At 40.3% G+C, this 121,896-nt stretch overlaps 2 pseudogenes; both read left to right on the plus strand.

Annotated features, from left to right (window-relative positions):
• Positions 1-23,479: 23,479 nt before the first annotated feature.
• On the plus strand, positions 23,480-98,637 carry LOC100402908 (large ribosomal subunit protein eL28 pseudogene; annotated as a pseudogene).
• Positions 98,638-114,590: 15,953 nt separating this feature from the next.
• LOC100403265 (heat shock protein HSP 90-beta pseudogene) lies at positions 114,591-116,777 on the plus strand (annotated as a pseudogene).
• The last annotated feature ends 5,119 nt before the right edge of the window (positions 116,778-121,896 follow it).

Raw genomic sequence — 121,896 nt, forward strand, 5'->3', positions numbered from 1 at the left:
AGAAAGTTGCTCAGACTGATTTCCTAGAGACGCACATTTAAGGCAGCATAGCCAAAGCAATGGGTCAGCCTTTAAGAAGTAATCTCCTTTTGGAGTCAAAAGTCTGAACAACTAATACACCTGACTTAGGTGCCTCTGAAGACATAGGCCAAGTTGGCACCGCAAAACAAAAAAGGTAAGAATGGCTTACTTTTCCCTAGAACAATTACCTCTCATTCAGGGAGGAGCAGTCCTCACATTTATGTACGCGTTTTTCCTTCTTATTTTTAACTTGAGCTAAACACTATCATTGGGACAGCTGCTCCCATTAAACAGAGAGGAGGAAGATAAATCATACTTAGCCAAAATAAAAGGGATGTCATTTTATGGAAAAGAAAATGTATTTGTAAAGGTTTACACTAATAGGACAGTTTTGAAAAAGGGTCAAATACAAAAACAGTAACTCACCTTCTCAAAATACTTCTCTGCTGGGCGATTCTACTCTACTATGCCTGCCTATCATGGGCCAGGTGCGGTGGCTCACGCCTATAATCCCAGCACTTCAGGAGGCTGAGGCGAGCGGATCACCTGGGGTCACGAGTTCGAGACCAGACTGGCCAACCTGGCAAAACCCCGTCTCTACTAAAAATACAAAAATTAGCCAGGCATGGTGGTGCATGCCTGAAATCACAGCTACTCGGGAGGCCGAGGCAGGAGAATCACTTGAATGGTGTGGGGGCGGAGGTTGCAGTGAGCCGAGATTGTGCCACTACACTCCAGCCTGGGTGACAGAGTGAGACTCTATCTCAAAAAAAATTTTTAAATAAATTAAACAGAGAGGAGGAGCAAGGCAGGCGGGGTGATCTATGCATATTATAATTTCAGCACCGTTTATTTGGCACTTTGCTTGCTTGAAGATGACTCCATTAGTTTCCCACTTAGGAGTGAAGGTGAGTGACTTAGTCCTCCTGAACTTGTTTCCTCATCTGTAAAATGATATTATAACATTTATTTCGTAGAATAGTTGTAAAAATTAGTGACAACATAAACCCGGCATACCGGCTGGGCACGGTGGCTCACGCCTATAATCCCAGCACTTTGGGAGGCCGAGGCGGGTGGATCACGAGGTCAAGAGATCGAGACCATCCTGGTCAACAAGGTGAAACCCCGTCTCTACTAAAAATACAAAAATGAGCTGTGCATGGTGGTGCGCACCTGTAGTCCTTTACTACAGCTACTCGGGAGGCTGAGGCAGGAGAATTGCCTGAACCCAGGAGGTGGAGGTTGCGGTGAGCCCAGATCGTGCCATTGCACTCCAGCCTGGGTAACAAGAGCGAAACTCCATCTCAAAAAAAAAACACCGGGCATACCTAAGGGCTCTAGACATGCTAATATAAATATGTTATTCATTATGTCCATTGCTTTGTGTATTTACCACATTTTATAAAAGCAACTAGAATCCTAGAACACCCCACAAAAACCTTCTGGGCCTAAGATTGGAATCAAGTGGGATATAATACATTAGTCTGACCTCTGAGAACTGGAAGTTTGACAGAGCCCAGCTTATCCATCATGGGCTCATCATTGGACACAAAGTCTTCCCTGGTTGCCTCAGCCAGAAATAAACCTTCCAAACATGGTGTTCTAATTTGTCTTGTACGTTTCTCATACAGTTCTTCACAGCTTCTCTTCCCTTAGAGTTATATGTAGACAGATCTTGGATCTGCATTCCTAGCATTTGGCACAGTGCCTCAAGCACTGGAACTAAAAAGGGGTTTGTGAATTTCACTGTCTTGTGGCAATGTTACCGCCTAACCCCACGTGGATGACTGAATGAATGAATAAGTGCCTGTCTTTAGAGGTTATCTGCTTTGTCTTTATTCTTCTGTGGTGTACCCTCTCTCCCACTCCTTTCTTCACTGGCTTCTAAACTGTGTCTCTTAAAGTTTGTCCCCCACCCCCTGCCCACATCATTTCCCCACAGTTGATCAGTTGACAGTAAAAAGACAGCCGGGAGGCAGGTTTCTGGATGGCTGGATCATTTCTAAGCTGGGTGTTTGCAGATCGGGGGTTTCCTGCACTTTGACAAGAATTTTTAAGCGAATATGGTAAACAGGAAGCTGTAGATTGAGACTCTATAAAGGTGAATCAAAGTGTCTTTTGAAGTCACTGGTTTCCACATATCCCTATTGCCATATCCCTCATTGTTTATAGAAGTCACAGAAAGGAGGTTAACATTCAGGAGTTACTAGTGATTTGCTGTATTGATCTTTGACATGCTCGTTAACCTCTTTGGACTTCAGTTTTTTCATCAATAATAACAACAACCTGTTCTAATTACATCATAGGCTTGCTAGGCAAATCACATGAGAGGAGTATATAAAAGATACTACTATATTACAAGAACTAGATATGAAAAGAGGACTAGATTTGCTTGTGTAAATTGCTTTTTAAACAATGAATGCTAAGTGAATCAATAGTAATAATGAGAAAATTAGATTTGCTTAAAAACAAAATGCTGCGGTCGGGCACGATGGCTCAAGCCTGTAATCCCAGCACTTTGAGAGGCCGAGGCGGGTGGATCACAAGGTCAAGAGATCGAGACCATCCTGGTCAACATGGTGAAACCCCGTCTCTACTAAAAATACAAAAAATTAGCTGGGCATGGTGGCGTGTGCCTGTAATCCCAGCTACTTAGGAGGCTGAGGCAGGAGAATTGCCTGAACCCAGGAGGTGGAGGTTGCGTTGAGCCGAGATCACGCCATTGCACTCCAGCCTGGGTAACAACAGTGAAACTCCGTCTCAAAAAACAAAAAAAGCTACTATAAACAAAAAGAAGCCATAGGAAAAAAAGTTTAGTTTGTCATTATAACAGGTGAAGAATATTGCTATAGTCACCCTTATAATGCTCTGTGCTTCCTACCCTAACAGTGAATATTCCACACATTTGGAATGAAGAACATGTTTGAGATACACTATCAAATCAAAATGGTTTTCCTGGTTTGATCAGTGGTGGAAATTGAGGCTATTAATTTAATACTGCCCTTTCTTCTCGCCATGACCACTTGGTCATTATTTAATGGTGAGCAAATGGTCTCAGTGACTCTTAGCAAACCCTGAAAATATGTAATTTCCATTCCCACTACCAATTCCGATCCAGGCCATTCTGAAGAGTAGCAAATGAGTTTAAGTACAGGGTTGCCACTGTACCGAGTACCGTCACTGTCTTGCTCCAGAGGAAGACAAACGTAAATGCTTAAAAAAACACAGTTAAGAGAATAATTGAAAATGGGTTCAATGTCTTCATCCTTTGAGAATATGTGTGTGTATGTGCGTATTTGTACTTGCTCTTTCATAAAATGTGTATGTGTCTGTTTTGATTCTGAAGCTTCCCTCTGGTGTGGGTAGGTTTCACAGAGGGGTTCCAGCTTGTAAAGGTTAACCATGCAGAAATCAAGGCTTTGTGCATTTTTGCAAAGGTCACACTCATCAGCAGTTCCGGAAAGACTGCTGGGCAGGGCCGTGGTAACCTCCCCATGAGTGAACCATGGCTCTGGGTTTCATTTCCTTTAAGAACACCGCTACAGCCCCTCGTTGTGTCACCAAGAGATAAAGAGGCTGCTCAGTCACTTGAAATTCAATTTGTATATTACTCCAATCTAGCCCACCTCTTTCCTTCATGGTGTTTGGCAGCTGCTTGCTGGCACTCTGCATTTCAAATGCCTAAGCTGCAGGAAGCTGTTTAATAAATGGGATAGGTTTTGATTAATGTAACAAGCTGAAAATAGACCATGATGTAATGCATATCTCAGCAGGAATCACAGAGCAAATTGGACGGTTTCAAGGGACCATGCTGTAGCAGAGTTTCTCTAAAGAAATGTATTTATGTTTTTATAGCACCTTGAAGGGTCAGATTGTAGAATGCATACATTTTGGACCTGGAGCTTGTTCTGTGGGTCTTTGAGTAGCAATTATAGGTGACCACACAAGAAACTCCAGAAAAAACTGGATATTTGACATTGACTCAGGTACACTAAGGGTCATCTACACTTCACCAAACACCTTAGTGTTGTTATTTTGTAAAACAGCAAAGGCTAATAGAAATTATAGCAGTAAAATTCTGGCAGTAAATGTAAACCTGGTTATTTAAGTATTGTATTTAGTTTCATCTAATGATCTAAAAGTCTCACATAGTCCTGGGCTTAAAGGCATTGATTTAAATTTCTCATTTCTTAATAATTATTTGTGAAGAAATAATTTCTCATTTCTTAATAAAATAATTAGCATTCATGTTGCTTGGTTTAAGAAAGACCAATGAAAGGAAAAGCGATAGACTTGTATGGCAAAATCCCTTTATATTTACTGAGGAATGGCACATAATGTAAAAGAAACGTGGAGTCACTTTTCTTGAGGGAACAATAATTAAAGATTAAAAACAAAGTGTGGAATGTTCTGAAAGAAAGGAAATAAATTCATTGTTTATAATTGTTGTTTACTAAATCTGTACATTGTAAGTAGCTTGAAAACACTTTGGATATTTAGTTAAAGTATGTGTGTCTGTGTCTGTGTCTGTGTGCTGATGTGGTGTTGTGGGGGGAAGGGATGGGGGAAGTCTTCTCTTGCTACAAATGCAAATTAGAGTGTGAAAAAAATTATACTTTTGTATTTTTCTCCACAAGTAATTTCACCTTCCCACTATGAGAATTTGTATACTCTATGAACAGTCCCATGCCCTGGTTGCTGTAAAGATGTGGACTTTTTACTTCACCGGCATGTGAGAGCCAAAATTAACACTCTTAGGCTGTAGAAGTAATTTTTTTCCTAGAGAACTGGCCTGTCTACTCAAAGTACTTTTCTCATGGGACAGTCAATTAATACAACCAAGGTATAGATTCCCTGAAAGTAAGTTAATTTCAAACAGAACAAAAATTTGCCCAGCAATGACCAGAGTCCTAACTAAGCCATTCTTGTGAAAAGAGAGTATCAGCAATAAAATAAAATCCATCATTATTATTCCACAACAAACACCACAAATTGATTAAACTGTACTGTAGTGGGTTGAAAGGTGCCCTCCAAAAGTTATATTTCTGGAGGGGATGGGGAAATGGGAAGTAGCTTTTCAGTGGGCATAAAGTTTCCGTTGTACAAAATGAATGAGTTCTAGAGGTCAGTTGTTCATTGTGCCTATAGTTAACAATATTATATTGTGTGCTTAAAACTGTTAAGAGAATAGATCTAGGGTTAAGTATTCTTACCACAATAAAAAATATGTTAAAAAAAATGTAGTTATGATATATCCTGGACCTGTGAATGTGGCATTATTTGAATAAAGGGGTTTTGCAAATGTAGTTAAATTAAGGACAAGCGTTACTTGATTTAGGAATCACCATAATCCAGGATCCTAAATCAAATGATATGTGTCCTTAAGAAAGAAGAGAAGTGAAGACACACACTCAAAGGAGATGTTGAGGTGAAGACTAGGCTGGAGGTTGGTGTGATGTGCCTGTGGGCCAAGGGATGCCAAAGATGGCCCCAGCCACCAGAAACCAGAAGCATGGTGAGAGGCATCGGGATGGATTCTCCTTCAAGGTCGCCAGAAGGAATGAACTCTGTCAACTATGTAATTTTATTCTTCTGGCCTCCATAACTGTGAGAGAATAAATTTCTGTTGTTTTAAGTTGCCTAGTTTGTGGTAATTTGTTACAGTGGTCCTGGAAAACTGATGCACACAACTGAGAGTATTATCTTTGTGTGCACAGAAGAGGAAATGAACTAGGTGTAAAAGTGGATTGGTAATATATGGCATGAGGGGTATCTGCAAGTATCAACTTTTAAAAAGATGTATTTTGTTTATTCTTGCCCTGTTTACTTAATATATATAAGATATCTTTTATTTATTTCCTTTTGAGACAGTCTTGCTCTGTTACCAAGGCTGGAGTATGGTGGTATGATCGTGGTTCACTGTAACCTCTGCCTCCTGTGCTCAAGCTATTCTCCTACCTCAGCCTCCAGAGTTGCTGGGAGTACAAGCATGTGCCACCATGCCTGGCTAGTTTTTGTATTTTTGTACCAAAAAAACAGTTTCTCTACATTGCCCGAGATGGTCCCAAACTCCCGGGCTCACAGGATCTGCCTGCTTTGGTCTTTCAAACTGCTGGGATTACAGGTGTGAGCCACCATGCCAGGTCTGTTTAAAACATCTTACTATGAAAACACAGATACATTAAGAACAAGAATGATTAACATAGAAGAATAAGACAAAAAGACAAAATAATAAAAAGGGTCAGGGAGAAGAGAAAATTTGCCTGAAAACTTCAACCTGGGACAAACTAGAGAAGTTGAGAAGAAAATTGTACCCAAGGAAAAAACAGGAAGCTGGGGTTACAATGATCTTAATATCTAAGAAAAGGAATATGGATTTCTTAGATAAGTTTTGTAAAATTTATTCAAAAGGCCATAATTCAAAATGATTATATAGATATATGTACATATACTTAGAAGTGAAATACTGTCTGTTTCGGTACTCCCACACACACACCCATATTTCTCTGATGGGAATAAGGTCATATGCAATTATAAATAAGAAAGTGATGCTAATATAACATAATGGAAGTCCTATTAGTTCTTATGTGATATATCTTTTTTTTTTTTGAGACGGAGTTTCGCTCTTGTTACCCAGGCTGGAGTGCAATGGCGTGATCTTGGCTCACCACAACCTCCGCCTCCTGGGTTCCAGCAATTCTCCTGCCTCAGCCTCCTGAGTAGCTGGGATTACAGGTATGCGCCACCATGCCCAGCTAATTTTTTGTATTTTTAGTAGAGACGGGGTTTCACCAAGTTGACCAGGATGGTCTCGATCTCTTGACCTTGTGATCCACCCACCTCGGCCTCCCAAAGTGCTAGGATTACAGGTGAGAGCCACCATGCCCGGCCCTTATGTGATATTTCTGAGCACATTAGACACAATGTCTTTGTGTCACTAAGGAACAGGAGCTGAATGCAGCAAACCACTGAAGAACAGTTCTCTACATCAGCAGTCTCCAAACTTTTTGGCACCAGGAAGGACCATTTTCCACAGTCCCGAGGCAGGGTTGGGAGTGGGGATGGTTTCAGGATGATGCAAGTACATTACATATTGTGCACTTTATTTCTATTATTACATTATAATATATAATGAAATAATTATATAACTCATCATAGTGTAAAATCAGTGGGAGCCCTGAGCTTGCTCTCCTGCAACTAGATGGCCCCATCTTGGGGTGATGGGAGACAATGACAGATCATCAGGCATTAGATTCTCTTAAGGAGCACACAGCCACAACCCAGATTCCTTGGATGCACAGTTCACAATAGGGTTCATGCTCCTATGAGAATTGAATGCAGCCACTGGCCTGACAGGAGGCGTAGTTCCGGGGGTAATGCTAACCCACCCGCCGCTCACTTTCTGCTGTGCAGCCAGTTCCTAACAGGCTATGGAGCAGTACTAGTCCGTGGGCCAGGAGTTGCAGACACCTGCTCTACCTGATGCTAATTCACTGCATGTTCTTCCTCTTGGCTCAGTTTAGTCATGAATTTCACAGAGGTGCACATGGCCTGGTTTGGGCCATATGTGCATTTTGTCCTTATCTCTAACTGAGCAACCTCAGTTTTACCTTAATCTTCTTCCATCAAGCATTCCTCACCTTTTTAAAAAAGGAAAATATCTTATATTTACTATGGTATTTATTTTTTCAAGAATTTAGAATGTCTTTTTAACTGCACTGGTATTTTCATTAGGATTAGCACTATGTTCTGGTATTCTTGTTACAAAGTTGCCTAAATTTGAATGATCTGACCTGACTCTATTTTGTCAGTGGGCCTTATTATTTTCAATGCATAATTTTTCAGAACATGAGGTTTTTAAGGAGCAAATGCATTGCATAATAGCATAAAGACTTATATATGACACCTCCCTTTTAGACATTATTCTATAAAGCAAGCAAAGGAAATTGTCTCATTTTAGCTTTGCTGTCCTCTACCCACATTAATAATCTCTACTTTTTTTTGAGTCACCAGCAACAAAGACTCTATGGTTTTCCAAGCTGATTATTCAGGGACTAAGAAATGGAACTTATCTTTCTGGTAACAAGTATCATGTTTGCAATAATTCTCTGAGTATAACTCATTCAAGGAATGTTCCCTTAATATGCCTATAAAGTTATTCTTTATAAACTTTTTTTAAAGAATAGCAAAACAGAGGAGTTGAAAATAATTAAATCCATGAAGGGATATGAACTAAGTGTACTGAACTCAGCTTTTATCTTAATCTACACCAGTTGGTTTCAGTGTTCATTTCAATACTTGTGAAATGGTAAAAGCTTCATTCAGTTATTGGTCAGGGATAAAATAATCCTGTTGGCTGGTTACTCACTGATCCCTTACGGATCCCATACTGACCCATGTCCCACATGGCTCCATGATAGACTGTTAACTTTGTTGTGCTAGGACTGACATACTGACTACAGAGAATTCTTATTCTCTTTCTTCAATTTAAAGTTTATTTTTAAGAATCAAAGTTCTCAGGGCTGGGCGCAGTGGCTCACTCCTGTAATCTCAGCACTTTGGGAGGCTAAGGTGGGTGGATCACCTGAGGTTGGGAATTCAAGACCGGCCTGGCCACCATGGAGAAACCCCGTCTCTACTAAAAATACAAAATTAGCTGAGCATGGTGGCACATGCCTGTAATCCCAGCTACTTGGGAGGCTGAGGCAGAAGAATCACTTGAACCCAGGAGCCGGAGGTGGTGGTGAGCCAAGATCACACCATTGCACTTTGGCCTGGGCAACAAGAGCGAAACTCCATCTCAAAAAAAAAAAAAAAAACAAAGAATCGGAGATCTCATTGACTATATTAACAGACTTTGATAATTTCAGTCTCTATTTGAAGAGTACTACAAAGACGTAGTATCAAATTTGGACAGGTTTAAATTTCCCTGTGTGATTAGAATAGCAATAATAAAACTACAATAGACAAGATGCTCAAGGCAGACAAGGTTACATAAACTTGATGTTTTGCAGTCCAAATCATCTGGTAATTCAGTTAGAATTTTGAACAAGAATTGCATTCGAACTTTCATGGGGAAAAAAATGTGCATACATACAATATATTTAACTTGATCACAACTGTTCGGTGTTAGCAAAATAAAATATGGCCATTTAAATAGCCTGCCTGACTGGATAGGCCTGATAAAACAATCCTAAGCCAAAACTAATTATTGTCACAATACTCAAGCTTTGTGGACTCAGTCAAAGAAATGTGTATTCAGACTTGATGGCCTTTGTGTTTACTGGGACTTTTCCTCTCCTTTCTCTGGGTCCTGCAAAGCTAACCCTAACCGCTTTTGAAGTCTGTGGTTACCCTGGGATCACATCAGATGTATTGAAGAGTGCTGGGCAAGAAAGAAAAGAGCTCATTAAGTGCTCACATTTTAATGCCATTTTCAATGGATTACAATGATTGTTGAATGAGTTCTAGCTCTCCCGTCATAGATTTGAAAGTTTATATTTTAAGATCTCAGCTTATTGTTGCAGTAACATGGATGCTAGTGTTTTGAAAGGGAACAAAAAGGTTTTCAATGATAAAGTCAATTTTGTATTACTGAATTATAAAAAATACAATCATTCCAAAATGTATTCAGTATATCTCTTTCTCCTTTTTGAGATCTACTACTGCTTTTATGCACATGGCTGAATATTTTTATGCACCCTGTACTTACTTCAACATAGCATGTTGCACAGTTTTTCATATTTCATTTGTTTAAACATTTATTATTGAATGACTTCTGTGTGCCAGGTTTGGTATGCTAGGAACTGGAGATGTAATGATAGTAAGAATTTCCATTACGGTAGAGGAGACAGAACAAGTTAGAAAATAAATGAGAGTTTTAGAATGCACTCAAGACTGAAAAAAAAGAAGACAGAGCAATAGGGTAGAAACAGCATAAGTGAGGATTTACTTTACATGGAATGGCTAAATAAAGCTCTCTGAGTGTTAAGCAACCAGCTGGGTAGAGGCCCAAAGAAGCCAGCAATGCAGACACTCAGGCCTAAGGACCAACCAGTACGAAGGTGCTAAGAAGAGCACAAATTTTATTTCGTAGTTTCTGGTTTGTGTCCCTTCTCTGCCATATTATAAGGAAAGGTTTCATGTCACCTGGGAAGTAGCAATTATGTATTTATAAGAAATTCATAAATAATGGTAACAATATTATCATTATTAATAGCTAACATCTATTGCTTTTAGTATCTTCCAGAAACTATTCTGGATTTGTGGCTGGATTCGCTTATTTAGCTTATCAGCTCTGGGCTTTGCCTATATTAGCTTATCTAATTCTTACAACAACCTTACAAAGTAGATGAGAAAACTGAGGTTCAAAGTGGGTAAGTAAATTGCCCAGGGTTACACAGCCATGTCTAACTAGCTAATCTGTAATGAACCTGGGCATTCTGGCAGTTAACGACCTCCACAATTAACCCCCCATTATGGACTGAAATGTATCCCCCACACTAAAAAACTTCGTATGTTGAAGTCTTAAGAATGGAACTATACGTGGAAACAGGGCTTTAAAAGTGGTAATTACATTAAAATGAGGTATTTAGGATGGGCCCTAATCCCACATGACCGCTGTCCTTATAAGAAGAGGAAATTTGGACACAGACACACACAGAGAAAAGACAATGTGAAGACACAGGGAGATGACAACCATTGACAAACAAAGGAGACAAACGTCAGCCAGCACCTCAATCTCTAAATTCTAGAGTCTAGGATTTTGAGAAAATACACTTTTGTTGTTTAAGGCACCCAGTCCACAGTACTTTGTTATAGCAGTCCTGGCAAATTAATGTGCCATCCTACAAGGCTAACAGGAAAAAAAAAAAGGTCATCAGTGGCCTAGTAGCAATTTTATGAAAAGGAAGAATAAATTGGCTTGAGCCCAGATCATTTCTCTAAATGTATTTAACACTGCAATATGTAAGAATCTCAAAGAGAGGCATTGATAATACTCATATTTGCTTTACTGTTTGCAGTGTAGGCATAACATCATTGTCAGAACATAATGTAAATGACACAAGAGGATGAATTTAGACTTCTGTAAATTAGGTGATGTGTTCTGCCTACACAGTCACCATTTGAACTGTTCCTCTGTGTAGTTATTCTAAAGATACAAAGAAAAGAAAACAAAACAAAAATGACTCACAGATCATCTCACTATACAAAAACCCTAAATGTGTTCAAATTTTCAACTGAAAGTGTTATAATGATTCTAAATGAATGCATTTGCTAGTTATTGATTTATTACCTCTCAACTTCAAATTCAACCTTTTTGTCTGCTCCTTAAAAATGGATCTGGGCCCTTTAAATATTTCCCCTTTGCCAATAGACATAATGTTAGGCTTTGTCTGGAGACAGCACTAGAGAAACATTACAGGAGGAAAGGAGTTTTGCATCTCGGTTCAGGTGTTCTTGCTCGTCATGTTCCCTTAGCATAGGCATTTTCTCCAGCAGTTGACAACTGCAGCATGGGTGGCTTCTTCAGCACTAAACTTCTGAAGCACTCAAAGATGTTCCAAGAGATGATCCCTGCAATGTCTTCAGGCACCTACCTCAGGAGATTTTTCACTGGAGTACTTCCAGTGAGACATCATCCTGTGAACAGCCTTCCCTGGCATCCTAGAGGATGGATTCCTAGCAAGGTCCACTACCAGCTTTTCCTTTTCCACCATCAATAAGATCTCAGCCCTGGGGACTCTTCTTTGATTTCTCTATCTCAGCCATAGGGGCAGTGACTAAATAATATAATTAATATAATATAATATAATATATAATTAATATAATATAAATATTCTTTATTTACAGTTCTTCTTCTAATCAATATCTTGTTAGTTGTATTCCTTTTACAATTAATAATTCTTTATATTAAACTGTCCCTGTTCATATTGCTATGAGGCTTCTTTCTCTTGCCAGGACTCTAATACAGTACTAAATAATCTCTCTTAAGGTATTGCAAAATGTTCTAAGTTAGATTGTTATAAAAATAAGAATCATATAGTAACATCGGCTTTCACTTCAAGGGCAATAAAAAGCTGCCCTACTCTATACTTGTAATACTAGATAATGTTAACATAAAACCAAAGGTTCTTTAACTGGCTTATTTTATTTTCCATACTCTGGAACACAATCCCTGGTGAACCATCCTTCACAGTGTTTATAAAGTTGATGCTCCAAAAACGTCAATATGAGACCCCACTCCTAATGGTTCATCCCACTTCACCTCCTACCACGTGCCTCCATATCAAACCTCCCCACACTGCAACCTCCCACCAGGAGAGCTTTATCTTGAGCACACTGGAGAGAATTATTTTCTCTTCAATTCTGATTTGTGCTCCCATCTTTTGTCAATCAGGAATCCTTGCTTCATATTCCAGAACCATAAAATTATATGTACACACACATATAAAATTTTATATATACATTTATGCATATAAATATATATACACATATATAACTCAGTATATACATTTATACATAAAATATATATACACATATATATTTATGATTCTTTCATTTTCCTCCATTCTTGATTTCATAGTGGTCATCTGTTTCTAGTTATATTTCTTACGCCTGTCTACATTTAAAAATGCTCTAAGGAGCTAGAGCTGCGAGCTTTATTTCCCTCTTATTCAGATGTTTACAGTTGCAGGTTGCTTTCTACAAATCCATTATCTGAATCTAAATCTTGTGGTTGTTTTCTGATGTTAGCAAAAGGTTGATCTGAAAGTGCAATGTCTAATTGCCAAATAGCACAAGTCTCATTTCTACTACATTCAGAACGGTTTTAACATGGAAAGTCTTAAGAAAGTGTACATTCAAATGATGTCAGTCCATACCTCACTTGGTAAAGCTCCCGTTTGTTGTCAAGTATTGGGTGTGTTTAATACTGACTGGATCAGTACTTTCCATCTTTCAGTATAAATTTATTCCACTGAGTCCAGGAAAAAACGATATAAATTTTCATTAAAGAAAACACCGTATTATGACAGCACTAAATGAATCATCTGCAATCTCTTTTAAAAGGTTTGATTTATTTCCTGCACTTGGGAGGCACTGTGTTGTAAAAATATTTTCACTAACGAGTATGAATTATTGCAATATATATTTTTATACATACTGTATTTGGCTATGTAATACATTTCATTTTTGTATCTGCACACACACGTGCATATCTATGGTGGGCCCTCCAGATATTTTCTTGGTTACATTTACTTTTTTCATGAAAAAAAGGAAAACAAGTTGGCCAAGCAGCCTAGGCAAGCATCAAATTCATCATAGCTGAAGATAATATTTTCCTGAAGTGATTCATTCTCACATCTTCCTGCAGGAGTTTTCTCCACCCACTGACACAGTGAAATGTCACTGAAGTGAAGGCTATTTTGCTTAGCCTTGACCAAACATAGAGGCTAACTGTGGATATGCAGTTATTTTTCCTCTTGGAAGACATGTTTTTTTATGCATGCATAAGTAGAGTTAAGCTGAATCTAGAGAGCTGCGGCATGATAAGAGCTTCGTTTGAAAACATGTTGTGCATTTGAATGACTTGAATAACAAAATCCCCGGCAGAGTGTTTCTGAGCTAACTGCATTTGCACTCTGCAAGGAGATCAATGCTTCCCCTCATTGATTTTCCTCAGTTGCAGAGCCAGGATTATGCACATTGTGAAGCTGTATTCCCAGCTTCATCCAATCTGATTTTCTAGTCAGCACTAAAAAGACATAGTGCTCAACTGTAAACTGAAGGTTATAAAAGTATAACTGTATCAAATTTGTGCTTTCACTAAGCCTGCATGTTAAACAGAAGCACGATAATGTATTCCTAGTGTGACGGAAGGGCTGCATGGGACAAGACAGATTCTGTTTGTGTGCAGCTTCTAAATAAATGGCAGAGATGCCAAAGATAAATCTGAGATGCCTTGCATACGTTTGTGTAACTCCCAAGATATTTTCAAATGTGCTAGGGCTTCCTTTCTGGCGAACTTGAAATGCAAAGTAAGCATGTAAAGAAATGATTCCCTTCCTAAATTCAGGAATTGACTGTCTTTCTGAATTTGAAATTGCCTTAGAATTTATCACTGGAGAAAGTTAGTGGTTGGAAGCCTGTAAAAATCAAGGGTCTAAAAACAACATCAAGCATCTCTTTCACTGTAAACAATTGGCAGCACTAAAGGTTAGTGGGTTTACTCTGCAGTTAACACAAAGTCTTGTCTTCCATAAAGTTGTGGAATGTGTTATTATCCAGCTTAGCACTCACACCCAATAGCAAAATGAAAGTACCCCCCACAAAAGGTGACTTCAGCTCTTCCAAAATTTTAACCTTTATTATTTTTATATATCAAATACATATGCTGCTGTTAGTGAAGAGTGAGAGGGCGAAAGCCGACTCTTATATTAAATTTCCCCTTCCCCATTGCACTTTGAGGATAGAGAAGGCGTCACATTACAACTAGGATTTCAGATTTGCTTTTGAGAAAATTGTGTAAAATAAGCCTTTTCCTACCAAGAGTAGATAAATGATTACACAGCTGCTTGCCTTTCAAAGAGAGTTTTCTCAGAATCTGGACTTGCCACGGTGCTCACCTCATTATTAAAGACTGCTGTCATACCTCATTCCCTGTGTCTGCTGAGGGCCCGGCACTCACACACCCACCTCTAAACGCTGCTTCCTCTATGGAAACAAAGTCTGGAGGCCAAGGAAAGATGTTTGGGTAGATCCATATCCAGGGTTAAGAATTTCCACTTCCTACGCTTAACATGTAAATTGAGCTGGCAGATCTACCCTAGTAGCTAAGAAATATAAACATGTTTCCAAGTTACCTAATCAGTGGACATTTTCCTGGTAAAAGATTAACCAAGTTGTGATCAGTTTCTCAGCAACTAAAGGTAAAAAGCAGATTGTCTGTTCTAAATGTCAACACTTACCCCAAAGATTTTCTTCTTTTTTAAAATCATTCACATAGATTTTTACAAAATCAAATAAATATTGTTTCCTGTGCAAACTTAAATGTGACCAACCCACCCTTATAATCAACAAGCATACCTCGGTCTGCTGTTATTTTTCTAGTCTGCCATAGCAAAACTGGCATTTATTTGAAGGCATTGGCAACTAAATCCTTTTCCATTGATTACTGTAATTATTATCTACAAGTATCAGTGATATCTTCAATTAACTGTGATGTTGCATGAATTTCACTAATATTTGATAGTCTTCCAAAGATCATTAATTTTTTAATAAAAGTAACGCATATCTCTCATCCTGTAATTGTGAAATATTTGAAACTGAAGTTGCAATTAATTTTTTTTGGCTGTAAAGGAATGTTCCTAACAGAGTACTTTCCTCTTGACATGTTCTCTTTAATGAAGTCTTACCTCTGAGAAAGCTGAGTTTTTATGAGTTGGTGCCCTTGCTTCAGTGAAAGTAGTCTAAATAAATATCGTGAAGAAATTTGATAATGGGGAAGTAGCAGGAGACACCATTGTTTAACCTCCAAACTATGCTAGTAAGTAGGGTGATAGACTTGCCGTGCTGAATAATGGAGCTGTTATTCTAGCCCAGTAGGATTGTTTCCAAGGGCTTGCAAGGAGGATCTGCCAGGCCCTGGCTGTGTGTTGCCCCTGAGTGCACGCATAGCCTCCAGTATCAGGTTACAGTACATTTATCAAAGGAAATCACAATTTGGAAGAAAACCACATTTTCTACTCTTTCAAATAAGAAATATCCCTGTATGCTACTTTCATTTTACTTGTTTTACCTAGGTGGAACAGAAGACTAATCTGGAAAAATAATTGTTAATAAAAAAAACTACAGCATTGAGAGAATTTCATTCCTTTGAAAAATATACTGTAAAGGGGCCGTTTTAATACTGTACCAAAAAAAAGTATATTTTCTTTATAAAGGCGGAACATGCTAATATATTATTACACATAGCATAAAGTTAAGGGTGTCTGAACAGTGAAAATAGGAAGCATTCATAGCTATTCAACCCTGAATCCTTAGGATATTTCATTTCTTTTTACAGCAACCATATTCCGTCAATAAAAGATCAAATGCTTTTGGTTACTGGACTGAAAAAAATCAAATCCTCCAAACTTTTAGCACTTGATGTTCCCAGAGTATTTGTTCTCAGCTATAGCTCATTAAATGAGCTGCTCCACTACTGAGTCTATAAATTGAAACAAAAGCAAAGAGCTCTTTTTTTTTTCTTTCTTCAAAGTAGATGGCTCCAAACGGAAATGCACTTAAGTCTGGGTTTGCTACAAGTTTTTCTTACACATAGTGGGTATTCGGCAGAATAAATGCATGTCGTTAATCCAGCCGTTTTTCAATACCAATCTGGTTGGGACATCTCTGGGTTGGAGGCGTGGAACCATGACTGTTAACTGGTAACTGGATGAGGCTGAAGGGAGACCATGCAAAAGGTAAGTGAAGTTTGACAAATTGGGTATTTGGTAATCGCATGACCACTGCGTTTAATTAAAAGTTTGTATTGGATTTTATGTCATTTCACACAAAAATATAGTGTTAGTCACTATTCTAGGCACTTCATAGAGTATGTAAACAACCCTATGAAATGGATATTATGATTTATCCCCATATTAAAGGTGACGAACTGGGTCACAAAGCTTACGGAGCTAATAAGCAACAGAGTTAGGACTTGAACTCAGGGAATATTAGCCTAGAGTTAATCCCCTTAACCACTCTATTACTCTACATCTACATAAGAAAGACATTTCTTAGGGATGCCAAATGAGCTTTAGAGTCCCAAAGAAATTGAAATAAATTGACCAATATTTAATAGTCAAAGCCTTCCCGCCACCCTTTTCTTCAGCCTTTCCTTATATCACACATCCTATTAGATAAAATGTGAATCCAAGATCCTCTGCATTCTGGTGCATATATGAGTACAGATTCATTAATTCATTTTTAACCATATTTCCATCTGAGAGGTGATACTGGAAATATCACCAATTTTCAATTCCAAACATTATTTTTCCTTTACTTTATATCCCAAATCAAAGAAAAGATTCTCAACAATTGTTGAGTCTTAACCAAGCGAAGATGGCATTTCAACAGCTCTGCAATATTCTCTTCAAAAAGACCTTGGCTGTAATGTTAGATTTTAGTAGTATATCCATATAGTTAGAATCATGCAGTATGAAGCCTTTCAGACTGGCCTCGTTCACTTAGTAATAAACATTTGAAGGTCCTCTGGGTCTTTTCCTGGCTTGAGAACTCATTTTTTTTTTCTTTCTTTCTTTCTTTAAGACAGAGTCTCGCTCTGTAGCCCAGGCTGGAGTGTAGTGGCGTGTTCCTGGCTCACTGCAACCTCTGCCTTCCCGGGTCAAGCACTTCTCTGTCTCAGCCTCCCAAGTAGCTGGGATTACAGGCATCTGCCACTATGCCCAGCTAACTTTTGTATTTTTAGTAGAGTTGGGGTTTCACCATGTTGGCCAGGCTGGACTTGAACTCCGGATCTCATAATCCACATCCCTCGGCCTTCCAGAGTGCTGGGAATACAGGCGTGAGCCACTGCACCTGGCACCAACTCATTTCTTTTTAGTGTTGAATAATATTCCGTCATAAGGTTATACCACAGTTTATTTATCTATTCACCTACTGAAGGACATCTTAGTTGCTTCCAAGTTTCAGTAATTCTGTAAAAAAGCTGCTATAAATATCCATGTGCAGGTTTTTGCATGGACTTAAGTTTTCAGTTCATTTAGGTAAATACCAAGGATCATGGTTGCTGGATCATGCAAGCTCATCATGTTAGGAGTTTGTTTAGTTTTGTAACAAGCCGTCAATCGTCTCCTAAAATGGCTGTGCCATTTTGCATTTCCCTCAGCAGTGAATGAGAGTTCCTGTTGCCGCTCATCCTTGGAAGCTTTTGGTATTGTCAGTATTTTGGATTTTGGCCATTCAAATAAGTGGGGAATGGTATCTCATTGTTATTTCTACTGGCACTTCTGTTTATATGCTTAGTTTGTCCTCTCTGTGTCTTCTTTGGTGAAATTTCTGATCATATCTTTTGCTTATGTTTTTTCCTGGGCTGTTCATTTTCTGACTGCATTTTAAAATTAATTATTTTCATATTTTGGATAATGATCATTTATCAGATATGTCTTTCACAAATATTTTCCTTTAGTGTGTGCCTTGAATTCTCATTTGCTTTGTGCCTCTTGATTCTTTTAGGTTTAGGGCAATTGGTTCACTGAAGTGATATACCAACATAAGAATTTCTAAATTTGTACCATAAAATGCCATTTTCTCAGCCCGGTGCAGTGGCTCATGGCTATAATCCCAGCACTTTGGGGGGCTGAGGTGGGTGGATCACAAGGTCAGGAGTTGGAGACCAGCCTGGCCAACATGGTAAAACCCCGTCTCTACTAAAAATACAAAAATTAGCCAGGCGTGGTGGCACATGCCTGTAATCCCAGCTACTCAGGAGGCTGAGGCAGGAGAATTGCATGAACCCGAGAGATGAAGGTTGCAGTGAGCCGAGATTGTGCCACTCCACTCTAGCCTGGGTGACAGAGCAAGACTCCGTTTCAGAAAAAAAAAAAAAAATCCCATTTTCTCTTTTATATATTAATTGAGTAATTAATTGAAGTCTTGCTAGTCCCATCTCCATCCAGTCTGCCAAACTTAATTCCTTAAATTACCTATAGTGGTTTTACATTCACCTCTCTGAAAGTCTGAGTAACTAAATTTTCCATGTAAGAGGGAGCCTGTTATATGTTGCCCTTTGAGCTCTGGATGTCTGATACAAACACAGAGGAAATCTCTTCACTTTTATTCACCTTATGTTCTTTGTTTAAATTTTCTTTTTTCCTTTCCCATTTGTTCAATAGTTCCACTATTCCCTACAGAGCTATAAAATAAAATGTGCACCTTAATTTTACAACCAAAGGGGAAAAAGAATTGGATATGGTTGCTTTCACGCAGAATACAGTGCTAGAGCCAGCAGCTGAGCAAATTTATTTGCTCGTTTATGTAATCATTTTTGGGTATTAGCACATTACTTATTAATAAATGATTTAAGGACATTGGTGGAAAAGGGGCCTACATGGGGATATTTATTTAGAATTTCGAATAGTTTGAAAAATTAACGCATAAGTCTAAATTTGGAGTCAATACTCTGTGTTTGCCAGACACGTCTGCAGAAATGATCAGACATATAGAATTACAAGATCTCCTGCTCGTTTAGGGTGTTCAGGGAAATCAAAGAACTGTGGAAACCATTACTTGTCCAGGAAACAATGTTGTCTTTGAAAGCCTCATCACCTAAGACATGTCTCTGAAATAGATGAAAAAGCCAACCCAGGCATGGTGGTAGAGCCCAGATGTCTCGTGTGTTTAGCACGAGCTAGAAGACACTGTTTAAGTAAAAATGACTAAAGCCAGCCTGCCAAAAAAGCTTGTATTTCAGGTTCTAAGAGTTACTAGCTCATTTGACAGATATTTATACATTCCCTACTTTGTGTAAATCAGCTCACACAGCAAGAAAAACATATTTAGACGGTTACATAAAAGACACTAAGAGCTAAGTGACATGAGAGGAACAAAAATAATCTTATTAGGGTTCTTAGAGGGAGAGAGTACTCTTCATTTAGTAGATGTGATCAGACAGGCTTTAAGAAGGAGCTGCATCCTCAGTGGATCCTTAAAGAGGGTGAGGATGGTGGCAAGTGGAGGCGGGAGGAAAAGGTAGTTTGGATGGAAAGACATCTTCAGGAAAAGGTGTAGAAGCAAAAAGTTCATGTCTTCCGGTCTAGCTTGGGGAAAGAGAAGCAGTTCAGTGTAGCTGGAACTTAAACATATATAAAGATAGAGAGAAGATGAGAAGAGAGGTGTGGAAAGAGAGCATCAGGGCCCTGTGTTTGCTGTCTATTGCTGCATAACAAATTACCCCAAACCTGACAGCTTCTGACAGCAAACTATTGTCATTTTACAGGTGCTGAAGATCAGAAATCTTGGTGCAGCTTAGCTGGGCTTCAGGGTCTCTCATGAGGCTCAATCAGGGTATCTATGAGTCTGGCCTGCCGTCATCTGAGCCTTGTCTGGGGCTGGAGCATCCACTTCTAAACTCAAGTGGCTATCAGCCAGAGGCCTCACTTCACTTCCAAGTAAGCCTCTTCCAGACAGCTGGCTTCCCCCAGAGAAAGTCATGAGGAGGAGGAGGAGGAGGAGGAGGGGAGAGAGAGAGAGAGAGAGAGAGAGAGAGAGAGAGAGAGAGAGAGAGAGAGAGAGAGAGAGAGCGCGCAAGTAGAACAGAAGCTTTAATGTCTTTTGTAACCTGATCAGGGAAATGATGATGTACCAGGGAAATGATGTACCATCATTTCTGCCATACTGGTCACACAGACTGACCCTTAGACAATGTGGGAGGAACCACACATAGGTGTGGGTACCAGGGGGTGAAGATCATTGGTGCCATCTTAGAATGTGATGTGCACAACCACCATTTCAGCTGTGCAGATGAGGCCCTGCACATCTCTAAGGGCTTTATGTATAATGGAATTTTCATGGAAGAATTTTTGAAAAGTAGAATGTATGAGCAGATAAATGGAGCTTAATGCCTCATAAGATGTACTTAGTGACAATGAAGCATATGCACTTGATGAATGGTAGAATGAGCAAACAGAATGGGTGAACAGCTGGAAGGATAACTGAAGGTCTAGATGAGAACTAATAAAGCCCCAGCTAGGTTGGAGACAGTGGGATGAGAAAGAAGGGCCAGATGCCCAAGTCAATAGCACAAAGGCTGAATTGACAGGATGCGGTGTCTGTCTCTAAAATAATTCAAGTAGAAGTCTGATGATGTCTCCATTCTCTCAGCAAACATTGTGTACATGTTAAATACCACACACTTTGCTATAGATTAGGGAGAAGAACTGAGGAAAGCCAGGAGCTCTTTGTCTATTTGGAGAGAAAGATAAGTCAACAGAAGATTAAAATTCTATGCAGTAGGCTGGGCATGGTGGCTTATGCCTGTAATCCCTCGCCCTCATGAGGCCAAGGTGGGCAGATCCCGAGGTCAAGAGATCAAGACCACCCTGGCCAACATAGTGAAATCCCATCTCTACTAAAATACAAAAATTAGCTGGGCATTTTTTTTACAATGGCACGTGCCTGTAATCCCAGCTACTTGGGAGGCTGAGGCAGGAGAATTGCTTGAGCCTGGGAGGCAGAGGTTGCAGTGAGCTGAGATTGCACCACTGCACTCCAGCCTGGCACCTGATGACAGGGCATAACTGTCTTAAAAAAAAATTCTATGCAATAAGCAGACTCCTGGGAAATAGAAAAGGGCATCTAGAGGCTTGAGAATGTGTCGTCACTTTAGTTGGTGGGCTGTGCCAAAAAGAAAGGGCCCCTTAACTGAGTCAGGAGAGATGAGGTTGAGGAGATCAATGAGGGTTTTATGTGCAGAGAAAATGCACAGCTCAGAAATTCAGAGTTTAAAAAAGTGTACCCATTGGCAGACCAGCACAGGTCTGTGTGGGTATGGCAAAAAGTAGGTCTGCAAGGCAGCCTTGCAGACTAGGCAAAATTGAAGGCCAGAAGTGTCCTTGGTCCCAATTTATGGAGTGTTCTATTCAGCATGTATCGAACAAGGTAATCTTCATACAGCCTTGGTGTTTCAGAAAAAGCTCCTGGGCTGCTATGTGAAAGGAAAGTAAAAGGGAAAGACTGGTGAAAAATAATTAAGATCTATACACAGGTTGTTATTGTGTGGTTGCAGGAAAGGGGGCATTTACATGATATTTTTTAAGTAGAATTGATAGGGTCATGTCACTGATTAGATGTGGGGCATGAAGGAGAGGAAGGTGTCTAGGATGACTCTGGCCTTAGTGACTAGTGGATGATTGTCCTAACCATGGGAGCAGATAGCACAGGTGGAAAAGCAGTTTGGGGAGAGAAACAGTGAGTTTCGTTTTAGATGTACTCCATTTGTAAAGAGTGTACTATTCTGATAGAAAAGACAGCTATGCAAACGGGGGGCAGAAGAGAAACCTGGGACGGGGCAGATTGGCTTAAGAGTTATCAGAATGCTCTTCATGAGCTCATTGGCATGGATGTGATTGCCATGGGAGAAAATGTCATGTGGAAAGGGAAGGTGTGGCTGGGTGGAAAACACTAACCAGTGTGCCGCTGGTGCAAGAGGCAGCTGGGACTGAGGTCGGGAGATTCAGAGACGGGAAGAGCAAAGACAGAGAGGCTAAGGGAGAAGCTGTTGTTGAGAACCAAGGCCCTGCAGACAGCAGTTACAGGCAGTGTCAAATGCGTCAGAGAAGGGAACCAAGATAGGGATGAGATGATGTCTACTGGATTCAGCTGCTGGGCTCTCTTGGGCCACAGAGGCAAGCGCAGACACAGGCCACAGTACAGAGGGGTGGCAAGTGAACGTAAGGCAAGAGAATGTAGATATTCAGCAAGAAATGTGACCGTGAAAAGAAGGAAGAAGAAGGTTCTATAGCTGAAGGTGCATGAGGGTTTGCCAGAGACTGTAGACACCACAGGACAGAGCATCTAAGAAGCCAATACAGAAGTAAAGCAGGGAAGTGCTGGCAAGGGAAGGGCGGATCCCTGGCAGAGGGACCCACCCCCAGGCCTGTGCCCACGAACCCCTGCTTTCATGCCCAAATGTCGTGTTTCCCAAGACTGTCCTGGCCTGCCACGCCCCCATCCTGTGCCTATAAAAACCCCCAAAACCCTTGACTGGACAGGGTGGCTGACACCTGTAATCCCAGCACTTTGGGAGGCTGAGGTGGGCAGACCACTTGAGGTTAAGAGTTCTAGCCTGGCCAACATGGTGAAACCCTGTCTACTGAAAAAAAAAAAAAAATTAGCTGAGTGTGGTGGCAGGGTGCCTGTAATCCCAGCTATTCAGGAGGCTGAGGCAGGAGAATTGCTTGAGCCTGGGAGGCAGAGGTTGCAATGAGCTAAGATCGAGCCACTGCACTCCAGCTTGGGCAACAGTACAAGACTCTTGTTTTCAAAATAATCAAACAACAAAAACAAAAACCTGAGACCCTTGCAGGCAGGCACACAATGGCTGGAGGTCGAGAGAAAGAAATTGGTGGAAGAAGACACAGCAGCTGGATGGCGAAAGGACAGCAAGGGGAGCGCACCTGCGGAAGGGCACCTCGCATTCTGCTGGCAGTTCACGGACCTGAGGAACAAGGTGGAGTTTGGCTGCGGCAGCGGAAGGAGAGCCAGGGCCACCTAGCGCCGCGACTCCAGGGGAAAACCGTCTCCCTTCTGGCTCCGCCATCTGCTGAGAGCTACTTCCACTCAATAAAACCTGGCGCTGATTCTCCAAGCCCACGTGTGATCTGATTTTTTCCGGTACATCAAGGCAAGAACCCAGGATAGGAAAGCCCTCTGTCCTTGCATAAGGCAGGGGTCTATGTACACAAACCGCCTACAGACGGCTGCAGAGCACAGCGTAACACACGGCCACTGGGGCTTCAGCTGTAGACATGCACCTCTAGACACTGCCGTGGGTTGGGAGCCCCGCAGCCTGCCCGTCTGTACGCTCCCCTAGAGGTTTGAGCAGCAAGGCACTGAAGAAGCAAGCCACACCCCTACTGCATGCCCTGCAAGGGGACAAGGGAACTTTTCCCATTTTAAACCCCTATCACTAGGCGAAAAGAAGAAATGGACACCAGATCCCATGTGGGGAGACTCACTGTATACGTGAGGGCAAGAGAATTGGAGGGTGGGCAGACGTGAAAAGAATTTCTAACCTAATAAGCAGGCTTGTTTTCTGTGTAAGACAGAGCGTTGCTGGTATGGGGTGCGAAAAAGAGAAGTTTCAAAATAACTAGTGTGAACTAAGAGGGAAGGAAGTGTCTAGGGCCAGAGGAAAAAGGATTACAAAGCAAAACTGAGGAACCATTCGAGCATCTGAATTTATTGTGGCACCAATTAATTGATGGATTCGGTCATTGTTTATTGCATGCTTCATAAAGTTTAGGTAATGCTGGTGCTGAAGGATTCACTGAGGACTAATAAAAGATTCAGGCAAGCAAGTCAACCACAGTCTTAGAAATATATACAAGATACAAGAGTCCATCCACTCCAGAGAAAGCAGAAAACTGTCATGCTAGGGAAAGGGCAGGCAAATGTATCAGGGAAAGTTTTGTTGAGGGTGTAAGGTCCAAGCCGAGTTCTGATTGGTTGGTAGGAGTGAGCCAAGACAACATCTGTTACTCCTGGGTAGATTTCCCAAACCATCGGCACATTCATGCATGGCATCAAGTGCCATGCCAGCCACTATTGTAGCTGTTGGTAAGTATAAGTCAACTTTCATTTGAACTAACATGCTTGCTCTATCCATCTGAATATGTGAAAGATACAAAAGATTTCATACTTAGGTGGTTGGTAAATAGAGAAATTATATCTTTATAAAGATCTACTAAAATAGTTTGAAGAACTACTATCTACAAAGTCATTTCCTTTTGGTTTTCTTTTTTAAATTTTCTAGGAGGTGATCTAATTACAGGAAAGCAAAGAAAAGAAGGAATGGAATATGATGTGCTTGCTCCAATCCCTTCGTTCCTCACCAGCACATTTAATTCCTCACCTGCTCAGAAAGCCAATAAGCCAGCAAAGCCCCGGGCCAGGGCCCAGAAACTGGCATCCACTCTCGCCCTTGGAATTAAGTCAGACCAATTACAGGTTGTGGAGACACTGCCGTTTGTTTGAAAAATATTAAGTTGGTCAAATTGTCCTGTAAAATGTAGGCTGCCAACTTCTTTATTAGTAAGAAGACCATCTATTCATGCATTCAACATCTTCTTGAGTGCAAGGCAATTTGAAGGAGATGTCAGGTCTTAATAAAGTCAGTCAGAGGCCTTGTCCTCTGGAGACCTGCAGTCTAGAAGGGAGATATCCACAAAAGGCTCATACAGGGCAGCAAGGTCATGTGCCCAACAAATTTCACAGTAACACGGAGTAATCAGCCCATTGATATTTTTGGGATCTCCCACTGGCAGCAAAGTTCAGGAGTGGTGGAAAAAATACCAGCATTTCCAGGTCAGCATGCAGCTGCTAAACTGGCCCATGATACTATACATAGTCTAGGTGTCCTGAAACATTACACCGCTTTTAAAATTGTGTCCAAAAAAATTAGTTAAAATCAAATTGAGATTAATGAAAGTCGTACACTGATCTAGAGGCAGGCAAAAATTCCAAAATGTGACAAGAGGAAAGCAGAAAGAAGCAATATCACACAAGGCCTTAGAGGTCAGGGTGGTTCTCTGTAGATGTCCAAGCAGAGCACTGGCCATCAGGAGGATGAGTACAGGCAGCTTCTCTGAGAACAAGCTGAGCTGCAACTGAGCCCAGATCATGGAGAGGATTATAAGTAGAAAAAGAATGACCTCTACGGAATTGCAGGAAAAGGGTATGGCTGACGTCCTTCCATCCTAAAGGGAGACGCTGCTATAAAGTTTAAAGGAAGCTTCCCCTAAGATGTACAAGCAAAGGAATGTTGAGAACCTGCTGGCAGCAGGGCCTAAATAATGCTATGGGGCATAGAAGAGCAGGTACCCGGGCTTCACGGACGACCAGAAGAAAGGAAAAGGCACCAGCGGTCTGAGCTGGTCTAAATTGAGGGAAGAAATTGTCACCGCCAGCAAATAAGTACCCTTCTGGGCAATCACAGAGCATTTCAAGGTTTTTTAATTTTCTCTGTTTTTGTTTTAAAACAGGATCTCACTCTGTTGCCCTGGCTGTTGTCACTCTATGCCCAGGAATAGCTCACTGCAGCCTCGACCTCTAGGGCTCAAGCAATCCCCCAGCTCAGTTTCCCTAGTAGCTGGAGTAGCCAGGGCTATAGGCACATGCCACCACACATGACTAATTTTACTTTTAGAAGGGACATGGCCTTGTTATAGTGCCCAGGCTGAGCATTTCAAGTTTATCCTTCTCATGGCACAGGCTTGTAATTGCCTGCTTAGTTGTATAGGCTCTTGCCTAGACTAGCATCTCCTTGAAGCATCCATTATTTCTCTATTTTCATTACCCAGCACATTATTTAGCATATAGATATGGTTCAATGTTTGCTAAATAAGACAGTAATCAAATGACTTCCTGTTGGGTTTTGTTTGCATGCAGGACATAGGAGTGTGTGTAGCAGGGCATTGAATCAGGAAGACAGAGTAAACCTACAGTGAATATTTGCCCTTTACCCAGCATTTAATCCATCTCCCTTTTCCTTTGAGGGATTTCCAGTTTCCTTTGTGGAATTCACTACTTTTGAGTCATGCAAGGAGGCACGTCCCACCTACCATTAAAGATGACCAATCTGCCAATTGCTTTTTCTCAATTTCCCTTGCAGCTGGGGCATGGGCATATCACCTAAGTTCTAACCATTGGACCACTCGCCTGATTGTGAATAGAAAGCTTGTGATGCAGGGAGGGACAGAAAAAAAATCCACTGTGGTTTGGTGACAGTTGCAGAACTGAGTGCTTGGGGCAGTAGCATGATGGCTGCCGTAGAAGATGGTCTACATGACAACCACATCACAGTGGGAACTGACTGCTAGCATTCTGGGACAGCAACTGTGGTGTCCTCATCCAGCCAGTTCCACGGCATTATTTTGAGAATTCATTCTGGCAACACAAGCTTCTAAGCCTGTTTCCAGCCCTCCTGACAAGCCTGTAATCTCTCCAATATCCTTTTTTAAGAAATTCCTTTCTTGTTTAAGTCAACTAGAGTCAGTTTCTGTAACTTGCAACTTGGAACCCTGACCGATACAGGGCTAAACCCTGGGGATCCAGGCTAGAATTTTCACATGTCATCTGCAGACAGCAGGGGACCATTTAGATTTCTAAGGGTGTTGTGACAATCACAGAAGTGCTCTAAGAACATCAAACTGTCAGTAGCATGTAGCATGAACCAGAGGAAGACGGATCTGGAAGAAGAAAAAAGACCAGGTAGGAAGGTTTTACATCTATACAGGTGAGAAGTAATGTAGTAATGAAGGACCGAGCCCAGAGATTTGTAACCAGTCAAATGGTAGATGATGAAAATAGCTCCATTTCTAATTCCTTTTCTGGTTTTCCACGGGGAATTTGGTCTAAAATTGGGGAAAATTGTGCTTCAGCATAAAGGCATTACTTAGATCACATCTTTTCAGGTTATCTCATTCTAGCCTTTCATAGTCTTTGAGCTATTTCACAACTCTGCATATTGTGGACAACTGATAGCAATGCAGAGTAATTCTTGTCTGCAGACACATAAATTATACCTACTGGAAGTTCTATTGACTTTCTTCCCCACTGTGGGAGAGGTCAGTTTTGCCTCCATTTTCACATTCTTTTTAACATTTCTGATCCATAAATTAACATTTACAAAATTCTCCCTTGAACTGTTTGAAACACCTCACCAGTTTCCTCTGTAATGAATCAAATAAAATCTTTATCTTGTGATCACATTGATATCTGTAGAAGACCTTGTTTTTGAAAAATTTAAGCCTTCATTTTTTTTTTTTTTTTTTTTTTTTGTAAATGGCTTCCTGGGAAAAAAAATAAAGCTCCCAAATGGATATAAGTTACTGTTATTCCTGCTTTTATCCGTTGGTGTTTAACGCTATAGCTAAGTGTCTAGTACATAACAGGATTCATCTTAAAAAGGCTGTATGGGAGGAAAAACTTTCCATCTACTCTCTTAGGTTCAGTATCTGGAGATTGCAAATGAAACTAAGAAAAGGAAGATTAGCAGAAGAAAAGGTTTATCTCACATGAGGACACAGGGAAGTGGGAGACTCACAGAATAAAAGTGAAAACTGCAAAGTTGTGGTTAGACCCAGGGACTTACATACTATTTTAGCAAAGGGTGATAAAGTACAGAGAAAGGACTAGACAGAAGGAAAGTGGAGTTTGGCTTCTAGAGAGGGTAATGTGGGTAGGTGACTAGGAAATTGCTATGGTCTGAATATTATTTGTCCCCACCAAAACTCATGTTGAGGCTTAGTCCCTAATGTGGCAGTGTTGAGTGGTGGTGCCTTTAAAAGGTGATTAGGTTGTTAAAATGATTAATGACTTTTTTGTGAGACTGGGTTAGTTGTTGTAGGGATGGATTAGTTCTCATGGCAATGGATAAGTTCCTAAGAAAGCAGTTGTTACAAGGTGGGATTGCCTCTCATGTTTTGCCTTCTTTTGCACATGCCCAGTGCCCCTTACATTCTCTGCTATGTTTCGATGGAGCACAAGGCCCTTACCAGAAGCCAACAGATGCGGACACCCAATGTTGAACTTCCCAGCCTACAGAACCATGAGAGAAATCTTTAAAAAAAAAAAAAAAAAATTATTGTCTCAGAAATTGTTATAACAACACAAAAATGGACTAAGAAATGTATGGTAAATAAGCATTATTTGGTAAAGTTTGTTATGCAGGCTCGGTCATCTCAAGTGATAAGAGTTGTCTCTTGAGTCTTTCTTCTTTTCCTCTTATGGAAAAAGGAGGTCACCTGTACTTTGTATGTGTGGATTTCCTTTACAAATGACAATTTCTTTTAAAAAGGGGAATTTTATGCCCTTTTAAGCAGAAGAGGGAATGGCCTGGAACACCTCCTATGTTTGCTGCTTTCTTAATTGCCTTCCCTTCAAAATAATCCTTATGCAAAAGTGATGTATTTTGGGGTGATATACTGATCCCTTCCAACTGCCATAACAAAGTCCACAGACTGGAAGACTTTCGCAAAGCTGGTTCATTTATATGTAAAGTATTTGTCACCCAGTGTCCTAAATACATAGAAGTGTATGAGGGATTAAAATCTTGGCATATCCGATAAAGTCCTAAGTAGATCTCAATCAATATGAATGAATGGATGTGTGATTATGTTTATAGTGCCTGTCTGATGGCTGCTTGCTAAATCCTTTTCGGTGGACTTCAAGGAAGTGACTCAAATCTCTGGTTATATGAGAATTTTGTTATATGGAACATAGCTTAAAATAAGTGGACCATCAGCTGAAAGTAAGAAATCTTTGAGTCTTACAGCTATTTTATTGAAATTGAATTTGATTTGTATCACAATCATAAAAAGTGGTCTAGCAGTATAAGATATTCTTCTATGGGATCATGAATACTGATCTATTTTTTACACAGATGTATCTCAGAAGCTATCATTCAGAAATGTGCTAACACAATATGTCACAATATGTTGTTTAACAAAAATATAGAAAAAAAGCCATATCTGCCACCAATGAGGAGTGTCATTAAAGCATCAGCTGCAAGTATTCACAGGCTTCTGACTTGGCATTTGGCTGCAGAGAACCACTTACTCAAGCAATTTCTCACTATTAGCTTTTGCTTGTTGCTCTTGGCTTCAGCACAAAGTTGCTTTTAAAAGCAGGTGACAAAATGAAAGCCTCAAGCACATGACCTTATTTAAGGTCATTTGTAACTTCTCAGATTGTTAGTTTAAAAAATGGTTTGCAAAGAGTATTAATAGGCTTGCACAGTTTTCATAAACCACCCGAATAAGGGGATTCTCAGAAGGAACCATGCCATTCATAAAGCAAGGACTCTAGAGCCAGATGGACTGGGTGCGAATTATGGCTCTACCATCTCCTAGCTGTTTGATGCTGAAAAAATTATTTAAATCTCCCTATGTCTTGCTTACTTACCAATAAATCTCAGAATCTTCGTGGGGGGTGGTGAATATATAAAGCACTTGGCATAAAGTCTGGTCCACAGAAAGGCTATATAAGTATTTGCTGCAAATATGGAGATCTATTTATTGATAGAGAAAAGAATTCCTACAAACTACAATGGTTCTGGCTACTTCCCAACATGGGGAAGAGAAGGAGCAGCCTCAACATTGCCAACAGCTGGGGAGGACCAAGATGACTGGCCATTCACTTCTCTATCACAATATTTCCTCTCTCCCCTCCACCTTTCCCACATTTCTGGGAAAAGTGCCCAATAATGAAGGACCTCCCATGTGATGTGAGAGGGATGGTACCTGGTCCAAAGCCCATTCTTCAGGGGAAATTTTCTGATCCTTTGTCAGCTTAGTGGGAATGATCAAAATGTCTTTTGATAATGGTTTCTGCTCATTTTTAGCAAATCTCATCCCAAATTACAAACATAAAAAAATGTGAAGGCATCTTCTTTTATTTCCTTTGCTACATAGTTGAGAAGCCTGAGATAGGTCCTTATAGCTTCTGACTTGTCTTCAAGCGGCTCACGCCTGTAATCCCAGCACTTTGGGAGGCCGAGGCGGGTGGATCACGAAGTCAAGAGATGGAGACCATCCTGGTCAAAATGGTGAAACCCCGTATCTACTAAAATTACAAAAAATTAGCTGGGCATGGTGGCGCGTGCCTGTAATCCCAGCTACTCAGGAGGCTGAGGCAGGAGATTTGCCTGAACCCAGGAGGCGGAGGTTGCGGTGAGCCAAGATCGTGCCATTGCATTCCAGCCTGGGTAACAAGAGCGAAACTCTGTCTCCAAAAAAAAAAAAAAAAAAAAAGGATAACTTCAAGAAAGAGGTAAACAGATTTTCTGGTTCAGGGACAGGCTGACAAGGGTTAGAATTTTGCTGAGGACTCCATCTGTGTGCTCTGTAGGGAAATAGCCCATGCCTCATGGTATCCCATTACCCAAACAGGAGGAGCTAGGAGCCTTTGGAGGTATTCATCCAGGGCATGAATGGGTCACATAACTTCATACAACTTGCAACACCGCATTTGTTTAACATTCAAGTAAGATTAGAGGGGAAAAAGACACACACACACACACACACACACACACACACAGAAAGAGAAGGAAGAACTTAAACAAGCTATGGTGAAGACAACCTAAAGGTCAAAATTGTAATATTAAATAAATCTTACAAGATTTTATAAACTGTAATTTATTGTCTACGTGCAACTGACATTTTAGCTCTTGGTTTAATACCAGACACTTCAAAGTATTCTTGTAGAAGAATGGTTGATAACCCTCTTACACAGTATAATTGGAATTCTGCATGTTAGAACATTTGGTTTCTGAAAGATTTTTGTAAATGTTAATAGCTGTCTTTTAAAATGGTGTAAGTGTGAAATGCTATGAAAAGCAAAGGTTTAAATGTCACTCTGTCTATAATTTTCATATTGTAAAAACTAAATAAGTTTTTTAAAATGGAAAACCTAAAAGCCTGCTGCAAGTTTGAAGATATCAGCTCATTCATTCTTCTTTTTTGAAATGGATATGACATTTAACCAAATGAGCCAAATTTAGAATTAAAGGTGATCTGTTTTTTCTAAACTTTAATATTGAACATTTAGCCTAAACTGAAAAGCAATTATATTTACAGAGTTCCCTACTTCTTCCCACATTGCATGAGCTTATGATTAAAGATCTGCGTTTAAAGTATTCATCTGATGAGCCACCCAGCTACACATAGTCATTACCATCTGAGTTTTCACTCTGGACTCCAGCCAGTCTGGCCGAGGCAGTATTTGGGCTCTTTGTGTAGTGCCAAAGCCAATGAATTTCTTCCCAGAGTGACTGAATGATTTGGCCACTATGAAAATAAAAAATGCCTTTTCCCCCTTCTCCCTTCTTCTGTTTCCCTTTTCTCTCAGGTTGGCTTTTACTTCTTTTTGAATATTTACTGTGGAAGGGGGAAAGTGTTCATTTTCATCCATTATCCCTCCTTGGGAATCTGAATTCTGCATCATCTCTGGTACTTAGCAGCCTGTGTACATAGGCCAGGAACAAGCATCCTACAAACAAGAAAATAAATAAACCTGATTCACCTAGAGTAAGGTCTGAGCATTACTGCTCAAACCCCATTTCACCTAAGTCCCATTTAATGCACCCGTGGATTTGGTGTTGGTTATGTGGCTGCTGTTAGAAATTTGTTACTTTTCATCAAGTATCAAAGGTTGCAGGGGAATCAATTATTAAAAAGGTAAATGAGATGGCATTCAAGAATTTCCCTCTAATACATCACACTCATTCAATGCAGTAGTGTTACAATATGTTTTGCTGATTGAAAGGGAAAGGAGCCCAGTTACTGCTCAAAGGCCAGGAAGTACAGGTAACTTATATGTAACTTATCTTTGTTCCTGTAAGCATATGTCCTGCATCTCCGAATTTTTTGCCTTGTGCAGCTAACAAGAGAAAGTTGGGTGAGTACAGCTGGTTTAATGCATACTAAGGCTATTTTCATAGAATCGTTTATTTATTCTCACTCAGCCTTTAACTCTATGAATAGAAACCAGTTTTAGGCTAAGCTCATATTAGAGACAGGAGATAAGGTATTTGTGAAAACCAGTATTTTCAACTTGGATAAATTAGGGATGTATGTAATCTGTTCCTCTTTCATTGTAATGTGTACCTTAAGAACATGACATCACTTTGACCCAGCAAACTGGACAATGCTTCCCTCTTCATTGAAAAGGAAAAGGAAAAGGAAAAAAGATGCATCCTTCTATATGAAATTGGGATTTTTTTTTTTTAATGTCCTGGAAGAGGCCTTAATAGATGGTTAACCCTGTTATTTAATTATGACCCAGGAGCTGAGGTTCTCAAACTTTAGCAAGCATCAGAATCACCTGCAAGGGTTTGTTAAAACACAGATTGCTGAGTCCTGTCCCAGTTTCTGAGTCAGTAGATCTAGAATAAAGCTGAGAATGTGCATTTCTAAAAAGCTCCCAGATGGTACTGATGCTCCCTTTTCCATACTTTGAGAACCACTGAAATAGTGTGTTTTTCCAGCACCAAAGCCAAGGATTAACTGGGTTATAGCTAACAACCCTAAATAGCATACTCACTAAGTCACCTAAGGGCATACTTTATATTCTGCTTTTCCCGGTTAACTAAAAAGACAGCACTAGACTGATGATTTACAAAGATCATTTTTAATGGCATGGGTCATGGACTGGTAAAACTGCCTAAAAATGTTTCCAACTAAATTACTGTGAACATGTTCTATTTGGGGCTTTGATTAATCATTCATTCCTATTTTTCTTCCTGAAAAACAAAAATAATAATATAATAACTTCCATTTGTTAATTTCTTCCTACAATGCTACTGGCTTTGTGTTGCCTGGTTCCCATCAGTTTACCTCATTCAACCTTCACTGCAATCAAGGAGAAATCTTTAACATTCCTGTCTGACAGAACTGAGGACATGGCTGAACGAGATTAAAAGCACATTTGGAAATACCGCTTTAGATACTCTACAAGTTAACCTTGGAATAAACCAGACTATCAGAGAGCACTGTCACTCACTGACGGATTTCTTTCATTCCTCTCTGCTTTGGCATTAGGCAGTCAGCCACATCGAGAGACCTCATAAGAAACAGCCCTGTAACTCATTTGCTGCTTTCCTGTGAGGATGTTGTCAAGGACATTATTTACTTCATTACAAAGGGTCTTCTTTGTGCTGGAGAAACTTCTCTCAGATCTCAGTGCCAGGAAGAATGGTGTTTCTCTTGAATACTGGATTTGATCTTACAGACAGTATAAATTATATATCCAGGCACATCCTCCTTTAGTGAGTACATATAAACTGGATTCACTTCATTTTTTTATCTTCCAACATCTACATAATAATATTTACTCTTTAAAATGTTCTTAACAATGAATATGACGAAGACAATTTGAGGAAACCAATCAAACTTTGTGTCAATATAGTAAGCATGTTTCCTTCACGGAGATACCACTGTTCCCACGAAAATGGGACATAACAAAAGGAGGCAGGAGAGAAATGAATGACGTAGGACCTGTCTAGGTTGAAAAGGCAAGCTAGAAGTGGTGCACATCTAACTTGTTGGAAAAGACTTTGTAAACTATTATTCTTGTACTCTTGGCATTTCTATGTTCTCCTTGTTCCTATTTCATTCCTATTCCTCTTTCATGTTTCCTTTATTTGTTTTGTTTTGAGATGGAGTTTTACTCTGTCACTCAGACTGGAGTGCAATGGTGCAATCTCAATTTCGGCTCACTGTAACCTCCGTCTCCCGGGTTCAATCAGTTCTCCTGCCTTAGCCTCCCAGGTAGCTGGGATTATGGGCATGCCCCACCATGCCCAGCTAGTTTTTGTATTTTTAGTAGAGACGGGGTTTACAACATGTTGGTCAGCCTGGTCTTGAACCCCTGACCTCAAGTGATCCTCTTGCCTCAGCCTCTCAAAGTGCGGGATTACAAGTATGAGCCACTGCTCCCAGCCTAATATTTCCTTTATATACTTGATACCTTCTTTCCCAAAATTGCCTATGTAGTTCTTTGATGACTTTGTCAATGAATAATAAACTTTGGGTTTTGGATAAGGAGGTGAAAAGTACGGGCTCTGCTTGATTCTCTGCACTGCAAAATGAGGAAGAAAGGAAAACCCATCTTGTTTAGTCACAGTGTTTTCCTAAACTGCTGAAGAAATCTTATCTAGTCCTTAAAATATGTAAGAATTGCTTCCAGCAACTTGTTATCTGGCTGTACTTATTTTAGACCAAAGCCAATAAAAAAATGAGACTCTTCCCACGGTTTACTTCTTAATTATACAGGGGGAAATAGTAGCTTAATAGGAGAACTCTGGCAGACACCCCTTTACCCAACTTACTGTCACCACTGGTAGGGTGAACAGGCGCCATGTGTCTTTGTGTGACAGTGTGACAAAACACAACACCACTTACCTCGTATTCCTGAGGGGAGAAAAAAGTGCACCCTGAATCTAATTATAGGAAAACATGAGATAAACCCAAACTAAGGGACATTCTGTAAAATAAATGGCCTATATTCTTCAAAACAATATCATAAAAGACAAAAAAAGTTAAGGAAACATTCCAGATTAAAGGAGATTAAAGAGTCATAAAAACTAAACATAACACAAGATCCCAGATTGGGCTCTGAACCAGGGGGAAAAAAATGCTATAAAGGATGTTACTGCAGTAGTGGCTTGTGCCTGTAGTCCCAGATACTCATGAGGGGAGGCTAAGGAGGGAGAATCGCTTGATCCCAGGAGTTCAAGCCTACAGGGAGCTATGCGTAGACCACTGCACTCCAGCCTGGGCATCAAAGCTAAACCCTGTCACACATCCTCCAACCAAAAAATTTTAAAAAAGTATTTTGGGAACCACTGGCAAAATTAGAAAAAGATCTGTAGATTTGATAAGGGATTGTTTTGATATCCAGCTTCCTCATTTTGATAATTTTAACACTGTTATGTGAGCAAATATTCATGTTTTTCAGAAATACATGCTGAACTATTTAGGGGTAAAAAGGAACCGTGCCTACAGCATACCCTCAAAAGGTTCAGAAAAATAGAATCACATAATCTTTTCCTGTAGATGATAGAGATAAATATAGACATAGGCGCATTTACCCCATGTTCACGAAGCAGCATGTTCATCACGCCGCACAATGGGATAGATGGATGAATTCACAGATGGATGGGTAGATAAAGACATGAAAGTAGGCCGGGCATGGTGGCTCATGCCTGTAATCCCAGCACTTTGGGAGGCCGAGGTGGGCAGATCATCTGAGGTCAGGAGTTCGAGACCAGCCTGACCAATATGATGAAACCCCATCTCTACTAAAAATACAAAAATTATCTGGACGTGGTGGTGGACGCCTATAATCCCAGCCACTCGGGAGGCTGAGATAGGAGAATCACTGGGAAGTGGAGGTTGTGGTGAGCTGAGATCACACAATTGCACTCCAGCCTGGGCAACAAGAGCGAAACTCCATCTCCAAAAAAAAAAGATACGAAAGTAAAGGAGGCAAAAGGTTAAAAACTGGTGAATTCAGGTGAAGTCTATACAGTAGTTTTTTGTACTATTATTGCAATTTTCTCTATATTTCAAATTATCACAAAATTTTAGAGGTTTTTTTTTTCTTGGAAAAAAATAATAGCCACAGAGTATTTGCCCCCCTAACGTATGAAGTGTTGTTTGTGATGTGGCAAAGCAAATAGCTGCAAAATAAGTCATTCACATAACAAGCATGGTCATCTTAAAAGCATGACGCCTAGTGAAAACCACCTCCTTTCATGTACAGACTTGGCTAAATCCTATAAAAATTTTTTTGAAGCACTGGGGTTGATTATTCACACCACAGAGTTCTCATGTGGTAGCAATGTTATGCACGCCATCTTTAAAACACGTTTAGCTCTTAAAAAGTCCTTCCCCCTACCCGCTAAAAAGCATTGGAACACACCAAAGCATAGGAGGTACCAGCTGGAGTCATAGATTCTGTTTTCTCTCACAAGGGTAGTACCATCACAATCCAACAGGCCCATATGAATGTGTGGCAAACACTCGCTTCGATTTTTATTGTGGAGCATGACAGAAAAGAACATTTGTTCCTTTTCATTCCTGAATGTTTTCATGGTGACATTTCTCAATCTCTCTCTCTGTGTATGTGTGTGTGTGTGGTGTGTTTACTGTTTTTTTTCCCCCCCTCAAAAAGATCACCCAGTGACCTTGAAATCTGCACTGGCATTTTGCAGGAAGGGAAGCTCTCTCTTCTCATTTGCAAAATGAATAACAATTTGATCATCCTTAAACTTCTAAAAGGTTAATTATGCTCTCTCCATGAGTACTGAATCAAAACCTGTTTTATCTCTGCCCAAATGAAACCCACAGGGCTCACCCTCCCTCCAGCTCTGCCAGGAGCCCGAGTACTTCTGGCTGTCAATTAACCACTATCAACTCCTAGATCTGTGTGAGCTGCTGTAGATTTTCTCATCCCCCAAACCATGACAGCCCTCGTTTGCTAGAGCTGTGTGGGGACTGTAAAAATTTCTCAGCAGGAAAGTGTTACCGGCTTCGGGTGTAATGGAAAGAAAAGCAAAGCAAGAGGAGTGAGCCAGAGAGAAAGAAAGAGAAAGATAAAAAGGTGTTGGATTGCTAAAACGTCATTTCACCTCAAAGATTTCCACACCAAAACAAGAATTCAAACAACATAACAAAAATTGGAGGGAAAAGATAATAAAGACAACGACCATAAAAATTAAAAGCAAATTAAAAATATTTAAGCTCTGTTGCAGCCAGAAGCATTAGATTCTTGCTGATCTGCCAGTTCTCAAAGAAGGTTCACTTCTGCATGCTCAAAACGATGAGCACGCCCGTATGTCAACACTCGTGGTGGGAGAGGTCAACAAGACTTGTATAAAAGAGGCTCAACATCTACCGCTCTCCCTTCAACATTTCTAAGCTGCTACCATTTCTGGGCCACAAACAGCCTCTTTAGCTATAAGCCAGAAACCATATCTTAAAAAGCAAGTCTGAGAGAGTTACATTTCATTTTTATTACAAGAAAACGTCATCTTTCAAAGAAAAGCAATGGCAAAGAACGGCAGCTCACGCTGGGGGGCAGGAAATCCTGCTTTTGCCTGACACTCATGGCTCCTTGTTTTAATAACTCATAGTATTTCACATAAGCCAGCCAAGCATTATTCTATGTGAAAACATAAACAGAAGAAGGCACAAACAACATAGTTTTTCTAAAGGAAGCATGTTGCTATATACAATAGCTCAGATGTTTTAACAATTGTATAGTTACCAAGATACCCTACACAGCCAGATCTTTTGACTAGACTGAAGTGTGTTATGTGTGTAAAAATTAAAAAGGCCTCTGTGCAGCCTTGCCCCATGTTTGCCATGCAGTAAGTAAACTGGTGATAAAACAGTGAATCCCTTAATCTCTTACTTTTTTCTTTTCCCTCCCTCCCTCCTTCCTTCCTTCCATCTTTTTTTTCTTTTTTTGAGACAGGTGCCTCACTCTGTCACCCAGGTGGCATGATCATAACTCACAGCCTCTAACTCTTGGGCTCAAGTGATTCTCCCACCTCAGCCACCTGAATTTGTGGGACTAGAGAGGTTCACCACCATACCCAGCTAACTTTTTTTTTTGCAGAGACAGGGGTCTCACTATGTTGCTCAGGCTGGTCTTGAGCTCCTAGAATTAAGCAATCCTCCTGCCTCAGTCTTCTAAATAATGCCTGAGATTATTGGTGCAAGCCACCAGACCTGGCCCTTTATTTCTTCAGCAATATGTCTGTAAGAAGATCTAGTGGAGGCTGGGCGTGGTGGCTCATGCCTGTAATCCGGCACTTTGGGAGGCTGAGGCAGGCAGATCATGAGGTCAGGAAATAGAGACCATCCTGGCCAACATGGTGAGGTAATATATATAAAATTAGATTTTATGTATATTAAATAAAATTAATATACTAATCTCTACTAAAAATACAAACATTAGCTGGATGTGGTGGTACATGCCTGTAATCCCAGCTACTCGAGAGGCTGAGGCAGGAGAATCGCTTGAACCAGGGAGTCAGAGGTTGCAGTGAGCCCAGATTGCACCACTGCACTCCAGCCTGGTGACAGAGCATGATTCTGTCTCAAAAAAAAAAAAAAAAAAGTCCAGTGAAGACTACAACTCTCCAATGATTTCATGAAAAATGAAATCATTTTTACCAGGAAGCACTAATGCAAATTCAGAGTTTTTGTTGGTTCTTCTTCCTGGATTTGTGAGTATGTGTGTGGTAATATACTTAACATAAAACTTACTACTTTTACCATTTTCAAATGCATATTAAGTATATTTTAAGTGGTGTTAAGTACATTCACAATGTTGTAAGTACTTCACCACCGTCCATCTCTAGAACATTTTCTGTCATCCAAAAGAGAAACTCTGTATCAAGTGAGCAATAACTCCCCCATGACCTCTTTCCCTGCTCCCTGGTAACCTCGGTTCTACATCCTTTGTCAATGAATTTGCCATTTTAGGTACCGCACATAAATTAAATCATATAAATATGTGCATGGCTTATTTTACTTAGCATGTTTTCAAGATTCATCGATGTTGTAACATGTATCAGAATCACATTTCTTCTTTTTAAGGCTAAATTTTATATATGTATACATATCACATTTTGTTCATTCATCTGTTGATGGGCATTTGGGTTGTTTCCACCTTTTGGTTATTATGAATAATGCTGCTATGAACATTGATGTGTTTGAGTCCCTACTTTCAATTCTTTGGGATGCATACCTAGAAGTTGGTATATACTGTGGTTTTTATGTACAATAATTGTGTTAGCCAGGGCAACTCACAAGCATTGGTATATATGAGGTAAAAAATAGAACAGAAATTTTACTTAGCAATTATTGGATATTATCATGCTTATATTCCATTCCAAAATGATTTTTGTTGCTGTTGCTAAAGTATTTGACTAATTATAGGAAGATTTTAAAACTTTAGAAATGGGGAGAGAAACTGAATTCATGCTCCTTCTAATTTTCTGTTAGCAAAAATATAGAGTTTAGGTCTGTCTTAGTCTGTTTTGTGTTGCTATAAAAGAATGCCTAAAACTGGCTAATTTGTTTTTAAAGGAGATTTATTTATCTTATCGTTCTGCAGGCTGGGAAGTTGAAGATTGGACAGCCACATCTGGTGGCTTCTGTGAGTGCCTCATGCCGCATCAGAACGTGGCAGAGAAACAAAAGGGGAAGCAGGGCCGGGCACGGTGGCTCACGTCTGCAATCCCAGCACTTTGGGAGTATGAGGCAGGTGGATCCCCTGAGGTTGGGAGCTCAAGACCAGCCTGACCAACATGGAGAAACCCTGTTTCTACTAAAAATACAAAATTAGCCAGGTGTGGTGGCGCATTCCTGTGATTCCAGCTACTCAGAAGGCTGAGACAGGAAAATCACTCAAACTTGGGAGGTGGAGGTTGTGGTGAGCCAAGATCATACCATTGCACTCCAGCCTGGGCAACAAGAGGGAAACTCTGTCTCAAAAAAAAAGCGGGGGGTGGCAGAAAGCAGGTACTTGCCCAAAAGGGCAAACATTAGAGGTTTGTAACAACCTGCATTCTTGGTAACTAACCCAGTCCCTTGAGAGTGTGAACTCGCTCTGGAGAGAAAGGGATTGAGACCTCTTAGTGACCTAATTGCCTTTTAAAGGCACCACCTCCCAATACTGCTTCATTGGAGACCAAGCCTCAAGATGAGTTTTGTGGGGACAAATCACATTCAAACAATAGGAAGGTCCAAACTAAAGCACTAACGTGGGCAATAATTATCTTCCTCTAGTGGTGGATAGAGGAAGAACTTCATGTTTCTCAAGAGTTATTATCACTTGGCAGGGACAGTTGACAAGGGTTCCATCTCTACCCTCCTGTGTGCCACTTTTCTCCCTGTAGTGGGAAGATTTTCCACTGCCCATGCAGAGTATCATTTGACAAAGTGTCCCCCATTTTCCTTTTTTCTTTTCTGAGACAGGTTCTTGCTCTGTCATCCAAACTGGAGTATGTTGGCATGATCTTAGCATACTGCAACCTCTACCCCACAGGCTCAAGCGATCCTTCCACCTGAGCCTCCTGAGTAGCTGATAACCACAAGCACATACCACCAGAATCAGCCAATTTTTAAATTTTTTTTGTAGAGACAAGTTCTCCCTATGTTGCTCAGGCTGGTCTCGACTCTTGGGCTCAATGATTCACCCACCTTAGCCTCCCCAAGTGCTAAGATTACAGGCTTGAGTCACTACATCTGGCCTCTGAGCCATCATGTCAAGCCATCCTTCTTTCCTCCCTACAACCCATTGTGCATTTTGTGAACCAGATAATGCCACTGTTCTGCTCTCAGCTAACAAGAACAGATGGGCACATAATCCAAGGAGGATCAGTCTACAGATTGGCTAAGTAACCAGTGGCCTATGATCCAGGTTTTGGATTGCAAACACCAGGAGAACTAATTGGACTCTGATCACAGGACATGAGAATCAGGAAACTGTTAATGAATCATGAAGCAACTGAAGCTGAGGGCAAAGATGGCACTAAAAATGCTATGAAATTGTCAGATTTGAAAAGGACACTATAAGCCAAAGTTACATGCCAGCTGAAATTATGAGGGAAAAGAGAAAGTCATATAGTAGAGAAAAAATGCATCAGATACACAGAGAGAAGTACATACATCTAGTGAGATGAGGATGATGGCAGAGCTGCTTGCAAGAGCTGCCTTTCTGTCTGAGTCTTGCCATGTCAAGGTTGCTCCATGTATTTCTTTACCAATAAACCATTTTGTTGAGTTAACTGGATTAAGTCTCTGTTCCTTGAGGTTTAACAAACCGGGTTGAAATGCTCTCTTCTATTGCTTTTTCTTCTATAGCTACCATCTTCCAATGTCTCATATTATTCTTCTAATTCCCTTTCTTTCTTTTTTCTTCTTTTCTCCCCCATCCCTCAGCCCTGCTCAGGCAAACTGCTGGGACCCATCCCTACAGAAGATTCTAAAAAATGGAAGAGAAATAACACAGTTGTTCGGCTTTTTTAAAAATAACAACTTCATTGAGATATGTACCATAATTCAGTATTTTTAAGTATATAATTTAGTGGTTTTTAGTATATTCAGAGTTGTATATTCATCACAACTATTTAATTTTCGAACATTTTCTTCATCCCAAAAGAAATCCCACACTCATTAATAGTCATTCTCCCTTCTCTCCTCCCCTTCGTCCCTGAGAACCACCGACCTACTTTCTGTCTTTATGAAGCTGCTTATTCTGGACATTTCATATAAATACATTATGTACAAAATGTAATAGTTATAATACTTGAGTAGCTGCTTTCACTTAGCATAATGTTTTCAAGGTTCATCCATGTTGTTGCATGTACGAGTACTTCATTTCATCTCATCGATGAATAATATTCCTCTGTACGAGTATACCACATTTTGTTAATCCACTCATTAGCTGGTAGACAATTGGGGTGTTTCCAATTTGGGGCTATTATGAATAATCCTTCTGTGAACATCTGCATACAGGTTTTTGTGTGCACATGTTTTTAATTCTCATGGGTAGATACCTAGGAATGGAATTGCTGGGTCCTATAGCATAAAGCAATATAGTTGGTTGTCTTTTTGCTCCCTTTTCCTTTCTGCAGACCTATGGCGGGTTTTGCAACTATCATTCTAGGACTTTCCTTGCATGTTCCTGTTTTCAGTACGTCTTTCATTTTTCTCTTCTCTCTACTTTCGCTTTTACCTGATTGAGTTCATTTTTTAAAAATCTCATCAAGAAGTTTTCCCTGATGGCTTTTATTATATTTCCTTTATAATATTTTCCTTCTCTCTCTCTGTTGCTGATAATGCTTGAGTAAAGCTTACTTCACCTAGAGGGAAATAAGAATAATGTGGAATAGAATGACATGAAGTAGTTTTACAGAGTAAGAACTTCATAAACAGAAGTACATATTCAAGGGTGCATAGACAGAAGATTACTGTAGCTCATATTTAAATGACCATGGTGGTCATATTTTTATTCCTGTATTTGCCAAGTCTGACCATAAAACTTGATATTGACCTGCAGTCTCTTCCATCCATCCATCTAAACAAACTGCAAATACAATGTGACTCCCAGGTAATTGCTGCACTGCTGCTGTAGGGTATGTCACGATCAGCAGTACTAACCCTTTGCCTCGGGCACCATATGAACAGTGACAGGCGAATCACCCTGATGAGATGAAGAACTCTAAGTGGATTGAGGGAGGCCTTTGACTTATCCCAGCCCCACAGCTTCCCAGTCAGACATGCCCCCATATTATTCCCACTGTAAACTCAAGTCTGAAGCTGAAAAGCACCAATTTTGCTCAGGGAGATGATTCAGTATTTTTCAAGTTTTTGACAGCTGACCAATTAAAAATCAGATGATACTGTTAACAAGCTCTAAATAAGCCAGAATTTAGAAGCATAGAAGGCACCAAAGCACCTACTGGCCCTCCATGCACAGTGTGAGTTTGAGAGAAATTCAAAGATAATTACAGTGATGAGGAGGATGCTGATGACCTTAGGGATACTGGGCATGACTCACATCATTAACCTGAAAGCAGCAAATTCTGTTTCTTAAATATATTTCCAGTGAGCCTCCTATTTACTCCAGTTCAGTTTTTTTTCAAGATTCTCAAATTATATCCATTTCCAGTTAATGATTTGAATCCTGCCCAATAACCCTAAAGCCTTCACCATCATCTTTACCATTGTAATTATCATTGAATGTTTTTATGCTCATACTGAGTACGGCTGCATGAAGTAATGTGGCTGATTTCATACGTAACTTAAAAAGCATAGTTGCGTCCATATTTAGTCAAACCGTGTAGATTATGCTATTGAAAATCTACTGCTACTAATGCATTTGTTAACAAGCACTTTGCTAAGCTGTTCAGTCTGTGAATGGGGAAGTTGAGATATTTTTCAAAAGGGAAAGCCACATAAACTTATATTCCTAAAATTCATTAATATCACCATTTTTAAAAAGCCACTGGAGATTTTTCAGGATGAGGAGTGACATAAAGAGGCCTGACCCCCAGATGGGTTGGCATTCCCCTTAACTTACAATTCTGAACGATATTTATTGTGTCAGGCAACAGGACTTTTGAGGGTATAGTGGATATGACCAGTAATGGGTTTTGCTTTTATTTTCATTTTTGTGCTCTTTCTTAGCCAATATGCCAAACCTGTTTCCAAATAAAGAGCTGGTGCCAATGTCAGTCAGGGATTTTCTGTCCATGGGTATATTCTTATTTCTGTGTGATCAGGCTTCAGAGAGAGAGATTTAAAACAAGCAGTGCTGGGGGTGCTGGATTTTAGAGCAGAGATGCTATAAAAAGTGCACATTAGAGAAGTTTTGGATAGCACAGCATGATGCAAATTGCTGCCATACGCATCGCTTACTGGAACCACGCCGATCTCAGCAGAGGGGACAGGAGTGACATCACCAGTACTGTGACTTGAACCACCCTCAGGAAAACACAGCTGATGGGACGGCGATGGTTGTAACAGTGCAGAGACCCAGCAACGCATGCCATGTGAGACCAATCAAGAAGCAGTTGCTGGAGATCTCAGTTTCATTTCTCAAATTTTATAGCTAGAGCACATAAAAAATGTATAAGAGAAGCTTGGGACATTTTGAGGCAATGGAGGGAAGTGGCATGGTGAGCATCATTTTATTTTGTTCTTATCAGGTAAGAAATCACCAGAAATGAAAGCTTTCGTAGTATCAGTGTTAATAACAAAATGACCCGTAAACCAGAACAGTTTAAGGGCTACTCTGTCCATTTCCGATGCCAAACAGCTCTTGCATTAACACTCTGCTCTCTTCCCTAAAAGCTCACAGTGTTGAAATTAGAGAAGCCCCAGGGGTTATAGCAGGCCAGAACACTGAAACAAACCATATCTAAATGATGCCAGCCACTGAGAAATGCCATCAAGGACCAGCAATTTAAAAAATATCTAGAAAAAGTATTGAAATTTGTTCCGACTCATTTTATTTTACTATTATTATATATATATTTTTGAGATGCAGTCTCACTCTTTCGCTGAGGCTAGAATGCAGGGGCATGATCTCGGCTCACCACACCCTCTACCTCCTGGGTTCAAGCCATTCTCCTGTCTCAGCCTCCCGAGTAGCTGGGGCTGCAGGTTTACCACACCCAACTGATTTTTCTATTTTAGTAGAGACAGGGTTCCACCATGTTGTTCAGGCTGGTCTGAAACCTCTGACCTCAGGTGATCTGCCCACCTCAGCCTTCCAAAGTGCTGGGATTACAAATGTAAGCCACCACACCTGGCCCTGATTTATTTTAAATTTAGTGTCAGCTCTCTGGCAGTCTCAACTTCTCGTTCTGAATCCAGTGGTTTGCTGACATTCATTCTCTTAATACTCAGATGCAACCACTAGCTGACGATGCACTGACTCTGTTTCTGTTTCCTATCAATCACAAATATTTATTAAATAACTTCCCCATGTGCCAGGTACTGACTAGGTGCGGGAGATGAAATAATTCACAAAAAAAACATGATCTTTGCCCTCATGTTATTTATATATTTACTTGTAAGGGAGGAGTAAGAGGTATCAGCCACTCAAAAATGTAAGTGGGAACCACTATTGTGGGAAAACAACATAAAACAGGTGTTATGAATGAGTGTATGGGAGGAACATGCTTGGTCAGGGAAGACCATACCAGCAAATAGAACCAGACACCTCTTGTCACCTTCTCTGCTGGTGGCATCATCCATGATCCCTTTGTTCTATTGACAGGGCCACGGCAAGAGCCTTCAAAGCAGATTTCCTGATTCACATCCTTCTCCCCAACTAGTTCATCTCCATACAGCAGCCAGAGGGAGCCTCCCAAAATGCATGGGAGGTAATTTCTTTCTTTCTTTTTTTTTTTTTTAGACAGAGTCTCACTCTGTCAACCAGGCCAGAGTGCACTGGCACAATCTCTCAGCTCACTGCAACCTTGGCCTTGGGGTTCAAATGATCCTGCCACCTTCAAACAGCCTCCTGAGTAGCTGGGATTACAGGCACACACCACAATGCCTGGCTAATTTTTTTGTATTTTTCACAGAGATGGGGTTTCATCATGTTGGCCAGGCTGGTCTCGAACTCCTGACCTCAAGTGATCCATCCACCTTGGCCTCCCAAAGTTCTGGAATTACAAGAGTGGGCCACTATGCCTCACTCATGGGAGGTAATTTCTTTCCCCTGCTTGAACTTGTAGTGTAAAGATTAAAGTCCTTTTACGGTCTTCAAGGTCCCAGAAGACAAAACGCCCTGCTACCTCTCTGCCCTCATCTCCAATAACTGTGTTTCTGCCACACCGGCCTCCTTAGTGTCCTTCAAAAGACAGAGGCTGACCCTGTCTCAGGGCCTTCCAAATTGCAGCACCTCCTCCAAGAAAGCTCTTCCCCCAGATCTCTGCAGAGTGTCCCCTCACTTAACACAGACTCTACTGAAATGTCACATTGCCAAGTCCACCTTTCCTGCCCATCTGTATAAATGAGCAATGTCCCACCAGCACTCTCAGTCCCCAAGTCAGCTTTCATTTTCTCTGCCATACTATATATTGTGTTCTTATTTAATTACTGTCTGTTTTTCCCACTAATTTGAAAAATCATGAAGACAGGGAGCAAACTGAGCTAAAACTATGAAGAAAAGCTGAGCAGAGGGAGCAGCATGTGGGAAATCCTAAGACATTAGAGCTTGGTGTGCTGAGCCACTGACAGCATTGTGACTTTACGATTTATCTGGAACCACAGGCGCCTCCAACTCTGAGAACTGATCAAGGGCTTGGACAAAAGAGTGAAAATACCACTAGGAAAAAAAGAGTCCCCTCTGTGCAAAAAAGAGTCCAGATATATAGAGGAAGAGAGGGAATGGGAAGAGAGAACTCAACTTCCACTGCTCAGCAAGGCACAAAAAAGGTCATGCTTTAAGAAAGACGTTCTCATTAAATTTCATGATTATTGTTTGTTCTTTATTTTCCTGATAAGATCAAATGAAAAACATCTGCCTTTAAAAAATTCCGTTGAGAAAGCTGGTTAGGAGGGAAAGTTGATTTAGCAGGACTCAGTAGCTTACATTTTCAACGTCTCTCACCCAGTCTTCAGCATTGCCAAGCACTTGTGAAGTTTACAACATCATTGTTTATGATGAAAGTTAACAAAAATGTATCAGAAATGAATTGCCATCATTTTATTTAATAATTATTCTCTGGGTACACTGTGCATTGAACAAATATGGAGAATCTACTAAATGCCAGGCCCTGGGTTAAGGTGCCAGGGACACGCGGACTCTGCCTTCAAGGAACATCCTGCTCTACCAGAAAGTCAGGTAAAACGTCAATGATTAGGCCAGGCACAGTGGCTCAAGCCTGTAATCCCAGCACTTTGGGAGGCCGAGGCAGGTGGATCACGAGGTCAAGAGATGGAGACCATCCTGGTCAACATGATGAAACCCCATCTCTACTAAAAATACAAAAAATTAGCTGGGAATGATGGTGTGTTCCTGTAATCCCAGCTACTCGGGAGGCTGAGGCAGGAGAATTGCCTGAACCCAGGAGGTGGAGGTTGCAGTGAGCCAAGATCGTGCCATTGCACTCCAGCCTGGGTAACAAGAGCTAAACTCCGTCTCAAAAAAAAAAAGCCCACGATTATAGAACTGGTGACAAGGGCTATGACAGGTAAACTGGTGTCATAAGCCTGAAATGGAAGGAGAATCAAACCTAACACTTCCCGAATGTTGAAGCAGGAACAAGCATTACTAAGGTGGAAACTGAGGGAAGACTCTTATGGGTGGAGAGAGCCAAGGAGCAAAGCTCTGAAAACACCAGAAAGCAAGAAGTCCTAGAGGCTCTGGTGCAGTGGCTCACGTCTGGAATCCCAGCACTTTGGGAGAGCAGTGTTTCGGGCTGACTTGAGGCGAGGAGTCTGAGACCAGCCTGGACAACGAAGGGAGACCTTGTCTCTACTTAAAAAAAAATTAGTGGGGTGTGGTGGTGTGTGACTATAGTCCCAGCTACTGCGGAGGCTGAGGCAGGAGGATCAAGATCACCTGAACCCTGGAGTTTGAGGTTACAGTGAGCTATGACTGTGCCAATGCCCTCCAGCTTACGTGACAGCAAAACCTTGTCTCAAAAAAAAAAAGTCCTAAAGGAGAAACCCTTTAATTATGTACATCAGAGACAGGCCATTAATGGGTTATAATGTGAAAAACCAGTTAAAACAAGGGAGCACACACACAAAAGTGTACACTTACCTCAAATATTTAAATACTCATTGGCCACTTTAAAAAATATAGGACCTCAGGCCAGGCATGGTGGCTCACGCCTGTAACCCCAACACTCTGGGAGGCTGAGGCGGGCAGATCACGAGGTCAAGAGGTCAAGACCATCCTGGCCAACATGGTGAAATCCCGTCTCTACTAAAAAATATGAAGAATTAGTTGGGTGTGGTGGCTCAGGCCTGCAGTCCCAACTACTTGCAGGGAGGCTGAGGCAGGAGAATCATTTGAACCCGGGAGACAGAATTGCAGTTAGCTGAGATCATGCCACTGCCCACCAGCCAGGTGGCAGAGCAAGACTCCATCTCAAAAAAAAAAAAAAAAATTGAACCTCCTCATTGACCATCGACTACCACATGGGCTTTCTTATATAAATCACACCCAAAACAGATCACCAGTTTTTTCTGTAAGAGAAACTTAAACACATTTATAAAGAAATCTGAATGTAAAACGCTTCTAGGTTTCTAGGATTCCCTTAACCCCAATATCCACAGTTGTCTCTACCACATCTAATCAAATGCATTTCCCTTGTAGCAACTTCATGATGTCAAGTTTTTCCAGAAATTTCAACTTAGTTTTCATTGTAATAACAAGTTTCTTTTGAATCTCATATTTTATTGGTTCAAATAAATTTTAATTAGATTTAATAATTACAATAGCAATTACAACTTGCATAAACAGGTTCAGGAATAAATGCAACCAGCTTCATGAAACAGACAACTTAATGAGTAGGAGAAAATGGGTAAGCCCATTCAGCAAGCTTGTCCAACCTGCTGCCCACAGGCCACACGTGGCCCAGGATGGCTTTGAATGTGGCCCAACACAAATATGTAAACTTCCTTAAAACATTATGAGTTTTGGCCAGGCGCAGTGGCTCATGTCTATAATCCCAACACTTTGGGAGGCCGAGGCGGGTGGATCATGAGGTCAAGAGATCGAGACCATTCTGGCCAACATGGTGAAACCCTGTCTCTACTAAAAATACAAAAATTAGCTGGGCATGGTGGCGAGTACCTGTAGTCCCAGCTACTCGGGAGGCTGAGGCAGGAAAATTGCTTGAACCCGGGAGGCAGAAGTTGCAGCGAGCTGAGATCGTGCCACTGAACTCCAGCCTGGCGCCTGGTGACAGAGCAAGACTGTCTCAAAAGAAAAAAAAATTATGAGTTTTTTAGTGTTTTTGTTTGTTTTAGCTCATCAGCTATCATTAGTGTTAGTGTATTTTATATGTGGCCCAAGATCATTCTTCTTTCAGTGTGGCCCAGGGGAGACAAAAGATTGTACATCCCTGTCATAGAGTAACTAGCCTTCAGCTCTAAATCAACCATGTGTTTTTATGGTTCCTCTCCTTGATAGTTAGCACCGAAGATCCAGGTACGTGCTGACACTTTTATCAAGAGGACGCAAACTACTTAGTTTTATATCTATTATGTGCAGAGATTTATAATAGATTCAACAGGAGGGATTAAATATAAATGAAAGGACTATTCAGTAGCACAACAGGGTGACTATAGTCAATAATAACTTAATTGTATATTTAAAAATAACTTAAAGAGTGCAATTGGATTGTTTGTAACTCAGAGGATAAATACTTGAGGGGATGGATACCCCATTTTCCGTGATGTGCTTATTTCATGTTGCATGCCTATATCAAAACATTTCATGTACCCCATAAATATATATACCTACCATGTACCCACAAAAGATAACAAAAATAAATGAAATGGAAAAAAAGACATTATTTACCTTAAAAGGTCTCTACTGTTATTGGACAAATTACTACCATCACCGTTGTTATTATCTGACATTCATTGACTATCTACTTTATGCTAATTTTGACAACATTTTTTAAAGGTAGCTACAAATGTCATCAATCCTGTTTTATGAGTAAGTTAACGGAAGCTGAGTGCCACTTACCTGGCGAAGTCGAGCTTTGACTGAAAGTTGCTGCCACTTTGCATTCTTGCCCTTTGCTGTTACCAATAATCAGAAACCCCAGATCAGTCTTTCAGCTGTTAAACTCATTTTCTCCACCTGAAATTATCACCGGAATGAATGAGACCTAAAAACTTCTGAAGTCCCTCTGTCCCCACAAGGCTAGGGAAAAAAACAAAACAAAACAACTTGTGAAGTTTATTACGGATTCACTGAGTGTCCTGCAGTGTGCTAGAAGCTCAAACACCGAATCAGTCTCAGACTCACATTTTCAGTGGTTACGACCAACCAATGGGACTATGGTATGACCGATGGGCATTCCACTTAGGAACCACAATGCCCAACCTCTTTCCCATCTAAGAGTAGACCTTGATTTTTATTACTTGCATTATGCGTTTTTTTTTTTTTTTTTTTTGAGACAGGATTTTATTCTGTTGCCCAGGCTAGAGTTTAGTGGCATGATCTCAGCTCACTGCAACTTCCGCCTCCTTGGCATAAGCAATCATCCCACCTCAGCCTCCCAAGTAGCTGGGACTACAGGCATGCACCACTATGTCCAGCTAATTTTTTTGCATTTTTTGTAGAGACAAGGTTTTGCCACATTGCCCAGGCTGATCTCAAACTTCTGGGCTCAAGTGATCTGCCCAACTGCATTTTGCTTATTGTAACAGAACTTCTCTAGAATTTTTTAGAGAACTAGTTAGGTAAAGAAAAAAAGAATGAACAAAGCAAACTGCTAAGTCGGTGGTGATGACTGACTTCTAAGACATCATTAATTGAATACTCTGATTTTTTTAACAATGATAAAAAGTTTCATATGCTATGTTATATTATAAATAGTCCCAACAATATGGAAAAACATAAGACATTAAACAGAAGCCCTGAAATCTTTCTACCGATTGACAATTATGATTAATATTAATTGATATATAATATTCTGCATCCACAACTGAAATTTTTGATGAAAAATTTTGACTTTTTTTTTCCAATTTTCACCTTTGCAAAAGAGCATGATGTATCCATATCAGCTATCAGGCATCATCTTCTGATGGTATTTCAGGGACTCCCCTCTATGAATCCAGTTACAAGGGAACTTTGTAATGTAGATACAACAATGTCGTATTGCAAATACCTTAGACATTACCTGTCTAATATATTTGTTTCCTGTGCATGTAGTCCCTAAATAATCTCCTTTTGCACCTCCTCCATGAAATTGATCAGAGTTTAATTAAATTTAATTCTATTGATGTATTGCAGTGAACTGAATTGAGCTGAATTAAAGAGAATCATATAGAAATTGCTCAGCAGTTGTTAAAATCTATCTCTACTCTTGTGAAAATGTGGTACCTTCAGTCTAATGAACTTAATAATAAAATAAAAAGACATAATCCTTTAAGATAGCAAAATCTCTTAAAGTCTGGGTGAACAATGTACTGTTTTATTCAAATCCAAAACCAAATAAATTAGGACATCATGATTCTCTCAATAGTTAAATGAATCAAGAAAAAGAATTTCTTCTTTATTTTTCTTGTAAGTATGTATATTATTATCTTCATTCTCAGAATCACCATTCCCTCATGCCTTAATCTGTTCCGGAAATCCTATCCCTTCTAAAATAGAACTATAGCTAATAAATATTTTAAACACTGAAATTTGTTAGACAAGTTCAGAAAATCTGGAATAGTTCAAGCCAATCACAGTGTCTCAACGACAGGTCACTGGACAGGAGATGCTTTGGGATTTTGACTCTTTGGGAGAGTAGTAAAAGGATGTCATCACTACCTTTGAAACAAACCAGATCCTGTGCTTAGTAATTGCCACTAATAATTCCTAACGTGGCATTCTTTAAGCAACCTGGAGGTTCCAGAACTTTTTTACTGCTTTCACTGGTATCCGGTTTTTATTGCTTCTCTAGATAGAAACCAGAACTCTTTAATACATGGCATGATCAGGCTACTAAAGTGTGTCCCATGAAGGATCTGCACTTGAAGATCATCCAGATAATCTTCAGAAATAAGCAAGTACCCAGCCAAAGGTGGTGGCTCATACCTGTAATCCCAGCACTTTGGAAGGCCAAGGCAGGTGGATCCCCTGAGGTCAGCAGTTTGAGACCAGCCTGGGTAATGTGGTGAAACCTTGTCTCTACTAAAAGTACGAAAATTAGCTGGGCACGGTTGTGTGAGCCTGTAACCCCAGCTACTTAGGAGGCTGAGGCAGAAGAATTGCTTGAACCCAGGAGGCAGGGGCTGCAGTGAGCTGAGACCGCATCACTGCACTCCATCCTGGGCAACAGAGCCAAACTCTGCCTGAAAGAAAGAAAGAAAGAAAGAAAGAAAGAAAGAAAGAAAGAAAGAAAGAAAGAAAGAAAGAGAAAAGAAAAGAAAGAAGCAAGTACCCAACATGGCAGGAGAAGAAGAGGTGTACCCTGTCTGAAAAGCAATTTCACTGAATGCAATGAGCCTGGGAGCAAAAGAGATAAATTAGAGCCCTTTTGTCTATAGAATCAAGAAAAACAAACACAGTGGAGAAAATACAAACCCCCATGGCTGGTAACTGACTAACATCTGTCTTCCATAAATCCCACGGAAGTGGAGAAGGCATTTCAGGTGCTAAATGGGACAAGGGTTACAGCCCATATGTTGCAATCAGTGCATTTACAAATAACCACACCCTCAATTATAGTGATTTGCAAATGGCAGCAGCAAATGCTAATTGCTTCCTAATAGTCACTCTCTCCTTCTGTAGTAGCCGAATTCCAACTTAAGGGCATCCAAGAGCCCAGATATAAGACCCTACTTTTCAGCTCCCTCTTGAAGTCTGATGGACCATTCGAAAAGGTTCTGGCCAATGATATAAAAACAAAGTATTATACAGTGTACTATTACAAAGTATTATTGCAGAACGTTCCCTCAAAAGGCAACAAAAATGAAAAGACTTATCATCTTTCATTGCCTTTTGAGGGAGCTTTCTGTAATAATAGAGTGAGTCCTTTTTTCTTGTCTTTTTCTTTCTTTCTTTCTTTTTTTGAGAGGGAGTCTCTGCTCTGCTGCCACGCTGGAGTGCAGTGGTGCAATCTTGGCTCACTGCAACCTCCACCTTCCGAATTCATGTGATTCTCCTTCCTCAGGAAAGTAGCTGGGATTACAGGCGCATGCCCTTACACCCCGCTAATATTTTTGCATTTTTAGTCGTGACAGATTTTATTTAATTTAGCCAGAATGTTCTCAATCTCCTCCTGACCCCGTGGTCTGCCCGCCTAAACCTCCTTAAGTGCTGGGATTACAGACATGAGCCAATGTGCCCAGCCTTTGTTCTATCTACTTTATCCTGCCACATAGAACATGAAAATGCAGACCATTCCTAGGAAAGGTGAGCAGAAAATGAGCAGAGAACTCATGCCAGTCCTTGACTCACTACCTCCAGATTTACTTTTCTTCAAAGAAAATTAAACTTTTATATTGTTTAAGCCATTGTTGAAGGTTCACTATTAGTTGCAGCTGAAACTAATCTCAACTCATATAGATTAGAAATAAATAGAGATGCATATAATGCTCGGGATGTATTGGTAGTGCAGAGAAACTGGCCCAGGTTCTTTACACAGGCTAATGGAAATGAGTTCAACATAAGTGCCCGAAGCAGCAAAAGGGTAAGGCAGGAAGGGGGAGTGGGCAAGGAATGCCCAGCCCAAAGGACAGGAAGGCAGTTATTATACTCACCCCAGGCAGGGCCTGAGCACAACCTCACAAAACTTCTCAACTCAGTTAAGATTCAGGGCACCACTACCAATTCTTTAGATTGGATATAAGCCAAGAAAGACATAGTACACAAAGGCTCTACAACAGTATTTTCATCTCTTACTCCACCCCACTTACGGTAAACATAAAAAGTTCCAAGCCCTCACCCTTGAGATAATAATACAGCCCTGGAGGATTGAAACCCAACTCCCCTCTCTCCCATGCCCACCAAGAATAACTAGAACAGAGCTCCCATCAGCTGCCTAGGTACTGCTAAAGGTACTCATTAAGGGCTTTTGTTCTTTGTGTATAAAGCAGTTCTCAACTTTTGTTTTTTCTGCCTCAGGAAACAGAACAGATGATATTTACAATGTGAAACACCCATGGGCATGCCCAGAGTGAGAAAAAACTTCCAGCTTGCTAACTGTAACTCCATCATTTTCAATCCCACTCAAGAAAGCATGTAAGAATTGGTGTGAGAATGACATTATTATAAATGATGTAATAATGGTAGCAACTTTTAATTTGCTTTAATGTATAAAGATATTAAATCATATCAAGTGTTTCTAAATAATCTTCCAAGTTACTTGAAGATAAAAGTATTTATAACAACCCTCTTGAAAACAGCGTCAACATGCTGCAAGAGCTCAGAGCAAGTCACCCATTGACAGATGCTTCTCAATGATTTCCAAGCCAGAAACAGGCTTACAGTGTAGAAAACCATTCAGCAGGTAAATAGCCAAGCAAGCTTCCTCATGCAAATGAGTTCTGAATAAAAATCTCGTTAATGATAATAATGAGGATGCTGATCAGAGCCAATTATTTCAAGCTTCATAATTTGTATATTAACTAAACATCCTCATAATTAAGCAAGTTAGCCTAGGGAAATACCATTCATTAAAGGCTCTGGTGTACTTTGTTTCTGAATTTTCTGCTGTAAAATATTCCTATGAATAAAAAGTGAACTTGCCTGTAAGTAACAGGAAACTGAAAAGAGGGAACTTAAACAAATTTGGGGCATTATTATTATAATGTACCCAGAAGTCTGGAGGTAAGCTGTTCAGAGCTGATGCGGTGTTTCCAGGCAGCAGGTAGGGATCCAGGCTCTTTTCTGTTTCTACTCAGCATGTCCTTAGGGTGACTTCATCTCATAGGGTCTCACTAAGGCTGCTCCACTGCAACTTTATGATCCCATTCTGAGCAAAAAGAAGCAGAAGGCAAAGGGTAGAAGGAAACACCATCTGAGTTGGTGTCCTTGAAAGAGCTTGAACTTGTCTAGAAGCCCTACCCAGCAACTTTCACCTACTTAGCTGTGACCTGACCTGTCGCATGGCCACCTCTAGCTACAAAATGTGACGGTGGGGAGTGAGGAGTTGTGAGAGTGATGATGAGGAGGGTGGGATGGTGGGTAAGAAAGGATGATGAGAAATAGCTTTTTATCAGGGGCAAATCTCTTCCCCAAACAATGGGAGGGTTATGTTAGGGAAAAAGGTGGGGAAAAGTTGATATTATTTGAGCAACCAGCCTTGTCTTTATCTCTTGGCACTTAGAAGGGTAAAGAATAATAAGTGAGGAATTCTAGAAATCTCTTAAAAAAAAAAAATCTATGTTTGAGATCTCCAATAGAAGTCATCAGAACCTGTTAGGGAAATGCATAACATGAAGACACATGCTTGTCTCACTTTGGAACTGGAGCAAAGAGTTGAAACCTACATCTGTATGGAAACACCCACAGACCTAGAAGAAATGAATCTACAACACGGTCAAGCTGCCTTTAGCAATATCACAAATAGGGGAATGTTGAATTTTTTATTAAACAAAAGATGAAAGAAGATGAACACGTAATTCTTTCTGTACAAAACCTTTCTTTTGTTTGGTTTGTTCCTGAAGAGTCTTTGTCATTTTTGTTTAAACTTCTGTTTTCTCCAATTCCTTTTTATGATTTAAAAAAAAAAAAGATTCCAAAGGGTGCCATAATTGCATCTTTCTTACATTTTTTTTAACCTGCAATGTTCTTATCAGTTGGGCCGCTCTTTACAAGTCAAACTGTGCACATTTTTTTATGTGTCAGTGATGGAAATCCAGCTTGACATCTGCCAATCATACTCAGTCCTTTCTGCTTCACACATCAGCAGCTACTAGAACACTTCTGGAATTAGCACTTCGCTGTCAGTTCTGTTAATGATGTCTGAGGCAAAGAGGAACACAATCCACTCTTCTGGGAATATGGTATATTGACTCCGTAGAGCTGACAATAGTAAAATGTTGGTTTAACGCCAAATTTGCTTTTCAGATATGTCACATGTTCTAAACATCTAAAAAAAGAATTAATAGAGCTTAACCTCATATTAGCAACTTGTGAAAAGCTGGATTTAAATGTTGGCTTAATAAGAGTTTTGTTTAATTATTATTAATCATTAAGAAATCTCCATTCCAGTTGACATACAAAAATGAACAACAGAAAGACTTTGTTCTTATATAGTATTTTCCCATCCAAAATAAAAACAATTTGTTAATAATTCTTCCAATGACCCCTGAAGTAAGCATAGACAAAGTTTTTTTTTTGAGATGAAGTCTTGCTCTTGTTGCCCAGGCTAGAGTGCAATGGCACAATCTTGGCTCACTGCAACCTCTGCCTCTCAGGTTCAAGTGATTCTCCTGCCTCAGCCTCTCGAGTAGCTGGGATTACAGGCACCCACCACCATGCTCAGCTACTTTTTTAGTAAAGACAGTGTCTCACATGTTGGCCAGGCTGGTCTCAAACTCCTGCCTTCAGGTGATCCACCCACCTTAGCCTCCCAAAGTGCTAGGATTACAGGCGTGAGCCACTGTGCCCAGCCTAGACAAAGATGTATTGATTGACTGATTGATTGATGCAGGATTTCTCTCTGTCTCCTAGGCTGGAGTGTAGATGCATGATCACAGCTCACTGCAACCTCAATCTCCCAACTCGTTATTCTCCCACCTCAGCCCCGCCAAGTAGCTGGGACTACAGGTGCACATCATAATACCCAGGTAGTTTCTGTAGGAGAGGATTTCATCATGCTACCCAGGCAGGTCTCAAACTCCTGAGCTCAAGAAATCCTTCCACTTTAGCCCAAAGTACTGGGATTCAGGCGAGAGCCACCGCATCCAGCCAATTATCCAATTTTTAAAATAAATTGACATAGTGGTTGAAAATGTTCAGTAAAACTTAAATATTTTCATCACTTGTTTTAGAAAAATGAGTCATCTCACAGTCTGCAGGTCCCACACTATACTTTGCTAGGTTAAAGCAGCACATAATAAAAAATAACTTTCTTATCATGAGAGTGTAAGTCTAAGAATTAGAATTTAGCCTCAAGCTTTCTTGTTAGAATTTCTAACTGCCAATTTGCTAGTGGAACAACTCAGAATATACTGTGTCTTTCCTTGAGTCTTTGTTCACAGACATGTTGGACATACTTGTCCAAAACGCACAAATGCAATTACAGCAAACACATCCAGCTCTGAAATGAAGACCCCAGCACCTTACATTCTTAAATTTCCCTGCCGTCTGTCCATGGAAATAAATACATTCCTAACCTTTTCCCCTTTATCAAAGAGATTTAATAAATCTATGATGTAAAACTAAGGGGATCAAGTACATACTCAAATTTTATTTATACAGTGTTTGATAAACTAAAAGCATCACTTTCATGAAAACATTACATTAAAAGGTGCATCAAACATAGTTATTTTAAAGAATGAAACAATGGCACAATATAAGCGTTTTGCCAGTCTTTTCACCTAGAGCAAAGACAATGTTTTCCTATGTACCTTTTAAAATACTGTGGTAAAATACATATAACATAACATTTACCATCCTATTTTTTTGTTTTGTTTTTTGAGACGGAGTTTCGCTCTTTTGCCCAGGCTAGAAGGAAGTGGCCCAATGTCAGCTCACTGCAACCTCTGCCCGCACCCTGGATTCAAGTGGTTCCCCTACCTCAGTCTCCCAAATAGCTGGGATTACAGGCATTCCCACCACACCTGGCTAATTTTTGTACTTTTAGTAAAGGCAGGGTTTCGCCATGTTGGCCAGGCTGGTCTCAAGCTCCTGACCTCAGGTGATCCACCTGCCGAGGCTTCTCAAAGTGCTAGGATTACAGGCATGAGCCACCGCGCCAAGGCCCATCCTATTTTTAAGGAACTAGTCCAGTGGCATTAAGTAAATTTATTTATTGCATAGCCATTACCACCATTTATTTTCAGAACTTTTTCATCCTCCCCAACTTAATCCTGGTACCCATTAAACAATTACTTCCAATTTCCCCTCCCCCCCAGTTCCTGGCAATTACCATTCTACTTTCTGTTTATGAATTTGACTACTCTAGGTACCTCATATAAGAGGAATTATACAATATCCTTTTGTGACCGGCTTATTTCACTTAACATCAATGCCCTCAAGGTCCATCTATGTTGTAGTGTGTGTTACAATTTCCTTCCTTTTTGAGGCTGAATAATATTCCACTGTGTGTCTATACCACACTGTGTTTATCCATTATCTGTCTATGGACTCCTGGGCTGCTTCTGCCTTTTGGCTATTGTGAATAATGTTGCTATAAATATGGGTGTGCAAACATCTCTCCAAGTCCCTGCTTTCAATTCTTTTGTTTTCCGTGCATTTTTAAGTGGTAAAACTGAGTACTGGTGTTTTTTTCATATGTGAGGAAAAAAAAACCTTTAGAAATATTTGGAAAACATTTCAATGCTAGTAGGTAGCACAGCAAGTGCATAAGACAGTAGAAGGAATAGACACATCTCTGTGACTTCCGTTTGTGACCGTTTAAGAGTCATTTGTGCTCTAGTTTCATTTGTAAAATAAAAACCCCTAGTTATAATTATGCAATTATTAAGTCTCCCTTCCAGTTCTAAAATTCCATGGTTTAATGGCTCCAGTTGACTTAGGACATCAATTCACCAAAGCTTATGAGATAGTTCACAATGGTCCAGGGCCAGATTCCAATTACGACGGACTTTTTAAATTTAAGTTTACTTTTAAAATTCTGAATAATTTGCCCAGATGTAGGGAAGAGGAAACTAATAAGAAATTCACTTTGAATGGCAACTTGTGTTTTTCAAAAGAATTAGTAGAAAAATGAGTGCTTCAAGGATCTTTGCAGGTCAAATTCTTTCTGAAAAGAGAAACAAATACACCTGTAACGTCACTGGAAGTGTTGTGAGCTTTGGCAATATTTTAAAGTGTTATTTCTTAAAAGCATACACTGCCTTGCTCTTCTTAATGTACAGTTTAGCTAAAAGAATCTCAACAAGTATGTTATCCAAGTGAGGTTTTTCAAATTGCATTTTACTCAAACAAGGGTGTGTGTGTGTGTGTGTGTGTGTGTGTGTGTCAGAGAGAGAGAGAAAAACACATCTTCAACCCTTCTCTACTGCAACTGGTTTATGTCTGAGAGTCAAATTACCCAGTTTGGATGACTGCTTGGTTCAAATAAGCTACATAATTGCAAACTTTCCACTTCATTTTCTGTTGAATAAACATAGAGTTTGTGTAAGTCTGTGGTTTCGTAATGCTACCGAGCCCACTCTCCCCAAACTGGCACAGAGGCCACCAATCTCCTGCCTTGCAGGCCTGGCAGAGCATCAGAGTGGCAGGATCAGCCCAGAGTGATAAAAGATTCATGCAGCTGCTACTGTCAGTCGGGAGAGGTGGGAAACTGCTCTATTCTAAGTCTTTTGCCTTCTGGCCTTGGCTAGCACCCTCACAGGAAGTGTGCAGGAAGCCTTCTGATGGGACCACAGAGTTAACCTGTGTACTGGGAACTTTATTTCTGATCTACACACACCTTATCCCACCTCTTCCATTCCTGTGAAATGCCAGGAGCTAGCCCACATGCTCAGCCTTTGAGCCACTACAAATGCTGTCATCTCATCTTGGTGTGCCTCAGTTTCCTCATCTGTAAAATCAGGATTATAATAGTACTACTCCATGTGGGTTTGTGAGGATTAAATGAATTAATATAGTCAAGGTGCTGAATCTGTACCTGGCACTTAGTGAGTTCTGTGATCTGTAGATGGCTGTGAATTCTGTGATCTGTAGATGGCAGTTAATGAACCATGGGTACATGTGATCATTATTACTCCCTTACCATGCCCTCTTGGCTCCTTTACCACCTCCAGGGTTTGTCCCACTGCCTTGATTTTAGCATAACTCACAGGTGTGCTCTGATTCTGGGTCTCTTCTCAGCAGAAGGCCTTGCAACTTGCCTAATGCTTCTGGGTACTTATTCCAAAGTCCTACCAATTTCCACACCAAGCATGAACTTTCTTATCACACTTTCCCAGGCCTCAACCCTACTTCCCTGACCAGCTGCTCCCTGCAATTCCAACACTAACAATATCCAAGTTTTAGTCTTGATCAAAGGCTCTTTTATACATCCTAACCTAAGGGAAGACTGCTGGTGGCACACATGGCTTGGAAGTTATCTGTTGGATAACCTTCCTAATCTTATGAAAGAGAAAAGTGCTGGAGCCATGTACAATTCCTTGTACTCCTCTGCCCCCAGGTCCAGCTCTAGAATGGATGTGGGGCTGAAGCCATGTCTCTTGCCCTGAAACATACAGGATGTCAGTAACAGAGCCAGAAACTGGGGCCAGCCCTCAGCTTTCCCATAGCTATGTTCTACCCACTCAACTATAATGCCAAAAAAAAAAAAAAAAAAGACCACAGACATTTCATCAACCTGTCTCTTCTGTCAAATTGCGTTATTCTCAAATTGTGTAAGCCTTATGTAAACAATATCGTTTCACACATGGGGTTCCATAAGTACATTTGCTGCGTGGTTCTCACACAGCAGGTTTTCTATAGATGGATATATCAAAAGTGCCAAGATTTCAAACTTAAGAAAACACTTAAAGGGCGGCCATCCAGCAGCATTACAGTCATTTTTTTTGCCCTGAGGCACGGGAGCTTGAGTTCTTTGCAACTGGACGGTTCTAGCTGATGCTCATTACCAAGTGCTTCTAGGCGGATGGCTTCCCTACTCTACTGGTCCACTGAGACCAAATGGCTGACAGATCTGATTTTTAAGGCACATAATTTTTACTTTCTTGCGGCATTTTTCTTCTTTCATTTTCTTCTCTTTTTTTCACTCTTCTGCTCCCGCACTGTCTCGTTTGCTCTTCAGAATAACCATTATCTCCGTCCTCTCTCTGCCCTTTCTCCACTCTCTCTCTTGTAAACAACCCTTGGTACTACAAGTTCACACATGTTTATTTGAAATTATTATGTCCAGGGAAGGAAAGACTCTGTTAAAGCTCTCTTAAATAATGCAAATTCATTGCCTAAAAATGGTCCCCATCTATCTGATGTATATTTATAAGGTTGTTGGATTTTTATTGTTTTTTGTGCAAAAGATGGAGTTTCCTCCTACTAGTTACTAGCTAAAAGTCATTAAATTATCTTTCACTGTAATAAAATGAAAGGATTTACTTGATTGTTAAATAATTTAAAGCAGGCTCACTAAGGTATATTGCCACAATTTAATATGTTGTAGCATAAAATGAAGATGCTAAAACCCCGACAAAGAACAGCTTTGGAATTCAGCAGCAGGTATGATCATTTATATATGCTATGCTGATTAAGATGTTAGGTTTTAAAATAGACTTTCCTGCCTCCGATCTCTTCTCTATCCAATCTGTCTAACCCACAGTTGCCACCTGAATCCTACAGAAACATCATTTTACATATCTTACAGAAATCGCAGCTTTGTGTCTTTCAGAGCATGGTTCTTCCATGAGCATCAAAATCACCTGGGGGGCTTATTAAAACAGATGGCTGGGCCCCATTCCACCCGTTCAGATCCAGTGGGACTCCAGTGGGCCTGAAAATGTACATATATAACATGCTTCAGGTGAGGATGAGGCTGCTGGGGTAGAGACCACACTTTGAAAAAGGGTTGACATTGAAACCCAGACTTTCGGTTTGATTCTCATGACCTTTTCTTTTAATAATATGGCCTTTCTCTATTCCTTGAAATGAACATCCATGAATTCCCTTCACAGAGACCTGCTATTTTGGCAAAATTCTTCTATTCTTTACCCCGGAATAGATGTTGCCACCTGTATTGAGATGATTTTCACTGTTAAAACATACACTTAACTCCTTCTGTAAAACTCAACGCCACCACTTCCATGAGGTCTTCTCCAGATCATACAGGATTTCAGGATTTCTTTCATCTCTGATTATAATAGCATTGGTGTGTCTCTGCTGTGTGTTTGACCATGGTATCATTACTTATCTATCCATAAATATGATCAAATAAACTGGTTTGCAGTACAAAACAACCAATAAATTTGAAGATTCTAGTCAAGCTTTAATTTATATAGCAAAACAAAAATAAACTGCTTTTTAATTTGTTGTTGTTTTTAAATAACCATGGCAATGGTTAGTCACCAAGAACTCTAAGATTGTACCAGCCATCCTCCTGGTAGAATCAAATTGGCCACATAGCGATTCCACAAAGTCCTCTGCTATGTCATACACAATATCTTTTACTAATTCATCAATACATGAGTTTTCCCTAGCGCTTTTTCTAGTTAACATGACAAAGTAATAAAACTGATTTCCATAAGCTATACACAGATAAATCCCATGATGTTTCTAGTGGGTAGAGTTACTACAGATGCATATCCCAATTTTGTTATGCATGTAAGTCCAGAGGTGGATTTACCATGTAATAAAGCTTAATCTTCAGGCTCATCATTTGCATCAAGTTTCATCATGCCCTTCTGTAGCTCAGTGAGAAGCCCTGGTATTGAGTTCATGTGATCAACTATTTTGTAAATTTTGCAAAAGTAAAATCTTTTTTTAAACTATTTTCTTGAAGAGGTCCTCCAATATTGTATAAGCATCAAACCCTACATGACTTGGGTCTGGCCCTAGAGATGGTCCATGAATATACATCCAAGATGAGTAAGGCAACCAAGTCAGAAGCAGAATTATGGTTTCAAAAATGAATGATTATCCCACCCCCAGTTCTCTGTTTTTCCCTTGAATCCATTATTGTAATTATAGAACTATTAATCAAATGAAGACACATGTTTTCCTTTTTAAAAATTGGCAGCCATTGTATTCTTTTGTGAAAATGGGCAATATGAATTTGTATTCTCATTGATTTTATATAATTCATATTACAAATAACATTACGTGAAATACAGGTAATCATGATATTAACAACAGTTATCTTTGTAAACCAACATAGAGCTTAAGAAAAAGGTTTTTTTCTTTATTTTAGGAATTGAAATAAGACGCTGAAGATGACTTATTAAAAACATATGGACAATTCTGAATCCTCAAAGAGTGGAACAAAGGAAGGTAAAGCCTCGTATTTTAATGACCAGTTTAAAGAACTACAAAACTTAAACTAATCAACAAAGTCTTGCGTGTTTATATAATAAGGACATGTGAAAGAGTAATACATCACTAGCAATGATAACACATTACTCAACTCTGCAGCCACAAAGAACATAGGTAGACGGTTTAGGAACATCAGAAAGACACAAGATAAAACTGGGCCTCTTAAGTTTATGGTCAGAGAATATGATTTATAGATGCTGGAATAAGTCTCGTACTTACATAAATTTATTTCAAAAACAAAAAGTAGTGTTTTCTTTCAGAGCAATTCATTGGGAGCAATTTGTCATTACAATGAGCTTCTGGCACTTGACCAATTCTTTTGAGAAACTTGCTTTAAAACAAATGGCCATTAAAATCTTACCATGTCACAATAGAAAATTCTTACTATGATTCATTCTTAATGCAAAATTTACTTAAATTACTGTATTCATTGAGAGAGATTGCCAAAATTCATTTCATAAACAGTCATTTTCATAAGCAGTAAATCATAATTTAAATTACTCTTTATTTTCATCAGATGCATTTTTTATTTCCCACATATAAGATACTGTTTTTCTTTATGCAATAATTCCTAAGAACAAAGATTTTCATTTCTAACCCTCATTCCTTGAAGGAATGTTGAAAATGAAGTAAAAATTAGGTTTACATTTTTAAAGCCAAGAAACATGAAATGTTAAAGCTAGGGCTCCTCAAAAGTGTTTAGTAAAGCCAATTATAATTTAAATTAAATAGACACTATTAAGTAATCACTATGCACACAATCCTTGCACAGAGAAATGGATGTGTAAGTTACCACGAATAAAATAAGAAAATTTTGAGATATTAGCCATATGAATTCAACTGAAAAAGCTCTAATGAATTAATAATTGGAAGATGGTAATTCACAATGAATTTAAATTAAAATTCTCTGTATTACCTCCTCTTTGGAAAAAATCTCTCATATTTATATATATGCGTATATGTATAGATACATGTGTAGACATGGGTTTAAATAGACATAGAATAAAGCCTAGAAAACAGAGGCCCAGATGGAAGCAGTGGCCATCTTTTGGTGATGAGCTTCTAAGTGATTTTTATCTTTTTCCGCTGGCTTATCACTTATAAAATGATTCTTAAAATAAAATATTTTAAAATTCATCTTAGATGGCAAATGACCTCCAGTTGTATATTCATTTGCTATTACGAGAAGCCTGGTTTTGAGGTTGGTTTTCTACTTTGCGCATATGAAATGTCCCTTTTTGCACTCTGCTCCCCACTTTGGTATACCATTTTACTTGAATATGTATGAGTACATATTAGAATCACCAAAACCTTCTAAGAAAACTTATATTAAAGAAGAAGAGGCACTTTATGCAGCCAAGGCAGGTCTACTTTGGATCTGCTTGGCAGTTTTCCAAACAAGAAGGTACATTTTGGACACAAAGGAAAAAGTCTTCTTAGTCTAGCTTTGGAACATGAATAAGGATACCAGAGAAATGTGAGATGCCAGAAGCCCCTTTTCAAGGTGGGGTTACAATCAAACAGCTTTTTTATAAAAAGTAATTGTGAATTGAGACTTTGCACTTTAATATTTGATTTTTTTCCATATTTTGCATTTCTATTTATTTTTAAATTTTTATTTCCATATGTTTCAGGGAACATTATTTGGTATTTGTAGTGGTATTTGGTTATATGAGTAAGTCCTTTAGCGGTAATTTGTGAGATTTTGGTGCACTTACCACCCGAGCAGTATTCACTGAACCCAATTTGTAGTATTTTCTCTCTCACCTCCTTCCCACACTTTCCCCCAAAGTCCATTGTATCTTTTTTTTTTTTTTTTTTTGAGACAAAGTCTCACTCTGTGGCTTAGACACCAGTGCTGCTGCACAATGTCGGTTCACTGCAACTTCTACCTCCCGGGTTCAAGCAATTCTCCTGCCTCAGCTTCCTGAGTAGCTGGGACTACAATTGTATGCCACCATGCCCTTTTTTGTATTTTTAGTAGAGATGGGGTTTCACCATGTTTACCAGGCTGGTCTCAAACTCCTGACTTCAGGTGATCCACCCGCCTTGCCTCCCATAGTGTTGGTAATACAGATGTGAGCCACGTCGCCCAGCCCATTGTATCATTCTTACACCTTTGCATCCTCACAGCTTTGCTCCCCCTTATGATTGAGGACATAATGTTTGGTTTTCTATTCCTGAGTTATTTCACTTAGTATAATAGTCTCCAACGCCACCCAGGTTGCTACAAATGCCATTAATTCATTCCTTTTTGTGGCTGAGTAGTATGCTACCATATGTGTGTGTGTATTTAATAGATACCATGTATACGATGTATCACATATAGCAAATATATACCTATATATCATATATATAGGCAGGGCGTAGTGGCTCACACCTGTAATCCCAGCTCTTTGGGAGGCCAAGGAGGGCAGATCACCGAAGGTCAGGAGTTCAAGACCAGCCTGGCCAACATGATGAAATGCCATCTTTACTAAAAATAAAAAAAATTAGCCGGGAATGGTGGTGTAATCCCAGCTACTCAAGAGGCTGAGGCAGGAGAATCACTTGAACTCAGGAGGCAGAGGCTGCAGTGAGCTGAGAGTATGTCACTGTATTCCAGACTGGGGGACTGAGTGAAACTACATCTCAGAGAAAAAAAAAAAAAAATATATATATATATATATACACACACACACACACACACACGCACACCATATATATGTGTATACACACACACACACACACACACACACCATAGTTATCTTTATCCACTTGTTGATTGATGGGCATTTGGGTTGGTTCCACATTTTCATAACTGCAAATTGTGCTGCTATAAACATATGTGTGAAAGTATCTTTGTGGTATAATTACTTCTTTTTTGCTGGGTAGATACCGAGTAGTGGGATTGCTGGATCAAATGGTAGTTCTTTAAGGTATCTCCACACTGTTTTCCATAGTGGTTGTACTAGTTTACATTCCCACTAGCAGTGTAAAAATGTTCCCTTTTTGCCAGGTGCGGTGGCTCATGCCTGCAATCCCAGCACTTTGGGAGGCCAAGGTAGGAAGATCATGAGGTCAAGAGATTGAGAACATCCTGGCCAACATGGTGAAACCCCATCTCTACTAAAAATACAAAAATTAGCTGAGTGTGGTGGTGCGTGCCTGTAGTCCGAAATACTCAGTAGGCTGAGGCAGGAGAATCGCTTGAACCCAGGAGGCAGAGGTTGTAGTTAGCCGAGATTGCACTACTATACTCTAGCCTGGTGATAGAGCGAGACTCTGTCTCAAAAAAAAAAAAAAAAAAGAAGTGTTCCCTTTGCACTGCATCCATGCCAACATTTATTATTTTTTGATTTTTTTTAAAATTATTGCCATTCTTGCAGGAGCAAGGTGGTATTGCATTGTGGTTTTGATTTCCATTTCCCTGATCATTAGGAATGTTGAGCACTTTTTTCATGTTTGTTGGCCATTTGTTTATCTTTTTTTGAGGATTGTCTATTGATGTCCTTAGCCCACTTTTTGATGGGATTGTTCGATTTTTCTTGCTAATTTGTTTGAGTTCCTTGTAGTTTCTAGATGTTAGTCCTTTGTCAGATGTATAGATTGTGAAGATTTTCTCCCACTTTATGGGTTGTCTGTTTACTCTGCTGAATGTTCATTTTGCCATGCAAAATCTCTTTGGTTTAATTAAGTCCCACCTATTTATCTTTGCTTTTGTTTCATTTGCTTTTGGATTCTTGGTCATGAAATCTTTGCCTAAGCCAGTATCTAGAAGGATTTTTCTGATATTCTCTTCTAGAATTTTTAGTTTCAGATCTTAGTTTTAAGTCCTTGATCTATCTTGAGTTGATTTTTGTCTAAGGTGAGAGATGAGGATCCAGTTCCATTCTCCTACATGTGGCTAGCCAATTATTCCAACACCATTTGTTGAAAAGAGTGTCCCTTCCCAACTTTATGTTTTTGTTTGCTCTGTTGAAGATCATTTGGCTCTAAGTATTTGGGTTTATTTGTGGGTTCTCTATTCTGTTCCATTGATCTATGCAGCTATTTTTATACCAGTACCACACTGTTTTGGTGACTACGGCCTTATAGTATAGTTTGAAGTTGAGTAACGTGATGCCCCCAGATTTATTCTTTTGCTGAGTTTTGTTTTTGTTTTTATTTTTTAAATGGAGTTTTGCTATTGTTGCCCAGGCTGGAGTGCAATGGTGCAATCTCGGCTCACTGCAATCAACCACTCCTGGGTTCAAGTGATTCTCCTGCCTGATCCTCCCTAGTAGCTGGGATTACAGGTGCCTGCCATCATGCTTGGCTAATTTTTGTATTTTCAGTAGAGATGGGGTTTCACTGTGTTGGCCAGGCTGGTTGCAAACTCCTTACCTTAGGCGATCCACCCACAGCCTCCCCAAAGTGCTGGGATTACAGGCATGAACCACTGTGCCCAGCCCTTTCTGCTTAGTCTTGCTTTGGCTATGCAGGCTCTTTTTTGGTTTCATATGAATTTTAAGTTTTTTTTCATGAAGAATCGTGGCAGTATTTTGATGGGAACTGTACTGAATCTGTAGATGGCTTTTGGCAGTATGGTCATTTCCACAATACTGATTCTCCCCATCCTGTTTTCATTTGTTTGTGTCATCTATTATTTATTTCAGCAGTGTTTTGTAGTTTTCCTTGTAGAGGTCTTTCACCTCCTTCATTAAGTATATTCCAAAGTATTTTATTGTATTTTTTGCAGCTATCACAAAAGGGGTTGAGTTCTTGATTTGATGCTCAGCTTGGTCCCTGTTGATGTATAGCTGAGCTACTGATTTGTGTACATTAATTTTATATCTGGAAACTTTGCTGGATTCATTCATCAGTTCTAGGAACTTTCTGGAAAAGTCTTTAGGGTTTTCTAGGTATACAATGATATCATCTGCAAACAGTTACAATTCGACTTCCTCTTTACTGATTTGGACGCCCTTTATTTCTTTGTCTTGTCTAATTGCTCTGGCTAGAAATTTCAGTACTATGTTGAATAGAAGTGGTGAGAGTGGGCATCCTTGTCTTGTTCCAGTTCTCAGGGGGAATGCTTTCAACTTTTCCCCATTCAGTGTTATTTTGGCTGTGGGTTTGTCATAGATGGCTTTTATTACATTGATATATGTCCCTTGTATGCTGATTTGATGAGGGTTTTAATCATAAAGTGATGTTGGAATTTGTCAAATGCTTTTTCTGCATCTATTGAGATGACCATGTGATTTTGTTTCCTATTCTGTTTATGAGGTATATCACATTTATTGACTTGTGTATGTTAAACCATCCCTGCATTCCTAGTATGAAACCCACTTGATCATGGTATATTATCTTTTAGATATGCTGTTAGATTCAGCTAACTAGTATTTTGTTGAGGATTTTTCTGTCTATGTTCATCAGAGATATTGGTCTGTAGTTTTCTTTTTTGTTATGTCCTTTCCTGGTTTTGGTATTAGGGTTATACTGGCTTCATAAAATGAATTAGGGAGGATTCCCTCTTTCTCTTTCTTGTGAAATAGTGTCAATAGAATTGGTACCAATTATTTGAATGTCTGGTAGGATTCAGCTGTGACTCCATCTGATCCCGGACTTGTTTTTTTGTTGGCAATTTTTTTTTAATTACCATTTCAATCTCTCTGCTTGTTATTGGTCTGTTCAGGGTTTCTAATGCTTCCTGACTTAAGCTAAGAGGGTTGTATCTTTCCAGGCATTGATTCTTCTCCTCTAGGCTTCCCGGTTTCTGCATGCAAAGGTGTTCATAGCAGCCTTGCATGATCTGATTTCTGTGGTATCAGTTTTAATAGCTCCCGTTTCATTTCTAATTGAGCTTATTTGGATCTTCTCTTTACTTGGTTAATCTTGCTAATGGTCTATCAATTTTATTTATACTTTCAAAGAACCAGTTTTCTCTTTCATTTGTCTCTTGTATTTTTGGTTTTGCTTTCATCTAGTTCTGCTCTGACCTTGTTTTATTCCCTTTCTTCAACTGGGTTTGGGTTTGGTTTGTTTCTGTTTCTCTAGTTCCTTGAGGCATAACCTTAGATTGTCTATTTGTGTTCTTTTAGACTTTCTGACGAAGGCATTTAAGGCTATGAAATTTCCTCTTAGCATTGCCTTTACTGTAAGTGTGATAACAGTTAAATATGAGATCTTAGATATGTTACATATAAGGATAAATTTTGGAGAAATGTTCTATATATGAGGATGCTTTTTAAAAAACATTAAAAACATTACTTATGTGCCTGAAAGTCCTGAGGTATTAACCTGGAGTGGACTTGAACTTCTGAAGGGACTTGAATGTGTAGAAAAAATAAGAGCTGAGTCAGGATCAAACTGTAACAGGGGATGGCCAAAGGCCCATCCCACCCAGAGATGGAGCTAAGAAAAGAAATTTTGTTTGGCCAAACTGCAGGGAACACAGTGTGAAGACTGCATATCTCAGAATTTTTAGTGCTTTCTGATTTCAAATGGTTTGTCCAATTTTTCCTTTAAGGGCATAAGCAAGAGATACACCATTTTCTTTCCAAATACACAGTTTGTGTAGTACTTGGCTCCTTTGAGATTGATGTTTGCTTGAATTTAAAACAGGTGCCAGGCCGGGCATGGTGGCTTAAGCCTGTAATCCCAGCACTTTGGGAGGCCAAGGCGGGTGGATCACGAGGTCAAGAGATGGAGACCATCCTGGTCAACATGGTGAAACCCTGTCTCTACTAAAAATACAAAAAATTAGCTGGGCATGGTTGCACATGCCTGTAATTCCAGCTACTCATGAGGCTGAGGCAGGAGAATTGCCTGAACCCAGGAGGCGGAGGTTGCGGTGAGCTGAGATTGCGCCATTGCACTCCAGCCTGGGTAACAAGAGTGAAACTCCATCTCAAAAAAATTAATAAATAAAATAAAATAAAATAATAAAACAGGTGCCAGTAGGGTTTAGGAAGGCAAAGACTCCATTTGTCCTGGGTCCTGTAGAAATGAAAAACTGGTACAAGCTAGGCTATCTGGATGATGGACATGTACATTGGCAAAAATAAGCAATGACATCAAGCATCTGCATGTAGAGCAGTGTTCCTCAACCCTCACTGAGTAGCTGGGTCTAATACTTGGTGCCTGGCCCCTGCACTCAACTCCCTCTAAATTCATGCTCAGCTGCTCTGCAATAAGGCTCAACAGTTCCTTGATATGGTACCACTAAGGAGTTTGTTAGACATGTAGAATGTCAAGGCTCCATCCCAGACCTACTGCATCAGAGTCAGTATTTTAACAAAAAACTTCAGGTGATTTGAATGAACATAAAAGTTTGGCCAGACATGGTGGCTCATGCCCGAAATCGCAACACTTTGAAAGGCCCAGGCAGATCACCGAAAGTCAGGAGTTCTAAACCAGCCTGGGCAACACGGTGAAACCCCATCTCTACAAAAATGTAAAATATTAGCGAGATGGGCCAGCATTCCCCAGTAGCCCTAACTACTCAAGAGTCTGATGGGGGAGGACTGCTTGAGCCCAGGAGATCTATGCTGCAGTGAGCCTAGATCACACCACTGCACTCCAGCCTGAGTGACAGAGTGAGACTTGTTTGAAAAAAGAAAAAGGGAGAGAGGGACTGAGGGAGGGAGGCAGGAAAGAAGAAAGAGAAAGAAAGAAAGAAGGAGGGAGAGAGAGAAGAAGGGGAGGGAGGGATGGAAGAAAAAAGGAAGGAATGAAGGAAAGGGAGGGAGGGAGGAAGGGAGGGAGGGAGGGAGTCAGTTTGAGAAATACTGCTGAAAGGAATCAGAATATGCTAATCCAAATATGCTACTTTAGCATAAGGATTATTTTTGGTTGAAGGCAATTGAGAAACAGCAGAAACAGAAAGAGCTCTCTGCCCTCCCCCTTTCTGCCTAACAGCAGAAAGCATAAATTTCCTTTGTAAAGACATTCCCTTCTTTCTACCAGGAAAAGGGAAGCAACTCCAGAGAAAAAAAAATTTTTTTAAGATAAAGTCTCACTCTGTCACTAGGCTGGAGTGCAGTGGTGCCATCTTGGCTCACTGCAACCTTCAACACCCTGGTTCAAGTGATTCTCCTGCTTCAGCCTCCCAAGTAGCTGGGATTACAGGCATGTGCCACCATGCCCAGCTAATTTTTTATTTTTAGTAGAGATGGGGTTTCACCATGTTGGCCAGGATGGTCTCGCTCTCCTGACCTCGTGATCTGCCCACCTCAGCCTTCCAAAGTGCTGAGATTACAAGTGTGAGCCACCGCGCCTGGCCAGAGACAATTATTATCATCAGAGACAACTTGAGTCTGCATAACAAATTTTACAAAACAAAGCTTATCTATATTTTCTAGTCACTTTCACAATTTATCACACTCAGGATCCCAAATCCCCTTTTCCTTTGTCTAGTCATTTCTCCACAATTTATCACTCTTTGTTAAAGTGGTATATAAGTCACCAGGTCTAACCACCTCTTTGGGTTTTCACTTCTTTTCTGTGAAGCCCCTATGCATGTAAAAATGTTTATAAAATGTGTATACCTTTTCTCCTATTTATCTGTCTTTCATTAGTTTAATTATAGGCCTCAAACAAATAACTGAAGACAGTAGAGGAAAAGATTTTCTCTCCTACACTTCCTTGGGAGATGCTTATGACTTGGAAAAGGGTTTAATGATAGGAAATACTTTTAGGTTCTGTTTAATACTTTAAACTTGTGCCAATTAGGAGGCCACAAAATGTTTGCGTCTGATCCACTACAAGATTATTTGCTATTTACTATAAATTTCCCCCCCACACTGGAGTACAGTGAGGACTTCAGCTGACTGTATATCTTTAGCACTTCAAACAGGCAGAGATCAGGGCCCAGGAGCCAGCAGAAATGGCAGTAGTTGAACAGAGCTCACCTCTGAATTTAGAACAGAGGTTGCTGTCTTTTTACTATTTTAGACTTCCTGCTGTCTAAGAGCATCCCTTGGCCTAGAGGTATTGATTATAGCCAGAAATAAATCAGAGACTTCTATGCCTGCTTGAGTTAAGAGAAATCAGACTTCACACTCTTGACAGCTCTGCTGGAGCTGAGGTCTGCACCCAGGCAACACAAATCATTTATAAACAGAAATGATAAGGCACTCTCACAGCATGGTCACAGTCATGGAAAGCATTAAGCTAAAGCAGAGGCTCAGTCCCAAAATTAGCAGCGTCAGCATCACCTGGCCACTCCCAGGCCTACTTAAGCCAAAACTCAGGAGCCTGAGGCCCAGTAATCAGAGTAATTAGAGGTTTAACCAGCCTTCCAGGTGATTCTAATGCAAGCTAATTATTGAGAAAGCAGCTTTTTCCCATGTGTACTGAGCCTTTCCTATGTAACAGGCACATTTCTAAACATACTAACTCATTTAATCTTCACACCAGCCCTATAAGATGGATACCATTTTTATCCCATCTTGTAGATGAAGAAAGTCAAGCTCAGAGCACATTTTACATTATTTTACAAAACCAAAACCAACCAGGTGCCTGGCACTGTGGTGTATTAGGCACTTGGGCATGGTGGGGAGTAAAAACTCACATAACTTGGCCAGGTGCAGTGGCTCATGTCTGTAATCCCAGCACATTGGGAGGCCGAGGTGAGCGGATCACAAGATCAGAAGTTCAAGACCAGCTTGATCAACATAGCGAAACCCCATCTCTACTGAAAATACGAAAATTAGCTGGGTATGATGGCACATGCCAGTAATCCCAGCTACTTACCCAAGCTGAGGCAGGAGAATTGCTTGAACCCGGGAGGTGGAGATTGCATGAAGTGAGCCAATATTGAGCCACTGCACTCCAGCCTGGGCGACAGAGAGAGACTCTGTCTTTAAAAAAAAAAAAAAAAAAAAAGAGGGCCGGGCGCGGTGGCTCAAGCCTGTAATCCCAGCTCTTTGGGAGGCCGAGGCGGGTGGATCACGAGGTCAAGAGATTGAGACCATCCTGGTCAACATGGTGAAACCCCGACTCTACTAAAAATACAAAAAATTAGCTGGGCATGGTGGCGCGTGCCTGTAATCCCAGCTACTCGGGAGGCTGAGGCAGGAGAATTGCCTAAACCCAGGAGGCAGAGGTTGCGGTGAGCCGAGATCGCGCCATTGCACTCCAGTCTGGGTAACAAGAGCGAAACTCCGTCTCAAAAAAAAAAAAAAAAAAAGAAAAGAAAAGAAAATCACATAACTCTGTTCTAGTGAAATATACAGGCTAGAGTAGCCAGTAAGGATATAAGGATATAATGAAACAAACAAGAAGAGACAAATTGCGTTACAGCAAGAGATATCTGAGCCATAACAATGGTCCCCTGGTTGCTGCCTCCCATAGGCAGCAGAATGGTGCTGGTGACTGGTAGGAACCCTCAGCTCTTCTCCCCATTGGGTCTACCCACAAGTCTGTTTGAGTGTCCTCACAACATAAAGAGCAATTTAAGAGAAAAAGTTGGAAGCCAAAATGCCCTTTATACCTAGCAAATAAAAATACATAACACCCAGTTAAATTTGAATTTCGGGTAAAAAGCATGACACATGCAATATTTGAGACATATACTAAATTTTTTTGTTTGATTACCTCAAATTCAAAATTAATTAGATATACTGCATTTTACCTAAAAACCCACCCTTCATTACCTAGGTTCAGAAGTCATACACCATTACTCCTGCCATACCTTATTAGCCATGTTGAGCAGCTCTGATTCAATGGGAAAGGAAATGACACAAACGGGTGGACACCAGGAGGTGAAGATCCTTGGGAGCTACTCTGGAGGCTGGCTAAGACACCAGATCTGCTACCTGTCACCGGAGAGCTTCTCCAGGGATCCATGCAGTTTCCTCACGTTTTTCCCCAAAAGAGGAGTGATCAATTGAACTCAGGAGATTGAGACCATTCTGGCTACCGCAGTGAAACACTGTCTCTACTGAAAATACACAAAATTAGCCTGGCATGGTGGCACACGCCTGTAGTCCTAGCTACTCAGGAGGCTGAAAATCATTGTACCCAGGAGGCGGAGGTTGCAGTGAGGCAAGATTGGGCCATTGCACTCCAGCCTGGGTGACACAGCAAGACTTCGTCTCAAAAAAACAAACAAACAAAAAGAGTGATCATTCAGCATCTGTGCTCACAATACTGTAGTATCGAGACACAAAATAAGAATAATAAGAGTAATTCCCCTGAAGGAAGGGGAAGGTGAACAACGTGAGCTTTTCTTGAAGCCACTTCCCCAACAGTGAGATCAATTTTTGCATATGTGTCTAATTTTAATATCTATTCAAAATTATATTTTTACCTAATATGCAAAAGGCTTCCAAACAATCATGATGCTTTTCTTATCTTCCCTTTATGGTTTGATTAATGATCAATGTGGATATTTTGATCACCTTCTATGTGGACTTCTTCATCCCTCTTAAGCAAAACGATGTGTTGCTTTCCAAGATCTTTAAGTTACTACCAATCTTTATTTTCTTGGCTAATAATATTGTGAAGTGAAAGACTTAACATTTTCATAATATGAATAACATAATATATAGAATGTTATCAGCTGTTTTGACTTGGAAAGCAATTGAGAAAAAATAGAATGTTACTAGCATTTCTTGAGTATTTACTGACACTGGGGAACTTCTCATGCCTTTTAAGCCTCACTGAAAATCAGCAACGTAGGTATTGTAACTCGATTTACGCCTCTCCCATTAAATTTTACCTTACTAATAGACAAGCTGAACACACACATCATTTCATTAAACGTTTTTAGAGATGGGTATTTAAATACCTGTTTCATTCTGCCCAGCTATGGGCATTAAAGAAGAGCAGGCCCTGAGCCAGTCAGAGCTAGGTTTTTATGGTAAGGTTGACAAGGTTCTGAAAATCAGGATGTCAAATACTAGAAAAGAATATGACAGCAAGAAATAGTTTGATAATGGTCAAGATTCAGTTTGATAATGGGGTAAGGGTAATTTGTATACTAATGGATCAAAATCAAAGGCTCCCTCTTCCATCAAACCATTCTAAAACCTTCAATTACAACTTATATCTCAACTCCTGCAAAAGTGTTCTTTGCTTATGTTATACTGAATGTTATTGTGAATAATTCTAAAAGCTCTCATTCATTAAGCATATTACATATGTGAGACATTGTCCTAACTGCCTACATATGTAGGCATTGTCTTAAACAGGGTGCCCATATATAATTCTCATCCTCACAACAGCTCCTAAAACATGGCTTTCTTCCACACGTGGTAAAACTGAGTTTCAGAGATGCAAAGTAACTAGCCCAAGTTTTCAAAACTGTTAAATGTTATAGTTGCAGCATGACTAAATGTTCCAATCTGCCTGGGACAGAGGGACTTTCTGAATGCAGAGTTATTGGCCACCCTACCTAGCTGGATTCATAAGCCAGATCCTTCTGAATCCAAAGCGCATGTTCTTTTCATTACTCAACAGTTTCTTTGTCAAGTTGCATTGTATCTACTTACCCCCCATTGCAGCAATGCTTAGCCCAACATTTTACATAACAACACTAAGTAGATATGGAATGAATGAAGGGATGGATGAATGGATAATTTCTATAAATATAATTAGTGTAATGATAACACCTACTAACTATATTCAGTAGTATGGGTAGGAGAGGTTATAGTCATGGGGCTTAGATATCCTGGTTTTGTGGGTGTGTGTGGTTTTGTTTGTTTTGTTATTTGTGCCATTAGCTTTAAATAGAGAGCTGTTAAATGTGCTGGTAAATGCTAACGACCTTGGGGACATGAAAAGATAGATGTTTAGGGTGTGAGAGGATAGACAGTTTGTTTTGTGTTGCTGATTTCCCATCCATGACGTTCAATTTCAGGCCACCAAGGCAATGTCACTGCACAGAGTTGGGAAGAAATGAAACAGTACACCATTATATTATATTTCTATCATGCACTTAACAATAGATGTAGATAATCTCAAGAACATGGGTAATAGGAAATAATTAAGAAGTGGTCAATTTTAATGTATTATCTTTGTTTTAACATAATTTATGTAATTAAAAACTTGCATAATCTAATTTTGAAAAATTATTGTGTTTAACAATCAGCTCACCAAAATCCTAAAAATGGAAAATCAGTTCTTAGGAACAATCCCTTGCACTAGCTGGCATGCTCCTGGTGTACGTAGTAGCCCAATAGATTTCTCCCACTGGAGGAATTACTAATGAATGAGCTGGTTCAGGCCAGCCCTATCATCATACCTGGACAAAAAAAAAAAAAAGAGGACATTCAACAAAATCCCTCTAATATACAAAAAGAGCAAGGCATACCTTCCAGAGATAAGTACCAAAATCACCTAGGTGAAACTTTAGAGAATTTCAGAAATTTGGTGGTCCATTAGCATGATGAAAGCATTTCTAAGGTTGGCTAAATTTACTAGAAAAGACTGGTATTTTTCAGACAGTTGTGCATTTTTATTTTAATAGACTAGTAACAGACTTCAGCCAATTTTCTGGAGAAATGTGATAATATACCTTACTCTGTTTTTATATATGGTACAAAGATTGACATATTTTCATCAAATTTACATACTGAAATATAAACAACTGATGAAATCCATGATGTCTGGGATATTTTGTTAGTTCTATACAATTATCTTCAAATGAATTTCATATAATAAGATAAATCTATAATTGGGAATAGGAATAACTAGGAAAGAGACTCTAAATACTTCTCTAGTCTAAAGGAAAATTTATGTATCTATCGCTTTGTCAAAACAAAGCCTTCGGCTGGGTGCCTGTGAGCCTTTGGCTCACGCCTGTAATCCCAGCACTTTGGGAGGCCAAGGAGGGCACATCACCTGAGGTTGACCTGGCCAACATGGTGAAACCCTGCCTCTACCAAAAACATGAAAATTAGCTGGGCATGGCAGTCACCTGTAATCCCAGCTACTCAGGAGACTGAGGTAGGAGAATCCCTTGAACCCAGGAGGCAGAGGTTGCATTGAGCTGAGATTGCCCCACCGCATTCCAGCCTGGGAAGCAAGCAAGAAACTTCATCAAAAAAAAAAAAAAAAGCGTTCAGGAAGATTTTTTTTATTGTTGTTGAGAATCTGAACTTTATTTTGAAGAGTAATTAACTCTAAAATTGTGTCTTCCCACAGAAGAAATGAATCTCAAAAGCAATGTCCCTCACTAAACAAAAGGAACAATAATTGAACAAATATGCTTTTCCAGGTAGGTCAACTTTGCCCTCATTTTTTTCCAGGATAGGCCCAAGGTAGAAATGTTTTTATATTTAGTGAAGATTATGTCCCAAAAAGCTGCCGCCAGAAAGATGAGCTTCTAAACAATCTCTATAACTACTCTCAAGATGAAAGAAGATCTAAAAAGTTTAGAAGATCCAGTGTAGACCCCCTCCTAGAATTGACCAACACAACATAATGCCATCAATATTTATGAAGCTATTTAGGGCCATAGAAAGCAGAGGCTGGGTGAAGTGACTCACATCTGTAATCCCAGCACTTTGGGAGGCTGAGGGGGCAGATCACCTGAGGTCAGGAGTTCGAGAACAGCCTGGCCAACATGGCAAAACCCTGTCTCTACTAAAAATACAAAAAAATTTAGCTGAGCATGGTGATGGGTGCCTGTAATCCCAGCTACTTGGGAGGCTGAGGCACGAGAATCACTTGAACCCAGGAGGCAGAGGTCGGCAGTGAGCTGAGATCACACCACTGCACTCCAGCATGAGCAACAGAGTGAGAATCTGTCTCAATAAAAAGAAAGAAAGCAGCTAGGCCTGCAACATGCCTTTGGCTCAAGAACAACATAAAGCTAACAGGATGACTTGAGGCTATGCCTTAGTGGGAATCTTCCTGTATTTCATCAACAAGTGCAAATGAGCCCAGCTATGTGCCAATACTCTGTAAGGCCTGGAATTCTGTGGTAAATATGCCATATGTAGTCATTTTCCTCACTGAAGCCCAGGGAGACAATCAGACCAGCCTGAAATTAATATTCTTTTTTTTTTTTGAGATAGATCTGTTGCCTAGAGTTCAGTGGTACGATCTCAGCTCACTGCAACCTCCACCTCCCGGGTTCAAGCAATTGTCCTGTCTCAGCCTCCCAAGTAGTTGGGACTACAGGTGTGAGCCACTGCAACCGGCTGAAATTAATATTCTTAAAAGGACTCAAATGTATCCTTCTACCAATATCTTTGAATAAGGTTATACAGTCAAAGAAATACACTGACAAGATTGCAATTTTTTATTTAAAACAATCTGATTTTCAAGAAGAACTACAAACTACTGCTCAAGAAAATAACAGAGGACACAAACAAATGGAAAACCATTCCATGCTTGTAGATAGGAAGAATTGATATTGTGTAAATAGACATACTGCCCAAAGTAATTTATAGATTCAATGCTATCCCCATCAAGCTACAATTGACTTTCTTCACAGAATTGGAAAAAACTACTTTAAATTTCATATGGAATCAAAAAAAGAGCTCACATAGCCAAGACAATCCTAAGCAAAAAGAACAAAGCTGGAGGCATCATGCTATCTGACTTCAAACTATACTACAAGGCTGCAGCAACAAAAACAGCATGGTACTGGTACCAAAACAGATACATAGGCCAATGGAACAGAACAGAGGCCTCAGAAATAACACCACACATCTACAACCTGATAAACCTGATAGAAACAAGCAATGAGGAAAGGATTCCTTATTTAATAAATGGTGTTGAGAAAACTGGCTAGGCAAAAGCAGAAAGCTGAAAATGGATCCCTTCCTTACACCTTATACAAAAATTAACTCAAGATGGGTTAAAGATTTAAACATAAGACCTAAAGTCATAAACATCCTAGAAAAAAATCTAGGCAATACCATTCAGGACATAGGCATGGGCAAAGACTTCATGACTAAAACACCAAAAGCAATGGCAACAAAAGCCAAAATAGACAAATGGGATCTAATTAAACTTCAGAGCTTCTGCACAGCAAAAGAAACAATCATTAGAGTGAACAGGCAGCCTACAGAATGGGAAAATTTTTTTGCAATCTACCCATCTGACAAAGGGCTAATACCAAGAATCAACAAAGAACCTAAACAAATTTACAAGAAACAAGCAACCTGATCAAAAAGTGGGCAAAGGATACAAACAGACACTTTTCAAGAGAACACATTTACACAGCCAACAAACATATGAAAAAAAGCTCATCATCACTGATCATTAGAGAAATGCAAATCAAAACCACGATGAGATACCATCTTACACCAGTTAGAACTGCCATCATTAAAAAATCAGGAAACAACATGCTGGAGAGGATGTGGAGAAATAGGAATGCTTTTACACTGTTGGTGGGAGTGTAAATTCATTCAACCATTGTGGAAGACAGTGTAGTGATTCCTCAAGGACCTAGAACCAGAAATTCCATTTGACCCAGCAATCCCATAACTGGGTATACACCCAAAGGATTATAAATCATTCTACTATAAAGATACATGCACACGTATGTTTATTACAGCACTGTCCACAATAGCAAAGACTTGGAACCAACCCAAATGTCCATCAATGATAAACTGGATAAAGAAAATGTGGCACCTATGCAATATGGAATACTATGTAGCCACAAAAAAGGATGAGTTCATGTCCTTTGCAGGGACATGGATGAAACTGGAAACTGTCATTTTCAGCAAACTAACACAGGAACAGAAAACCAAATACCAGACACCACATCTTCTCACTCATAAGTAGTTGAACAATGAGACCACATGGACACAAAGAGGGGAACATCACACACCAGGGCCTGTCGGAGTGGTGGGGGGCTAGGGGAGGGATAGGAGAAATACACAATGTAGATGACGGGTTTGATGGCTGCAGCAAACCACCATGGCATGTGTGTACCTATGTAACAAACCTACACGTTCTGCACATGTACCCCAGAACTTAAAAAAAAGAGAGAGAGAGAGAGAAAAGAAGTATTGTTTATTGAGATAAAATTTATATCAAGAAGAAACTTACCCTTTTGAAGTATACCATTTTATAAGTTTTGAGAAATATACACAATTGTATGACTATTATCACCACCTTACTTCAAAGCTTGCTTCTTATTACTAGACCACACCACCTGTACTACATTATGAATAAAAATATTTTTAGGCCAGGTGTGGTGGCTCATGCCTTGTAATCCCAGTACTTTGGGAGGCTGAGATGGGCAGATCATGATGTCAGGAGTTTGAGACCCACCTAGCCAACACAGTGAAACCCCATCCCTACTAAAAATACAAACCTTAGCTGGGCATGGTGGTGCGTGCCTGTAATCCCATTGCACTCCAGCCTGTGCTACAGAGCAAGACTCTGTATAAAAAAAAAAAAAAAATTTAATCCTATTCCTGTCTTATGAGTTGTATAATTGTGCTACATTTGAAATTTTGCAGGTAAAAGAATTATAGTTGTAAAAATGTAAGTTTCCAAATGTTTATAAGCCTGTCTTAGTCATTCTCCATTTTCAAAATAAACCACGCTTATCAAAAATACAAGGTAGTGTTGGTCTCTCTCCTGTTCTAACAGAACTTGGCCTAATTACGTGGTTGACTTCATAGACAACTGAAAAACTGTGTGTAAAATAAAGACTATGCCTTTACGTTTTTACAGAAAGTTGAATTGTATGTCACTTACACTATTCTTGCCATACTCCATCTCTCTCATCACCCTCCCCAAGTCTAACTGTAGCAAGAAGTTAAGTTACATCAAGTAATGTTTGAAAGCTGGCAGGTCTGTGTATTCTAAATACACAAGACACTGGAATGGCCTATCAGTTTCTCTTCTCTTTCCCCATCCCATTTTTATTTTACTCTTCTGAAAACGGGTGAGGCCACACTTACTGTGGAGGCATTTCAGGCCAGTTGAATATCTACATTACAGCAATGTTGCACCTCAAAGAAATTGTTCTCAGCATAGATGGGAAAAAAATCACTCATTTGAACAAATGATCAGACAAAATCATACAAAAACATTTTAAAAACTGCTAGAGTTTGAACATGTATCCCCTCTAAAACCCATGTTGAAACTTAATTCCCAATGTGGCAGTATCGAGAGGTGGAATTTTTTTTTATTTTTTTATTTTTAAAGATGGGGTTTCACCATGTTGGTCAGGCTGGTCTTAAACTCCCGACCTCAGGTGATCTGCCCACCTTGGCCTCCAAAGTGCTTGGATTACAGGCGTGAGCCACTACACCCAGCCAAGGGGTGGAAATTTTAAGAGATGATTGGGTTATAAGGGCTCTGCCATCCTGAATGGCTTAATCTATTTGTGGATTAATGGATTTATGGATTAATAGGTTATCACTGGAATAGGACTGGTTGCTTTATAAAAAGAAAGAGAGACCTGCTCTAGCATGCTCAGCCACCTCACCATTTGTGCTCTGCACCACCTAGAGAGTCTGCAGAGTGTCCCAGCGGCAAGAAAACTCTTACCAATGTAGCCCTTAGACCTTGGACTTCTCAGCCTCCATGATTGTAAGAAATAAATTCCTTTTCTTTATAATTTAACTAGTTTCAGGTATTCTGTTTTAAGCAACAGAAAATGGACTAAAATACAAACAGTTGCAAGCATAGAGAGTAGTGGAAAGATACATCCTTTTGGTGAATATTTCCCCAATTCAATTCTCAATGACTTCACTATGTGAATGGGTGCTGTGTACTTCAGCTTTCTGTGTTTAATGTGCTCAACTGTAAGATGTAAATCATGCATAAATCATGGGGGTTGTTGGGAAAATTCAATAAGAATAACCTGTTTACCAAGCAGAGCCCGTACCATGCAGAAGATGCTCAATCATTTTAGTTACTTCCCTCTCATCCTCCTTAAAAATTAGTTTCTAAATCCACTTGAACTATTCAAAGCTATTTGTGACTCCAAAATCTACATTTAAATCAGGAAAACTTGGTAAAAAGATGTTCAATAATGCTGACCCGTAATGAAAGTATCACACTATTTTGAGAGTACAGATCCCTTCTTCATGGATTTTGTGTCTCATAGCCTCTTATTGCAAGTAAACAAAAGCCTTTTGTGGTAATCTCTCCCACATGAGCAATGGGAACAGATTGTTTTCAGTCTAAAGCAAACAAGAAATTGCTTAACTAAAGGTAGTGACTGTATGAATCATAAACCACTTTCTCAGATAACAGCCATTATATAAGCGTGTGGACAAATTCGACAATTTTTATTTCATTGCCTTTTGACAGCCTTTTAGAAGGGTTTAAGAGAAGAAATGTGACTATAGCTTTCAAAAATTCATCATTGGATATTTGTTAACCTTGCACCCAGTGATAGCTGAAGAACTAAGATAATGCCCTTCAAATGGAGATAAATTACAATCTTTCAAAAGATTATCACGGTCTTAATCGAGTTTGCTCCAGCAGCTGAACAGCCTGTGACCTTGTTAGTTACACAACAAACATATCTGTTACTTTATGTTTCTATAGGTAGCAGGGCAGAACCTTTCATCTACATTTTTGCTGTATATAAAATGATAGATTTATTTCAGTTAGTGCTTTCTTTAGATAAAACAGAAGATGTTTACTTTAAAAGAATATACCAATCTGGTTCATATATGTAGTATAATTTTTAAACAATTTATGTTGAAATAATTTCAGAATTATAAAAAAAGTTGAGAAAATAATATAAAAACTATATGGATATTATACGGATACCTCTCACTCAGATTCCTCAAATGTTAACATTTTATAGATGTATAGTGATTTAAAAGAGGATGATGATTCCTGGTTCAGAAACAGGAGACTTGTATAATTCTGTGATAACATGGTATTATATGTCTAATAAAGGCATAGGGATTTCACATTGAAAATCATTTAGGAGAATGTTAGAGAATCCACATTCTCAATTTATTTGAAAGAAATCAATTGCCAACTTTTACAAATAAATGTAACTAACTGCAGGTATATGAACACATCCCAACATATGGTCCAGTTTATGAAAACTATACTATACTATATCTTGGGAAATTAAAGTTCTTTAATCCTGAATATAATGTTACAAATAGCATGGAAATCAGCACATCGGGTGTTCCAGGATGTCAGCACATCAGCAGTTATGCCAGAGTGCCAGCTTTCATCAGAAGGGAGGGAGAGTTTGAATGGAATTAATTATTAAATGGTAACATTTAATCCTAGATCCTTATTATGTGTGCCAAGAGAAAACATCTGTGGGTGCTTAGAACAGACAGATTTGGAGCATCCATACAGATTGTGCTAGGTTTGATGAAACCTCCCAGGGAACAAGGTGATTTGGGAAGCTAAACATTTATTCTCCCACTTACACTCATAACCTCTCTGGAAATAGATGACTCTGTGGTACAAAGAATGACTTTATGACTTACCCCATGTGGCAGAGAAGAAAAGGAAAGCAGCTTCCTTTCCACTTTTGCCATGTCAGGGCTATTGGAAACGAGTTCAGTGTCCATGAAAGAAAACTAAGTATCACTGCATTGGCCACTCTAGCAGCAGCTGCCATCTGTATGACAATATCCATTTATTCTGTTCCCTGCCACCTCTTGCATCTCTGTTTTAGTGTTCTTTTGTAAGTGTTCCTGACATTTTGTTTATCTTTCTTTTAAACATTCTGCCAAGATTATGTCTGAAAATCAGAAAAAAAAAAAACCTCCATTTTTCACTTGCTGAATCTGTTACAGGGGAAACAATTCAGCACCATTCTCAAAATACTAAAGACCTTTCAAGATACTGAAAATCCTCCAATAAGTTGCCAAGCAAAATCAGGGCTAGAGTACAAATGTGAAAGGGACAAAATAAATTCTCATACATGATGCTTCTTGGATAGAATCAAACTTTCAATGGATAGCCTATTCTCTCCATTGTTTAAATGGCAGGTTTAAATAAAAACACATTTTCCCTATTAGCCTCACAAGTAGACACATATAAACACCTTCTATGCTTCTAAATGAAAGATAGGACTTTGTGAGTTACCTGGAGAAATTTTAAAATTTAGTATTAAAACTATTTTGACTCACAAATCAAAATTGTGTACGTTTATGACGTACAACATGATATTTTGATATATGTACACAACATGGCATGATTAAATCAAACTAATTCACGTACCTATCATCTACCTTCCCTATCATTTTTTATGGTGAGACATATGAGATTTACTCTCTTAGTTATTATTAATTAGAGTCACCCTGCTGTGTAATAGATCTCAAAACCTAACCTCCCTGTCTATCTGAAACTTTGTACCCTTTGACCAACAATTCCACATTTCCTCCCTTCCCATCCTTATACCCCACCCCAGCTGCTGGTAATCATAATTCAACTTTATCGGATCCCACGTGTAACTGAAATTGTACAGTATTTGTCTTTCTGTGCCTGGCTTAGTTTACTTAGCATAATGCCCTCTAGATTCATCCATGTTGTTGCAAATGACAGGATTTCCTGTTTTTTGTTTTTGTTTTTGTTTTTTTTGGCTGAGTAGTATTTCATTGTGTGTATAGACACTGATAGACACTAGGTCGTTTCCATATCCTGGCTGTGGCAAATAACGCTATGATTACAATGAAAATACGAGTGCAGAGGTTGCCTCAATCTATTGATTTCATTTCTTTTAGATATATCCTCACAAGTGGGATTACTGGATCATATGGTAGTTCTATTTTTAGTTTCTTGAGTACTCTCTAGATGACTGTTTGGATAAAATGTTTTTATGACTTCATATATACAATCCAGGATCTTCTTACTTTGATTTAATTGATTACAAACATTTGACAACAGAGTTTTTCCTTTGCTTTCTCTGGAGCACCTTGAAGACTCCCAGGGCATTAGAACGGCAGCAGCGCTACCACAATGTTCATTTTGTTAGGTTTGGATGATTTCCTCAGTGATGGATGCCCCAAATGGAGCAGTTTACCGTTCCATGGTGAAAATGCTGTAATTTATCAACAGAAGGAAGTTTGTAAGGAAATCAAAGAAAGATGCTTCATAAGTGACTGTAAAGACTGCTTTTGAATTTTAGACTTAATTCACCATTGTAAATCTGATTTCCATGTTATCATATTTCTTGTCTGTGTTTTCCATTAGCTAGATTGGTTGGATGCCTTCTCCTCACCTCCACCTTTTCTGACCTTTCTTTGATTCTTTCTCCTAATTTCGGAATCATGTTTTTTTCCCCCAAGATTTGGGAACTGCTTATGAAGGAGAGATAGAAAACTCCCAGCGACTGGCTAGAAATTTCTACTAAGTTCTATACAATCTGTGTATAATATTTACAAATCAATTACTAAAACAAAGACCATTTTGCAAATGTATCTCCACCAAAGAAGCACAGTGCATAAAACTAATTCCTGATTTTTATTGATCTCCTTAAATACTTAAGAATATCCAAGGATATAGTGTTCATGAATTCATTTAAAATCTTCTACTCTTGTGTTTATTTTCTAAGCCTGTGAACTCTTGGGAGCTTGTCACTTTATTGCCTCAGCATTAAGCTCTATGTCATCACAGTATCTTTTCATAGTCTCCAATACATTAACTCCTTTCCCAATAGAGTCACCTAAGACATGGTTCTTCAGCTTTGTTTCACCAAAAATCTTCGTGTAAATTTCACCAAACATCTTTTTTGTTTTTGTTTTTTGAGAAGAGTTTCACTCTGTTGCCCAGGCTGGAGTGCAATGGTACAATCTTGGCTCACTGCAACCTCGTCTCCCAGATTCAAGCAATTCTGCCTCAGCTTCCTGAGTAGCTGGGATTACTGGTGTGTACCACCACACCCACTAATTTTTGTCTTTTTAGTAGAGATGGGGTTTCACCATGTTGGTCAGTCTGGTCTCAAACTCCTGACCTCATGATCCACCCACCTTGGCCCCCCAAAGTGCTGGGATTACAGGCATGAGCCACCGTGCCCAGCCCTTCATGTAGTTTTTATCATTTCCCCACTACCACACTTGCTAGGCAGGGATCCCTCAAATGGGGTCATGTGAATTACAGTTAACTATTATTCTAGCTCTCCTTTCTACCTACTATTGCAAGCCTTAGAGCCCCAAGCAAAGCCAAAGACTTACTCTGTGTATCCACAAGGGTTGTCTCTGAAGTAGTTATAAACAAGACTTAGTATCAAATGAACATGGGAACATGGGTAGTAATTAGATCTTTAGCCACATAGCTGTGTGATCTTAAGCATACAATTTCCTTACCTCCTCTACTGGGTGGAGTAGTATTTCCCCAAAATCCTTGTCCATCCTGAACCTCAGACTGCGACCTAATTTGGAAAAAGGGTCTTTGCAGATATAATTAAGAAAATGACTAAGATGAGCTCACACTGGATTGAAGCTGGCCTTCATGTAATGAAAGTGTCCTGAGAGAGACAATAGGAGGCATAGAGACACGGGAAAGAAGGCCACACTAAGACAGACACACAAGCCAAGGAACACCAGGAGCCACCGTGAACTAAAATAAGCAAGGAAGGATTCTCTCCTAGGGCCTGCTGACACCTTGATTTTAGACTTCTGTCCTCCAGAAAAATGAGAGAATTGTACCTCCTCATGAAAATGTTATGTAAATCAAATGAGACAACAAGCATGAAGGATGTGTTAGTCTGTTCTCATACTGCTAATAAAGACATACCTGAGACTGGGTAATTTATAAAGAAAACGAGATTTAATGAACTCACAGTTTCACATGGCTGAGGAGGCCTCACAATCACAGCAGAAGGTGAAAGGGGAGCAAAGCCTCATCTTAAATGGCAGTAGGCAAGAGAGCCTGTGTACAGAAAGTCCCCTTTATAAAAACATCAGATCTCGTGAGACCTATTCACTACCGTGAGAACAACATAGGAAAGACCCACTCCTGTGATTCAATTACCTCCCACCTCATCCCTCCCATGACACATGGAAATTGTGGGAGCTACAATCAAGATGCGATTTTGGTGGGGACGCAGCCAAAGTGTATCAAAGGGACTGGTACAAGGGCAGGTCCAAGTCTCCGCTTAGTCACTCACTAGCAATGCTAGAGAACATTACTCAACCTCTATGTGCCTCCCTTATCTTAAGGATAAAAACAGAGATAATCATTTTCACCTACCTTCACTGAAGAGTTTCTGTGATGATCAAATAAATTCACAGACATGAACATTCCTAGCATATAAGAAACATTCAAGAAATGGAGAAATGTGTGCTCTTCCTTCCCCTTTTCCCTTAAACTATTGGGGGTGATACAGTAGTGGGAGAGAAACAAGAAAATCAGGACATTGTTTTTTTCAGTAAGAATGGCCAGATGCCCCCGGCAACTCCAAAAGAAAATTCTGCTTGTATCTTTCAGTTGATGTGTGGATCTCGTTACACTGTTGCCCTCTAAATATAATTTTCAGAAGTACTGATATTGACATCACTAAGCCAAAACAATCTCTCGTAAATAGAATTGGTAAAAATCATATCTGCAGTTCTATGGATTCAATCATTCCAGGTCTTTCTCCCTCCCTCTCCCTTCTTTCTTTCCTGTTTGTCAATGTTTCTTTCTATCCACTTTCTCTCCATACTATTACAGTGGTCTGATGTCATGGTTGGGAATAATTCTACAAAGAGAGCTGCCCCAGCCTGCTCAGGATGATTCATCACACTTTACGCTTGAAGTGTCAGAGAGTACTATAAGTGTGTGTTCCTGGGCGTGGTAGCAGGTTTCACTAAGATCTGAGACATCCTACTTAAGAGAAAATATGTAGCATAAAAACAGGTAGTTGATATTTGTGAACAATTCAGTCAATTGCAATGATCCACAAGACCAGGCTGGGGGCCATAACCAGGGCTATAATTTCATATGTGGTGACCACAAGATCACCAAAGTATGGTAGGGGAATCAAGTTAGGGAAATATTTGATAGGACCCAGCCATTTATTCAGTGACCTTGTATTTTCCAGAGTCACCTGGGAGAGAAGCAGCCAGTTGTTGGCTTCTGAGAGCCTGAGGAGAAGGGCAGGAACTACCCAGGGATGGAAACCACAAGCAGCCCAAAGCCAGGCCAGCACCGTGATGCTGACCACTTGCTCAGCAAATAAACCACTGGAGAGAACTGCAAAAGTCAAAAAGGGTTGCCAGGGATGGACAAAGAGCTGAGGAGGTATAAGTTGTAGATAATATATGACTTTGGAGTCCTACAGTCCTTGGTGTAAACATGGCTCTGACACATATTTGAGTGGTCTTGAGAACGTTCTTTATTTAAGCTTCAGTTGCCCCCACACATAAGGTGGAGATAAAAGTAACTTACCTCGCAGGCTTGTTGTAAGCCTTAACTAAAGTTACATATGAAAATGTCCTGAGATGTAAAACTAGGAAAAAAATAGATTTTCCCTCCCTCCCTCCCTCCCTCCTTCCTTTTTTCTTCCTTCCTTCCTGCCGTCCTGCCTTCCTTTCCCTGAATTCCTATAAAAGCAGTTCCCCAAGTTAAGAAGAAATAACTTTTACATTCCATATGAAATAACCTATTTCTTGATCCTTTACCATCAAGATTCAAATGGTCCTTTACTTGATTAAAGCCATGAAGGGACATTGGAAATTTCTTTCACAGACATCCCTAGATTTCTAAAATGGGTGACTGACTATATGTTAACTTCCTCTCACTTGCCACTAGTAAAGTATCCCCTTACTGTGAACAAGAGCTATATATATGTATTTATCCACACACTTCAATGCTTCTAAATGCTATTTGTGATAGGCCATGCGTAGACAGAGAAGAGTTGATTTAAAATGGCAAATTAATAGTCACTAAGTTATCAGGGTGGGCAGAGGTCATAAAACTAAGAAAAAAAAGAAAAAAGAAAAAAAAACATAAAGACAAGGTGAATTGCCAAGAAGCTAATGAAAGATACCTGAAAGCAGGGAATGAATTAAGACCTTGAGTGAGGGATTTAGACTTAAAGAAGATGGATTACTGAGGTGGATTTCAGCTTCGAGTAACAGAAAACTCAGCTCAGAATTGTTTAAACAATAGATTTATTGGCTCATCTATCAGAAAGTCTAGATATAGTGAGGGCTTCAGCATTGTTGCATGCCATGGTTCAATACATCGACCTAGGTCTAAGTTCTATTAGTCTTTTCACTCTGCCTTCAGAATGAAAGCTCAGTGCTGAAGTCCATTCCACGTTAATCACAGGATGGCCACAGTACCAGTCAGAGTTGCGGTGCTTTCTTGTTCACATTTGGTAGGAGGGAGCAACTGGATCCTCATAGTTTCAGAAACTTCCCACATATCTGTCACCATCTTACATTATATGGAATTGGATCTCATACCCATTCCTAAAGAGAAAAGAACTTATCCGTCAATCAATCAGGCTCACCTATAGGCCATGTGGGAGTCAGCTTCCCTTGAGTATTTGGTCTGTGTCAGAGGGCTTAGGTACCTCAACAAAACCAGGTACTGTTAGGAAGAAAGCATGGATCAATCCAGGGTAGGTTATCCACTTTTGCACTACAGAATATTGCAAGGTAAACATGACACTTTCATTTAGTTCAGCCTCCTAAGTTTTCCAATGTGATAGCAATGTCATACAATGAAGTATTGGCAAAGTCAGATCTGGTGATTTTTGTCTTATGTCCCTAGTCATAAGTTTGTTTTTTTGTAGTGTTGTTTTAACTACATTAAACCGCCTCTTAAACAAGTAACACAAAATACTCAGTGAGTTCCCAGACCCATGCATCTTATAGTGTGCTCAACAGCATGGAAGGTCCCAGGAATTTTGCCACATCATCAAAGTTGGTGGTTCTTAACCTGATTGGGCAATAGAATCACCCAGGGACCTTACTAGAAATACTCATGCCAGAAGATATTGACTCAGTGGGTATGAGGTGAGGTTTGGGCATCTATATGTTTTTTAATCCCAGTTGAAAGAGAGTTAGAGACTGGAAAACTGAAGCTTGGGTGAGAGACAGCATTAGTTCACTATATATTTTCTTGCGTGGATTAAATGTTTTTAATCTTGTACGTATATTATTCTCTTCCCTTCCTGCCTTCCTTTTTCTTTTCTTTTTTTTTTTTTTTTTTTTTTTTTTTTGTTGAGATGGAGTCTTGCTCTGTCACCCAGGCTGGAGTGCAGCGGCGCAATCTCAGCTCACCACAATCTCCACCTCTTAGGTTCAAGCAATTCTCCTGCCTCAGTCTCCTGAGTAAGTGGGACTACAGGCACGCATAGTCCCACTAAATTTTGGTGGCCCCAAAATTACTGGCCACCATACCCAGCTACTTTTTGTATTTTTAGTAGAGACAGGGTTTCACACCTTGTTGGCCAGGATGGTCTTGATCTCCTGACCTTGATCTACCCTCCTTGGCCTCCCAAAGTGCTGTGATTACCGGCATGAGCCACCACGCCCGGCCCCTTTTTCTTTTCTTTATTAAGGTCCTCAGTGTTTCTGAAGTGCAGACAATGAGAACTATTAATCTGCAGAGTCAAATATTAACCTTTAAGTTGAATACTCTAAAGCCAAAAGTGTTTAAAATTGGTTGCCAGAGTGATATTTAAGCATATTAATTTTTTTATTTATATTTTTTGTAGAGATGGAGGATTGGGGCATCTTACTGCATTGCCCAGACTGGTCTCAAACTCATGGTCTCAAGTGATCTTCCTACCTCGGCCTCCCAGAGTGCTGGGATTACAGGTGTGAGCCACTGCATCCAGCCCTTATTGCCTTTTTAATGAAAACCCTGAGGCCAACGAATTGGTCAGTGCTAACACCTGATTCAGATTCATGGACTCATTTTTTGGGATTTTTGGACAGACCAGAGTCTTAATAAGTCCCATTTTTTTGAAATGAAAAAACATAGATGACCTGAGCATTCTGTTGAAAGACAAAGAAAATTCCAGAGAACCTTGTTCAGCTTCCCTTTGAAAGGAGAAATGATTAAATCATTTGTAACTGAAATCGGCTCCGTGCTGTTTGCCATCAGTCCTCCAACACCTTTGCCTCAGTGACGTACAGAGACCAGAGTAAGATTGTGCTGTTTACTTTAAGATGTCTTTATAGGGGTACTTCTCAAAGTCTCTTCTAAGTGATCAGAGGCACTGCCCCTCTTTAAATTACAGCTCTAAGAAGCAGTAATCACTAACTAGATGTTTTAAAATCCCTTTTCACTAGCAATTTAAAGAGATTAGAAGTTTGATGGAGAAAGATGTGTTTGGAAATCATTAAAATAGTAGACATTGTTTTCAGAAAGAAACATCCTTTGGTCACACTTCTGTAGCTGGTTATGGTCTGATGGAAATCAACCACAAAGAAAATTCAGTGTAGCCTAATGGTCATTTGTCTTGTATACCATTTGTAGCCTAATGGTACACAAGACCACTTGTGGTATAGCAGTTACTGTCTTTTTTATTTGTATCTCACATAGGATATTTTTAAACCTGCATAGAAAGTGTCTGACAAATCTCTATGTCGGCCATTTGTGGGGAATTGCTCCTCCTATGACCCCAAAGCCATAGCTTGTCCTTAACTGACCAAAAACATTTTAGGTGCAAATTGCCTCTCCCTCCCTCTGTATATCAACATTGCATTTTCTTCCTAGAGGGCTTCCTTTCCTTGTAACACCTGGATAAAGAGATGTTCCTCAGCAGCTCTGACTTTAGAGGAAAAGCTTATCTCTTTGCAAGATAGAAATGCTAGGTAACTCTGCAGCAGAAGAATCCAGAGGTTGTCTCACCCATGAAATTCATCCAATGCAAATGACTTACTCTGAGGAAACATTGATCTGAGCCATTGGCACCAAATCTCCCATTGCTCTTTTAAAGTATCTCAGCCTTAGTTTAGGCCTGCGGCTTGGGGATACATCCAAGATGGAATAAAAGATCCAGATTAGTTCCAGGCAGTGACCAGAGACACTAGAAGAAGGGAGGTCAATCTTTTCCTAAGGCTGTTTCCCCACAAAGCATTGAGAAGAAGAAAATCAAATTTTCTGTTTTCTATTTTTTTCCATTCACATCCATCTCCCTAGGTTTTAAATTTCCAAATATATCAAATATGATTTTTTTTTTTAGATGAAGTCTCACTCTTCACCCAGGCTGGAGTGCAGTGGTGCAATCTCAGCTCACTGCCACCTCCACCTCCCAAGTTCAAGTGATTCTCCTGTCTCAGCCTTCCAAGAAGCTGGGATTACAGGTGCGCACCACCAGGCCAGGGCAAACTTTGTACTTTTAGTAGAGATGGGGTTTCACCATGTTGACCAGGCTAGTCTCAAACTCGTGGTCTCTAGTGATCCACCCTGGCCTCCCAAAGTGCTAGGATTACAGGAGTAAGCCACCGTGCCTGGCCTCAAATATTACTATTTTTTTTTTCTTTTTCTTTTTTGAGACAGAGTTTTGCTCATGTTATCCAGGCTAGAGTGCAATGGCGCAATCTTGGCTCACTGCATCCTCTGCCTCCCGTGTTCAAGTAATTCTCCTGCCTCAGCCTCCCAAGTAACTGGGATTACAGGCTTGCACCACCATACCCAGCTAATTTTGTATTTTGTATTTATTTATTTTTTTGAGACAGAGTTTTGCTCTTGTTACCCAGGCTGGAGTGCAATGGTGTGATCTCAGTTCACCGCAACCTTCACCTCCTGGGTTTAGGCAATTCTCCTGCCTCAGCCTCATGAGTAGCTGGGATTACAGGCATGCGCCATCATGCCTAGCTAATTTTTTGTATTTTTAGTAGAGACGGGGTTTCACCACATAGACCAGGATGGTCTCGATCTCTTGACCTCATGATCCATCCACCTCGGCCTCCCAAAGTACTGGGATTACAGGCGTGAGCCACCACTCCCGGCCTACGCCGATTTAAAAATTGAAGAATCTTTTCTTTAGTTAAAAGAAGGGGAGAGAACAGTTGAATTCCTATTGTCATGTATTACAGATACACGTTGGATTTTATGTCATTTCATTTAATCCATGTAACTATGCTGCAAAATAGTTACATTGTATAACTTAATCCCCAGACAGTGTCTACTGCGTACTTTCTCTGTTCTGAAGACTCTTACAGAACTTGAGGACTTTGTGATCCTGCCAGGAACTCAGTCTGGTGGGGAAGATAGCATATGAGTGACTAATTACAATACAAACAGTAAAGTCCCGTAATAGGTAGATTAGCAGAAGGGTATTACAGCCATACATTTTAAGTTTAAATTTCTTTAATGTGTGCACCAATCAAAATGGTAGGCCTACCCAAAAAGACAAATTCTGAGGCTGTTGCAAAAGACTCCAATATTTTGATAGAAAAAGCTTTCCAAAAACAGATGGGTAACTAACTAGCAATATAAGTACCTCTTGATCTTTTTTTCTGTAAGGGAACTCTAGAAAGGTTTCTAAATCCTCTTTTCTTCTAACAAAGTTACTTATTTCTAACAAAGTTATTTTTTTTTTAATTTTTATGTATGTGACAGGGTCTCCCTATGTCACTCAGTGCACTGGAGTGCAGTGGCACAATCGTAGCTCACTGCAGCCTTGAAGTCTTGGGCTCACGAGATCCTCCTGCCTCAGCCTCACAAGTAACTAGGACTACAAGCACGTGCTATCACACATGGCTTTTTTTTTTTTTTTGGTAGTGGTTGCCCAGGATCATGTCAAATTCCTGACCTTAAGTAATCTCATGTTGTCCAGGCTCATGTCAAACTCCTGGCCTTAAGTAATTCTCCCACTTCAGCCTCCCAAAGCGTTAGGGTTACAGTTGTGAGCCACTGCACCTGGCCTAATTTCTAATAAAAGTATTTGCCAATAAAGTAACTTAAAATGGGCCCGATGCAGTATGGCTCACGTCTGTAATCTCAGCACTTTGGGAGGCTGAGGCAGGTAGATCACTTGAGGTCAGGAGTTCGAGACCAGCCTGGCCAACATGGTGAAATTCCATCTCTACTAAAAGCACAAAAAATTAGCTGGGCATGGTGGCATGCAATCCCAGTTACTTGAGAGGCTGAGGGAGGAGAATAGCTTGGACCCAGGAGACAAAGGTTGCAGTGAGCCGAGATCATGCCACTGCACTGCAGCTTAGGCAACAGAGTGAGACTTTGTTTCCAAAAAAAAAAAAAAAAAAAAACTTAAAATGTTTTAAAAAGATTTTACTTATTCATTCATACCCTTACACTATTTAAAAATATTTTAATGTGGCTTTCAAAAATATATACAATAGCACAGAATAAATTAAAATAGAAGCAAAATGACTATATCTGTGTGTCTTTCTATATCAATTTCCGCTGAACATCAATTTCCTATTCACCACAAATAGCTATTTCCTCTCTCCTGGTTTCAATTCTCTGTGACTATCTGGAAAGCGCTGGTTTCCTCTGGAACTGATCAATGCCTTGCTCTGGCCCCAGACTGCCCTGGCTTGTCTCCATGTGGGGTCTGTGTCACCTCCTCCACATGCACAATTCAATCTCCAGACTACTTAGTTAAGAACTTTTGCCCCAAACAAATCTGTTTATCAGAGAGCCATTGGCTCATATGTTATAGAAGCCTCAACAAACAGGATATTCCATCTCAAATTTATGGCCTCCTGGCAAACACAAGAATGCCTCACAAGGAAGCATGTGATTCTCAAGAACACCACAGCCCATCATCAACCACAGTCACTGAAGGAAACAGGCGAGGCATCTGCTCACTGGCCCTTCCTGGGTGAGGTACAACAATTAGTGCCTTTTTGCAATATGTGCAGCTTTGGGATTATTAATTTCAGCATGGAAAATCATTAGCATTCTTAATTTAAAGAGGAAATCTTTGGACAGGAGTCTGCGGCCATAAATCAATACTAAAGATTTTCTCTGAATTATGATGTTTTTACCTGACTCTGAAAATGGATTTTTTTTCCCTTTTCATTTTTGAGCTTTTGAATTTGACTTAGCATACAGACTCTGTCAGGTTCCTGTGGTGAATTGATAATGAAATTAGGAGAGACAAGGTCCATTGACTTAGAAGACCTGTGCCATTAGTTAAGTCTTCTCTCTGTTTCTGCAACTGGCTTGACATCCACTTAGTCACCTGGGTTTTGGCACTTGCCTCTGACACTAACACTTGAGAGAGCAGAGCTTAGAATGAAGATGAGGCGGTAGCACAGTAAATAGGCATTATCAAAAAAAGACAGGTGAAAATCAATACCTCCATTAACAATGAGAAGCAGACTTTTCAAAGAACATTTATATGTTTAGCTGACAGTAAAATACTGAGAAGACTGGTTCCTTTATAGGTCACAAAGTATGTGACTATCACTATGATGTTATTTATTTATGTATTTATTTTTTCAGACAGAGTCTTACTGTGTCACTAGGCTGGAGTGCAGTGGTGCAATCTGGGCTCACTGCAATCTCTGCCTCCTGGGTTCAAGTGATTCTTCTGCCTCAGCCTCCCAAGCAGCTGGCACTACAGGCATGCATCACCACACCCAACTAATTTTTGTATTTTTAGTAGAGACGGGGTTTCACCATGTTGGCCAGGATGGTCTCGATCTCTTGAGCTTGTGATCCATTCGCCTCAGCCTCCTAAAGTTTTGGGATTATAAGTGTGTGCCACCACACCAGGCTAGTGTTATTTATTTTCCTTTCCATTTGGCTAAGAAATATCATCAGTAGGATTTAAAACTAAAAATAAACAAAAAACTCTGCCCAGCAAAAACATTCAAATAAAGGGTACAATTGTCAAGAAGGTAGATACAATAAAATTCTAGTAATATACATCAAAATTATTAATAATGCACAATAAAATAGCCATTCTCTTGAAGTCTCTTGTAAGGCTTTGATGTATACGTTTATCTTTTTCATAAGGTCATTACTTTTGTGATGCACATGACTTGAAAATACCTGTATTGCAATGAACTGTATGTTTCAGGTTTTATTTCTATGGCCTTGTGTTATTGCTGTTATCCTGTCATCTTCAAATATCTGTTTACTTCCTGGCTTTCACATTCCTTAGCTCTGTGACTTTCAGAAGTCAACTTATAACATGCTCGGTTTCCCTATGTGTTACAATAGCATTAGGAGAAATGAGTGAGAGGTGTGTGTGAATGCCTAGCACAGCGCCTGGCACAAAATAGGTTCTCAGTAGATGCTAGTCCCCCACCTCCCCACCCCACCTTTCATTGCTTTCTATTCCTTCCATGTTAGTCCCCTGGCCTCCTCTGCTTTGCCATCTCCTACTCTACACCATCAAAGGAACATCTCTGGGCAAAGGAGACCCCATTTAGTCATGTCAGATAGCACATCGATCTGGTGGCCTTTACTCCAGTGTAAGCAGGCTGGGTACCTCCCTGCAGCTGTCACCCTTGCTCCTCTGACATTCTTTGCTAGTGTCTGTGCACCGGAGCCAAAGCTTGGTGTGACCACCCATCATCACTAAGCAGTATAGGATTTGGGACTCATCTCATCTCCAGGAACACAAGTTGAAGCAAATAAAAGACGTGGTCCATCAACTTGGACTTTGCAGGACGCTCTGAACTTGATCCTGACCTTTAAGAAAGAACAGGTTCAGAACAAAGAAGTGCTGAGAACCTTGGGAGAAAGCCTTAAAATCCATCTGAGCAAAAGACAGGAAGGCTGGGCAGTATCTGACATGCATCCCAGACTACGGAAAAGCACATTTCAAAAATTCAAAGAAAATACATGTTTGGTCCCAGGGCCACAGGGTTTTCTAGAAGAGTATACATATATCCAGAAAAAGTAGAAAATGAAATTCTAATTATATAATAAAAATTAGCCAGATATGGAAGAAAAACTAAAGAAGTCAATATGGTTGCTCGGGAACTCTCCTTGGAGCTCAGATATTAAAAGGCATGTTTGAAAGCTCAAAGAACTTGTAACTAAGAGCAAAAGCAATGCAATAGCACAGACCTAAAAGCATGGTGTCATGAAGAATAACGTAAAAAATAAGTACCATTTTGCTGAAGAAAAGGAGGTTAAAAAATGACTTTGACTACTGTGTTCAGAGTAAGAACAACAAGGAACTGTTAGCCACATTTCTAAGAGATTGTGATGTAATGGTAACAAGACAAAGAGAAAATAGAATGACTTAACTCCTATTTTGCTTCTGTCTTTTCCACTAGAAGAATGACTTTCAGACTGAAAACGCAGATGTGGCTGACAACTGCAGACAAGAAGTGTTCTCGGTCAGGCAGGGGGCCCCTGCGTGATTTTCCATGGGCGAGTGCCGGGCAATTACTGTGATGGCCCATACAAGAAGAGATAAGGGCACAGTGAGGCAGTCCAGAGGGCCAGAGCAGAGGAGGCACCGGGGAGAGGGGCTGAGAGGGTAGAATTGACAGAATAACCTACTGCAAAGTTTCTATAAAATGCTGGATGTGCTGCTTAAGGTGAACTTAGAGAGGCAAAGGATTCTACTCCTCTTTTGTGGAAGCAGAAAGCAAACAGGATGAGGAAGGGGAGAGCAAACACGTGAGACTATTCATGGGGACAGAAAGTGGGGCTGTGTTCGAGACATAGTGAGAATCCGGATTCATCAGAATCACAAGTTATTTCCAGAGAAATCGCTGGCTATAAAGGGGCCTTGGAGAAGGGATAAACACTGTGTCTGAAGGGTTTACTGCCTGTCAGAAAGTCTCCAGTAAGTGCTCCACACCTGATGAGAATCCAGAGATGAATTAAAAACAAAACAAAACAAAAAACCACACATATACACACATTCATTTGCATCCTCATTCTGTGGATACCATGTGATCTGAATATAGAGCTGAAATCTGAAGGAATCAAGAGTTTTGGGAATTGTTTTGTTTTGCATGGGATTGATTCATTAACAGAGAAACTGTTGAAAACTGTGGATACTGCTACGGAGCTACCCCTCCTTTTCCTATTAAAGACAGGGAATCTGGATTAATTCTTTAATTTCAGGGCATTAATGCCAGTAAAGAAAGCCTGTGGTACTCCCAGAGCTGATGCTGAGGCTTCCTAAGGCAGAGTTGGGGGTCGGGAAGGCTTCCCCAAGGAAGTGACATATGGGCTGAAAACTTACGGATGAGAGGGGCTTAGCCTGAAGAAATACTGTGTATGTTTAGAGTATGAAAACTGTATTCAGACCAGAGTGCCTCACTTCAAAGAAAAATGTTGCCACACTGAACTCTGCCAGATGAGGAACCAAAGGTGACTAGCTAGTAGTTAACTGACATAGCAGGAATCTGGTTATCAATTCTACGGAGCCTTAGAGGAAGAATGTCATCCAATTCTGAGGCAATGTAGCAATGAGGTCAAGCTCACAGGCTCCAGACCCAAATATGAGGGTGAGAATTCTGGCCTTACTATGAATTACGTTACCTTTCATGTATAATAACGTTACTAATAATAACAACATATTGCATAGAATTGTTGAAAGGATGAAACGAATTAATAACACGCATCAAGTGCCTAAAACAGTGCCTGGAACGTACCCGTCACTCAATGCATGTTGGTTAATATTATTAACCAGTAAATTCTTGCTATGACACAACAGATAGGTATATATTGTTATATTAAATAATGTTTTCGGAATTCAAATCGTTGAACAAAGTAATCTGAGTTACCTTTTAAAAAGCACCCGAGGCAGCTGCGAGAGGAGCCGCCGCCAAGTCTGCCCCGCAATGGATGGTCCTGCGGAACTGCTCCGCTTTCCTGATTGATCAAAAGGAGTAAGCGGACCTACAGCACAGAGCCCCATAACTTGCAGGCCCACAACTCATTCCGCTACCACGGGTTACTTCACCGCCAGACTGTGGGCATGGAGCCACCAGCCAACGGCAAAGGTGTCGTGGTGGTCATGAAGCAGAGATCTGGCCGGCGGAAGCCTGCCACCTCCTCCGTGCGGACCACCATCAAGAATGCCCGCGCCTCGCCCAGCGCCATCAGACACGTGATGCGGAAAAAATCAAGTACCGCCCGACCTGCGCATGGCAGCCAGCCACAGCCGTCCTTCTGCCATCCTGCGCAGCCAGAGAGAAGAAGTGAACCCGCCCCACCAAGAGCTCCTGAGCCCTCTGCCCACAAAGCAATAAAAAGTCAGCTGGCTTGCTCTAAATAAATAAATAAGTTTAACCAGAGATTAGAGGATTATCCGGAAGAAGCAAGGAGGAGCTGCTGCATGCTTTCAGTAAGCAGATGAATTGGAGGAGTCCAGTCTTTCCGACTTGAGAGAGAGAGAGAGACAGGGAGAGAGGGAGGGAGGGAGGGAGGGTCTGGCTCTGTTACTCAGTTTTGAGTGCATGATCATAGCTCACTGTAACTTCGACCTCCTGAACTAGAGTAATCCTCCCAGTTCAGCCTACTGAGGCAATTTTTTAGTTTTTAACCACACCCAGCTAATTTTTAAGTTTTATTTTTTTTTGTAGAGGCATGATCTTTCTGTGTTGCCCAGGTTGGTCTCAAGCTCCTAGTTTCAAGTGATCCTCCTGCCTTGACCTCCCAAAGTGTTGGGATTACAGGCATGAACTGCCATGCCCAAGCCCCAGAAGCCCATAATTTCGGGTATAAAAATGGGTATTTCAAGTGCTCTTCATTTTGACTAATAGATGTATCACTGGTAGTAAAGTAGTTATTAAATGTCCTGTGAAACTTGTCAGGAGGAAATATCTATTTTATAGACTCCTGAGGCCCTAGATCTTAAATTAGGACATAGCTGTGTATTTCAATTTGCGTTGAGTCCAATCCTAGGGAAAGCTATGGGTTCCGTCTATAGGGCAGAAATAGGAACACAGATTTTTTTCATAGGAATTCATTCCAAAATGTAAAATAAAGGAGTTTTAATCTGTCAAAACGGCCACAAACATTTCTTACACATGTCTTTGTCATTAGTGAACTAATTGTACTTCAATTGAGTCAGCAGTGAGCAATAAGAATCCATTAGGAAATATAGTAATACAGTACAGATTCTTATTGCCTTCAAGAGCTCTCATCAGAATTCATTATCTCAGTGAGAACACTGGTAATCTGTGAATTATCTGGGCTCTCAAAATGCAGAAAAGAATCAAAGGAGTTTTAGAAAGGGGCACTGGCCCATTTTACTGAGAATTCGCCCAGGCTGATCTGCTCAATGGTTAAAGAGTACCAGCAACTACATTAAACACCAGAATGGTCAGTGCAATTAATGCAATTAAAGTAATTAGTCCTGGCAGCTGTAAGGTCAAATAGAGGTAGCTTTGTAACAACAATCTGCTGCTGCAAAATTACTGACATTTCCAGCTAAATTATATTTTCTAAATTGTTGCCTTAATGCTAAATAAATAAAGTTATGCTAATGTAGGGACTGATTACAGATTGAAATTAGCACAATTGCTTGTTATACAGTCTGCTAGGGTTAACATTTTTTAAAAACATAATTAATGGCCTTTGCTTACTGTCTCTGGTTATAGATCCTGCAGTTCATTTGCATTCTTTTGCAATATGCTGACAGTGCTAAATGTCTAAGAAGAAAGATCTCATCTGCAGGCAGAAAATGCGTTTTTCACGTCATCAAGCTAAAACTTGTTATGGTTTCAGGGCAGTGTTAATAACAAAAATGACCAGAAAAGGAATGGATAAGAATGAGGCTAGAATCCGCTTTTCTTTTCAGTCTTGTGATCCAAGCCTTTTCTGGAGTCAATGTGAAATGTAATTGCTCTTTTGACCTCTATCTTCTCTCTCCCCAGGTCTGAGGAAGAGCTACACTGGTTGATTATTGCAGGAATGAAAGGCACTCTGACCTTGTCGACCGAACGCCTTGCTGCTTTCAATGTTGCCCATTATACTGAAGGCAGGCGACTCCTGGAGAGAGGCGGAATCTACAGGAGAGCTGCTCCCCGGGCAACCTGCCAGAAAAGGCTTCATCAGCAGCAGTTCAGACATGACCAAACAGCTCAGGCAGTAAAGGAAACAGCTAGGGGGGAGAAAAACAGAGTATATCAAAATATTGTTAGCACACAGCCTAAAGAGCTCTCAGGCATCTATACTATAGAGCACCTCTGAATACTGCCCAGCGTCCTCTGCCTGAACTGAAGATCGACCTGGGAATATTTGCTGAGGAAGGAAGCCGTGACCCATATAAGTACAGTCACTGATTTCCTAAAATAGGCAGTTGCTCATTCAAAGGAGTTTATGATAATATTTCTATGTAAATAGGAAAGTAGGGTGACTTTTAGCAGAAAGTAGGTCAGGATATTTGGTTACAACAATGTCAGCTGGGTATGTGATGGCTCAGGCCTGAATCTTCACACATTGGGAGCCCCAGGTAGAAAGATCACTTGAAACCGAGAGTTCGAGACTAGCCTGAGCAACAAAGCGAGACCCATTCTCTACAAAAAATATAAAAATTAGCCAGGTGAGGTGGTGTGTACCTGTAGTCCCAGCTGCTTGGGAGGTTGAGGCAGGAAGATTGCTTGAGCCCAGAGTTGTGGGCTCCAGTGAATTATAATTATACCACTGAACTCCAGCCTGGGAGACAGAACAGGACCCTGTCTCTAAAAAAAGAAAAAATAATAAATGTAAATTTAAAAGAAAACACAATTGCTGTAGATGATAAATCATTCACTAAAAATCTAGTTTGATTAATTTTAGAATTTATGGTTGATGTAAGGCTTAGGGTACAATTCACAATGAAAACATGCTCTCCCTTCAAGCTCTACAGTTAAAAGAGTCTTTGTTTAAAATCAGCTGTGATTCCTTCACATAACTGCTCATTCTGCTCAAATCAATTCTATTCAACAAAATTTTATCGAGCATTTATTTTGTGTCTAATCATTGTGGGAAGCATAAATGAGATGTGAAGTGTGCCTATGAGTTAATGAGACTGGCTGACCAAGCAGACCCAGAAATGGTGCCATTTGCTTTATCATTTCATCTTATTCATTGAGAAAGAACACTGGATGCCTGCTATGAGTGAGGCATGGTGTTAGGTTCTTTAGATTCAGACTTAATTTAAGTCTTACATTAATTTTTAGGTTCATATTATTATCCCCACTTTAGGAAGAGTTTACTGAGTAAAAAAGACTGGAATCCAGAATTAGCCAGACTTGAGTTTGCAGGGGGAAAAAAGAATGATAACTTTCCTCATCATTGTAAGGAACATGCCTATAACAAAAGAGATCATTAAGACAAAAGCGTAACAAACTTATTCAATCAAAGTTTTACGTAACATGGGAAACTTCAGAAAGGAAGACCCAAAGACCCAAGGAAAACTGTCTATTTTTTGCTTAGATTTGATGAAGAATGGACAGGCATATGGAAATGTGATTGGACCAAAGAGTATGACCTAATGGTGATAGACTGAGAAGGGTAGGAGCCCAGCAAGGCCTGTCTGTTCAGATTCTTCTTGGCCTCTCTGTGTAACATTTCTTCCTCCCAGGTATAGGACAGGACCCTTCTGGAATGGTAGTCTTCAAGTGAGAAGGGAGAGAGTGACCTAAGCTTTATAGATTGCTTGGGGGAGAATAATTCTAGTTTCTATGGCTCACTAAAAAGGAGTGAGGCACAGGGGAGCAGAAGTTCAGAGAGAACTTGCTTCTGAGTCTTTCCAATCTCCTTTAGTTCAAAGTACTCGGGATGCCAAAGCACCATACTTGGGGGTATCATGTTCTGAGCCTGAACAGGCTCATACACAATTCTGCTACTACTCAAAATCTCTGCAATCTTGGAAAAAATTCTCCATTTCTCTGGGCTTTCATTAGTCTTGTTCCTGTAATGAAGGAGATAAGATGAACTTAAGACCTTTTCTATCTCTATAGTTCTGTGAGAAATATTGTTGTACAGTCACACATCTCAGATTTTCTGGGACATCCCAATTCCAAATGTTGTGGCTCATCATGCCTCTGAAAATATTTATACTCATCAAATGCTGAATTCAGGAAACATGATCACCCTCGCTAAAAAGAAAAAGAACTATCAGAGTTAGGAAAAGAATGATGAAGAAAGGCTAGGGAGAATGGCGTTACACGATACTTTTCGAAAGAAGGGAGAAATCATGAACCTCATGCAGACATAAAAATGAACATGTTAAAGAATTTCTTCTAGCCATTAATCAAAGATGGAATGCAGAAGATATTATAACCAGTTCAAGAGAATGTGAAGAGACATATTTAAAGATCAGGAATATTGAAATTAGCATGCAAATGGAATAAAACTGGTTTTTCCAGGGGTAGAGGAAGGAAGTCAATTGAACCTGTATTAGACAGGGTGGAATGTGCATGTCTATCAGTTACCTACAAGTTACAGAGTTGTAACATAAGTCAAAGACAATGAAAGGCTAGAATCAGATAATAGGAAGGGTATACTGTACCAGATGATGCATAGTTTCCCATTGAAACAGGTTTTTTTTTTCTGCAATGAAAATAGCTTTGATGGGGTTCAGAAACCACCTCCCCAAAATATGGCATCTTGCATACCAAGTATTTTAAGCTGAAGGAATGTGAGAAGATAGCAGAAGCAGAAAGGTCTATTTGACCTTCTCCCACCCTTCCTTCCTGAAGCAGGTCAAAAAATCCTTTCTAGGATTTCCCTGAAGCAGAACTTAAGACCTGAATGTGAGAGGCTGCTTCCTATGCCTGGAGGAAAGGAACATCCTTATCTCTGAAGACACGGGGATACAGAAAAGAATCTAAGAATCAGGTGTAGCTAATCTCCCCAGTTTATTGTCATTAGATTATTTGTTAATCCAATCATACTTATCCACAACTATCTACTTATTCATCAAATCTAGCTTAAAAATACATAGATTTACCTGTTTCTTCAGGTCTTCATTACCTTACGAAGGCTCCTATGTCACATAAAACTCAAATAAATTTCTTTATTTTTCTCTTGCTAATCCATATTTTGTTACAGGGGCCTTAGCCATGAAACCAGCAATGGATGAGGAAAAGATATTTTCACTCCCCTACAGTTTCAGGTGTAATACAGCATTTCATTGTAACTTCTTATTTTTCAATGGGTATCTAAGAAAAGATGTCAGTGGGGGGCCTGGGTGTGAACAAAAATCACCTGTGATACTGTCAAAACAGAATCACACCTCCTTTGACCTGCATCAAGCCTTCCAATAAATGCACTAAACAAATAGAGGGCCTCTTCAACTGCTTTTGGAGGTTGAATTAAGCTCTGAGGAGACCTAGACATTCAGCTGTGTGCGGTCTTTACAGATACAGTAACACTTGCTAATCCTTTAATGAACCTTTTTCGATTTTTCTTGATGTGGTTTAAGTCGTGAAACTGTTAAGGGTTTGGTTCACCAAGGACTAAGGACCAAAGTGCATATTGCAAGGACAGGAAGGTCAAAAGGAAAAAGTGGGATCTCAAGAAATAAAAATAGGGAAGAATAAGATAAGGAAGACTAGAAATAGAGACTAAGAGGGGAATCAGCTGGTGCCCTGGCATGCCGAGGATGCCTCCCTGATAGGACTACTTTGTTAATAAAAATACCATCTTAAACCCGTGCCCATAAAGAGTAGGAGTAAAAAGAATCTTTATTTCTAAAGCTCTGCTTCCGCCTCCACTGGAAATCTAATGTGGCCGGTTTTTCCCTAACCTTTCAGAGCGTATGCATTCTAGTTCCATTATGATGGTCGAAAATGCTCTCATACACACTGTTCCTGCGTTTTATACTTTGGCTTTATTTTCCTCTCTTCTACACTCCCTCCCTCAACAAAAATTGAAAATAGATTAAAATGATAAGTTGAAAGCCCATATTGCACTCTTTTACATTTTAATTTAGTTTTTAAAAAAACCACAATGTTGTAAATAGACCCGACTAAAGGATATATAGTTATTTATAGCTATGAAAGGGGAATTTATGGAAATACAATTCAGGCTTAGCTCAGCAACTAAAATGAAATGTGAAAAAGAAACGTGGGGATCTCTGGAGGTTCCAGGATGACTGTGAGAATCACCAGGGATTGATAATGCAGATAGTAACTGGGAATTACTTTCGAAAGAAACAAGGTAAAGGGTTTCAGGACATGCTGCCCTCCAAATACAGCACGATGGCATTTGAGAAAACAGCAGAAGCAACAGTCATTCTCCCCTTCCCCTCACCCTTCCTCCTTGGGGCAGGGCATAAGACCCTCATTCAAGAAACATCCTACAAAACACAGAGAAAAGGAACATCCTTATCCCTGAGGACACAGAGCCACAGAGAAGAATATGAACAGCTCTTGCTTAATTCCCCCTTAATTCTTAATTTTTATTACCATTAGATCACACCCTTTTGTCTTCCAGTCATACTTAATCCAACCTCAGCATAAGAATCCCCAAGTTTGTCTATTTCTTTGGGCCTTCATTTCTTTTTTGTTGTTGTTGTTGAGACAGAGTTTTGCTCTGTTGCCCAGGCTGGAATGCAGTGGTGTGATCTTAGCTCACTGCAACCTCCACTTCTAGGTTCAAGTGACTCTCCTGCCTCAGCCTCCCAAGTAATTAGGTGCGCACCACCACGCCCAGCTAATTTCTGTATTTTTAGTAGAGACAAGGGTTCACCATATTGGCCAGGCTGGTCTCGAACCCCTAACCTCATGATCCACCCATCTCGGCCTCACAAAGTGTTGGGATTATGGGCGTGAGCCACCAAGCCCGGCTGGGCCTTCATTTCTTTATGAAGACTCCCATGTCACATAAAACTTATATTAAATAAATTTGTATGCTTTTCTCTTGTTAATCTGTCTTTTGTTATTAGGACCTATTAGGGCCTAAGTCATGAACTTAACAATAGCTTTAAAAAAAAGATATTTCTTTCCCCCTACTAAGGTAACTCTTACATTCAAACATACCAACCTAAGATGGGAGGCAATTTGATCTTGACTCAATCCTTCTGGAATGATGGACACTAGGAAAGGAAGAAAGGCCCTATGGCTTTTCTACATGACACAGAGCAGATGGTCAGCAAACTCCCTGTGGGCAGTGAATTCACTGTGCTTGGATAAGTCAAAAAAGGTTAAACCAACTAACACCATGAAACAAATGAAAGAACACTACTGAGTCTTTGTGAAGTCAAAGTTTCAAATAAATTGTTTAGTCGAACAGAATAGGTGCTTTCTTTTCACTGTTTTAACCTGAGGGATGAAGCAAAATAAATCAATGTCAGATTTTTTTTGAAACCGCTTCTGGTGGCTGGGCAAAATTTATAAAGAAAATGAAAACAATCATTTGCTTGTGGGAAGAGAAAGCCAATAAAACATATAGAAGCTTCCTTCTAAGAGTGCATTGCTAGGGTTCAAGACGCATTACACCCAAGATATGGTGCCTTGGCCTGTTAAATATTTTAAACTGAAGGAATTTGAGAAAATTGTAGAAGTAGGAGAGTGTCTCAGAACTTCTTCCACCATTCTCTTCTGATGCACGTCCTAAAACCTAGGAAGGATTTTCTGACCTTTCTCTGAAGCAGGTCATTAGGACCCTCATGTCAGAGGTTCCCTGCCTACACATAAAGGAAAGGAACATCTTTATCTCCGAAGGCACAGGAACATAGAAAAGAATCTGAAGCAGGTGTTGCAAAGTTTGCCGCCCCCAAGTTTATTACCATTAGATCATACTTTTTAACCCAATCATACTTCTTCACAACTATCCACTTGCTCACCCAGCTTAGCATTAAAACATATACAGGTAGTCCATGCCTCATGCCTGTAATCTTCGAACTTTGGGAGGCAGAGGTGGACAGATCACTTGAGGCCAGGAGTTTGAGACCAGCCTGACCAACATGGTGAAACTGTCTCTATTAAAAATACAAAAATTAGCTGGGCATGGTGGCAGGCACCTGTAATCCCAGCTACTCAGGAGACTGAGGCAGGAGAATCACTTGAACCCAGGAGGCAGAGGTTGCAGTGAGCGACGATCAAACCATCACACTCCAGCCTGGCTACCGAGTGAGACTTCATCTCAAAAAAAAGAAAAAAAGGGAGAGACAGAGAAAGAGTCCCCATTTTTTTTTTTTTTTTTTTTTTTTTTGAGACAGAGTCTCACTCTGTTGCCAGGCACCAGGCTGGAGTGCAGTGGCAGGATCTCAGCTCACTGCAACCTCTGCCTCCCGGGTTCAAGCAATTCTCCTGCCTCAGCCTCCCAAGTAGCTGGGACGACAGGCACGTGCCACCACGCCCAGCTAATTTTTGTATCTTTTTAGTAAAGACAGGGTTTCACCATTTTGGCCAGGATGGTCTCAATCTCTTGACCTTGTGATCTGCCTGCCTTGGCCTCTCACAGTGCTGGGATTACAGGCATGAGCCACCATGTCCGGCCAGAGTCCTTGTCTTTTACAGATGCATACTAAAATACAGTTGTCCCTTGGTGTCAATGGAGAATTCATTCCAAGACGCCTACAGATACCAAAATCACACCACCGTACTCCAACCTGGACAACAGAGCAAGACTTCATCTCAAACAAACAAATAAACAAAAAAACCCTCAGGTTTACCTGTTTCTTCAGGTCTTCATTTCCTTATGAAGGCTCCTATGTCACATAAAACATGTATTAAATAAATCTATGCTTTTCTTTAATCTGTCTTTTGTTACACAGGCTCACCATGAACCTGGCAATGGGTGAGGAAAAGACATTTTGACATTTTTTCTCTGTCACAGTACATTGGTGTTTTTTTTGCTGTTGTTGTTGTTTTGAGACGGAGTCTTGCTCTTGTCACCCGGGCTGGAGTACAGTAGAGCAATCTCAGCTCATTCAACCTCTGCCTCCCAGGCTCAAGCGATTCTCCTGCCTCAGCCTCCTTAGTAGCTAGGGTTACAGGTGCACTGGCACCACGCCCAGCTAATTTTTGTATTTTTAGTAGAGACGGGGTTTCACCATGTTGGCCAGGCTGGTCTTGAACTCCTGACCTCAAGTGATCTGCCCACCTCGGCCTCCCAAAGTACTGGGATTACAGGTGTGAGCCACTGCACCTGACCACAATACATTGTTTAAAAAGGAACTTTAGAGACATTATTTCTCTTCTGCTCTTTCTCAAAAGCTACGAGGTACACAAACTGTATCAAAATAGGGCTGCTTTCTAGATGTCATGTTTTAAATAGTACTATACACATAACCAAGTTTTTAAAAGCCCATTCAATGTTTTAAATAAAAGCAATTTAAGGACTGGGTAGAGAGTGCACTACTAAATATAGCAACATAATTACTTTCATGTAAATTATCTCTTCTATAAAGTGTTAGAAAAATAAGAACCGAAAAAATGTTTATACTGACAAAATTTGAGTAAGTAGAAGAGGCGGACTTAATTTAGAATATCCATAACTTCTCCATCCATAGACGGAGAGTGGGGAGCCTCTTTAATTTCCTTTGCATTTGGAGAGTTGTCCATGGTGCATTCGGATAATGTGTCCCTGAATGATCAGGTAAGAGAAGAATAGAATTACCAATGATGAAAGGAGGCAGCACAAGGGCAAGATGCAAAATAGCTCTTCCTTTTCTCACCTCATCTGGCTGGATCTGAATTTCAACCATTTCACTTTTCTTCTGTTCTCATAGTGATGGTGGGTCTATTTTCGAAAACTGGGTTACAGACATTGCAAATTGAGTTCTACAGATTCTTTTTCTTCAGTGCCATTCAAAGAAGAAATGTGATGTCGGTTTGCTGATTGGCTATTTTGTTCTGTCTATTTGTATGCACTTCTCAGTTCATAAATTCAGGGCAGTTTAACCATCATGGGCCAGGTTCAGTGGCTCATGACTTTAATCCCAGCACTTTGGGAAGCCGAGGTGGGTGGATCATTTGAGGCTGAGAGTTTGAGACCACCTTGGCCAACATGGCAAAACCAGATCTCTACTAAAAAATGAAAAATTAGCCAGCTGTGGTGGGGCACACAGTAGTAATTCCAGCTACTTGGGAGGCTGAGGCAGGAGAATCAGTGGAACCCAGGAGGTGGAGGTTGCAGTGAGCCAAGATCGTGCCACTGCACTTCAGCCTGCGCAACAGAGCTCAACTCTGTCTCAAAAAAAAAGTAATCATCTTTCAGCAAGCATCAGCTATTATCCAGGTACATGGAAATAATAAACACAGAGCCCTCAGTAGACTGCAGTGTAATATTTCCTAGCATAAGTCAACATCTGGAAGTCAACACTGGGCACTGGACCCTGGAAGCAGAACAGGAGAGTTGTCAGGAACGCATGGGTCTCCAGCACACAAACTAGACTGTTGGTCAGGTCGTCTTCCTTTACTGCAGGCTTCCAAAAGTCTCTAGAAAAGAAAAACTCTGTCCTTTCAGGGAAAAATGTGGAAACAACCTCAAGGTCAGCATTTCATTTCATTAATATAGATAGTACAGAGACCAAGTACAAACACTCTTAAACTCAAGTTCATACTTTATTTAAATTTCCTTAGTTTTTAACTCTGTCCCAATATCCCACAGATGTAGTATATTTCCTTGACCCTTTTGTGGGACTCATGACAGGGGTGCCCTGTTGACTCAGTCTGCCATGCTCCACCCCCACCAGAGGGGACATGTAGGTAATCGAGTTCAGGAACTAGCTGGCTGCTTTGGCAGCAGCAGATGCAAACTCTGTGCAGGCCCTGCAGTGGCGTCCAGGTGGGGGTGCCTATGACCCTAAAGCCCTAGAGGGTGTATTACAATGCTCTCTTAGCTCTGCCCTCCACAAACAGCAGGGTGTTATCAGCTCAGTGAGCCTTCTTCCTCCTTGCATGGGGCGGCTGTCCTCCACCAGCAAGGGCAAAGGGCCAGTGTGACAATGTTTTTGGGTATCTGGACTTGGTGGGTTCTGAATTCTTGTCTGGTGCCCAAGGAGAATGAGGTCATATGGATGAATTGAAGGACTGTGAATGCAGAGAATTTTACTGAGTGATGAAAACAGCTCTCGGTGAAGAAGGGAGCTGGAAAGCAGATGGAAAGAGCAGGTTGCTCCCTCCTGAAGTCAAGCGGTCTATCTGCTTCTCTACTCCGGAGTCAAACTGCCTCTGTCCAACATCCAGCCCTTGTCTTTGAAGTCAAGTTGCCTCTCCTCATTGTCCAGCTGCTTTTCTTCTCCTCCAGCTGAGTCAGGGATCTTTGCAGGCACAGGATGTGGGTCAGGGTGAGCCACAGGTAGTTTTGGAAAAGGCAACATTTGATCGGTAAAAAGACATTCAGCTGGGCATGGTGGCTCACTCCTGTAATCCCAGCACTTTGGAAGGCTAAGGCCAGGAGTTTGATCCAGCTTCGCCAACATGATGAAACTCTGTCTCTACTAAAAATACAAAAAAGTTAACTGGACATGGTGATGTGCACCTATAGTCTGAGTTACTTGGGAGGCTGAGGCAGGAGAATTGCTTGAATCCAGGAGACGGAGGTTACAGTGAGCAGAGATTATGCCACTGCACTCCAGCCTCGGTGACAGAACAAGACTCCATATCCAAAAAAAAAAAAAGACTTTTTAGAAAGAACCAATCAGGAGAGGGCAGGCAAACAGGGACAGAAGTTCTCACTTTGGGCTGTGGGTTTCAGGCTTTTTGGCTTGAAGGTGGGGCAGACCTTCCCCTGTTCACCTAGAGTTTCTCTGCCTCCTGCCTCTATCACCATAAAACACTCTCATACAATGAAAAGAATACAGAAATACAGAAAGAAGAAAAACTATTTCGTGTTGACTTACCTAGGAAAATGTCAAAGGCAAATTGGAAGTATGCAGCAGTCAACTAGCTGACCTGACCGGGGAAGGCTTAGTGGATAGCCTTTCATCTATCGCCTGCTGCCATTTTGGGTCAGGTTCTTCCCTGGGGTGAAGAAGACATCTAGAGTGAGCAACAATATCCCAAACATGAAGTCACTCTGCTCTAGGTCACCCAGAAACACAGTAACTCTGAGTTGACTACAAATACACTCTTGCTTCCCTCGGACAGCCCATGATGGTTAAGCATTGTTTTGTAGTAAAATCTCTCGGGCTACATGGCATCCTGGGCCTTGTCTCACACAGAGAGCAAAAGGAACTATGAAATGGTGACAGTCTTATTAAGAGAATGGTGTTTTTTAGTGGAACATCTGTCACTGCTAAATAATTGTTATAAAGGAAATGTAGCTCCTACAGTGGGAAAATTCTTTCAGGACCAGTCCAAAAGTGAGAGTTTATTAGAAATAATCTAAACATGAGAATGCAGTTATGAAAGAATCTCTTCCATCACAATCCCACCCTCCCACGTTCTAAATGTTTTCTTTCCCAAAAAACATCAAAAGGGTGGTCCCCAACCTTTTTGGCAACAGAGACAAGCTTTTCGAAAGACAATTTTTCCACAGAGAGGAAGGTAAGGATGGAGGGGGTGGGTTGGGATTATGAGCCATTAGATACTCACAAGGAACATGCAACCTAGATCCCTCACATGCACAGTTCACAACAGGATTCAGGGTCCTATGAGAATCCAATGCCATGGCTGATCTGGCAGGAGGCTGAGCTCAGGTGGTAATGCTCTTCTCCCCTCAACTCCTGCTACGAGACCCGGTACCCATCTGCGGCTTGGGGGTTGGGGACCCCTGTATTAGAACATATTCTAAATTAAGACAAACACACAAATAAAAGCAGCATCCTACCACCACCTGCACAGGCATTTTTCAACCACCTACCCACATCCCATTGAGCTCAAAATGCAGAGCGTGGGGAGTGCAGAGGAGATGGATTGGATAAAAGCAGGAAGGGCAAATAATACCTAAACTTCTGAAAGGAATTATGGTAGTTTTATTGAGATAGGAACTCTGGACAAAGGTTTGGATAAGAAAGACTATAATGGGGAAGAATCAGGAGAGAGAGAGAAAAACACCTGAAAATAGAGAAATGGAAACAAAAGATAAAACTAAAATTGAGAGAAAACAACAAGGAACTGATGAGTGGGATATAGGTTGAACGGTTTTTTTGTTTTGTTTTTAAAAAAAGAAACGGGATTTCACCATGTTGGCCAAGCTGGTCTCGAACTCCTGCCTTCAAGTGATCCATCCACCTCGGCCTCCCAAAGTGCTGGGATTACAGGCATGAGCCACCGTGCCTGACCAAAACCCTTGTCTTTTTTTTTTTTTTTTGAGATAGAGTTTTGCTCTTGTTACCCAGGCTGGAGTGCAATGGCGTGATCTCAGCTCACCACAACCTCCACCTCCTGGGTTCAAGCAATTCTCCTGCCTCAGCCTCCCGAGTAGCTGGGATTACAGGCACGCATCATGATGCCCGGCTAACTTTTGTATTTTTAGTAAAGATGGGGTTTCACCATGTTGACCAGGATGGTCTCGATCTCTTGACCTTGTCATCCACCTGCCTCAGCCACCCAAAGTGCTGGGATTATAGGCATGAGCCACCATGCCTGGCCTAGGTTGAACAGTTAATCTTAAAGAAAGAAGAACACTGATTCTTGTACATTAGGAAACTCCTTACTCTAAGTTAGAAAACTCCTTTCTTTCAACTAAGGGCCTAACATTTGCTGGTGGCTTTGCATGTAGCTAGCCCTGTGCTTCAGCACTTTCTTGTACAGTTGACCCTTGAACAGCATGAGTTTGAACTTTGCAAGTCCACTTATATGTGGATTCTTTTTCCTACTTCTACCGTCCCTTGAGACAGCAAGGCCAACCCCACCTCTTCATTCTCCTCCTCAGCCTACTCAGTGTGAAGATGGCAAGGATAAAGAGCTTTATGATGATCCTTTTCCACTTAATGAATAGTAAATATATTTTGTCTTCCTTATGATTTTCTTAATATTCACTTTTCTCTAACTTACATCAGTATATAATACATACAACATACAAAATGTGTTAATCACCTGTCCATGTTCTAGGTAAGGATTCCAGTCAATGACTGACTATTAGTAAATTCTAAGGGGACTCAAAAGTCATATGAGGATTTTTAACTAGGCAGGGGTTGGCATCCCAACCCCAAGTTGTTCAAGGGTCAAGCGTATATTAGGGAACTTTTTAAAAAGAGCAGGTTATCATATGATAGCTTTTATTTTCTATGTGTTCACAGAACAAGATCACTGACTGAGACTTTAAAAGTAGAGAGTGAGATGAAGAAGATGGTTACATTTGGGAGTGCGCTTTAGGGAAAGTGAAAGGAAAATGACTAGAGATAAATAAAAAGAATGACAAATGGGATTCAGTGTGGAAAGCTGGAAATGCATGGGCCAATGTCTTAATTTTTTTAGACTAACTAAATACCATGTTGACATAATCCAGGGTCTATAGCAATTAGAATCGGAGAAAATTGCTTTCTTTTTTCTTAAAATAATTGTATTCTTAAAAAGCTAAACTCAAAGAACTGAGAAAACAGAAGTAGCTGGCAAATTTCTGAGTGACTGCTTGAAACTATGCAGGATTCTTAAATAGGTACCCTTCTCAGGTCAGTAAGTTCAAGACTAGTCTGTGTTAGATTGGTTCAGATACCCTGCAGTTTTCCCAAGGGTTTGATTCTACAAATTAGCAATACCAGGAGATACAATTATTACACAACTCCATGAGCTCTGATAACTAAAGTGTTCTTGTGAATCTCTGACAGGTAAGGTGCAAGTGAATAAAAGCAATGTAGTCAGATTTCCTGAAAATATTACACATTCCTGCAAAATTAGCTACAACAAACACTCTTGTAATATCCAATTAAGCAAATAGGCTTATTCAATGTAACAAACATTTACTAGGCACACCTGGGTGGGAAGCAGAAGCCTAGACAAATGGGGAGGTATGATCAGGAGGAGGGGGAGGAAAGGAAAGAGGAAAAGACAGAAGCTAACCTTCATGGAGGACTTACTATGTGTCAAGTACTGTTCTAAGGTCTCCACATGTGTCCATCTCAATAGATGCTTACAACAACCTTATGAAATAGGTCTAATCCCAAGTGCACAAAAATGGAAACTGAGGTGTGCTGGTCACGCTCTCTGCCCTTCTGAGACTCAGGGCAGTGAAAGCCACTCTTGGAGGAAGAGCAATCTGTCTCTCCTTGTTTATCCCACACTCACTGTAAAAGCGATAATGGTGAAAGGGAGCTCAGAAGTCACCAGAGAAATAAGTGAACTCTTACATAGAGTCTAGATGTTGATAAAATGGACCAATTCTTATAATTATATCATATTAGATCATATCAGATCAGATCAGATTGTCTTTTTTTCTGCCTTTTTGTTGTTGTTGTTGTTGTTGTTGTTGTTGTTTTGAGAAGTCTTGCTCTGTAACCCAGACTGGAGTACAGTGATGCAATCTGGGCTCATTGTAACCTCTGCCTCCCGGGTTCTTGCAATTCTCCTGCCTCAGCCTCCCAAGTAGCTAGGACTACAGGTGCACACCGCCACGCCTGGCTAATTCTTTGCATTTTAGTAGAGACAGGGTTTCAGCCTGTTGCCCAGGCTGTTCTTGAACTTTTGAGCTCAGGTAATCCGCCTGCCTCAGCCTCCTAAAGTGCTGGGATTACAGGCATGAGCCACCGCACCTGGCCGTTTTATTTTTTACTTCTTTTTGAGATAATGTCTCACTCTGTCACTTAGGCTGGAGTGCAGTGATGTGAACACAGCTCATTGCAGCCTCAACCTCCAGGCTCAAGCAGTCCTCCTGCCTCAGTCTTCTGACTAGCTGAGATCACAGGTGTGCACCACCACAGATGGATATGTTTTTGTTTTTTATTTTTTGTAGAGATGAGGTCTTGCCATGTTGCCCAAGCTGTTCTCAAACTCCTGGGCTCGAAAAGTCCTCCTGCCTTGGTCTCCCAAAGTGCTGGGATTAGAGGTATGAACTACTGCACCTAGCCATGATTATCTTGATTGTCATAAAGATAAATTTAGAAGTGTCATAAGCAGCCTTGGAAAAAATTTTCTTGTTAACTATATTGGTTAATGGGTAACTGCTACACATAATGTAATCATTGTTTTAACCTTAAAATGTTTGACGGTAGTGTGAGTGCTTCCGATGAGGTCATGGGAGGAAATGTGTAAAAAGCATGTGATCGCTCTCGAGTCACTGCAGCGCTGCTCTTGTGCCGCGTGTGTGTTGGACAGCCAGTCCACCTTGCTTTCTAATAGCTGTGAGCCTTTTCTTTTCAAGATGCCTGAGGAAGTGCACCATGGAGAGGAGGAGGTGGAGACGTTTGCCTTTCAGGCAGAAATTGCCCAACTCATATCTCTCATCATCAATATCTTCTATTCCAACAAGGAGATTTTCCTTAGGGGGTTGATCTCTAATGCTTCTGATGCCTTGGACAAGATTCGCTATGAGAGCCTGACAGACCCTTCCAAGTTGGACAGTGGTAAAGAGCTGAAAATTGACATCATCCCCAACCCTCAGGGACGTACCTTGACTTTGGTAGACACAGGCATTGGCATGACCAAAACAGATCTCATAAATAATTTGGGAACCATTGCCAAGGCTGGTACTAAAGCATTCATGGAGGCTCTTCAGGCTGGTGCAGACATCTCCATGATTAGGCAATTTGGTGTTGGCTTTTATTCTGCCTACCTGGTGGCAGAGAAAGGGGTTCTGATCTCAAAGCACAACGATGGTGAACAGTGTGCCTGGGAGTCTTCTGCTGGAGGTTCCTTCACTGTGCGTGCTGACCATGGTGAGCCCATTGGCAGGGGTACCAAAGTGACCCTCTACCTTAAAGAAGATCCGACAGAGCACTTAGAAGAAAGTCGGGTCAAAGAAGTAGTGAAGAAGCACTCTCAGTTCACAGGCTATCCTGTCACCCTCTATTTGGAGAAGGAACGAGAGAAGGAAATTAGTGATGATGAGGCAGAGGAAGAGAAAGGTGAGAAAGAAGAGGAAGATAAAGATGATGAAGAAAAGCCCAAGACTGAAGATGTGGGTTCAGATGAGGAGGAGGATGAGGAGGATGATAGAGGTAAGGATAAGAAGAAGAAAACTAAGAAGATCAAAGAGAAATACATTGATCAGGAAGAACTAAACAAGACCAAGCCTATTTGGACTAGAAACCCTGATGACCTCACACAAGAGGAGTATGGAGAATTCTACAAAAGCCTCACCAATGACCGGGAAGACCACTTGGCAGTCAAGCACTTTTCTGTAGAAGGTCATTTGGAATTCAGGGCATTGCTATTTATTCCTCGTCGGGCTCCCTTTGACCTTTTTGCGACCAAGAAGAAAAAGAACAACATCAAACTCTATGTCCATCGTATATTCAACATGGACGGCTGTGATGAGTTGATACCAGAGTATCTCAACTTTATCAGTGGTGTGGTTGAATCTGAGGATTTGCCTTTGAACATCTCCCAAGAAATGCTCCAACAGAGCAAAATCTTGAAAGTCGTTCACAAAAACATTGTTAAGAAGTGCCTTGAGCTCTTCTCTGAGCTGGGGGAAGACAAGGAGAATTACAAGAAATTCTATGAGGCATTCTCTAAAAATCTCAAGCTTGGAATTCACGAGGATTCCACTAACAGACGCCGCCTGCCTGAGCTGCTGCGCTATCACACCTCCCAGTCTGGAGATGAGATGACATCTCTGTCAGAGTATGTTTCTCACATGAAGGAGACACAGAAGTTCATCTATTACATCACTGGTGAGAGCAAAGAGCAAGTGGCCAACTCAGCTTTTGTGGAGTGAGTGCGGAAGCAGGGCCTCAAGGTGGTATATATGACTGAGCCCATTGACGAATACTGTGTGCAGCAGCAAGCAGTTTGATGGGAAGAGCCTGGTCTCAGTTACCAAGGAGGGTCTGGAGCTACTGGAGGGTGAGGAGGAGAAGAAGAAAATGGAAGAGAGCAAGGCAAAGTTTGAGAACCTCTGCAAGCTCATGAAGGAAATGTTAGATAAGAAGGTTGAGAAGGTGACAATCTCCAATAGGCTTGTGTCTTCACCCTGCTGCATTGTGACCAGCACCTACGGCTGGACAGCCAATATGGAGCGGATCGTGAAAACCCAGGCACTTCAGGACAACTCCACCATGGGCTACATGATATCCAAAAAGCACCTGGAGATCAATCTTGACCACCCATTGTGGAGATGCTGCGGCAGAAGGCTGAGGCAGACAAGAATGACAAGGCAGTCAAGGACCTTCCGGTGCTGCTGTTTGACACTATCCTGCTCTCTTCTGGCTTTTCCCTTGAGGATCCCCAGACCCTCTCCAACCACATCTACCGCATGATCAAGTTAGGTCTAGGTATCGATGAAGATGAAGTGGCAGCAGAGGAACCCAGTGCTGCAGTTCCTGATGAGATCCCTCCTCTTGAGGGTGATGAGGATGCATCTACATGGAAGAAGTAGATTAGGAGTTCATAGTTGGAAAACTGCCCTTGAATAGTGTCCCCATGACTCCCCCTGCAGCCTTGAGTGCCCCTGTCCCACCTGGCTCTCCTTGCTGAGGTCTGCTGGTTTTTTTCCTCTCCTGCCCTTCTGTTGAAGGCAGGAAACAAGGGTGTCAAGCCCGCATTCTTTCCCTACTCTGACAGCAGGATTGGGTGTTGAGTATTGTGGTGTTTTAAATTTTGTTTGTTCATTTTGTTCTGAAATTAAAGTATGCAAAATAAAGAATATGCCGTTTTTATACAAAAAAAAGCATGTGATCATCCACATTTTAGTCTCCTCAAAACAGGGAAAAGAAACTTATATCTACTAAAAAACATTGTGTATGAATGTACTACAAGAGTTCTAGGAGCTTCTGTATTATCAAGATATTTAGGAATTTGTCCATATTGAAACCATTCCTTTATTAAAATGTCTGGCTATCATCCCATATCATTGTTGACCTTGGAATTTTTCTTTTCTTTTCTTTTCTTTTTTTTTTTTTTGAGATGGAGTCTTGCTCTTTTGCCAGGCTGGAGTGCAATGGCACGATTTTGGCTCACTGCAACCTCTGTCTCCCGGATTCAAGTGATTCCCTTGCCTCAGCCTCCTGAGTAGCTGGGACTACAGGCACACGCCACCACACCCAGCTAATATTGTTGTATTTTAGTAGAGACAGGGTTTCACCATGGCCAGGATGGTCTCCATCTCCTGACCTCATGATCTGCCTGCCTCGGCCTCCCAAAGTGCTGGGATTACAGGCATGAGCCACCACAGTCGGCCGACCTTGGATTTTTTAAAACGCCATCAAAAACATGTCAGCTACCACTTGCAGCCTCAAGAGTATACAGTTGTCCCTCAATAACCATTTGGGATTGATTCGAGAACTCTCTCAGATACGAAAATCTGCAGATGCTCAGTCCCTTACATAAAATAACCTGGTATTTGCATATAACTTACACATTCTGTCATATACTTTAAGTTCTCCAGATTGCTTGTAATATATAATACAATGCCTACACATCACCACATTCGCGGGAATTCAGCACAACACTTGGTGGGTGGCAAATTCAAGTTTCGCTTTTGGCAATTTTGTGGGACTTTTTTTTCCCCAATATTTTCAACCTGAGCTTGGTTAAATTTATGGATATGGAACCCAGGAATGTGGAGAACCAACTGTATACACAGATCTTACACCATTTTTAGAGAAAAGCTTGTAAACAGTATTTGCGGTTAGTTTATTAATATTATTTAAATAATAACACAACCAGAGTTGATTGGCTGCCACTACCTTGGAAATATTTAAGCATTATTAAAACTTAGCTGCACGTTCTAGTTTTATCTCTAAAATTAATGCTTTTAGGCACAATTTATGCCTGTCAACAAGTAATGATCATAGATGTGAGCTGGCTCATAATCCAGAGGTACTAGGTTACAATGTGTTACCATGGAAACTGTGTTTTATTGCATTCTCTCTTCTTGATTTAAGGCATTTGACAATCATAGCAACTGTTTGCCAGTCTTCTCACACCATAAAAAATTCAAAAACACAAACAACCAATAGGAAAAAAAAAAGAAAAAAGAAGGAATATACTGTTCTTGGACCCCACTAGAAACATAAAAAGGAAATGACAGCCTTATATTTAACACGAACCTTTTGTGAATAGTTTATCTCTTAGAAAGTCTAAATGTGTTGGAAAATTCAATCAGTGGTTAGTCATTGAATGGGCCTGTCTACCTATGGTTCATTTTGTTTATTGCATCATATATCTTTTATGATCACTGGGACTTTAGCCTGAAACAGCATTTTCTTTAACAAGGACCATGTTTCCTTTAACATTGTTTATTGCATCTGAAACATTACTCTTTGAAATCATGGTACATTTTCCATCGAGCAAAGGTCTGCAACCGAATCTTGCATGAATGTGTTTATTCAGGAGCTAGAGCAGAGCGAGGGGGAGAAAAACCACCTCACCCAGTTCATGTAACATTAATCACTTTGCCAGTGTTCAGCTGAGGTCATTGCCACATTCCTAGCAGTATTAAGGCAAGTCAAGATTAATCACGTACATTAAACCTTGGAAGGGGAGCACGTGAAAGGGATCTCAAATTAGACAGGTCTTAAAATACAGAGAAGGGACTGTAGCGAAAAGGGTTTACCTTGCTGCAGTTTGTCTTGGATATAACTTGCTTTTACCACATGTAGTCATATAACTGCTATGAATCTGTAGGTCTTTTTCCTATTTCTGGAAGTTTATAAGTCAAATTTAAGGTCTTTCTGAGAATTCAAAATGAAGACTCATTCACCAAACATTTTTCAGTACATACTTTAGTATGTACACCTGCTAGGAGTGGTCCATGCTAAGACAAATGAGACAGAGCCCTCCCTCTCTCTGCCTCCTCCAATAAGTGCCCCCCGCTCAACAACACTAATACTAGCCCTGCGCACTGGGAACCTGATTTGGTGGGAGTGCAGGAGGGAGAAGAGCTGATTGTGATGGGAAATCAGAAATTACTGAAGTTAACTTTAGACAGGGAGAAAGATGAGAAAAGCGATTTAGACATAGGAAACAACATAAAGGCTTAGTGAGTGTTCACAGACTAATGAGTAATCTGCTGGGGCTGGGGCAGAAAGCAAGATTGTGTGCAAGAGCTGGAAGGAGCGATAGAAGATGAGATTGTATGGTAAATTGGAGCCAGACTGCAAAAGTCTTTGAACATGTACTTTATTCTAAAAGGAATAAGAAAACCATGAAGGATTTGAAGCAGAAAAATTAGAGTCAGATTGTATTAGAAACTGGTTATTTAAGGCACGGACAGGTTGGATGGCAGATTAGTTGGTAAGAAACTAGATTCACTGTCTCCAAAGTGGAAGAGAGTACAAGTCATCCAGAAAAGCAGTGATAAGAGCTTAAACCCATAGAGTGGAGAGAAACACTGTGGAGCTGGATGTGACAGAACTAGTCAGTGGAGTTCCTGAAGGAAGCCAGAGGGTGGATGGTGGAGCGAAAGGAATCTAAGACCATGCCAAGGGATTGGGTTGTGACGAATATGCAGATGATAATGCCATGGACCAAGGCATGTAAGGTCATGGGAATGGTGATTTCTGTTAGGATGTTATGGCACTCATGAGTGACAATAGGGCTGGCAACATTGATTTGGGGGTCATCAACTTATATTTGATTAAGTCATAGAGGAAGATGAGACTCTCAAAGGCAAAAAAGTAGATAAAGAAGGAGAGAGAGTCTAGGGAATATTTTGTGGGAGGAAAAACTCTCATTTTTTGTGATAATTTTTACATTAAGAAAAGCACTAGAGGCTTGAGGAATTTTTATGGTGTTTTTTTCTATTTACAAAGTAAATTTGGCACAGAGAGTAACAATTTCTTAAAGACAAAATTTGAGGATAAATATTAGATTGAAAATATTTTATATTGGTTGCTTATATATAACGCAATCCGTATTTAAGGTGCTAGTGGTCTCATATTTATAGAGTAATGTTTCACATAAGAGGCTAACATTATTTTGAACCATTGCAGCTTTAAATGTTCATAATATGCATATTTAAATGTGTGCTTATAGGTGACAGATTTACACACTTTCCATGTCAACCATCATACACTTTCATTAAAGATTTATTTATTTTTAAAAATACATTTTATACTCCCATAAAAGGGGGAAATTAAATCATAAAAATACACACAAAGTTAGTGCGTACAGTCTACTACTCACGCAAGAACCATCTGAGTCAGTGCTGTCTTTCCCCAGTTGAGTGTGGAGAGAAGCCCCGGGTTAAGAGCTTAGTCTCTGCTCATGGAGATTTGAATTACGATGACTAAATTTTCATTCAAACCTAAATATAACGAATGTGAAGTACAAAAATATCACCTTCTAATAGAGCAGAAGACCAGAAGACTGAAATCATATTCATCTATGCTTTGCCTCATCTTTGTTAATAATGAAGATTAATAACTGTTAATCATTCAGTAGCAAAAAACCAATGGAAAAATAATAATTGTATGTTAAATTTAAATGGAAAGTTTATACTTTTCAGTGAGTCTTCTGTGAACTCATACAATGACTCATTCATTCGTAAGTACTTACCAAGCAGCCATAACGAGCCAGATGCTATGAGTGGATAGAATATGGTGACACAGTCCTTGCACTCAAAGAGTGAATACTCTTTGGGAAAGGATGATATAAATTCTTAGGCTGCCATTGTGATTGGCTGGACACACTGTGTTTTGCACAACTCCAGGGGGAGCTACTTATATATAGACTACAGTGTAGCCCTGAAGAGATTCTAACCCTGCCTTAAACAAATTGGCATACACATCTCCCTGGTTACCATGACAAGCTCAGAGATGAATGTGCAACCCAACCAGAGCCAATGAGATGTGAAGAGATGTTTGCTGGGTAAAAGGAGTTCCCTTGCTCTTCCTGAGGGCTCACAAAATGAGCTCAGGGTAAATGTGGTGTGAGGACCGGAAGTCGGAAATTGCTTTGGGTGTTCTGCAACCAGAAGTTATGAGCTTGGAGTTGTTGAGGTCTATCATGTGGAACCTGAAGGCAGAAACAAGGCAGGCAGAACGGAGAGATGGAAAACTCAGTCCCTTAACGACATCATGGGAGCAGGTCAAGCCTCCTCCAAAGTCAGAACTATTTCATGTGGACGAGCCCTTTTTTGCTTAAGCCAGACTGAGTGGAATTTCTGGTCACAATTGTGAGAATGCTGACATAGTCACCAAATTAACACCTTCCCTGTATCTAATTTTTGCACCTATTCAGGTGTCTATTGGTCTATGTTCTTCCAGACGTATATTTCAGCTTAGGGTGAAATAGGTTCAAGTGGAGTCAATGAGAGAATGGATAAGCTCATCTTTGAGAGCTTGACCTAAGCTCAGGGTAGAGCCAACCGCTTTCTAATCCATCAATTCTCATTCAATTTGATAGAAAATGGACATTAAAAAGAAGTATTTAGGCTGGGCTCAGTGGCTCATGTCTGTAATCCCAACAGTTTGGGAGGCTGAAGTAGGTGGATCATGATCATTTGAGGTTGGGAGTTTGAGACCAGCCATGGCCAACATGGTGAAACCCTGTCTCACTA

The sequence above is a fragment of the Callithrix jacchus genome, chromosome 2 (genome assembly GCF_049354715.1).
Source record: "Callithrix jacchus isolate 240 chromosome 2, calJac240_pri, whole genome shotgun sequence".
NCBI lineage: Eukaryota > Metazoa > Chordata > Mammalia > Primates > Cebidae > Callithrix > Callithrix jacchus.